The 130,955-nt window shown below is 44.2% G+C and overlaps 1 protein-coding gene and 1 pseudogene across 5 annotated transcripts; one reads left to right on the forward strand and one right to left on the reverse strand.

Moving 5' to 3' along the window:
- Positions 1 to 24,432: 24,432 nt before the first annotated feature.
- On the reverse strand, positions 24,433 to 24,548 carry LOC136655029 (5S ribosomal RNA; annotated as a pseudogene).
- An 8,195-nt stretch (positions 24,549 to 32,743) lies between these two features.
- JUP (junction plakoglobin) lies at positions 32,744 to 93,702 on the forward strand. Of its 5 annotated transcripts, none has more exons than XM_066627597.1 (15): positions 32,744 to 32,852; positions 78,224 to 78,450; positions 80,523 to 80,776; positions 81,460 to 81,698; positions 83,457 to 83,658; positions 84,046 to 84,190; positions 85,242 to 85,345; positions 85,816 to 86,154; positions 86,687 to 86,842; positions 87,164 to 87,283; positions 87,847 to 87,997; positions 89,096 to 89,217; positions 90,594 to 90,633; positions 91,667 to 91,838; positions 92,715 to 93,702. In XM_066627597.1, exons 2-14 carry the CDS (start codon positions 78,231 to 78,233, stop codon positions 91,813 to 91,815), a joined length of 2,241 nt encoding a protein of 746 aa, XP_066483694.1. In that variant the 5' UTR covers positions 32,744 to 32,852; positions 78,224 to 78,230; the 3' UTR covers positions 91,816 to 91,838; positions 92,715 to 93,702. The 5 variants fall into 5 exon arrangements, with proteins under 5 accessions (XP_066483694.1, XP_066483695.1, XP_066483696.1 ...); XM_066627598.1 differs by having other exon boundaries at positions 91,670 to 91,838; XM_066627599.1 differs by having other exon boundaries at positions 32,776 to 32,852; positions 78,229 to 78,450.
- Positions 93,703 to 130,955: the final 37,253 nt, after the last annotated feature.

Raw genomic sequence — 130,955 nt, forward strand, 5'->3', positions numbered from 1 at the left:
CCAGTTGTTTTTTTAAACCCATCTAAGCTAGTGCCCATAACCCTATCTTGCGGCAGCTAATATTACCAGTTCTTAAGGTACTGTTAAGGGTGCGTAACAGTGGGGGAGGATTCTTGAGAAAGCCTTTGAAGGTTCCATTTCTTTGGGGGAAAGAGTGAGAAAACACTAAAGGCTTCTGGTGTTCTTATCAGAACTAATTAAATACTAATTTGCAAATGGAGAAGGAATTGTTGAAAGTTGCTATTTTTTTATTTTATTTTATTTTATTTTGCCCTCTGGAGGGCTTAGAACAGCCATTTTCAACCACTGTGCCGTGTCACACTGGTATGCTGTGAATGCTCTGCAGGTGTGCCATGGGAGTTTGGGGGAGGGTCTTTTATTAGTAGGGCTATTGGGGAATGTAAGCTCCCCTCCAACAGCATAGTGCGTCCTCTCAATTGTCAAAAACTGATGGTGTGCCTTGACAATTTTAGTATTTTGACGGTGTGCTGTGAGATGAAAAAGGTTGAAAATCACTGCCTTAGAAGGCCTTCTGAGGCTCGGGGAGGCAACAGGAACACAGCTCTGAATCCACAGGTTTAGAACCCACGATTAGATAAAAGCATGGGTCTTGAGGCCAAGGATAATCAGCCTGGACCTATATTGGCAAAAATGGAGAAGCCCTGTTCTTTCTGGTCATCTGAATCAGGAAGGGCCATCAGTGCTTCATCTGATTGACAGAATTGCTGTAGGGCCCAGAGCCAAACAAAAATGATGGTCTTCTGACGATGGTCTTCCGACTTCCAAAGAGGAGACTTCCCTCAAATGAGGAGGCTGGTTAGAAGGAGGTTGAAAGGGAAGGTAAAAAGAGTCCAGTCTCTACAGAGTGCATGGAGGCTGCTTAAAACAACAGTAACAGAGGCCCATCAGAAGTGTATACTGCAAAGAAAGAAGGACTCCACTAAGTCCAGGAGGGTGCCTGCATGGCTAACGAGCCAAGTTAGAGAGGCCGTAAAGGGCAAGGAAGCTTTCTTCCGTAAATGGAAGTCTTGCCCTAATGAGGAGAATGAAAAGGAACATAAACTGGCAAAAGAAATGTAAGAAGGTGATACGGAAGGACAAGAGATACTATGAGGAACACAGGGCCAGCAACATTAAGGGGAATAATAAAAGCTTCTTCAAATATGTTAGAAGCAGGAAACCTGCCAGAGAAGCGGTTGGCCCTCTGGATGGTGAGGGAGGGAAAGGGGAGATAAAAGGAGACTTAGAGATGGCAGGGAAATTAAATGAGTTCTTTGCATCTGTCTTCACCTTGGGCAGATACCTTGGGCAGATACCATTACCCAAACCTTGGGCAGATACCCAAGACCTTGGGCAGATACCCAAGACCTTGGGCAAGACCTTGGGCAGATACCGCTACCCAAACTGCCCCTCCTGACCAAGGAATTAAGTCAGACAGAGGTTAAATAGAAGATGTTTCAGACCTAATTGATAAGTTAAAGATCAATAAGTCACCAGGCCCTGATGGCATCCACCCTAGATTTATTAAGGAATTGAAGAATGAAGTTGCTGATCTCTTGGCTAAAATATGCAACTTGTCCCTCAAAACAGCCACGGTGCTAGAGGATTGGAGGATAGCAAATTACACTGATTTTTAAAAAGGGAAGGAGGGGGGACCTGGGAAACTAGGTCAGCCTAACATCTATACCGAGTAAGATGGTGGAATGCCTCATCAAAGAATCTCAAAACACATAGACGAACAGGCCTTGCTGAGGGAGAATCAGCATGGCTTCTGTAAGGGCAAGTCTTGCCTCACAAACCTTTTAGAATTCTTTGAAAAGGTCAACAGGCATGTGGATGCAGGAGAACCTGTGGACATTATATATCTGGACTTTCAGAAGGCGTTCGACATGGTCCCTCACCAAAGTCAGGGAATTAGAGGACAGGTCCTCTCATGGATTGAGAACTGGTTGAAGACCAGGAGACAGAGTGTGTGTGTCAATGGGTAATTTTCACAATGGAGAGAGGTGAAAAGTGGTGTGCCCCAAGGATCTGTCCTGGGACCGGTGCTTTTCAACCTCTTCATAAATGACCTGGAGACAGGGGTGAGCAGTGAGGTAGCTAAGTTTGCAGACAACACCAAACTTTTCAGAGTGGTAAAGACCAGAAGTGATTGTGAGGAGTTCCAGAAGTGATTGTAAGGAGCTCTCCAAACTGGCAGAATGGGCAGCAAAATGGCAGATGTGTTTCAATGTAAGTAAGTGTAAAGTCATACATATTGGGGCAAAAAATCAAAACTTCACATATAGGCTAATGGGTTCTGAGCTGTCTGTGACAGATCAGGAGAGAGATCGTGGGGTGGTGGTGGACAGCTTGATGAAAGTGTTGACCCAATGTGCGGCAGTGGTGAGGAAGGCTAATTCTATGCTTGGGATCATTTGAAAAGGTATTTAGAATTAAACAGCCAATATTATTATGCCATTGTACAAATCGAAAGTATTGCGTCCAGTTCTGGTCACCACATCTCAAAAAAGACATAGTGGAAATGGAAAAGGTGCAAAAGAGAGTGACTAAGATGATTGCTGGGCTGGGGCACCTTCCTTATGAGGAAAGGCTACGGTGTTTGGGCCTCTTCAGCCTAGAAAAGAGACGCTTAAGGGGGGACATGATTGAGACATACAAAATTATGCAGGGGATGGACAGAGTGGATAGGGAGATGTTCTTTACACTCTCACATAATACCAGAACCAGGGGACATCCACTAAAATTGAGTGTTGGGAGAGTTAGGACAGACAAAAGAAAATATTTCTTTACTCAGCATGTGGTTGGTCTGTGGAACTCCTTGCCACAGGATGTGGTGATGGCATCTGGCCTGGACGCCTTTAAAAGGGGATTGGACAAGTTTCTGGAGGAAAAATCCATTACAGGTTATAAGCCATGATGCATATGTGCAACCTCCTGATTTTAGAAATGGGCTGTCAGATGAGCCCACCTGTGTGCTTCTGGCAAGCTTCTCTTGCAAACTAGGCCATTGATTTTGCTCTTGTCAAAAACCCTGCAATGCTATATCTGGCTTCTAGGCAAAAGTCTTACTGCATGTTCCATCTGGCTGGGCATGCAAAACAAGGCTCCTCCATGAATGTCCCATTGAATTATGTTAACCAGTGAACCCCGTTTTGTTTTGCTTTGAAGGGAAGAGCTCTCTCTGCATTCCTCAATCAATACTCTAATGGCCAGGCTACATCCAGAGAGAAAGTTGTAGGGTCTCAGGACACTCTAGGTTAATCAACGAGCACATTCATTTTAGTGCCCAGCAGACTACAGGCAGTCAGTTCAGGCCTCCAAGGAGAGTTTAGGTTCAGCTAGACACTGTCTGGGAACCATTTTTCAATAATAGGACTGTAATCCCTGTGCACATCTCCTTAGGAGCAAGAACCTCTGCATTCATTTGACTTGTTTCCAAGTAAAATGAACATAGATTTGGGCTGTGCATTATTTGTTAGTCATTACATGTTTAAGATTTTAGTGCCCCTGAGCATGCGTAGATTGCTTTTCTCTCATTACCATGTAATTATTATTTGTTATCCATCTCCTCCTGCCAAATCACCAAGGATAGGAAGGGTAAGGGATTCCAGCTTGATACATGCAACTGCCAGGCAGGATTATTTTGTGTGAGCGGTCCACCCCCAGTGTCTGTTCTCAGAGCCTGGGCCAGTGCTCTCATTAGGCCGACTAGGCAGCTGCTAAGGGTGCAGACCCCAGAGGTGCACAGTTTTATACAGATTAGTTTGATTAAGCCACATAAAAATGCACATGACAATTTATATTTTTGATTTTAAGACAAATACACCAATGAGATGGAATATAAGGCGCAATCCGAACCAACTTTCCAGCACTGGCCTAGTTGCAATGCAAAGTAAGATAACAAACATGCCCTTACCTTGAGGAGGTCTACTTGACTACCTCCCCACTGCAGAATGCAGTGCACGCCCCACTGGCACAGTGATGTCAGTGCTGGAAAGTTGGTTAGGACTGCGCCCATAGTTAAATATAAAGTATTGTGAAATATTTGGGGGGGAGGGGGGTACAAGGGTGCAAAACATGCCTAGGGTGCAAAATAACCTGGCACGGGCCCTGTTCAGAACTAGCGCACATTCTGAAATGTATTCTGAGGGCAGTACCTCTGAGCATATTCAATTCCTCTCACTACTGAATCACCACAGCCCAGCTTCATTCTATGGGACTACAGGGAAAGTTTCTAAGATAAGAGAAGTGGCTTTAAGGCAGATGTGAGCCTCTCAGTCTAGAAATTCAGATATGATCAGGGCAACTTGTCATCCAGATGTAGACTGCCACGTTTTGCACCATCCATAGCCCCCAACAATCTTCAAGGGCAGCCTTGTAGAGTGTGTACAACAGTAGTTCTTCCTTGATAGTTCTGAAGGTATGATGCCTGTTAATTCTGAATTCAACAGAAAAGGATGTCGTCACTTTGCCAGAAGGCATTGATGAAAAGCAATCCAAGCAACTGCCTCACTCTGGTCATCATATAAAGCTTCCATGAAATCATTTCTTCAGATAATTGTCCAGTGAGAGTCCTCCAATCCCATTTGCATTCCCAAATAATCTTGCTGCCACAATGCGCCACAGCCAGCTGGAGACTGGAACATCCGCCCAAAAGAGGGGGGGAGTAAGCATCTTGCTCAGGGCAAGGCTGACATATTTCTCCCTGGGCTGCTCCTTCTCCTGGTGCAGGCAAGATAGTGAACGCTGAGGCACTTGCTTTCAGGATACAGGTGGATCTGAGCATGGCCAGATTTCAGAAGAAATCTGCTGCTGTTTGGTTATTTTGTATAAATTACATGAGCAGGGGGGAGATCACTGGAAGTACGTGAGTCATGGAAAGGCTGTGATGCACCTGCTAATTCCTGCGGGTTGTGAAGCTGTTAAATGCTTAGCAGTTCTGCCTAATAAAGATTGGTGGCAACCCTAGCCTGGAAAAGTCTGCTAGGGAGACTGCCTTTTTCTCCTCTAGGCTCCACAGGAAGGGCAAACAAGGTGCCGCTGGAGGAGTTTAATAGGCAGCTTTCTTGTGTAGGAGCCAGCTGATCGGCAGAGGCAGGACATCAGCGAGAAGTAGGTGGGGATCTCCTGGTGGTTTCTTGTTTGCCCAATGCCAGCAGCTGCTCCAGGCCAAGGCGGTGCCAGGCTTGTTTCTGCTCTGGATGAGCTGGTGTGTATGCAGGAGGAGACAAGGCCTTTCCCAAGCTTACCTGCGCCAACACCCTTCCCCATCCTCACCGCAGCCTCGCTTGGTCTTTGCTGAACATGGCATTTTTGAATGCTGGCTCCAAGCATTGAAACCAGAAGGCTGACTCACTGCGTCTCTCCTCTAGGACAGGGAGGGGCAGGGGCTTGTGTTGGAGCTGAGGAGGGATGGGTTGTGTTCAGGCTCTATATCCTGTGTCACCAGTCTGTTGATTTTCGGTAGACACAAAGGAACCCAGAGGTATTGCTCATGCTTGTAATGTAAATTTTTTCCAGTGCCAAACTTTGGAACACGTGAACTAATAATGCATAAGGTAATGCCTTTGACTTGAGCATGTGCAGAGAACATGCAATCTTCTTTGGGTTATTCTTGTTAAAGAGGTGCAAACTCATTCACAGTTCGTACTGTGGCTGGATGTTTCACAGTTCCCTCTTTCCCAGACATTGTCCTGAACGTTTGATACCAGGGCCTGGTTTTTACACATGTGGTATGTGTGTGTGTGTCTAAATTTACACTTCAAAGTAATTTGCATTACTGCATTCATTCATTCATTCATTCATCCAGGGTTCCATTCACATGTTACATGGTTTTCATTCTATGACTCACATATGAAAGATCACAGTATAGCTAGAGGTTTCATATTGTCTTGAACACAGTACTTGTGAGCAATGGCAATTCACACATTCAGCTGTGAGCAATCCAGTAATCAGAGATCAAGTGATACACATGACTATGTGAATCGGCCCATATCGATTTTGCAAAATGCGACCACTGCTTTTAACCCACCCGCACCCAGTTCTTCACTGGCTCAGGCATTTTGCAGTCCCAGAGGTACATTACTTCAGGCATTCTGCTTCTAATGTATGCAGGTTGCATGGGTGTGCGTATTCAGTTGTACAAATCCAGTGTTGCGATAGGGAAAATATATATAAACACCAGTCTGCAGTTCTGGGTGGAGAAAGAATGTATGATCAGGGAAATGTGCGAAGATTAAGAATTAGAACAGCAAGGAAGAGAACAGAACTGAAAGTTGCAATCCAAAGAGTAACTACTTGGAAAGGCACATCAGCAAAATCAGGAGGATTGACTTTTAAATAAACATGGGTAGGGTCCATCTGGAGATGTGAAAGAGTATCAAGCTGGACACACAACCTCTCTCGTTCAGGGTAGAAACAGATAAAAGTTTAAAATAGTTGATGACAGTATGACAGAGGCCCTGTTCATCATGTACATTGTTCCCCCCAATGCCTTTTCTGACTGAACAGTGTGTTGAGGTGTTAAAAAAAAAACACGCCCCCTCAAAAATCTGTGATCAGAGATGATGGCACACTGAGTGAACACACCAAAAGCAGCGATGCCTCCATCCCCTCCCAGAATTTCACAAATGGAAATGAGGACATGCTTGTACCACACGCTCTTCTCATACCTAGGAGTGCTGCCAGGGCCTCACCCTTCCATTACACATTGCTGGGAGCCCTACCTTCAGCTACTATCTGTTGTATTCATTTACTCTGCAGGAGTCTGTCTTGCAGAGTTCTAAAAACACCAAGAAGGTGTTTCACAGTGCAGAGTGAGAGCTTTGTTAGGACCAACCAAAAGGGAGCCAAGTATAAAACAGCAACTTTTTGAATCCCATTGAATTCTTCATTAGGGTAGATCAGAGGTCTCCACATTATAGTGTCTGGGCCACATGTGGCCTGCTAACACAGCCTGTGTAGCCTGATGAGCCCAGTGGCATTATAATTAAGTACCCCAACTCTTCTCCCCCCCCACCCTTGCCCACCACCACACACTTTCTTCTTCCTATTGGATGATGACTGCTGTGCAGGGTCACTGTCACAGAGAGCCCAGCTGAGAGAGAGAGAGACAGGCAGCAGCCCTGGTGATGCAGCGATGTGGCCCCGACAGCTGAAAATCTGGGGATTTCAGACCGTAAGCAAAACATGAGTGAGGGGGATGGAAAGTGGGAACATGTTGCACATTTCTGAACCTTCTGCAGTTTGCAAAAGGTGGATTTTCATTGCAGATGTGAGTCAGACTTTGCAGGGCGTGAGACAGTTTCAAAACACACGTACGCACACAGAGTTTTGCCCCACCATTGAACAGGTTTTGTGGGTTCCTGAAAAAAAACCATCAAAACACCAGTACAACCTGTTTCTCCAAAAACTGGAACGAGCATCCCGTGAGCCATGATCCCCTTTCAAACCACTGTCAATGCTCTTGAAAACAACTCTTTCTTTAGAAAAATGGGAGTGAGCTACAGCAGGCAACTTTCCCAGCTCCACCCAGTGAGCCAATCTGAATGGGAACATGGGGCCAAGCTGTCCCAGCCACTGGTCCACAGTCTGGATCCCTGGTTTTTACATCCACATCTTTCTGACAGCAGACCAGTCGAAAGCACCAATGCAGACAGAACCTGTGTGGGGCAATAGTCAGAATGCTGGAAAAGGTCTGGGGAACCTGGGTTCAGATCCCTGCTCAGCTATGACTTGGGTGACTGGTTGCTCTCTCTAACTACCTCATAGGGTTGTTGTGAGAGTAAAAATGGGAGGAGGGAAAAATTGCCACATGAATTCATCAGAGGGAGGGTGGGATGAAAATGTAATGAATAAGAGCAACATCCATCCTATCCTAGACAATGCCTGTCCTGATTTTGACAATATTTATTTCAGCAGCTGCCCCCCTTTCATCTCCCTTCCTCACAGCCTTGTTTTGTTTTGCAGGCATTCTATGTCTGACCCATTTGAAAGCTTTCCCCATCCTGAGAATGCCCTGTATTTAGCCACATTGATGATGTGACTCACCCCCCACATGAGCCTGAACTTCCCTGGCCCTGATGTCCCAACTACGGCAGAGGGACATGGAATAAATAAATGGATAATGGAAGCACACAGCTCATTATGGCACAAGGCAGGAGCTGCGATGCGACAGCTGGAGCATATGTCTAGAAGATGAAAGCAGACTGGCGCGGGATCTTCTGATGGCTGCTTCCTTTCTTCCGGGGAGCATGCTGGGCTTTGCGCAGCTACAAAGCGCTTTGAAGCTTCAAGGCGCTTGCTTCTAGCCACAAAATGCATTCTGATAATTGGGTCAGGCGATTCTGCTGCAGCAGCCCCCAAATCTGATCAAGAGAATTCAGACGCTGAGAGTTTCCTTTGGTTGTTCTCGGAGCTGAGATGACAAGGCAGACACTCTGCCATGCCATCCCAACATTGCTTGCCACATCTAGCTTCTCCCCCCACCTCCTGCTGTCTGTCTCTTTCTCCCCACCCCCAGACTCCTCTCCTGCATCCTGCCCCAGTTTATACTGCTACAGAACCAGGAAGTCCTAACTTCAAAGTTTACTTCACAGTCCATACCTCCACCCATTCTGAGACTTGCAGACCATACTCTCTCTCTCTCTCTCTCTGGGCACAATCCTAACTACGGGTTTGAAGGAGGCCAAAGGTTCTGGGTGCATCTAAAGAACTGTGTTCAGGGGAACTCTTAGGCAGTGGCATACTGAGGGGTGTTCGCAGGTGCAAGTGCTTCTGGGCAACATGGCTGGAAAGGTGTGCTGTCCCCTAGCTGTGCCAACCAGTTCCACACACACCCCCTCCAACCAGTCACATCCAGAGGTCTTCTGAGTGCCGGAAAAGTCCCTCAGAAGGCCTTTTAAGGCCTCTGGAGGGCCTTAGGGCACAATCCTAACTGCACCTTATGCCGGCCCAAGTCCCTTGGGCTGCCATAGGAGGGTCGCAAACATGCTGTAAAGCATGTTTGCGCCTCCATGGAAGGAAGCCACATCAGCGCCAGCAGAAGCCTCCACAGCGGCTTCCTCACCACTGTTTGTGTCAGCGCACTTGCGCCAAGTAGCAAAGGTAGGCGTAGGGGGGGCGGGGAGGAGGCGGGAGGGGGGCGTTTCTGGATAGGAGGAGGGCGGGCGATGGGCGGCCCCGGGGGCGGGCAGGTGGGGCTGGGACCCGGCGGGACTTCAAGCCACTCCGCTCTCCTTGGACTTGCGCTACCTCCAGAGGTGGCGCAGGTTCAATGAGACCCATTGGGGCCAGCAGCCCTTACCTCTGGCTTACCTCTGGAAGAGTTTCCTCTTGCCTCTGGCTGAGCCACTGCTGGCCAGAAAACCTGCGTTGGATGCAGCGCAAGCCTCCTGGCTTGCTGCCCCAGTGCTGATTTGGATTGTGCCCTTAGAAAGGTATTTCCAGTTTTTCAGGAAAAACTGGAAGTACCTTTCTAAGGCCTTCCAGAGGTATTCTGAGTGCTGGAGTGGTGGTGTGTGGCCTTTCCAGTCCTCAAAAGACCTCCGGACATGACCGTGTGTGTGTGTGGGGGGGGGTGACACTTCCAGGCTCTCCCTAGGGCAGCACAGGGGCTAGGACTGCCACTGCCCTGAGATTCCTTCCTGGGAAGTTTATGTAATCATGTAATCGTATGTCATCATGACAGCTGTATGTCACCTCTAGGTTCGCCTCTGAATACTAGCTGTAGGGAACCAGCAGTGGGACAGGGCCAATGTCTTCACCTTATGCTTGTGAGCTTCCCAGAGGCATGTGGTTGACCAGTGGGCAGCATGATGCTAGTCTAGAAAGACTTGTGGTTCAATCCATCATAGCTCTCCTTAGATTCTCATTGTTACTGGCACAGCCCAGGAGATGTTCCTTAATGTGGGATTTATGGTTGAGAGTACACACACTTCTCCAAATGGAATATGTTGTTGACGATTGGAAGAGATGCACTTCAAAGTAAAAGGAGGGGTTGGAGTAAGTAAAATGAACTGCAAGCTGGCAGTTTCTGGCTGGAGACATACTAGATATGAGGCTGAACGGAGACGTTGAGAGAAAGCGCAGAAAGCTAGATGTTCCTAATGTTCCTAAAGCCAAACCATGGAGGAGTACAATCCCTGGAACTTTTCACCACTCAGGGAAATGGGAAGCACAAAACATGGTGTTCATGTATTAAAAGAGGATGAGTCCCAACAGCATCATGAGAGCAGAGTGTACTCCCTAGAACACTTCCCTATCCCAAGAGTGCCAGAATCCTCTGCAGCTCTGCACCTCTGCCAGAATCCTCTGCAGAATCCTCTGCAGCCAGAATCCTCTGCAGAATCCTCTGGCAGGCACTGTGTGTGGCAGATGAATATTGCGTGTGGCAGATGATGGCTCGGCAGACAATATAATATCAAGAAGGTTCCCTGGAGGAAGAAAGTTTGAAAACAACTGATCTGGTCATCAGGACCAGTTCTCATATTACAGATGATGGTGTTAATTCTGTGCATTACAGCAAGCCCCCCAAAAAGAGTGGGCAGAGATCAAGCGGATCAAGCTGTACAGGGGGTTTCACTAAGCATCTGCATAGGTCATGCCCAGGATGAACACACACATTGCTTGACTTGCCATTTCAACTTGCCTGATTGGCGCAGTTAGCACACAGACAGAGCTCTTGAGAATCTCTCACTTCTGGATTTATGACAAGGGCTGTGGGAACTCATGTACAGAAAATTATCGCATGAGGGTCTCAGTTTATCATTTTTTAAAAAGCAATTTTCTACCCTGGCTGCCAATACCTATTTGAAAGCATGTGGGAAAGGTCAATGAAATCTGAGAAGCCAGCTCAATGAGTTACATGTCTAAAATGGAAGCATGAACTGTATTTTAGGGCTCAGAGCAAAAGGTTTCAATGCCCTGCATCATTTTTATAACTAGCCAGAGCGGAATAGATGCAGTCTGAAATAAGCAAAATGTATGCAAATACACACCGTTGCATAATGTATAGGGGTCAGATTTTCTTCATGCAGAACACTGCTATTTACTTAAAATATTTATATCCTGATTTTCTGCCTGATATCAGATTTCAAATTTAAATGGATTTAGCCCAAGATTTTGTGGCACTGGAGGCAGCATGCCAGATGTTGCCCCCTCACTTTTACCTGCTGGACTGGACTGGGAAAGGAAGAGGGTGACAGAGCAGCAGAGGAAGTGTGGAGGTGAGCAAAGTAGTGGGTTACAGCAACACACTGTAGCCCTTCACTCGCCCTCAGTTCTTCTCTGTCTCCCTGTCACCTGGACCCAGCCCAGGTGGCCAGGAGTTTCCTGGGCACAGGGGTCTCCTCGGGAGTCAAGGCCTACTCGGGAGTAAGCCCCGAGTGTCAGCAGGACTGGGGGCCGTGCAGAACACCTACACGGGAGAACAGCTGGGAGCAGGAAGACACGTGGGCCGGAAGGGTGGTGTTAGGCAGACCTGAGGTAAGCCTCATAAGGGAGCTGGAAGGGGAAGAGAAAGGTCACTCCTCTCCGGAGGGGTGGAAGGCTAGAGGGAAGCCAGTGGGAGAAGGTGACCCAGGCCAAAGGGAAAGACCTCCATAGGAAGGGGGCTGTGGGCAATTCTGGAGAGAGGAGGCCTGGGCAGAAACCTCCTGGACCCCAGGCCTGCCCAGACCCAGAGAGCATACCATGGAGAGAGGTGGTTGTCAAGAGGGACGCTCGATGCCAACTACAACCCAGGGGGACTGAGAAGGGAGCAAACAGCAAGGTACCATGGGTCCTCCCAAGGCCAGCCAGCCTGACCGTGGACTGCCGGGGCAGTGCCCTCCAGAGCTCGGGCGCAGGGCCAAGGGACTCGGGCCGGGAGGCCAGGACTTCAAGCTCCAAAGAACCGGAAGGACCAGGGCTGGAGCTGTTCCGATGACGACGATACCAGTCAGTCTAGACTGAAGGTGGCTGGGAAGTAACGAACCCCCATGAATGTAAAGAGGTTGACTCAATTAAACAGCTTGTGTAAAGCTGCCACACCTGCTTCCCGTTCATTAATTCACCGCCGACCACCGCGCCTCGACTGGGTAAGCCCCTCGCGCTTGGTACAGACCCCAGGGCAGGGGCCTCCTCCCGCCATGGACGTTACACACCCTCTTTCTTTTTCAATCCAGAGGATGGGGAGAGGGGGAGCAGTGGATGAGGGCAGGTGGTGGAGGTGGGGGTCTCTCCAATCTTCTGCCTGAGGCATCTGCCTCAGTAAGCAGCATAGATGGGCTGGCCCTGAATGAGGCTGACAATAAGAAAAAATGGATATACAACCAACATACTATGTAGTTTTTTGTGTTTTTTCCATGCAGAGTATACAGCAGTGTTTATCACAGGCTTGCAGACCACAAGGTTCATAAAGGTTTTCATGGGACATTTGGCCTTGGAAACAGGATTATGAATCAGAATCTCAGCTGAGTGTAACCCAGCAAATGGCCTACTGCAGCCCATTGGGACTACGGTATGTCCAGATCCAGTCCACGACTACCAAGGATCAGGGTGTATTCAAAATCACCCTTCCTCTTAGCTACTTTTTGCCCACAGGGGAAAAGTTAAAGGTACTCATATCTTTTCCTCCACATGAGGTACAACGAAGGAAGTGGATTTGAATGGAAAAATAAATAACCCACTCTACCCTGCCATTCTTCTACTGAAACTCAAGATCTTTGGAGGCTGCGTTCAGATACAAAATGAAAACAGTGGGAACAAGATCAAGGTGTCTGCATGAAACTTACCTTTCACTCTTAATTACTCGTAAAATGATTTTGTGAGGATAGGATCATTGTACTTGCACATGGGCCTATTCACAAATTAAAAAACAAAAGCTACCATGAACAGTCAGAAAGAAAAGTCAATTTGGGGACCTTTATTTCATCCAGCTTGGATAAACACTAATGATTTCAAGCATCTTTTAAACAAGATTTAAATTGGATTAGAAAATTGGAAACTACATTTAAGTCAATGATTGCAATCGGGGAGGTAGATGAGGCACAGTTTCCCTACCTTAGTCTTTCGAAAAACATCTCACACACCGGGGGTGCTACTTTTCAAAGGAATAGGGAGGGAGACACTGCCTCCCCACCCACTGCATGTCCCTGGCTTATAGTAGATTTGAACTGGGAATTTTCTGATTTGAAACACAGTTCTCTTACAGCACAATCCTACACATGCCCACTCAGAAATAAGGCCAACTGAGTTCAGTGAAACTTACTCCAAAGTACATGTGCCTAGGATTTTAGCCCTGGCCACTATGTTGCATCCTCTCTCTTAAAATTCAATTTCCTAATACGACAACACTGGATCCAAAATAGCTTCAAAAAGTGAGCATCGGCATTGCATAAGATCCAGGTTTAGGAGACATGTTAACATTGATTTCAACTGACCTCTGTCACATTCAGTTGCCTGTGGTTCTTCTTGGTCAAAGGACATCCATAGTAGTTCTACCATGAAAAATAACCACTTCTGCTAGCCTGGAATAAAAACTGAAAAGAAAAGTCATATTTTGAGTTTCCCACGCAGAAGGAACTAGAGTATGTGCAATGGTAGCCACTTCATAGAAAGGGGCTGTACCTTAGTAACACAGCAAATGCTTTACATCAGTGGTTCTTACACATTTAGCACCAGGACTCACTTTTTAGAATAAGAATCTGTCAGGACCCACCGGAGGTGATGTTATGAGGGCAGGAGTTCTGGTCTAGAGGGTAGAGCCTCCGTTAGCCCGAAGACAACATCAGAAGGTCACCAGTTCGAGGACACCGGCAGCTCCCTGAACGGCTGAAAATGGCAAGACCTTGAAGCAGCTGACAAGCCCAGCTGAGTGATTCCACCTGCTCTTGGTGTGAGCAAGAAGCATCTTGGCTGCCCTCCGTGTGAGAGATGGAGCTGCTTACCAGCCTGCGTGGGAGAACTGGAGGCCAGAAGTGAGACCAAACCAGGAAGAGCCATCTGAAATGTTGTTGGTTCTTGAAAGAGAGAACCTTTATGATTGTAAAAATCCTCTTGAGGGATTTAGAAACGCCTGCCTATGTAAACCGCCTTGAATAAAGTCAGAGGAGCAATCTGATAACCAGAAAGGTGGTATATAAATACCTTGTTGTTGTTGTTGTTGTTGTTGTTGTTGTTGTTGTTGTTGTTGTTGTTGTTGTTGTTGTTGTTGTTGTTGTTGTTGTTGTTGTTGTTGTTGTTGTTGTTGTTATGATGATGATGATGATGTTATGACTGGAAGTGACATCATCAAGCAGGAAAACTTTTAACAATCCTAGGCTGCAATCCTACCCAAGAGTAAGTCTCATTTACTTATTATTGTTAAAAGAATATACATAGCAGCTTCTTAAAAGTACAGGTCTGTAACATTTCCCCCAATGCAATCACATACCATGGTATCAATATCAAGTCTAATATTTTAAAAAGAAAATGTTGAAATGAATGGGGACCCACCTAGTGGGTCCCTAGTGGGTTTGAGAAACACTACTTTACATATAAAGGATTCCAGGTTAGGTCATTACTGCTTAGCATCTCCTATGGAGCTGAGAAAACAAGGCCCTGTCTGAAACCCCGGCAAGCCACCACCAACAGCCAGACCCAATATAGGGCAGTTTCTTATGTTATTTCAAGAATTCAAGAGTCTTTCATATTTGCCAGCCCCACCAATTAACCAATTTCCCGGGGACAAATTTGCAACTGTGAATAAAGCGTCAGGGCCCAATCCTATCCAACTTTCCTGCGCCGATGCAGCTGCAATGCAGCCCCAAGGTAAGAGAACAAATGTTCCCTTACCTTGAGGAAGCCTTCATGACTGTCCACCTGCTGCAGGATGCAGCACACGCCCCATTGGCACAGCCAACTGGAAAGTTGGATGGGATTGGGCCCTCAGTTGATTACTACCACGCCAGAAAATCAATTAATGCCAGCTACTCTTTCAAAGCATCCAGACTTCATGCCTTCCTTGCATCCATATACATTAGGCTTCAATCTCCTCCAATCACACCAGAGTCCTGCCTGACCTTCAGCACTTCCTTTTCTAGCACTGTGTCTCACCCCCCATATATTTATCTACCTTTTTTTCCTCTATTAGGGCTAAACCACACATCTTCCTTGCATTTTCTCATAAGTTGCACCCTTGCTCATGAAATCAAATCTCAGAAAAGCAGCAACAATTTCTGTCTGCTGGAGGAATGCTGCAATTTCCTTTGCAAAAGAGCCAACCTTCAAAGCAGTGTTTTTATCAGAGGTTGGCATGCTTTCACTCATTTTATCGGCCTTTTTGGTGAGCCAAAAGGGGACATGTAATCTCTCTAACACAATGCGGTGGGGGGAGAAATTGGCACCCAAGGGGTACTTGGCTATATGCAATGCTTAGGCTTAATATAGCCTCGCCATCCCCCTCCATGAAGCGCTTCTATTAATAAACAATAAGGTTACAGAGAACCAAACCCCCTTGGCTGTGACTGCTGGGCTGTGTTCCTGAATTATACATAAGCTAGGAGCAGCCTTAACCAAAATTGACTGCACCTAATGCACTGTTTGAAATATTGACGCAGATCATCCGCTCTGGATTAACAACTTTGCCTGCTCGCAGTGAGATCAGCATTGTTGCCCGTGGCTCTGGATCCACAAATGCGGCATGCTCACCCTCTGCTTTTAACCTTTACCCGAGCTCCATTACTCTTGGGGATTGGCTGCTGGGGCACTTGAGGTTTTATTAAGGCTTTTCTGTGCTGTCTGTGACTTCCTACAAGATTGCTGCAATTGGGGAAGGGGGTGTATTATTCCACTATTTCATGCTCAGTACCCCTGGTGATGCACATGGTTCCCCTGTGCTGCACAGATGGTGATGCACATGGTTCCCCTTTGCTGCACAGATGTAGCCGGCTCAAGTCCCAATCCTATCCAACTTTCTAGCATAGATGAAGTCGCAATGCAGCCCTGAAGTAAGGGAACAAATATTCCCTTATCTTGAGGAGGACTCTGTGACTGCCCCCCCCCCATCACAGGATACAGTGCATGCCATGTTGGTACAGCTGTATCAGCATTGGAAAGTTGGGTAGGATTGGTCCCTCAATCAGCACATTTCTACCAAATTTGATCTGTGAAGGACATATCTCCACCACAGACCTAAACTAATTCCTTCTCCCAAGGGAACTCAGAAAGAGCATCCTGTGAGGGAGCAGGCTGGGGATCTCAGGGCCGAATCTTATCCAACTTTCCAGCACCGGTGCAGCCACAATGCAGCCCCCAAGTAAGGGAACAAATGTCCCCATACCTTGAGGAGCCCTCTGTGACTGCCCCTCTCCCCAACTGCAAGATGCAGCACATGCCCCATTGGCATGGCTGTACAGGCCCTGGAAAATTGGATAGGATTGGGCCCTCAAGCACAGAAGTTTCAATTCTCTCACCTTACTCCAATTCTTATAATTCTTTGGAGCACGGGCTTGAAACCTACAGATCCAGCCTACCATCCAGTGGCGTCACTAGGGCTTGTGTCACCCGGCGCAGGAGGCCAGTATGTCACCCCCCATGATGGACCTCCTCCTATGCAGTGAGTGGGGCAACACCCCAGACTATGGGCGTGGTGATACTCCACACCTGCTGGTTTTTTGGCTATAACATTTGATAGAATCAAGATATTTCAATATGGTTTGTTTCATTGCAGTCTGCATGAAATTACACATCGAATGATATATAGCATGATGGTATTATTCAAAAATACCAGGATTTAAACAATTTTGGCCAGTAGTAGTATCACCCCGCTGTGTGTGTCACCCAGTGTGACCTGCACCCCCTGCACCCCCCTAGCAATGCCACTGCCGCCACCCAAGGTCATCCATCCAACACAGAACTCAACACAGGAGGCAAAGCATCTTGCCCAATTTGCTACATGCTAGAGAGGGCAAGGCAGAACAAACTGACCAGGCTTTGGCAGGTGGCTCTGCTATTCCCTGTCCAGCACTCGGCAAATTGGCAGGAGGCTACCTCCCAAGCCAAATGTCTGGCCCCATTGCTAGAAAGGTTGCCAACCCCTGCTTTGGAGAAAGTGTGTCAAATGACATGTACTTGAGCAATGCTTATGAGGAAGCGCTGTTAGAAAGGGAACGGACTGGCAGCCAGTTCACCTAACCAGATATTTAAACCAGATACTGGTGCTGAAGAAGCTGCAAAATAGCAACCTCTGATCTATAGACGACATGTGCACACATGCGCTCAACCTGAGCATTTTCATACATCAGGCGTAAATCACAACAAGCTTCTCTTGCACTATTCATGTGAATATTTGATCCCTGTTAATGCAGACAAGAAAACTGAAGGGCAACATTCAACATTCAAGGGCAGCAGTGTGAATGAGCATGCTCTCCATGTGGCTTTTCGTTCCCACTGCAAAACTGGTTCTAAGCAACAGTTGCTGCTCCCCTTGCCACTTGCTCCTGGTGCGCTTGAGTCAGCAATCATCAGTATTGCAGACATCAAAGTCGCAGCTTTCAATCAGCATACTGATCCCTGAGGATGTCTGGAAACACTGCGAGCAGTGTGCAGAAGGGAATATTCCCCAGATGTGGCTTCTTCTGTCACTGTAACACTATGATGGGAAAAGGTTATGTGGCAACATTTTCCAAGCAGATACTTAAAGGTACAGGAGATCCCCTTAGGGCTGGCAACCCTCCTCAAGCTTCATTCCCCCCCCCCTTATTTAAAAGACAATTAAACTGCAATCACAAGACAAGATAAAATGTTTAGGGCTCTGGCTTTGGTGTGCTGGTGCATCTCCATGGAAAACAGAAGCTAGTGGCTTTGTGGCTACCACTGGGAGTTGACATCTCAGGCCACTCTGTGCCATTAATGATTTAGCAGGATTTTTTCTCATGAAGCTAATGGGCTTTGTGCTTTCCCATCTTCCTGTTAACGCAGCCAAACAATCGAAGCTTTTAGCGTACAGCAGAGGGGCCGATGCCTGATGCATCTCCCTCCTTCCTGCAGGCGGTTGCTGTACTGGCTGTCTCATGATCAAGCTGCCTGGTATTGTCCATTGTGTTATGTCACAGAAAAGCAAAGACAGTGCTGGGCATGGAGTAGTGCAGCCTCTTCCCAAGGCACAAAAGCAGCACACTGGAAAACTTACCTTTCCACACAACAGGGAAACTGAGGCACAGCAGGGGAAGAGTGTTCTTTACTTTGCCTGTAATGGTTATCCTTGCTGGTTATAAGCATGGTTGCACCCATGGCATACTTTGAAGAGACACAGATCTTGCTGTGATATGAGTCCCAGCAAGAGTGCTAAGAAAAGGCTGTGAGATTGACTTTGAGCAGGTAGCAGTGGCATCATTAGGGTTTTCATCACACGGTCTAGGAGGCCAAAACGTCACTCCCATGACAGTTCTCCTCCCATGCGGTGGGTGGAGCAACACCCAGGGCAGTGGGCATGGTGAAGCACTATTGCCCCACTCCCGCTGGGTTATAACTTTTGATAGAATAGAGATACTTCAGTGTGGTTTGTTTCATTGCATTCTGAATGAAATTACACATCGAATGACGTATAACAGGATGGTATTATTCAAAAATACCAAGATTTTAAAAAATTTGACCAGTAGTGGTGTCACCCCCCTCTGCACATCACCCGGTGCAGCCCACACACACCCCCACAACTCCCTAGTGACACCACTGGCAGGCAGGGGTTCAAAGCTGGATCTGATGGAAAACCAGTTTGTCTCCTGTTCTTGACCAGTTGGGTATAGCTTGGGCTCAGCCTGGTAATAGGTCCCAAACCAAAGGTTGCAGAAGTTCTTTCACATACAGAGAAGTCACGGGATAAACTGCTGGAAGGAGGCTCAACAGTAAACTAATAGCACAAGCCAATACAAGTTTTCTCAGACGTCTCATTTCAGTCAATGGCGCTTGCTCCCAGGCAGATGTGTTGAGGATTGCAGCCTAAGGACCAAACCCTAACAGGCCACTGCACTCTCAGAACCCATGTTCTGGTAGCGCAGCAGCCTTCCCAGTGCAAAATGTGATGCACTATTGCACACAACTGGGCTGCCACTAGAAGTGGCAAGCAGTAGTGGCCGTGCAACAGTAGCCTTTGACGATGTCCCGGCAAGTTGGCATGGGAGGTGAGTGGGGTGTGGGCGGAATGCGGTGGGGACAAAGAGGGGATGAGTTGAGAGCAAAAACGGGGTGGCTATGGGCAGCAGCAGCTTCAGCAACATCCTATCTTAATCCACCTCTCTGGCTCCACTTGGAGTTGCACCAACCAAAGAGCTGGAGCAGATCCAAGACTCCAAGTACACTTACTGGAGAAGCAGAGGCTTACCCTGAGGCACCCAAACAACTGTTCCCTTGCCTTGAGGAGGCCTCCAGGACTGCCCCTGCATAGTGCATTCCCTGTTGGCCCAGCTGCATTGGTGGTGGTGGTGGGGGGGGGTTAGTTAGCATTGGGCTGCAACAGGACCTAGCACATGTTACATACATACAACAAAGTCACAATCCAACATAAGATCAAATAAACCTGTTGAAGGACCTAGCTTTAGCATAGTGAACACTCTGGAACAATCTCTCTAGGGGTCACAGGGCTGTCTTTCTGCAGCAATGAGCAAAAGTTTCTATTCTTCAGGAACATGTCTGTATCCTTTCTGGAAAGTGCAGGATTCTTTGGAACTATCATTTATTTGAGGACATTCTTGTGCTATAAAGTAACACCTCTAATTCCATAAGGAAGGCTAATAAATTAATCACTAGTTCAGCGGTTCTCAAACATTTAGCACCGGGACCCACTTATTAGAACGATTAGATCTGTTGGGATCCGCTGGAAATGATGTCATGGCCAGAAGTGACATCAGCAATTTAGGCTAAGCCATGAACCACCAAAAATCTCATTACACAGCATGCTTATGCTGTTATTTGCATAGCTTGGAATTCAAACATTCCAGCTCAGAAGTCAAAGGAGAAGGAGACTTGGATCCTTCTCCAACCACACAGTTCCCCCCTCCCTTTCCAGTGTCCCACCTTCCCACCTAGTCAGGGCACCATGCATCATGCCTCTCTCCCACCAGAAGCCCACCCTGCCCAACAGCTTTGTACCCTGTATTTTCAGCTCAGTTTTTCAATGGCAGCTGGGCTAGGTGGTACATGACCCACCTGAAATGGGCTCGCGACTCATTTAGTGGATCCCGACCCACAGTTTGAGAAATGCTGCACGAGCTTAAATGGCCACAGGTCACTGCAAATCATTAAGCATGCCAGGAAAAATATTAATAACTCCAAACGGCAAAATCATATTTGGCAAAATATAAAGGCAGGACGTAAAACGACAACAGTCGTTTAGGAAAACCATCTAAAAATTTTAACATTCTCTGTAAACAACTTTAAAAAGGTTCAAGATCTATTAAGCATCTCTATTTGCTTCGCAGAACACAGAGGAACAGACAATATCTCTGCAAAGCTGCCCATTCTCTCAAAGATGACCTCCATCTCAGACAGATCTATGGCTTTACATAAAGTATTGGTTCATGTCCTAGTTTACAGGAAGTTTGATGTTCCTCATTATGCTCCAGATTTCAAGGTGTTTTGTCCTCAGGTGACCTTTGTTCAAAGGAGCTGTGACCCTCACTTTAAATTACAAGCAGCTACAACAAGGCAGTACTTCAAATACTTTCAGCAGGTATTTAAAATGAGACGTATTCAAAGTCTCTAGAATGAGAAACACTACCCATTTTGACATGTGGATATAGTGAAGAAGAACACCATGGGAACACGCGCTGAAACAAATCCACACCATTCAAATGAGAGGAAAGAATGCACAATAAGGCCAAAGCCAAATCAGGATCACTATCTAACGACACTGGGAGAAATTCCTTCTTGACCTCAAATCTGGCAACCATTTAGACCCTGAGCACAAAAGCAAAATGCGCCTGTTCAGCCTCACCAAGAGAGCACTTTCATAGCCTTTGAGCTCATAAGGAATTCTGCAGGGATGAGCTGACCCCATCCGAGCCTGATGCTTCTTTGAATTCAGGATGCTTGAAGCTTTATCTTCAAAAGCCTCAGATGCAGACCCGCTCCAGCCTATTCCCTACTGTGGATTAGCTGCTTCCATTGAACTCCGTAGAGGGAAGGGCAGGCAGGCCTTGTGTCGTGCAAATGCTGCTGTGCATTGATATTTTTTAATGGGGATATGAACTGAAGCCTGTTAGGAAATGCAGTCATAATTAGGCGTCCAGCTCCCAGAGGCTGTCTAAGCACTAGCGATTAAGTGCACTAGCAGATAATGTCATTATTTGGCTGATGCCTAACATCAGTTGGGGGTATGGAGAAGACATTTTTTCTCTTCTCTGTCATCCCTGGACAGAGGATTGTTCATTGGGAGCCAGACAAAGAGAAGTGCAAGCCTCCTGTTATTGGTTGCCATTCAGCTGATGAATCAGTTAGGAGAAGCGGATATTAGGGGAAAAAAATTATTGTGAAAACCATGACCTTGTGAACCACTCAGTCCACATTTTGGCAAAATACTTGGGTTGAAAATAACATGATCCAGTTTAACTCAATGTAAGCATGGTTTGCATGTGTTATAGAACAGTTCAGGCTTCCACAGGACACATCTTGTTCAAGAGGTGGCAAGCAATTTCTAAATGAGGAATTCTGGGATTCTACACTATAGCCCAATTCCAACGGCGGCGGCGGCAGGGCCAAAATGGCAACCACTGTATCAAGTGCTCCTCGAGGGGAGGGGACTTTTTGTCCCCTTCCCCTGAGTAAGGGCACAGAGGCTACAATGGATCTCCTCTAGTCTGCATTGGCTATTTTGCCACAGTGTGGAGGAGCTCCATGTCAGGCTTTTCAGGATAGGATCTAGCAGAGCAGGGCTCCGCCAGTCCCACCCCCTCCCGCCCCAGTTCCTCCCCCACCCCACCTTCCCCCCACCCTGGAAGGCGCTTGAAGGTTCAGAGGTGCTTGTCTTTGCTATGCTCTGAACCAATATGCTTGTGAGCTATGTTTATCCAAAGAGAATGAGATTTGGATGATATTTTTGATTTTATCATCTTTCTTTAGTTGGAGATATAGAAGCTTTTGAATGAGACCCAATACCCTGCTAGATGCAGAGTTCTGTTTAATTCAGAAACCTGCGTACACTGACAGGGATATTGCTTCTAGAACATGTTCTAAAACAGGAGGTGAGCATTTATGACTTTACTGTCAAAATGCTACATCTTACTGCTGACTAGTACAACACTCACATGCATTGAATTGTGCAATTAGCTCAATCATACCTGCTTAATTTGTCTTGAGAGCCAATGAGCCTAAAACCTATGAGCAAGGTCCATTTAAAACAAAAAAATAAGTTTCTTTTTGTCAGTGTGCCGATAATTAGCTATACAATGCAGAAGATACTTTCCAATAAAAAGCAAGCGTATCCAAATCATATCTAACAATTGTGTAATATGAGAGATTTTGTATACATTACAATTAGGAATTAATATGAATCAGAGGAATTGCTTAAACATAGCTTAGCATAGCTTCCCTAACACACTGAAGGGAAAACATTCTCAACCAAATTCTTTTTGTTTGAATTTGCTTCTTAGTGCACACATACATTATGTCCATGTTTGTTACTATCAGAGGGTCCACCCAGATGCACTGACCCCAGACCCTCAGTACCTGTGGCAGTAGTAGCACCTAATCAGAGGTCTACCAAGGAGGGCTCAGTGCAGATCTTTGTCTCAGGGCTCCCAGCAACCTGGCACCAGTACTGATTTCACATATCCATTATCTTTTATCAATCTTGTTATCTTCGGTTCTAAGTCAGCTCACTCATAAAGAATTATGATCTTAGGAGACTTAGGGCGCAATCCTAACTGCTTATGTCAGTGCTTTCCAGCATTGGCATAGCGGTGCCAATGGGACATGTGCTGTATCCTGCAGTTGGGTGTCACTCATGGAGGCCTCCTCAAAGGAAGGGAATGTTTGTTCCCTTACCTCAGAGCTGCATTGCCATTGGAAAGCACTGACATAAGGGGTTAGGATTGCGCCCTTAGGGCACAATCCTAACCAGGTCTACCAGAAGTAAGTCCTAGGTCGTTCAATGGGGCTTACTCCCAGGAAAGTGTGGTTAGGATTGCAGCCTTAAGCCCTGGGTGCATTAAAGATGGGAATGTGCAATGTACAAACTGACCATGGTCAGGTGTATGGAATGCAGAAAATCTAGCTAGAGTGTCTATAAAGGCATGATGGAATCACTTAATTATACACAATACATGTACATTTAGTTCCCTTATTGTCAAGTTGTAATAAAATTTCACCCTTGTCCTAGCATTTACAAAGCCTTTTTAGATAAACATTCATGGATGGGCACAAAGGCCTGAAGGGTGCCCATCTAAGCGAAATGTTAATAACCATGTCGCTACAAGAAAAAAATTCTTTGTGCTTCTAATAGCATATTCTGCCTGAAATGAATACCCACAGTAATGAGCTAATATTTCTGTTGTGTATGAAAACATTATCAGATTTGCCTTGTTTACAGCAGGCAGAGGTGGGAAGTAACATGGCACACCAGGAGAATGAAAAAAAAAAACCTAGTTTTCAAAAGCAGTCTCTGTTTCAGAGCACACCAACCTTATCTTTTGTAGAAGTCTGGAATCCCTTGATGTGCATTGCCCTGGGGGGGGGGGCTAAACAATGGTCCTCTGCAGAGTTTCCCTGCAGCCCCCAGGAGAGGATCAGTAAGGTTTCCAAGTCACCATTTTCTCACCACCAACAGGGCACCACTGTGCATACTCTGGTGGCAACACTCCAAGAATGCACCTCGGTTCAAACAACAGATGTGATCGATGCTGCTGTCAACTCCGTGTTACTCTGTGTTTACCCTTGCTCTCTATAGGTAGCTGTTCTACAGGTGAAGATATTGTGCAGAACCCAAAGGCACTCACTGTGCAGAACCCAAAGGAAGCCTGCCTGCCTGCCTGCAATGCCCGGTGTGAGCTTAGGTGTTGTCCAGCAAAGGGAGCAATTCTAACCAAACTTCTAACCCTGACATAGCTGTGCCAATGTGGCATGCACTGTATCCTGTAGTGGGGAGACAGTCAAGGGGGCCTCCTCAAGGTAAGGGCATGTTTGTTACCTTACCTTGAGGCTGCGATGTGGGTAAGTCAGTGCTCAGAGGTTGGTTAGGACTGCGCCCAAAGTTGCTGACCTACCTGTTCCAGAGGCCCCTGTGGCTTTGCAAACTCTGTGAGCCAACTGGTGCAGCCAGACCTCACTGGCACGTGTGATTCGGTTGTCTGTAGCATAACTTGCAATGCTGTAATAACACTGGTGGGAAGAGAGAATGGGTAAACTGAGTGTTTCTCTTTCAGTTCCTGCTCTATCACTGATGGTTGGCAACCTTCAGTCTCGAAAGATTATGGTATAAGCCTACAGCACCCGGTATTCCCAGGTGGTCTCCCATCCAAGTACTAACCAGGCCTGACCCTGCTTAGCTTCCAAGATCAGACAAGATTGGGCATGTGCAGGGTATCACTGATACCCTTAAATAAAAACTTTGATTAGCACTATTGTTATCTTTCTTGGCAGGAATGAATTGCTTCTTCGCACCTTGGTTTTTTTCTTACCTTAGTTGGCCACTCTGGTGGGGAGGAGCCTCTCTGCTCTTACAGTGTGCAGCATCCTCACTCCATGGCTCCTTGGGCCCCTCAGTGATTATGAGCCCCCTGTGCTGTGATGGTGTATGGCAGGCAGTTGCAGGGGGACAAGGGGGTGGCAGAATGACAGCTATGCCAATAGGTGCTAGTTCCTAAGGGCACAGTGTGTGTATTAGTGAGGCTAGATGGGTAGGCCACAGAGGGACATGTTCTGTGTCACATGCCAACCCAATGGTGGGCCCATGCAGCATGCCCTACCTTCTCAGCCATGTGTGCCTGTGGCTGGATGGTTGGTGAGCAGCTTTGTGGAGCAGCTGGCATGGGTTCTAGACCTGCTTCCCCCTCTTTTTTTGTCTCTCTCCTAGGTACTTCTGGCCAGTCATGCAAAAAGTGCTTTTCTGATTAGGGCAAGTCTTGTGGCTGGGCTTGAGCCTTTGTTGCCTGACTCCCAGCCTACATCATTGTGCAGTGAACTACCAGCATCCTGCACAGCCTGAGTCCGGTTGAAATTCCCCTTGCAACTCCTCCCAATCTCTCCCCTCGAAAAAGTGTTCCTTCCAGCTGGTGAGTGCTTGAACTCTTGGCATGGAAAGAATTGCGTGTTCACTTCACATGGCTGCCTTCTTCTGAGGGGGGCTATCTTCCCATCCTTGCTCTATGGCAGGGGTGCTCACACTTTTTTGGCTCGAGAGCTACTTTGAAACCCAGCAAGGCCCGGAGATCTACCAGAGTTTTTTTTACAATGTTCACGCCATCATAACATATAACATTTATGTGTACAATGTATGTTGGTGTACCTTGAGCCCCACTGAGTATAACAGGACTTACTCCTGAATAGACATGCCTAGGATTAGGCTGTGAGGCTGCAATCCTAGCCACACTTACCTGGGAGTAAGGCCCATTGAGTACAATGGGCCTTACTCCCAGCGTTTCCTCCCAGAGGCACCTGAAGGGGGGGTTGGCACTCCGCGATCTACTCATTTTGCCTCGCGATCTACCGGTAGATCGCGATCCACCTATTGAGCACCCCTGCTCTATGGTATTCAAAGAGTGTTCCTTGAGTGCATGCATTTGTGCAAGTGGGCTAAGGGGACTTAAACCCTGCATGCAGAGATTCCTGGCAGCTCCTTACTTTGGTCCCTTTGCTACTGATGCCACAGTAGCTCCTGTAGGGGGCGGAGTGCTGTGTCATCCTTATGTCACGTATATTAATGTCCTTGGGGCATCACCACATGGTTTGGAGGGGTGACTGTTGCTGTGTTGTTCACTCCTAGTGACTAGCAGAGGAGCATCCCCCAGCAATGGCTACTAATTGGCCCTGTGCCTGCCTTGTCCCCTGCTCAGTTCACCCTAGTGGCACTTATCTAGCTATCAGTGTTGGGGTTGGGTATATATGGTGGTTGGCTCCTTAGACATTGCATCAATGATGCACTGATGACAGGGTGATGCTCCATAGATAATGGGCTGTGTCAGGGTTTCCATGGACACTGGGTGTATAATGGGGAATGGTTTCATGACCATTAGTTGTTGCCTAAGGAGGGCTATGCTGGCATGGTGTTGCCTTGGGTGGGCTTAGGATATGGTGGTTATAGTGCCAGCGGTGGTATGCTCTCTGAATAGGACTGTGGCCTTAGGCCCAAATCCTAACCAACTTTCTAGCACTGGCATAGCAATGCCAATGGAATGTATACTGCATCCTGCAGTTGGGTGGCACTCACAGAGGCCTGCTCAAAATAAGGGAATGTTTGTTCTCTTACCTTGGAGCTGCATTGTCCTTATGTCAGTGCTGTAAAGTGGGTTAGGATTGCGCCCTTAGTTATTCAAACTTAATGTGTGGGTAGTATATTTACACATGCTCCCCAAGCTACGTGTATCTGACTTACCAAAATCCAAGTTAGATCTTTTGCATAAGCATAGAACATCCTTTGCTGGTGTGTCCACACAGGTTTGATTGTGCTGGGCTGGGAAAACCCAGTTGTTCTTACCTACATCGGTTTCAAGTTACATATAGACCTCTGAACCTTTCCATAAGTAGGGGACTCGTTGTAATTAGTCTTCTTAATTCCTTTCTCTCCAAGTAGGACACAAACTTTGCAAAAGTTGCAAAATGCTGTTTAAAGAAAAAGTGATATGAAACTTCTTTAGCTGTAAGTGAAGTCAAAGCATAAACTGGATTTAATACACATCATGGAGAAGTGTGAGCATTGTCATGATGATACTCAACAGTGAACATTTCAGTAACCCAGCAGAAAAAAATCTAGCTCCTATGAATGTTAGTCTTTCCCATTTCTTTTTGTTCTCTCCAGTGTTTTTCAACAAAACTTTATAACTTCTTTTTACGTACAAGAAAACATTGTCCTGTTTTCAATTCACCTTTCTAAACATTTCAAAGAACTAAATAGCCACTATTGCACAGACATTTGAAATTCACTATATTATATGGGCACCAGGAGCCAGACAAAATTGTGACCAAGGAAGAAATTTCAGATGGAGAGAGGCAATATTTGTCCACAATAAAGACTCCACAGTAGCGGCTGGGGATTCATTAATCACTTTCCTCGATGAGATGGCAGCAAGTTGTTGCACTTCAAGATGCTATTTGAACCAGCTTGTACTCCCTTCCTCCCCCGGGTCAGGCGCCATTTTTCCTCATTGCTTTCTAATGGGAAGTCTTTTATCATCCTCCATAGTTGGGGAAAATGTCTCTCTCAATTTCTCCCCGCAGCTTTGGAATCTAACGTAAAAAAGCCAATCTTGTTTTCAATTTTGTCTTTGTCACTGTCTGTTGCACAATTCTCTCCCTTGGTTGATATTCTGAGGTAGCAGAAGAAAGCAAAGAAAATCTTTGGAGATGTTATGCTAGTGGCATTGGTAGTTCTTCTCAGGAGTGTATATATGACCAAGCACACACTAGTTATTACCAGTAGTTGTAATTGTAGTGGAAGTGCATGGGAGAATATTATCCTATGTGGCAAGCAATAGGTGCTCTACTACCTCAAGCATTAAAGGCACAATCCTAAGCACCCTTTTGGCCGATGCAAGTCCCTTGCACTGGCCAACAAGTGTTGTGAAAGTATTGTAAAGTACTCTTGTGCCACTCTTTGGGGAGATAGGCTGGCGCATGAATGTGCGCTGGCCTCCTCACGCTGACGTGGGCCCCAGGGATGGGTGAGTTTGCATTGGCCGACCTCAGCCAGTGCAGGGGTCTGGGGGGTGTGGGGAGGGCAGGGGGGAGGCGGGAGGGAGGCATTTTGGGGCGGGGGAAGGACAGATGGCAGGTGTTCCCGGGGTGGACAGGGAGCAAGAGGTGGTGCAGGTTCTGGGACTTATGCCGAATCCTAACCCCATTACCGGGTGGCCCAGGGCAGTCCCAAGCTGTGTGGCTATGCGCCACCAATTTCGGTGGTGCAGAGGGCCAATTGGGGCTGCTGCAGCTCTCCCTGGGGTAGGGGGAAATAAGACAGACTGAAACTTGGGTTGGGTATAGCACAGGCCCACCGGCCTGCCTGTTCCAGCATAAGTTAGGATTGCCCTGTAAATCTTATAAGGTCAAATGTACACAACATGTGTCTGATTCTCATTTGTGTATATCCACCCTGTGAACTGGAATTACAGTATAACGCTCCAGATTTACCTTTCCAAAAGTAATATATATTCCAATGAACATCAGTATCAAACTGAAGCTTGCTGATTCTCTAGCACCATTGGTGATATTCAGTCTTGTGTATAAGGATTTGTGAAATGAAATTAAGCAAGAAAAAGGCTGGACATTAGAAACTGAGCCAGTGATGAAGATGATAAAAAACTCTGCCTTTTTAATGTATTTTATTTGATAACACAGGTGGGTTCCTGTGCCTGCTGATTCAGGTCCCGATCCTATTGGGCTCCTGCCGGCTCAGCTCCAGCATTCAGTGTCACAAACAGATCATAAGGCACGCCTGCAACACTTACCACTGGCCGGTGCCAGTCTAACACAAGCCTATGGTGAACCAGTGCTGGGTAGAGGCCAATCAAATGCCGTTGTAGCTCTGGGTGAGCACTGGGTGGTGGAATGATGACTCGGGGAAAGGGGAGGCATTCTGGGGTGGGGGAGGGCAGAGGGAGGACAGGAGAAGGCAGGGCAGGGGTGGGAGTAGGGTAGGATGGGTGGAGATGGCGGCAGGCTCTGCTGCCATATCCTGACCACCCCTCCTGACCCAGGAGACCCAACATGGGTCTCTGATTCTGTGCCCACTCAATAGCGGGCACAGATCCAAGGGAACCCATTGGGGCCGTGGGTCTTACATGGGGGGTAAGGGAACATAGGCACCTTTACCCCAAGGAGACCTGGCGTTGCTTCCCAGCCCCACTGGATATAGTGGTCACTATTTCGTTACCACCGCAGCCCTGGGTGCTGAGAAGCATTGAATTAGGCTGCCCATTATCCGCGGATCCAGGGGCTGCACCCATTAGTATTCCTTGAAAGCTTACCAGCGAAGTGTTTTTTGCTTTAATGGGTCGCTATAAGCATGCAAGTTTATAGCACAGTGTGGGCAGGCTGCTGGCAGCCTAAATGCTTGAAGAGTAGATCAAAGATTAACAGGAAACAGTTACCTTTTGCTTCCTTTTAACCTTTGATCTAGTTTTGTTAAGCATTCAGGCTGCCAGCAGCCTGCATGCTATAAGCTTGAATACTTAGAGCGACCCGTTAAAGCAAGAAACACTTCGCCAATAAGCTTTTAAACATGCTAATGGGTGCACAGGCGGGGACATGTGGGAGGTGCTATTAATATAAGCATCCCCGTATCCGCGGGGAGGTCCCTGAAACAGATCCCCCGCAGATACAGGAGCATGCCTGTACACCAAAACTGAATTTGCACTTGGAGAGCCTATTAAAATCTGATTAACAGATTGATTTACAGCACAACCCATAATCCAGCTAAACCGAAGCATTTGGAATGTAAAACACAGTAATCCCACAGATTTCAACAGGATTAAAATATCCAAGTTTAAAAGGCCTGCAATGGCATGGCTGTTAATTTGTAATTTAAGGAATGGAGCAGCTCACATTGCTGAAAAGCAACAAGAGGATTGAAGAACCCTCTCATCACATCACTATTTCCCCAGTACCTTGAACAGCTTCCGCTACACAAAATTCAGAAAGCTAGGAGTTATGGATACTATCAACCTAGTGCCTAATTCGTGACTCATAGAAAAATGAAGATGAAATTCTATAGGATACTTAACAATGTTGAGCAGCTGTCCACATTTAGAATGAAAATCACATTGTAAATTTATTGTTGAGAAGTAGTATAGAAATATTCTAAATAAATTTAAAAAGTGAAGTGGTAAAATGATAAAATCCCCACTGTCCCTTCCACCAACAAAACTGTCTTCTGTCCAAGTTCCCTATTCCGTTCCACAAAAGCTAAAAACATTTTTTTCCTTCTTAGTTATCTTGATTTGGGGATTTTTTTTCAGCGGTTGCAGTTTTTTTTTTTTTTGCAGGGTTTTAAAAATGCTTTTATTGCCATTGCTGCCATTTTGTTTTATTGTGTTGTATTTTTTGATTATTGAGTGTAGCACTTTATTGTTTTAATGTTTGTGTGGGCATGAATAATCTGTATACTATCTTTGGAAGTCACCTTGAGTGCCCTAAATAATTCAGAGAGGGAAAGGTAGCATATACATATTTTAAATAAATATTGTCACACCTTCATGACTTCTCCCACTAATATCCCTCCAAAATTCCTCCCACAAATTTTCTTTTCACCCACACAGATTTCCTGTCCCAAATAGCCTTACAGTAATTTCCTTCCACTTCCTCTTCTGTCTAGCACACTACACTTTTCTATTTTACTCTTCATGGAAGCCTCATGTAATCTGTAAACCAGCTTTTCTCAACACTCCCCCCCCAGTATCACCTTGTGTGGTCCACCTATTGGCAGTGCTACTGGAAGTAACTGGTGATGAGGTTGTTGCCAGTTACTTCCAAATTGGGAGGCGAGACGCCATGCGACAAACTCTGGTAAGAAGCTCAGGGCAGATAGGAAGGTTTTTTTGAGCATGCAAAAAGCACATGCTGGAACTCTGCCAACCAAGGCTACAATCCTATCTACACTTTTCTGGGAGTAAACTCCATTGACTATGGAGTCTGAGTAGACATGCATAGGACTGGGCTCCAAGTCTACTACCGCTGCCTGTCATGTTACATTGCTGGGCATGCTGCTAGGTTGTGGGGGTGGAGCCTGTGGGTCTCATGAGTACTACTGGATACCACCTCAAGTACCACCAGTAGCACTAGTAGTACCAGTACCAGTGGTACTTGTACCAGTGGTACAAGGTTGAGAAACCCTGCTGTAAACTGAAACAGAGCTGTAAACCAGTGTTTCCCAAGATTTGTTCCCCCACTGTACCACTTCACATGGTGCACCTGTTCAAAGTACCACCAGAAGTAACTGGTGATGATTTTCTGGGTTGGGAGGCCAGATGTGACATGCCAAACACCTGTAAGAGGCTCAGAGTGGACAAAAGGGCTTTTTCAAGCATAGAAAAGCATGCTTTAGCGCTCTTGTCAGCTGAGCCGAGCCTGCTACCTGTTTGTTGCATTGCCATCACTGGTCTTACAGCTGCTGGGCAGCAGGGGTTCAGGGGTCTTGCAAGTACCACCAGACACCACCTCAAGTACACAGGTGGTACCCCTACCAGTAGTTGAGAAACACTGCTGGAAACTGTTCTCCAAATCTTTCCCATCTCAGTTTCATCATGGCACTCTTTTCATCAAACTCTCTCCCTATAACCTAACATTCACCCCAGATTTAGCCCCCCATCCCCCCATTATATTCCTCTTTCATACTGAAATATTCCAATTTCCATTTACTCTTTATTGTCACAGTAACAATAATACTATTTATTGCATCCCTCCATTGCTCCCAACAGCTTTAGGGTGCTACTTCTTCTCTCCCTATCCCATTCTAGAAGAAAACTCCTATCCGATTTAAGACATTTGTGCCCAATGTTGCATCTATGCAACAGGGGTAAAATGTGTATGCCTGTGGGCTGGGCAGATATGGGTTAAATTTAGCTCTCTATTAGGGCACAATCCTAGGCATGTCTACTCAGAAGTAAGTCCCATTGTGTTCAATAGGTCTTACTTCCCAGGACAGTGTGGGAAGTTCCACTGTAGTTAGTGAGGCTTACTCCCAGATAAGTGTACCCAGGACTGCAGCCTTACAGCCCAACCTTCTACATGTTTCCTCAGAAGTGTTGGCATCCTTCAGTCTCAGAAGACTATGGTGTCACGCTCTGAATGGTGGTTCTGGAACAGAGTGTCCTCTCCAGTGCACGAAGCCTGGGTAAAGTAGGTATGGAGGATAGGCTGTTACCCATGCAGCAAATCCCCCCTCTCCACGTCCATGAGTCCCATCTACGACAAGTACAGCCAAACTGAGGGCCTATTCTTATCCCCAGCCCCCAGGGGATAGGTTCCATTATAGTCAATGAGGCTTACTCCCAGGTAAGTGTGCCTAGGATTGCAGCCTTACAGCCAAACCCTCTACATGTTTCCTCAGAAGTAAGTCCCATTATAGTCAATGAAGCTTACTCCCAGGTAAGTGTGCCCAGGACTGCAGCCTTACAGCCCAACCCTGTACATGTTTCCTCAGAAGTAAGTCCCATTATAGTCAGTGAGTCTTACTCCCAGGTAAGTGTGCCCAGGACTGCAGCCTTAACCTCCCTACTTTCCCCCAACTTTCTTCTCAGAGGTGTCTCTCAGAACCCCCCCAATCAAATAACGAATTCTCTGCCTTCTCTGCCACCCCTCCCTATGCCCCGCCCCTTTAACGTTCCTTAACCGCCATCTCAGGCGCATAGCCCCGCCTATACCTGCCCGACACCACCATCCCCACCGAGCCTCAGACGGACTCGCCCTTCCCCTTCCACCTGCCCTCGCCTCCAATCAGCAGACCTGGGCAGTCAAAGCTCCAGAGCAGGGCAGGGCAAAGCTGGGCGTGGCCGCGAAATCCGCGGCCCCGCCCTCTCACGAGCGGCGCGGCCAATGGGAGCCCGAAGAGGCGGGGCTTGTGTCCATGGGGACCAGGGCCGGGCGCAGGCAAGGGCTCTGTTCAACCCCATTGTTCGTTTCGGCGAGTCACTTGGAGCGGGGCGGAGTGGAGTGAGAGGCAAGCAGGGCGGTGGCGACGGGGCCGGCAGGTGGGTTCTGGAGGGGGGAGAGGGAGAGCCGTGGGGTGTGAGTGTCTGTGGTGGTGTTTGGCAGCCCCAGGGTGGGGGGTAGTTGGGAGAGCAGTGGGGGAGGAGGAGGCTCTTGGTAGGGCTGGGTCTCCCCTGTGGTTGGGCAGCCCCACAGAGTGCTGTAGGGTTAGGGGTGGGGTGGCCAGGGAGAATTCGCATTGGGGGGGCTGCCCCATAACAATGAAGTTATCTGTGGAAGAAAAGGGGGAAACTGTGTTGCCTCCTTGTAGGACGAGGGTGTGGGGGGCGAGCAGAGCCCTTCTGCTCTAAGTTTGCCCTGGGGAGGGGTCATTCCTGGGGTGCTTATAGGCTTGGGGACCTGCTGAAGGAGAAGCGGGGGGAGGGGGCTAGGAGTGTCCTTGGGGCTGGGGTAGAAGAACTAAGATGTAGGCAAAGGGATTTGGGGGAGAGTCATGGGGACAGGTAGAGCTGCATCCCTCTCAGGTGGAGGGGTGCCCTCTGGGGGTCTGCAGAGGGTTAGGGGAGCTGGTGCAGGAGACCTACTGAGTTGAAGTGGGGAGGGGCTGCTTAGGTCATCCTTACATAGGGTTTGAGTTCATCAGGCTGATTCAGCTTCACTCTTTGCAGCCAGGGTGGGGCTGAAGGGGGGGATGTAGGGTGGAGTGGTAAGTTCTCGCAAACTGGGGTGGTAAGAGGTGAGCTGTGAGGAACCAGGTAGCAGAGACAGCAGAGGTGAGAAGAGGACAGTGGGATGGTGGGGGAGAGGCTGAAAATGAATTGTAGCAGAAATGCAAGAAGTCTGTTGTGGGGAGTGAGAAGCATGGATCAAGTGACTTGGGGTTATGTGTCTGTGGGAGTGGAATTCTGTGTCTGAAGATAAAAAAAAAGTTTTATGTTGTGTATGGGATTTCTTTGATATGGTCAAAAGCACATAGTGACAGGAACTTGTAGTGGGGAGCCCACTGCAGAAACTGTGGGACATGATTGAGAATGAGCAGACTGTCATAGACAGTGGTGTAAGGATTTTCTGTCTGGGGGAAGGAGAAGGTAAGAGTGTAAGCATTCCTCTCCTATTTGGGGGGTGGGGAGGAGAGAGAGAAAAAGAGACATAGACAAGACAGACACAGGCAGAAGACAAATAGCATCTAGAGTCCCAAGGAGATTCCTTGTTGGGATCTGTTTTTAGTACCAGTTGGGAGTTGGTGTCCTTGAAGGTGTCACATGTTTTTGGCCACAGAACTTTGTGGCACATTGATAGTAAGAGTGAGGTTCAATGGTGGGCTCAAACCCTGTAAACACAGATTGTGGTTTACTGAAGCAAGGCGGTAACTGTGAATGAACTCTGAGGGAAGGGTTGGGTGTGTTTAGTTTTATTTACTTTGGAATTTGCAAGAATCTGTTTTCATTAAATTGTGAGTTTCCACATCTTATATTTGTATTGGCATTCAGGGCTGAAGTAGTTCATGTCCCTATCTATGGCACTTGAATCCCTTCCTCCGCCAGTGGGGGAGGGAATATGTTTTTGCTCGCTGCCTTCTGAGTCCAAAAGCAACATGCATGTTGTCTAAAAGTTTCTTGTGTGGCTTGTAATGTTCCTTTGTGGGTAAGAAGCATCAAGCTCCTTGACTCACAACGTATTTTAAAAACTTGTTTGTGTGGTCTCTGCATTGACCTATTGTGTGTTGCAGTTTCATAATCCAACTTATCTGTCCTAGACACACCCTTTGGTCTGTGTTGTCCCAGAAGCAAATTGCTCATCATTCTTCAGCCATTTTAAAGAGTCTTCTGTTAAAGCAGAGAGCAACTTTGTATGCAAGTTGGAAATGGGAGAAAATGTTGTCCTTCTCTGACCATCACCTCCTTCAAAAATGCAGATACTTGATGTGCTTTGGGATGCATGTTTTGGAGAAAGCAGAATTCCTGTTTCTCTAACATCAGAACATACTTGCAAAAATGTCCGTTTTTGTTGTTGTATTCAGTTTTGTTTTGGCACAAACTATGCAATAAGGGAATAAACTGCACTTTCTGTTAATGTTGCATGTACAGCCCAAAGAGAACCCCTTATCCTTTAAATATATTCAAAGGCTTTCCTCTCTTTACATCCCCCAAATTTTCAGATTGTGTTGTAAAAATCTTTGCCAGTCTCTCTGCAGTAAGCTTGTTACTTGGCTTACTCTGTTAATTGGCTTGTGATGACTTCTAGGAAGTTATTTTGTTGCCAAAAATACATGTTCTTCAAAGGGCCTCTTAAAATCTGTATAAATGTGCACCAATCAAAGTAGTTAATTGCAGAGTAGCAAATGTTTCTGAATTAATATGAATATGAGTAGCATCTTGGGTTCTGGAATGACAACCTCTCTTTACAAATTACTTGGATTCTTCTGATTTGGAAGAAAACTAAGGATGCTACAGATGAGCAACCTACTGGTGAAGGTGAAACTGAATTTGATGGGAACTTGGGAACCTAAAGAATTATCTCGGGCATTATCAAAATCTGTTAGAACTAAAAGGCAAGCAAAGTTGGGCAGTGATGTTCAAGTTTAATTAGTCATTGCTGATTGATTTTTAGTCTGTCACCAAATTATGTGAGATGCTCAGCTCACATCTATATTAACTGGTTCTCAGTGTTCACTTTTACTAGTATTGTCTTGCCCTTTTTTTTCTTCAAGCAGCCTTGCAAAAAGGGAACTGGATTTCTCTGTTGCTGCAGAATTGCTGCTGGTTACCTGAGGGGCTGTAGTCTTCTACGAACTTGTCTCTTGCAATGCTAATACAGTCTTGGGCGTTCTGATTTTTAAAAATAGTTTTTCTATGGCTTATGGCATGGTGTGCCGCTGTACAACCACTGTTCTCAGTGAAACTGTTGCTTAGAGCATAAACGTCTTGACATGTTCACTTTCTGATGCAGCTGTATTATTACTCTTTAAAAGATCCAAAATGCCATGCATTCTGCTGCTTTGCCTGTGTGCTGGGTGAGTCATATGGGAATCTTGCTGTGTTTTGCAAGACGCAGGTAGTGTTTTGGAGAATGGAAATGGGAAGCCCATGTATGTGTTTGGTCCTGTCTTTTCCATTTTTCCCCGCCCCACACATTCAACCTAGCAATTTTTGACTGAGTTATATAAAGGACAGTGCTGTGTCTGTTTATGGGCTAGCAGGAAATGCACTGTTGTGATTAGAGAAAAGGAAGTGGGTGTTTGGAGCTCAGATTCCCTCCTGATGGTTCTGGTGTGGTGCTTCTATGACCTTGGAATAAGCGGTTCTACTGTGAAATATATGGTAGGAAGGTTACATAGTGCTTATATTGGAGCTTAACAAGTTCACTTTGGATCCTGAAGCCAGAAAAAATTTTCTATTTTCAGGGTTTAACATGTTAACAGTTAAAAATATTCTCACATCCCACCAGTGAATGGTATAAATGGGATTTTATTAGGATCAAAGAAAAATATCTGGATCCTGCTTTCCACTTGACACTCCACCTTCTCACCCAGACACACCTTAATTTCCTCTCATTTTATTTGAAAAACAACCAGTGTTGCTTTCTGTCTTCCCACCTAATTGCATCTTTTTTCTTTTTTTATTTTGTCAGGGTTGGGGGGGAACCCCCTGCTCTGCTACTTAACTTTCAGAGCTGCTGAAACCCAGCCATTTGTTACATGCCAGGATGCAATCTTTAGTCACCATGGTGACCTGGCACCCTGATTTGTTGTGCCCTGACTTTTAGATGTACAGGGATTAGGAACTGTACACTAAAATAAAACATGTTCTGTGTCTGGAAACATGAATTGTTTGTGAAAAATGTTGTCAGACTAACAAATTTGTGTATAAGATTTATTTTGCTTTTGCAAACATTGGTTGTATGGGTCATATTGGAATCCTTTATTCCTTCTTGAATTCAGCTTAGGTATTTGGGGCAGAAGGAGATGGATTGGGATTCTGAAGGTGATGTGATCCTGTAAATAGGATGCTTTGGCTGGGATTTGGTAGTGAAAGGTTTATATATCTCCTTTGTTACAAAATAGTTGTTTGGTAGTTGTGGTCAAATTGCATGTTGTCTCAGTACTCCAAACTCTGCAAACAGAATTAGGACAAATAGAAACACTGGTAATTCACTTAATGTGTTAAGTGATTTATAAACAATTAGTAGAAGTGATGGCTAAAAAGTATGTAGAATATGTAGTGCACCCTCTTTCAAGTTTCTAGTATCTTGAATTTACTTACATACAGAAAGAGAATGAGCTCTTGCTTATGTGTAACTGAATTCTTCCATGAAAGTGTGCTTGTAGCATGTTTTCTTTATTTTCATGAAACCTGTAGGTTTGCTCCTTGTTTTAGGAGCATCCTGATGTGCTCCTCTGTGGAAGTTGTCTTTGGCCTCAGGTTTGCTGCTAGTTTTCAGTTGGGGACTTCTTTTTGTACTGCTGTCTCTAGGTCCTGGCAGAGGGTGAGGCGAAGGGTGTTCTAATTGCATTAGCCAAATGATTCGCTTAATTAATCAGGCTTCTAGCATAGATGAAAAGGATAAGGCTGGGGAGTTGCCTGGGAAAGAAGAAGCTGCTTATAATAAGGAGCCTGAAAAGAGAAATCACTGTAATAAAAGGCATGCAGGCATGTATGTGCAAGCACCACTGTGTGCCTTCCTCAAAGAGCCAAGCAGATCTTACATTTAAGCCCAGGCTTGGGCCCAACCAATATAAGAGAGAACACTGTGAGCATTGAAATTCTGTATAGAATACTGTAATGAATTTTACAGACATGACTTTAAACAACCTTGAGCAAGCATATTGGAAGCTGGTCAGTTTTTTCCCTTCCCACGCACCCCCTCTAATGTTTCATGGTGTCTTAGGACTACATTGTTTGAATATCCCCATTTCCTGTTAGGGCAATACAGTACTATGATTTTGTTTTCCTTCCTCTCGTGTTTTTTATGTCTGTTCCTAGTGATATAACTATCTTCATCATTATTTTCAGCCACAGTCTTAAATTTGCTGAAACTTAAGGATGGTGGTGAAAATTTGAATTATCTGGGCTGAATGTGATTCATTTTACTGCAAACACAATTAACCTCATTTTTAAAAGGGGTGCAGTGGGCCAACTTCCTGTCAGAATTTAGGTTGGAACTGTATCTTAATGTAGTTTTGGTCCTGGAGGGTGTTTGCATCTCTTAGATTATTGAACTACCATACTTGTGATCCTGGAGACGTTGTAACTTTAAGTCAGTTTATCTCATCTTGGCTATTATTGCAAAATTTGCATAGAAAGACTGCATTCAGAGATTATATCCACTGTTTGAATAAAAACATCCCAGTTCTTAGAATTTACTTGTTTCGGTATTCTGATTGTGGTATCAGCTGCCAGAAGTGGATAGAAACCATGTTAAGTATGGGCTGAGTTGCACCTTGTTTGCCTGTGGTAAAGCATGACTTTACCATAAGCATGGTAAATCGCATGACTTCATTCCTAAGAGCTAGTCAGACCAGAAACGCTCAGTCCATTTCCACATGTCCAGATTGGTTATTCCTTTACTTTTTCAAAAGGAAAATCAAACACATGGAGTTGACAATTTGAGGTTTCCTGGGAAGGTTTTTCAGAGGGCAGCTGGGTTAGTACTTAAAACAGGCAGGATTGACCTCATTCCCCTGAATGGAGTGGGGAAGGTAAAGCTTCTATAATTGTGATTGTAAGGGCTTTGTTTCACAAGGTGTGGCCTGCTGCAGCAAGTCATACCTTCTTTCTGCCCAGGGGAGAGAAGAGAAGCTCCTTTGTAGCTCATGCTTTTGTTTCCTTTCTTTTTTTAATTTATCTGTGTAGATTGCATCAAACAGTTGGAAGATGCTAGAAATCTGCACTCATTGTTTCAGCTCCCAGGTTCTTGGTTCATAATTGAGTCAACCATAATTTGTAGAGAGAATATGAACTATGTACCCGATGTGTTCTTACTGAGAGTTGGATTGCTGTATGGTGCAATTTGGTAATCTGTAATAAGCAAAACTTCCCATTTTGCTTATTTGCCTGTTGTGTGTCAAATGTTCTTCAGAATAGGATTTTCCAAAGTGATCAGGCGAGGGGAGGGCTTGTGTCAGGTATACTTGTGTTGAGGGACAAATCTGGCTAAAATTGTGTGAATGGAACTGTTGGTAACGACATAGTGGTTTGGCAGCAAGAATGGTTTAGTAAAAGTCTCAATGACCTGGAATTGGGGGGGGGGGAGCATTTTGCTGCAGTTCTCCATGCAGAGGCTGGGTGGCTATCCGTTGGAATGTTCTCAATCTGAATTTCTTGCATCAAGCGGGAAGATGGGCTACATCAGAGACCAAGGGCTCCATGAGCACGCCATAAAATGGCTGCCATCTGCTTAGCATTGTACCACTCCATGCATGCGTCGCTACACTGGGGCTCCCCAAGACTCCACACATTTGATGGTGGGGCTCCCCGAGTCTTGGTTTAGGAGTGTAAATGTGTATAAAGACCAAAAAGATTGGGAAGTGCTGTGGCGGATGACTTACAGGACCCCCTTCAAACACTGGAGGAGTGGTGTAGTTGAGGGGTGGTAGGGAGGATGTGTTGCAGCAGAAGAGGAGCAAGCAGCCATGCAAGCCCCACTGTTTTCTGAGAAAGTGTCTGTCTTCGGGCCATAACCTCTCGGAATGGGAGGAGCTACGCCTCTTTAGGTGGCACAGATCCAAGTAGCCTCATTGGGGCTGTTGCAGTGTTACCCAGAGTAAGGGGAAATGAATTTCCCTTGCCCTGGGCTGAGCTATAGACAGCCCCAATCCTACTCTGGGTACAGGGCAGTTCAGCTGGCCTACCCGTTCCAGCTCGGGTTAGAATTGGGCTGTGAGTTGGATTGGGATTGGGTGCATTAACAACAAACCTTGAAGCATATACAAGAAGACTGTAGGATTGGTTTATCCTTGTTATAAACAAAATGACCAATTAATGTGGTGGGGTTAGCATTTCAAGGTGTTTTTTGCCTTACTTTCTCTTGGAGGCCTTTGCTCTGGCTTCTCTTTGAAATTGATGTGTTGAGTCTCATTGATAAAACTACGGCATACAAATTTACCATATTGTTAGCTGGTTGGAATAGTAAGATATAAGTACTTAAGACAACTGAATTAAAGGCTCAGCTGATCTAACACAGCAGGTTAGTTTTACTGCTTGTCTGCCATTTGTTTTCCAGTGAACATAGTAATATTGTAAGGGGAGACGTGTTTCTAAACATGGATTAGGCATGGGCTGAGAAACTGTAGCCAGTTGTGGCTTTCAACTTGTGTGCATTTACCAAAAATGAGTAAGCCTTGGTACATAAAGATTCCCCAAATGTATTTCCTATGATAACTTCTGTAGAGCTGTTCACTAAACATTTTGTTTCATGTACTTAATTTTCATTAACTGCTACAGGTGTTCACTCAATACTCTCTCAAAGGAGAGAAGTTAAGCCTTTTCACAAACTGGTGCACAAATAACTTTGTTTGCAAACCTTAATGCATTCTTTGAATTGAGAGATGTAGAGCCATGGCATTAATGATAAACATTCCTTTCGGGGAGGGGAGGGGAGCATCTTGCTCCTTTTAAAACATATATATTAAAACCTGTGGTTCATAAATGAATAGATGGATCTAACAATGGATGCAGTGAAAGCTTTCAGCCTGTCTAGTTCTTTGCTGATGTTTATCAAAGTAGGCCGTAAAAAACACGGAAGACTCAATTAAGCTGTCTTTGGAAATGTGGACCCTGTAATTCCTCAGCTTGGAAGGCTTCCAGACAGTGTCGTGAAAAATCCATTTCCCTGCAAATTTGGCTTAAATTAACTTGGCTGCTTTTCGTTTTCTAGGGAACAGAATACCCTTCACTTTTGGTGATAGTTTCGGCAGGTTTAATAGGTGACTGGTTTCCTAGCAGACAAAGGGTCTGAATGGGGTGGCTTTTTATTGGGGGGGGGAACTGTTGTGATAACTACAAGCTTTGTCTTTAGCTCCCCTTCCAGGAAAGATGTTTTGAAGCTTGGCAAACATCTGGGCATTGTGGAAATGCTACTGAGCAGCCATTTCTGAACAATAGGTTTTTTTAATGGTCTGTTGTCTGAGCCTCTGTATGATGGGTGTGTTATTGCAGACTATTGTTGAAAAGGGTATATGCATGCATTTAATAGGTGCTAGCCAACTTGGTGTTCATCACTAAATGTAGGTGAACGTACTTGGGTTTACAGCCCTTTCTGTACATAGGGCTTGGCGGGGGTAAGTAGAGAGCTTTCTGCTCTTACGGTTTGTCATCTTCAAATGTCCAATTCTATTTTCCTTCGAAGTGTCCTTTGACCCCTTTGGAATTTGCTGGTCTGATCTGAAGTATTGAGAGTGTTTTAAAGCTGTTGGGTTGGGATTCTAAGCATTATGAGGCTCATGTCTTGAAGATCATAAAATGTTGCTTGGGTTTTTAAATGTTGTGGTCAGCTGCTGATTTGACAGAACTCCCACTACCTTCCCCATTAAGAATTTAGCAGAAAAACTGTTTAATGTATGTTGCTATAATAATGACTTAACCTTTAGATCAGTGGTTCTAAAACCTTTAGCACCAGGACCCACTTTTTAGAAGGAGAATCGGTCAGCACCCACTGGAAGTGTTGTCATGATTGGAAGTGACATCATCAAGCAGGAAAATTTTTAAGAATCCTAGGCTGCATTCCTACCCACATTTACCCAGGAGTAAGTCCCTTTTATCATCATTGTTAAAAGCATATGCATAATGTAGCCTGTTCAAAATACAGGTCTGTAACATTTCCCCAAATGCAGTCACATACCATGGTAGCATCAAGTCTAATGTATTAAAAATAAAATATTGAAATGAATGGGGACAACAAAAAGCAAGCATGTACAGCATAGTACTCAGAACTGGCCCTTGATAAACTCTGATAAACTGCCGTAATTGTCCTTCATGAGTGCATTATTTCTTCTCATTCCCAGTTCAGGGGTGAAGAAGCTTTTCAGCAATAGCTGGTGGCATTATGTAGCTCTTGGGTTAACTCTGCCTGTACCTGTAGGGCTATGTGATGATGCATTATGGGTGGGGGCTTTGGAAAAAGCAGACGGGGTTTCCATGTAATAGCATTTGTTTCCAGCAGCTGATCTATCTTATACAATAGCTTTTGGCAGAAACCCTGCCCACGCTGCAATTCAACTATATTACAGAGGCAGTGACCTTATCTATAACTTTGGACTAATTTTTCAAGTTGTGTAATGTCGTTTCTTTATAAACAGTGCAGTGGGTGAACTATATTCAGCCCCTTTCTTTGCGACCTGCTTAGTGTATAGGTTCAGTGGCTTAGTTCCAGATAAGTTCCTTTTCTGTCTCTCCCCCCTTCCCCATGTGGAGGCTTTTTCTTCTTTTTGGGGGGAGCTCATTATGTAAGTCATTCAATGACTGCAAAACCTCATGTCATTGGCAAGTTTGTTTGGATCAAGCAAGTTGATCCATTGGCAAGTTAATGTCATTGGCAAGTTTGCTTGGTGGTGTTTTGCTGTTTGTGTCTTGCTCCAGCTGTGAATCAACCCAAAGAAACAACTGGTGGCATTTCTACTTTTGCAGTAGTTTCCGGTTGCAGTTGGAGCATTTGAGAAAACTGCTTTCCCAGTCCCAGAACAACAGTGGTCATTAAGGATGTTCACTGTAATCTTCTCCATTACTAGCAGCTGAGTTTGGAAAGTCAAATAAGCAACCTTCCAGAAACCTCAAGGCTCTCTGTCTCCAAGTGGCTGTGAATCTTAATTTCAAGTCGGTGTTTCTTGTGTATAATGTTCAGTTCTTATTATAGTATGACATAGGTATCTGTGGATTTCAAAAATTCCTAACTATGCACTTGATCAAGCCAGTGGTTCCACCTAGCTCTGTATTCTGTGTTGATCACAGCTCTGTTCTCCTATATGAGGGCCAACCCACTCCCTATTTTCCTTTCACTATCTCCTGCCAATCAGCATTGGCATGCTTGTGTGGGGGGGTCTATTGTGTTAATTAGTTTGGTTAGCAGTCCTGTCTTCCCTGAGCCTTGTGTACTTTTTTCCCTGTGGTTTGTGGCTTTGCTAGTTTAATTCGTGGACTTATTTACTTTGCAGGTGTTCTGGTGTACACTTGTTCTTCGCTTGTGATACCTTGAGGCCTGTATGGCAGGAGTTGACTGTGTATGTGTACAAGCTTGTGCTTGGGTGTTCTTGCATGTGGCTGATCCTTTGTGATTTTTGACTTGTGCCTAATTTGAGGATTTCACACTGTTTCTTGCATATTAGGCATTTCTATGCAGGATAATGTTTAAAGCATTTAAATTAAGCATTTAAGCATTTAAATTAATGCTTAATTCAAATAAGCATTAATAGTATTGACTCTGAGCACAATTACCTGGTTTCTTTAGCCTTTTTGGATTGGAAGTTGTGTCTTGTTGCAGAGGACTAGTGTCCTCATCATGGCATGGAGGTTGCGTGACTTGTTTCAAAGTCATTCATTGTTGGGATGCCTGAACTACTTCTAGCATGGCTTGCACTTGAGATCCACAGGACCTTGTTTACGTCTTAGAACGTCATTCCCTGCTGCAAGTTTTCCTAGCCCTTCAGCTCACATTCATGCTTGAGATGATGTGCAACAGTCCTAGAAACCTTGATGCTGCTTCATTGGTCTCACTCAGTGAGCAGCGCTCTCTGAACTGTCATGCTGTCTCTGTGTTGAGACACACGTAGGGCACGAAGACTGTTAGAGTGATCGGAGTTTGTCAGCCGTGTTTATTTTGATGGCCCAAAATTCACTCGCTCCTCTCCTTTGCCAGTGATGTAACAAAAGTCATTTGCAGATGGCCCGGCTGGCAAAAGGCTTCCAGCTGGGTCTATGTTTATGTGAATAGTTGCTTCAGTTGATATTGCACTTTTAACTTCTCCCTCACTTGGAAAGGAATTTGAGGAGGAAACAGGCATACAAATTCTTCTTAAAAACTGGTGACTATGCTCATTTCTAAACTGTTTGTTCATGTGAACATTGCCTCCATAGGGCCTGTTGGTGCTGGAGGGAACAGGACCCAGAAACAGTCCTCTAAAATGCAGATCAGGAAAAAACTCTGTTGCCAGAGGCTTCCGTGAACATGATCTTTCCTGTAGGAGGAACACTGTGGGAAGGGAATCCTGCCTAAGGAGTCTATGTCCTTCAAGAATATTTAATGCTACTTGCTGAAGTTCACATGAATGCAGTCGCTAATCCTTGGATATTTGGGCATGTACCCAGGAGTACTAGTTCATGTAAACGCATGAGGTGGTGTCTCTGGTTTGCAAGCCAAGTAGTAAAACATTTTTTGGCTTGGATTTTTCTTATTCCAGAAATGGTTATATGAGCAATTTAATGTGGCTAACAGCGCAGTCTTTTGCATGTCTACTCATATCTAAGTCCCATTATGTTCAGTGGAGTTTACTCCCAGAAAAGGGTGTGTAAGATTGCAGCCTAAATTATGGATATGAGCTGGACCATGTTGCAGTTGACTTTAGGACTCTACCCTCTCCTATATAGGCTGCTGGATTGTGCAAAAAGTCGAGCTCTACTTAATACCATATGCATGGCTTTGCTTCTCGTCATCAGAGCATCATGCATGTAGCTGCAAGCTCCAGCTTGGCTCTTTACTTACCCGATTAATTTTTTTTCCATAGACACCAACATTCTTGGGCATGTTCCTGCTTGTTTTTAATAAACCTTTTGTTAACATTTGCCTGTGTTGTCATAATTTTTGAAGGAGGAGGAGTTGGGAGAGAAATGGCTGCAGCATTGAAGCAAACTCAGTAGGTTGAATTACCTAGGGAGTCCCTTTCGCTTTGCAGATTCTCTGAATAAACTTGATAAAATTATAGCTGCAATTCTGTGTGTACGCTTTAGGAGTTATAATCCTATTGCGTCCAGTGGGATTTACTCACAAGTAAACAGGCATAGGATCAGAACTTTTTTTATGTAATGGTTCTCCACATGAGATTTGCAACTCCAGTGTTGTAGCCAGATTCTGCAGATCCTGGAATCTGCATGTCCACCATTATGAGTGTGGAATATAATCTTTAAACAATGTATAAACTTTTTGGCTACTTAACAGTTGTACTAAGCTCTAGCCCACTAAGGCTGCAAGCCTCAATCTAATTAGCAGATTTAGTTTTAGTTGATTAGGTGGTTAATTTTAATTGATGGCTCTGAAAGTTAAGAGCCTATTTGTTTTAATGCATTGAGGCTATTTTGGTACTGGGATGTCCCAGTAAAAGGGAATGAAAAAGAGGTTATTAAAGATGACCTTTTTCTTTCTTACAATGAACAGTAGCTTTTGTTAGGAAACTGTTCGTTCATGTGTATTTATAGTTCATCCCACCCTGGAAGCTCAGGATAAGTAGCAACAAAAATTAGGAAGAGAGAAATTGAGCAAAAATTACCTTTTCATCTTTTCAATCTAATCCTATCCTTGGGTAACATGGTGTCTGGTCTCCTGACAGAGGTATATCGACCAGAAGTATGCTTTGTCACGAAACTCAGTGTCCCCTTCAGGTGATCTAGCATCCCCTTTTGGTAAAGGTTTCATAACTAATGAGCCTCTGTATTTGGGGCATGGCTGAAGTGTTGCATGCAAACCCATACGAAAATGTAGCATTAAATTCGGAAAGTTGAAAGCAGTTTACTTTGAGTAAAGTTATCCAAAATATTTGATATGGCTACCATGGAACAGAGAAAATTGAGTTGTGGACCAGATTCATCCTGTGGGCTGGCAGTCAACAATTTCCAAACTACAGCAACCCTCATCCTAATTACTTTGTCCAGTGGTTTCCCAAACTTGTTCTACTGGTGGCTCCCTTGTCCTATTGGGCCATTGGCCATGGCTCCCCATTTCAGGCTACAATCTTATACATTGTATAGCAGGGGTGTCCAAAGTTTTTGGCAGGAGGGCCACATCTCTCTGACACTGTGTCGGGGGCCGGGGGGAAAAATAAATAATTTACATTTAAAATTTGAAGAAATTTACATACATTTACATAAATGACTATATTAAAGATGAACTTATATGAATGAAGTTCTTGAAATAGCTCAAGGCCTGTAAAAGGCCTTGCACAAAGCAAGACTGGCCTTTCCTTTGCTACCGCTACTGCATCACAGCAAGCAGTGGAAGAAGCCCTCATCCTACAGCTCATGTGAGAGGTCAGACAGTCGCCTTCATGCTGAGAGCAGATGCATTGGACCAATGCAGGCTCCAGCAGATCTCCAGAGGCTCATTGGAGACTGGGGGCTCCCTGAGGGCCGCATTGAGAGGCCTTGAGGGCTGCAAGTGGCCCCAGGGCTGGGATTTGGGCACCCCTGTTGTATAGGGTGGCAGGTTTTTCACAAGGATTCCGCAGCTCCCCAGCTGGTTTCCACAGCTTCCTGTGTAGCCACAGCTCACAATTTCAGAATTACTGGCTTTATCTTTTTTTTCACATGGACCTCACGCCAAAGCTATACATAATTTTCATACTATGTAGAGAATTATAAATCGAGTGCAGGACCCCAACTCTTGAGTACCTACCCAGCCCTGTTTGTACCTTATTGGTTTTCTAAGGGAGTTTTAGATGAGTCGGTTATTTACCTTTGAAGTTTATTACTACCCTTGGCATAACACCCTGCTTTTTTCTCAGATACATCTGATAAACAGGAGCCACCTCCCCCTGTCTCTTGGAATAATGTATATTTCATAAAATGGCTCTGCTGGGGGAGAAAGCACATTGGGAGATGCCAAGATGTTTCTAATTAGATAAAGGTTTGAAAGATCAGTTTTAAATCTGCCATCTTTGATTGGTTCCCCCCTCCAAATATCTTGACAGGCCTGTAGGCATTTCATAATGCTTCAGTCATTTTGTTCTCAAATGGTTTTCAACAAAAAGGGCAGGAGGAGATATTTTAATAGCTGAAAATCCTTCATACAGATGTGATTGTATGCAGACGTGTCTGCATCATTTAATTAGTGTGGTGGATTCGTGCTTCCTAACTGACACACAATATACTTTTTAAAGCTTGATTGCTAAATATCAAAGGAGACCTTTGGATTCTGCCATGCATACAACTTGACATAAAACTGACACTTTTAACATGCTTCACGTTTGAATGACCAAGAGCCAGCTACCCATGAAGACCTGTAAAAATTAATCTCTGTGCACCCTTCTGTGGTGAGTTTAGGAAGCCATGTGGTTTAATGTGTTGAATATCAGTTATCAGTTCATGACCCGATGGACCTTAACTAAGATAAATCACCTCAGTGGTTCCATGGTACTCTTTAGGAAAAAGGGAGGAGATGATTATACTAAAGGTAAGAATAATCTACAAAATGGGTGTCATGTTGCAATATGATAATAGTAGATCTTTAATCTGGAAAGGTTGAAGGTAACTTGCCTGGTGGAGAGAGAACCATTGGAAACAGCAGATGTGGCCAGCACTATGACACTAGAAGTGTCAAAGTGATCATTATATCTATTTGTAAAGCAGCATGTTTGTTCTTTCCATAGGACTCCCTCCTCCCCCCCTAAAAAAACTGCTTCCACATCTTGATTTCAAATATGGGAAAGAAAGAAAATGAGATGGACAAGAAAAGAAATGGACAAATGTAGTTGGGCTTTATTGTAGTTAGGCTTAAGTTTTGAGCAGGGCTGGAAGGGCATGCACAACAATTCACAGAATGGTACATTTGACAGAGGAGAGGTGACATCACATAGTCATCATGGGAACCTGTTCCATGCGGAACTTAATTTGTTTTTAGAAGGCAAGGAACTGTTGGGTCACTGAAGAATTGAAGGAGTAGAAGCCACAGGCATGGATATATTGGGAAATATGCTGGGAAAAGAGAGAGTTTGAATCTTGCTTCTACTTACTTTTAAAACTAGAGGCTAAAATACTGTGTAGGAATCTGAGCAAAGGAAAACTGAAACAGGTTTTTTTTAGTGCTCAAGCAGTTGAGAACTTGGAATTTTTTCAGGCCTTGTTGGAGAAATGGCATCCCTTACCTGATTTTCTTATGTGTTCGTAAGCAGCTTTGGTCATAATTATGGCAAGGTGGCAAATAACTGATCACACTTCGCAGTGCGGGTGTGGAGTGTGCATGTGCTTTCTCTCACTTCCCTTGCCTCCCAAAGCTCTAAATGACTGGGGCCTGCAAGCACCCTCTTGAAAGAACTGTCCTTAATCAAGTTAAATCAGGCTTGAGCTTTGGCATCTATATGCCCCAAGGCCTTCAAGCTGTCAGTTAACTTAACAAGATGGACGGCTGCAAGCCATTCATTCTATTCTTTTCCCCCCACATTGGTGATGCGTGTGTGTTTACAGGCTTAACAAAATGCAGTAGCTACTCCTGGTATTAGTGCAAAATAAGATTAGCTGCTCTTTGGCTGAGTCTGATACATTAGACAAGAGCATTTTGAGTTCAGTGAGTAATCAGACTTGCATCAGCCAGCATTCATTTCTGGCTAAGCTTTGATTTGCCAGCTTGTGACTTTCAAGAGGCTGTTTTCTACTTGGATCCTGATTTGACTGAGGAAATCCAGAGCCCAGTCATTCTATGGCATATCTTGAACTATTCAACATTCTAGACCCTGCAGCTACTGCTTTCTTTAACCATGATGCTTTTATTGTTGGATTCTGCCTACCCAGAATCATAAACCTGGTTTCTGTCCTATCGTCTGTCACTGAAAGTAACCTTGGTTCATCAAAACAGAACAATAGACTGAAAACCAATGCTTGGTTCAAATTCTGGTTCATCTGCAAACCTTGGGTGGCACTGGTCAAGCTATCTCTAGGCCTCTTTTTGTGTTGGATTGGATAAAACTGCCTACTTCCGAGACTTTTTTGTTGTCTGAATTAGGTACAGGCCACAGTGTTTCAAAATGCTACCGGGATAACTATCTGGTTCATAAGAGTTTCTCTTCTCTCTGAATACTTCTTATGCTCCAGCTTTAATTGTCCCATGATATGTCTCATTACTTCCAAGAGTTGGGGGATGACTCTGATGGGTTAGGGATGGATTATTGTTGTAGTTCAGGTAGCTAAATTGTACAAATATCCATATAGTGTTTTCGCTTCATATAACTGGCTTTCAGTTTTTTCTTTACTTGTGTGAGCTGGGGAAGAGTAGGCAGGGAATGAAGAGATCACTAAGATATTAATGATGAAAGCTAGAGACTAAGAGCTGTAATCCTCTGCAAGCTAAATCATGTGTGCACACGTGCCTGTAGATTCAGCATTTGTATAGCATCTTGCAAATGCATAGAACGGGTGCAGCTAAGGTCTTAAATCCTTTTCTCTTTGGCTGCAAAATGCAGGTGTCCCCCAGCCCCCCATACCTGCAGATCCTGTATCCTCAGATTCACTTGTCTGTAATTCTCTGTAAACCTCCCTGTACTCAATACCTTTGTTTTTATTTATTAGCAGTGAAAGCACAGGGTTTTTTCTTAACAAAGGAACCATTTCTTGCTTAACTGAGGAACATGACATGCAGGCAGCCTAGACACTAGAGCAGTGTTTCTTAACGTTTGTCTGCTGTATTCACTTCACATGGTCCACCTATTCAAAGTACCTGGTAATGGCATAATCATCAGTTACTTCTAGGTTGGGAAACCAGATGCAATGCAACAGACATCAGTAAGAGGCTCAGGGTAGATGGGAAGGCTTTTTTGAGCATGGAAAGGCATGCTTTGGAGCTCTGCCTGCCAAGCCTCCTACCACTGTTTGTGCCGTGTTCCTGATCTTGCTGCTGGGCCACAGGGATCCTGAGAGTACCACCTGAAGTACCACAAGTGGTACCTGTATCACTTGTTGAGAAACACTACACTAGAGGGACACAGCTAGAACATTAACAGGAAGCAGAGGCTGTCCTGCTTCCTGTTAAAGTTCTGTTAGCCTGGTGTCCAGGCTACTTGCCTGTGCGTCGTGTTCCTCAGTTAAGCAAGAAACGGATCCTTTGTTAAGCAGGAAACTGCATACTTTCACTGCTGGTAAAGAAAAACAAAGGTAATGGGTGTAGAACATTGTTGTTCAAACTGTGTGGTGTGGCTCTTTAGGGAGGCGCCAGGAACTGAAAGGGGAGGCGTGGGATGTCCTCCCAGAATATGAGTCTTCTGCAGGAGTTGCTCAGGTTCCAGAGTGGCTGCTGCTGCCCTGCTCTCTTCTCCCTCCACTCAAGGAGGGAGGGAGTGCTGCAGCCCTCTGTGTTCCCTGCATGTTGTTTCCAAAGCTCTTTCCAAAGACTCCAACCCCCATCTGTTAAGCACCCAGCATGCTCAGCTTGCAGTCCTTAACCCTTGCTGATCCTTGTCTGCTTAGTTCCCAGCTGGGATCGGGATCGCTTCTCATCAAAGTGAAATCTCTTTTCAGCCCCCTCCCTCTTCCACTCCCCCTTTTGGATCTCCAAACCTTCCTGCTTTCCTCCCCCTCCCCAAATAAAACGCTTCCTATTTTACCAATCACCAGGGGTCTTAAAGTTGTTTCCATGCAGTTGGCAAAAGGGGGGGGGGAGAAAGAGAAGCAGGCACTTTCCTTGGCCAGGAGCAGAAAAAGGGTACTGTTTTTAAAGTGATTTATTAATCTTGTTGTTTATTAATCTTGTTGTTTGACTGAAGAGGAAAGGCTGTATTTTTAAAGTGATGAATCTTGCTATTTGAAGGGAATACTTATCAGCCATTGATGAAGCGATTGCCAGCCCAGTCCTATCCACACTTTCCTGGGAGTAGGCCCCATTGACTCTAATGGGACTTGCTTCTGAGTATGAATGAATGAATGAATAAACCTTTATTCGGCATAGATAAAGAAATCATAAAAGCAAACATTATTACTCAGAAATACGAGATTAGGACTCATTATATCTCGTATTTCTGAGTAGACGTGCATAGGCTTGAGCTGTGCATCTCCTAGTATAGGAGACAAATCAGCTTTCATTTATATTTTCATGGTCTATTTTTGTTTTCCCCACCAGCTGCTGGAAAAATTTAATTTCATTAAGTTAATAAAGGGTTCAATCCTATCCAAGGAGAATGGGAGAAATGACTAGTTGGATTGGGGTCCGCAGGGGTGTGTGTGTAATGTTGGTTAGACTGGTTGTTCATAAAGTTCATTTGATAAAATAATTCTATTGGTATACTTACAAAGTTTTAAAAAATGAGTTGTCCTGGACGAGACAAAATCTACCTACTCCAGCATCCTGTCTCCAACAGTGATCAGCAACTGATCATTTATAAAGCATGTATATTGCTGTGTATTAATATATTTTTAAGATTTAATTAATATGATTAATATGATATTAATATAGTTAATATGTTTCATATTTAATATAACGAATATAATATTATATTCAATATAGTTAATATTTCTGGCCACTTCCTGTTTAATGATGTCACTTCCAGCCCTCAGGAACATGATGGGGAGTGATGGCCAACAGCCACGGGGGTCAAGGGAGCCACTGGCCAGAAAAGTTTGAGTACCACTGGTATAGAGTATTGTACTTCATATAGGGCTCCTGTGTGAACAAATTACATATCTATGGGGGGAGGGGTTTGGAACAGAACCCCTATGGATAAGGGGGGAGATATCTGTACTTGCAAGTAGTGGGGGGCTGCAAAGAGATGACCAATTCTGAAATGTTGATAGGTTGAGCTAGTGGTGTTCTGTTGTCAAAGTAGTCAAGATGCCTTAATGAAGAAGCATCATTTCAAGTGACATTAATGACTTCATTTTTCCACAGTAACAGATATGATATATAGCACAGGTGCAGGAGTACATGCTTGTGCCTCCTTCATATTCCCAGATGAGATTCTCTCATGTAATGCAAGTTGGATGATGGTGTTACACAAATGAGAGAATTCTCTCTCTCCATAAATAGAGAAATCTGGTAGACCTTTATGTTTCTGGCAGTCCAAAATGTTGCCGTTAATCATAATAACTCCATCTGGATTAAAACAGAGTGCTATTAAATATAAAGCAGTGACTTAAGAACACAGTAATTACGGGCTTATACACTTATAGACTGAGGTATCATTTGTACTATTTCTGGCCTGCAAAAGTGGGGAGGGGGAGATGTTCTTCCAACTCTTCATGTAAAGGTTTTGGCAGTCTTCTCTCTTCTTCTACCCTTCCCCTCCCTCCCCTCAGAATTTTGTGGTGAAGGAGGGGAAAGATATTCAGAGCACAGCTGTGTGTATTCAATACATTGTAGGTTTACTCTGGTGCCAAATCTACCTTGAGTACAATAATGCTTCCTACAACACTTACAACAGTGGAGGCTAAGCTATGAACTAGGAAGCCCCCAAGTACAAATCTCATCTCTGTTGTGAAATCATTGTGCCCTTAAGTAATCCATGATCTTTCTGCCTCACCCCAGTCCACAATATGGTGATAATACTGATGTAACTGAAAAAGGCACATGAAATGCTTTTTGAGTACTTTTTAAAAGTGGTATAGAAATACAAGATTTGACTATCTGATGTCCTGGACTTTATTTGTCATTTTGCACACAGTGTATGGGAAAAGAAGCTGATTCACATGACTGTTGTGTCTTAACTTAATTTCCACTTCCAGCCAGATTACATCTGGAAAGTTCAAGCGTTTCACAAGGAATTAGAAGCAACACCCGTCAGTGCCTGGCCTGTCACTGTGAGTTAATAATTTGTCACTAGGGCCTTGCCCGTGTGTCTTGCTGATTACTGTGAGGTTGTGTAAAATGGCCAAAGGTTCTTTTTCTTCCACTAGCTTGGGGGGAAGAAAGAATCCTTTGTCACCGCTGCAGCATCCAAATGCAGAGTTCAGTGTTCGTTCCTGAAATAGCAATCGCTTGGACAGATGTTATGCCGTTCTCAAGCAGTGAAGCTCAGAAGGAGCATTGGGAGTGGGTTGCTTGCCCCTCATGGTGATGTAACCAGCATGTTTCTATTTATATCACCCCAGCCCCTCCCTAATCAGCAACAGCATGCAAAGAATCCCAAACAGCCCTGCTCAGTCTGTCAGTAGGATTTGCCAGCCCTTCCAAGGGGCTGAGAGCAACTTTTGGCGCAAGTTCCATGCACGACCATTGAATTGGGATGGTGCAGCAACAGTCATATGTAACACTTTTTTGCTAGGCCACAGATGTCACCTAGTGGGTCCATGCCGCCTTGTCACATTCTGTCTTACTAAACTGACCTGGGCATCCTTTGACCCTGAAGTTGTATTCTTCGTGTTTCCAAACTAAACACCATGGACAAGTGCATGAAACAAGTCTGATGGTTTGTTTTTCTCCAGAAAACACACCCCTTTGTTTTTCCACTGCAACCACAGTTCTCGGCTCCCATTCATGCCGTTCCAAATGTGCATTTAGAGAAGGGGGAGGGGAGAAATTGCAGTAGTAAAGTAGTAAGTAGGGAAAAGTTAAGCATCCCATCCCTTTTGTATGTCTGCTGAAAAATTGCCCCTTCACCAGCATCTTTTTTGTAACAAAAGTGACCTTTAGACATGTGTAACAAGCTATATGTGATGCATAGAACAAACTCCCAGCAGAAATCTACAATCCTATAATCTAATAGTGATTGGCAGGGCATGCCAACCAATGTGGAATCCATTAATTTTGTACAGTGGAAGGAAACCCTTTGAGTTATTATTCCACAAAGTGCTCTCAGTTCCTATGTTGGCTAATAGAGTGGGGTGGATAGTTCACCCCCAGGCTCGGATGAGCCCAGCTATCTCCACTTCTGCTTGGAACATGGTGTGAGGTTGTTTGGAGGTAGGAGCCAGAGCTGGGGCTAAAATGGTGCAACCTTTGCTTTTATTTCCTGCAAATATATGCCATGTGATTAGCTTAGACTGTGTACTTGATATGGGAAGCGTCTTCTGAGTTATGAGTGCTTAAGTTTCTGGCCCTCATTGATAGGCAGGGGAAGTCTGCAGGTTCCAGTACTTGAGTTAGACTTGTGATTTTCAATCCTCTTCAATCCCCACTCCATCTTTTCTTCCTGCATTCCATCTTTCCAATATTTCCTTCACTTAGTATAGAGTGCCTACAATATATTTTAATTGTAGGGTGGTAGCAATCAGGGGTGGTAGCATTTGGGAACCTTCCAATAGGACCTGTGTAACTAAGGATGCAATCCTAACCCCTTATGTCAGTGCTTTCCAGCACTGACATAAGGGCAAGGCAGCTCTGAGGTAAGGGAACAAACATTCCCTTACTTTGAGGAGGCCTCCATGGGTGACACCCAGCTGCAAGATGCAGCGCATGTCCCATTGGCACTGCTATGCCAGTGCTGGAAAGCACTGACATAAGGGGTTAGGATTGCGCCCTAAGTCTATGTAGATGTTTCATTTTGTGTAACACATACCAATTGGTTTAGCGTATCTTCTCTTTGCAGAATTCTAATTTCTGTACCAGTCTCTTCATTCCTTTTTTCCTTCCTGGCATGTATCTTATTGCCCTCATCTGCTTTCTGTGTACCATCTCTAGGTCATTTGTCAGGGGACCATTCTTCTGTCTTCTCTCTCTCTCTCTCCCTCCCACTTCCTGAACATTTTTGAACCTTCCACCCACAAGGAGCAGTTTGGGTTTTTGGCGCAAACTATGCTGGCTCCTAGCCAGGTCTCTGCTACTCTGTGGCCTTACTAGAGGACTGTGATGAGGAGTACACTGAAGATCGACCGCAACCGATGCATTTAAACAAGAATAAGAAGCCCTCAACAAAGGCCATAACACTTTGAAATAAGGAACTTGATGCTTGTTCTCTTCATTTGCATTTTATGGAGAGCTGTTGGATTTTAAAAGATAAGAGTGGATTTTTGAATGAGTTTGCAAAGGGTCTTAGAGGTTGAGATTTCTGTTGTATAATTAGGTGGAAATATTCTGAAATGACATGGTAGTTGAGAAGCAAGCTGTCCTCAAAGCTAGAGGAGATGCTGAGGTGTCTGAAAGAACTTTGATGCTACGGTAGTCTGTAGCAACCTTAGATACAGACCCAGCTGCGCCTAAACAGCAAAAAGACATTGTGAAATATAGTACAGTTTTTATATTTGTATATACCTACATAGAAGATTCAGGTTGAGCGTAAGATACGATTGCTTATACCAGCACACTGCGTGAACCCTACTGGGGTCATATTTTTCTCATTTCTGACCCAAGAGGCATGCTTGCCAATATTTTCTTGGCTTTCTCTCTCATATCTGTCTCTTGGCCTGAAATCTCAATGCTGAGCCAAATGCTACAGCTTGTTTCCTTCAGATAAAAATGAGCATGCAACAGCTGAGAGCAGCTACTGCTAATTTCCCCAGGAAGTGCAAAATGGTGCAGTGGAAACTGTCGGCCTGCCATTGCTGTGAGAGTGGTGGTGTCCTGTGCCAAGAAAGGTTTGTTTCCCTGGGGAACACCTGGTGTTCCATGCCAAAAGAAGGCCTTCATCTTGCTTTGAGAGGCATGCCATTAATTTTTTATTTTGAAATTGCCCCTCCTATCTCTGCATGCAGATGGTGGCTGCTTCCTACCATGAGAGCAGTATTGTAGGGCTCTTGTGTGCAGTTTTGGCTCTTTCTGCAAGCTTATGCCTCAAGGTCCAGAGATCAAAGCTGCCTTGATCTGCAAAATTGGTCCATCAAAAGACACGGCTTGCTGTTCCTGGAGTGTTTGTAGGTCATAAAGTTTGTAGGTCATAAAGCTGGCAAAGTACCTTTAATACAAGACTGTTGATATTTTGCATGGGAACCAACCCTAGTTTTGTGTTGGCATCTTGAATTGTGAATTGGAAACATGGGAATTGTGTGCTTGCCTGCTTGTGTTGCATACTTTATTCTGCTTCAGAATTTGGTCCTGTTTGGTTCTGGTAGGGCAGAGAGCAGAGATGGGCACCATGAGACCAGTTTGAGGATTGTAGAATAAGATTCTATGAGAACAAGAAACAACTGTTCACACTGGAATTGGAGATCTGTTCTTCTAAATCAAAGAAGCTTTGGTAGATTGTGTAGGAGCTCTTAGGTATGAGCTGAGGACTGCAACAACAGTCTTGCATTTTTTTATTTGCAGATGTATACGCCACCTTTTTCTAGGTAACAAAACCTGGTGGCCTAAGGCAGTTTACAACATAATACACCTTAACAGTACTTATCTATGCTTCCTCATCAGAAAGAGAGAGGAAAACCCACCTTGTCTCAGTGCAAGCTACTATGCTATAAAGCAGCTTCTTTTATAGAATTAGCCTGGACTCTTACCCACATAGAGAAACTGTAATTGTATGAATAGCAAACAAAATGTAACTAGTACATTATTGCAATCCCCATAATTTTTTTAAACAGGATTGCAATTAATTTTCCCCCTAGTGGCACTGCAAAAGAACCTCTCTCCCCCCCCATCTAAGCCTTAGTACATATCTCCCTTTCTTCCCTTGAGCCACAGGTGCATAATCTGGATATATACCTTAACTGAGCATAGTGACCTTCATGGATCATTGCAGTCATAATCTATATTGACTCATCAGAGGAGGTGATGGTAGAGGAACGTACCTCCACAATCATGAGAACTAGAATCATGATTTCCTTTGTCTGTTGAAGTTTATAACAATTTACAAACCTTAGTCTTGAATTAGTGAACAATAGAAATAATGCAGTATTATCCGCTGTGGCAGTGTTTTTCAACCAGTGGTACAAGTTTCACTGGTGGTACTAGAGGTGTTGTCTAGTGGTACTTGCGGAACCCCAAGATACCTGCTTCCCAGCAGCGAGCAGCAACATGATGCAACCAACAGTGGTAGAAGGCTTGGCTCTATGGGCAGACCTCGAAAGCATGCTTTTCACAGTCATCCTGTCCACTCTGAGCCTCTTAATGGTGTTTGACGCATCACATCTGTGAGACCACTTCATGTTAAACCAAATAATGTTTTCCTCATAAGTGACTCTGCCTAGTAGAGGAAATTAGATCAAAAGGCATGGCAAAGGCTTAGTACAGGTGTATTGTTCTAATACTGTTGTTCATTGAGTTTAGTTACATGTAGTAATTACCCGATTCTGAGATTGAGTTCTTAATCAGTGTTTGCAAAGATTTAATGGGCGATCTTCTCTAGGTTGAATGTTGGAAGTTCTTTATCCACACCCGTACTTTGCCATTTTGCTTTTTAATAGGTTTCATCCATGCAGTCAGCAGAATCAAGTGGTAAAGCTTTTCCTTGATTTTACCACTTCAGGCTGCAGGTGTGTTGGTATGTATACATATTGCACGTTTGAATGTTCTTCCAGGGCAAATATGTCCTTGTATAGAAAAAGCAGCAAAGCAGGAAGGCAGAAGAGGTACAGCAAAGCATTCCTTTTGACAACACGTATTTTCATGTGCTTGGAATTCTTTCCAATAAGGGAGGATTCAAGATCTTGAATCACTTTGTTCAAGCAGAGTATGTATTATAAATAAAATGATTTAAAATATGCGACCCCTCTCCCCTGCAGTCTTAAGTGGTACAGCCCTATTTGTTTCTGCTGACTCGTATAATCTGGACCTTCAGTTTTTCTCTGCAAGGGGCTCTGGATGTTGCAGACTACAGAGGAAACAGGAAGTGGGAGCGACTTGCCCTTCCTTTTCGTTGCACCTCTTATAATGCCTGATGCAAACTCCTGCATTTCTTTTTTTATATGGAGAGGCATGTACTCTCTGGAAGTACGGGGGAGGGGAGTATTCCTTGGTTATTGCAAAGAATTGCAGAGGACAAGAAGTTCAAGTTAGTTACGCTCCTTGTTCCCTCCACATCCAAAACCACTTGTATTACGGTGAGTAAATTTTACTCGTGTATGCTAGTTCAGGAAAAGCTTGGAAGCTTAAGGTTTTATGTGTGAAGTAAAATGAGCAGAGTTGGTAATAATAATGGTAGGGGCAGGGGAGAGAGAGAGTTAAATGCTCAGAGCTTTTCATTACTTTTTTCCCCAGTCATTGCATTAGTGATTAACAGCCTTGAGAATTTCCTAGGCTAAAGCTGACCCCCAGAAGTGTGTCAGACCAAAAGTGTAATAGGAACAAAGGAAGTAGCATCTGTGGGGGAAAAAGAGTAGCCACCTCTTCTTCCCAAGTTGTCCCTCTCATAAAACTTGCTGCTGTCCAAGGCTTTTCAATAACCAGCCAGTAGAGCTATTTTTTCTCAAGACCACAGTAAATTCATTGTTGTTGCCTTATAACTTCTAAATAGGTTTTCCTTTTCCATATTCAATTCTGAATAATGCTAAGGAGTAGTTTTCTTGTAGTTTGTGTGAAATCTGCTGTTCCTGGCTGCCTGTTGAAGATAATACCTATGATCCAGTGCTAAAACTTCTCCAAAGGGCACTATGGGATAGTGGGAGCTTGATGCTAGAATCTCCCAGAGAATAGTGTGCTGATGCTTTTTTGTGTCAGCTGTCATCCAGATAATATGTCAAATTAAGCACACAATAACTTTTACGCTTTCCTACTAAGAGAATTGTCCCTTCCACTCGTATACATGTCTAATAATGATACTGGCTTGACCGAATTCATTGGTTCCTGGTGGAGGCCCTGATACTTCATAAAGACCACCCTGATTCAGTATTGATTTGACTTGACTCTATTCAGCCAGATACAGGCAGTATCTGTGCTTTGGTTAAAATTGTGTTTTTCTTGTTGCCTGTAAACTGTATCAAGAGAAGGTGTCTTCCTTTCGCTGCCATTTTCATCACTCTGAGCTTCTTTGAGTCTTTATCAAATCTGCATTCTAAGAAGGGGACAAAACCAAGCTGTTCTGTAAACACCTCAGAATAGTTCTGCCCAAAATAATACAAACGAAATAATGGGGAGTGTGTGATTTCACTGATGTGAACAAAGACAATTTAAAGATTTTTAGGTATGGCTTCTTTTGTTGGGTGCACTGCTCCATTTGCAGTTCTCCTCAAAAGCAGGCAGGTGCTGAGAAGTGACAGGATGTTTTCCAGGAGGCCTGGGAACAGAGCTTTTAATAGCTTATTGGGGAGCAGCCTGCCTTTGGTGATAATGTGAAGAGGCTGATCTGTGCTGGGTAGCTGTCTGTGCTGTGCAGGCAGAAGCAAGTGTTACAGCTCTTTCTGCAGGTGTTTTAGTACTGTGTAGAGTTCTTTGCCTGCCTCTACTGTGTAGAGTTCATATCCTATGAGCAGGATACATTAGAGAACAGATTTCCCCAGTTTTCTTTAAAGGACTTTCCATTACTGTACTTAACTTGTTCTCGGGAAGGTGTTCTTTCTGAGTGGATGCCACTTTATAACACAGAACGAGACTGAGGTGTCAAACAAATGTACCATGCACAAACTTGTTAGAAAATAATGTCTGTGAACTGTTTTAGCTTGTGAGCTACTTTATGTTGAAAAATAGTATATAAACAGCAACTTGTGAAAAACAGTACTGGGTCTGTTGTGTGTGGCCTTGTTGGAGAAGCTTGCACATGAACGTTGTCTACCTTGGAGCCTCAAAAAAACAGAAGCATTTTTTGGCGTGTGGTTCCTTTTGTTTTTGTACTTGGATAGACATATGGCTATTCCATGTTCAGTGTCCCACACTCAATCCTTCTGGGTGTGTTTTATAGAGATTTAAATCCTGCATGCTATCTTCGTACAGTATATTGTACACTTTCATTCATATTGTAGATGGCTTTTTCTTTTGAGTTTCTGTTGGGTTGCTTAATTTCTGAGCTGCATTTTAGACTTAGAGTATGTTTTCCTTTTTTCTTGAAAATTTCAATAACAGTTTTTTTGGAAAAGTGCCCCACCAACTCTATGGAGAGAACTCGGAATAAGTACAAGATGACTGGGCCATCCAAAGGTATTGGATGAGTTGCTTTTGGGGTTGGGAGTGAGAATAGTGGTGAGGAATTGGGAGCCAATTATTTGTTGAATGTAATGGATGCAAGACTGCAAGGGGACCTGACAGCAATGTTCCTTTAACATTTTTCCAGGGTGTGAGTAGAGGTTTATGTTTCTGTAGTTCCAAACATTGGCAGAAGTTCACCACATGTACAACTGCAGCTGCTATAATCAAATACATTTTTGCAAGTAGGAAAGGATTTCAGGGAGAGTTGCTGCTATTATGATGAATCTAGAAAATTAGTCCTGATTAAAGGTTGAAAGAAATGGGATTTCTAGTCTAGGAAAAAGTGTATTGAGGTGGTGGAAGGTGAAAAAGTATATTGGAAGGATGTTGGAAAAGAGGGATGGTGGTGATACAGCTTTCCCACCCTATCCACAGAGGATAGGTCAAGATGTAATGAGTTTAAACCACACAGGAAAATGAATGTTATCTAAACAGTAGGAAGAATTTCCTGACTGTAACAGTAGTTCAACAATGGAATAAGCTGCTGAGGGAAGTTGTGGAACCTCCTTCCGGTCAGGATGTTTTTAGTTGTAGGATATCCTGTGCTTAGAGTTGGAGGGTTGGACTAAGTGGTCTGTTAGGTAGTTTTTAGGGCTATATAGTGAGCATGCCTTGACCTCACCCATCCGTTTCTTGTGTCGCTGTTTTTTGATCTGATCACCCACTCCATCCCTAAAACCCAAGAGTTCTGTTAAGTACACTTCTCGCGAATTCTATCTTCTCTTGAAATAAGCTACCCTTACCCCAAAGTGACAGAGTGAGAGCTTGGAGTCAGGATGCCAGCAGTGCAAGTACCACCTCTTCCACAAATTCATTATGAGATCTTGGGCAAACTACTATTTGCTTAGTCTTAGTCCCTCCTCTGCAGTATGGAAATAATATTGGCCTACCTATTTAGACATAGTTGGAAGCTTTAATAAGAGTGTACACAAATCTTTGAAAACCTTTGAATACATGGTGGCTTTTATGATTGCTTGCTACTCCACACTGACTCCCTCGCTAAAGGAAAATCTGATTCCTTTGGGGGACATTTTGCATGGTCCCTCTATCCCATAGTGTCATGATTTTTGACTTAATTTGAACCATTCTTCAACCCTGGAATGTTTGGAACAGAGTAGGAGTGGCACTTGTGGGGTGCAGATTTTTTTCATGTGTGGTGGAGTAACCACAAGCATGTGGGCTTAGGCCAGAACTTCCAAGGCTTTGAGGTGCAGCTTTCAAGACTATTTGATCCCTGACACTTAAGAAATTTTTAAACTTTTATTGGTTTTACTTGCATGAATAAGTGAAAAATTTGTTTGATTTTAAACTCTCACTTTTAGTACCATTCTTGTCCATTCCATGCTCACACCTCATCTTTTTGTTTCAGCCTTCCCTAGATACCACTCTGTTTTAGTCTCTTCTGTGTTTCTGAAGCTTCAGGCTCCTTCTCAGCTTCATCAAAGAGCTTGTTGTGAAACTGCCAGGAAGATCTGGGGACCATTTCAGTAACACACAAGCACTCCAAGCCATCAAAGAAATTCATCTTGCTTTTAGTTTTGATGGATTTTGAGAGCAGAGCAGGGTGGGAATAAAAACTTCATTGTGCTATTATTTTTGTTTTAACTTTTTAAAAAGCCAGTAAAAACAATAAACTTCAAACATATACCTTTAAATTCATGGACTTGTTTTCCTTCTAATGGCCTATGGTTTATTAATGTGATGTATGGGGGCTGGCTGTGCATCATAATTGACAATTTGGCACTTTGAAAAGCAGGTTAAGGTTCCCCTGTTTCTGGTCTGAGCTATGTAAATGTTCCCTTCTGACCTGTAAGATTCCATAGGATCTTTTCTGTTGGTGGCTACCTCATGTTCTGTTAAGCTGCAAATTTGCTATGCTACTTAAATGAGGAAAACTTCATTTTTAACCTACTTCTGCTGATCCTGATGCCACCAGAATGGTCCCAATCCAATGAACTCAGGACCCAACAAACTGTCAAGAAGGAACTGGCCCCAAGGAAAATGTATTGAGCCCTATAGAGAGTGAAGCTGAGCCACATGTGTATTTACATGTGAGTAGGCAACCCTGTCTCTGCTCTTATCAAAGGCCAGGCAAAGGGGAATGCTAGGCCACAAGAATGGTCCTGATCTGATGAACATGGAGCTCAACAAATGCTCCAGAAGGCAGTTAAAGTTAACTATGCTCCACCATAGTTAAAAGGGTTAAAATTCAGAATCTTGAACAGCTGGTAAAGGCAAACTTAAGTCTTGTGGAAACTTGAGACTTTTTAAAGTCTCCGACCCACTAGGTGGGCCCCAGTAGAGTGGGTCCCCAGTACTAAAAAATTTGTGAACTGCTGTTTTAGTGTATATTTGTATGAGTCAATGCAATAAAGCTGCCTTGGGCAGGGGGGCTGCACTATCAACCCACAGCTGTTCTCACTTGCCATAGATGAAGGGGCAAAATCACTTTTTGCAAGCACTAGGGTTAGTAATTTAATTACTCTTGTTTGGAAAGTAAGATTTCAGAAATTGTACTTCATTCCATGTTAGTCCAGATTTTGTGGTATAGTTGTGGACACAAACTTCTAGAGCCTCTCACTTATGCTCTGCTCAGCTTGCTGATGGAAGTGCTGACACTCCTTGCATGGAACTGCTGCCTCATACACTGCTTTTGTTCGCCAGTTTGAAATGGCTACCCTGTTCTAGAGAGAGAACAATAGATTGATCATTCAGTCTACAGTCATGTGTCACTTTGCCTGGCCCAGTGGGGTGCCTGTATGGGGATAATGGCAGCCTGGGGGCCTTTGGTTCTCTCCAGCAATTGGAATGGATGATTTGTTTATGCACAGCAATGGCAGGTAACTTTTCCTTTCTAGTCTCTTTCTTTGTCTGCTGTTCTGAGCTTGCATGGGAAGAGCAGTTCTTGTACCTGTAGGATTTCTCCCATTCAGTCCAGGGATACAGAGGAGGCTGGTTACTCATTTGAATGAATAACTTCTTTTGGGGTTTGTGTGCATTTTAATTTGCATTTTTTTTATTTGGAATGTCTTAAGGGCTTCAGGACATTTGCTAGATGCATGTTAATTGTACAGTGTTTTTAAAAAATGAAATATATATATATCACAGTTCATGTGGAAGGCTTGCATTCTGTTCCATTTAATTCCTTTTCAACCCAAGAAAACTCCCTCCTTTTAAGAAATTGAACTTCTTGGCTTGTATCCATCTTCCCCATGCGTGGCTAAAACAGTGTGGTGCCTGTAAGCTACTTCCTCCTCCATCTGTTGCTTTCTTTGCATAAGGCTTTTTTAATGCTAGAAAACTTGTGTGTGTGTGTGTGTGTGTGTGTGTGTGTGTGTGTGTGTGTGTGTGTGTGTAAGTTAAAAAAACAGGTCCCACACACACACACACACACTTGATTTATTAAAAATAGGTAAATCAAGAATATTGTGTTCAAAACAGGTGTTTATATAATTGTTTAGAGCAGGGGTGTCAAACATAAGGCCCGTGGGCCAGATACGTCCCCTAGAAACTCTTTATCTAGCCTGTGTGATAATTCGGCTCTCCCTATGCTGCCCTTTCAACTGCACTGCTACTACTGAGACGTCACTTAGCAGAGAACCTCTCGGCCGCCGAGCTGCGAAGTGACACCTCTGCAGAAGCAGCCCTGCTGAAAGAGCGACCTATGTGATAATTGGGCTCTCCCATAGTTTTAAAATATGAACAAAATTTGCATATTTTTTCCTTATTTCTGGCCATCAGCAGGCATCATGAATGCTGTTTGACCCACTGTATGAAAGGAGTTTGACGCCCCTCCTTTGTCTCGCACACATGTGAGAGACAAAAGCTATGACATCTCAGTAATCTAAACAGCATTCACTCTTAAATGGTCTAACTTCAGTTGTACTGCATCTGACATTTTATAGAGTGGCTTTTAAACAGCGTATTCTGAGCTCAGGACACGGGATAAGGTGGGACAGAAAATGAGATGCAGGTGGATAGTTAGTGCCTTTCCCCTTCGATGTGGGTATTTTAATTATGGCTTTGTGTCAGGGGTGTTGCTATGCAGATGTTCCCAACAAGGTGCTTTTTGCTTTCACTAAACTGCTAGTTCTTACCCAGTGGGAGCAGCATGTGCTGCTTTTCCATCCAGGTGGTGATCCTTAGGGGCTTTGCTCTGAACTAGGATAACCCCTCAGTTCTGCTTGATGGTGGCTGCTGTTAACTGTCTAAAATGCAGCGTGCTTGACTAGCCTGAATTGTGCATGTGTATGCAGGCATCAGATCTCAGAAAACCAGCACATTTTTGTTTCTCTTCAAATGTTGGCATATGTAGCTGCTGTGGGTTCTGCTTTAGTATCGGCTCAGCTGAGGTACTTACCATCTTGAGAGGGAAGGCTGGGAACATTTTTAAGCATTCTAGTTTGCAGTGGAAATTCTGAGTTGAAGATGCTCATTTTGAGTGCAAGCATTACTGCATTGTGGCTGAAACTGGTCTTAAAGCAATTTGGGACCCTTGGCCCAGAAACTTTGGTTTACCTAGCCTAAACTCAGACTCAAATGTTTAGAATGCCTAAAAAAAATTGAAGTGATATTAGTGAACTTTACCTGCAAACTCTGTATTCCTGAAATTCTGCACTAGTGTAATCTCAGTTGAACACCCCTCTTCAATTCTGAAAGCAACATAAATTTATTCTAATGAGCATATTTTTATCTGGAATAATTCTACTTTGCTATTCACAGGGAGGGGCAAGGGGCTTTGTAGATCACTTACAGCCAGATTGTAGTCATATAGTTTTGAGTACAGTGGAATTTATTCCCAAGGAAGTGCGCATAGCACTGTAGCCTTAATCTCTTTCCCCAATCACCAAAATCTTATTCGGCCATCCTTCTGGCTTATGAAATATCTGCGGCACTGGTTCCCAAACTGTGGGTCAGGACCTACCAGTGGGTCCCGGTGGCAACCCAATTTTTGGTGGGTTTCGAAGCTGATAGCTGACAATGAAAATATATTGAGTTGTATGGGGAGTGAAACTGAGCCTCATGCATGTTTACTTGTTAGTAGATGAACTTGCCTTGGCTGTTATCTAAGGTTAGGCAAAGGGGAACACAAGGTCACTAGAATGATGGTCCCAATCCAGTGAATGTGAAGCTCAACAAACACTCCAGAAGGTGGTGGTGGTCTCTTCCCCTCCCCCCATAGTAAAAAGGATAAGAACAAAGGCTTGAGCAGCTGGTAAAGTGAAACTTTAAAAAAAGTTTCCTCAAGCTAGATGGATCCTGATAAAGTGTTTTCATAAGTGGGTCCCGGTGCTAAAAAGTTTGGGAACCACTTGTGTATAGGGTTTGGCCACACAATTTTCAAGCATATCTTTAAAGTAACATGTAACATGTAAAGGGCTAGTAATATATTTTTTAAATTTTATTTTAATGAAAGCTAAAATTACCAAGAAGTTGAATTCTGCACCCAGTGCCACATCTTGTGGATTTTTCTCACACCTGCAGATTTGTAGCGCATGTGCAGTCCTGCTTGTATAGAACAGAAGGGGATAAAAGAAGAGGAGGGAGATGTACCTGTGGTGTAAGAAATAAGAGTTCTGATGCAAAAACTATGTGAGAAAATGGAGACGATGACTGTAGTAGGAAGAGGGAATGATGTGTTGATTCTGAGTTGTCAAGAGGAAAAGGGAGAACAGGCAGGTCAGTGAAGAGGCGGTTGCAATGAACTCTAAAGTGTCTGGTTGACTTTGTAACTCTCCCATAGGAATGGAATAAGTGTATAGAAACTCTATGGCTCTTTAAAACCAAGCCATGTCATTGTTAAGGTTGGGCCTGATCCCTGGGTGGAGTTTGATTGGTATAGGGATTCAGCTAGTGACATGACAGTCTGTGTGAGTTCATCCTGGAGATGCTTGTATATGTCAGGAATGAAACATTGTAATCTCTGTCTGCCCTGTCTCATAGAGCTGTATCTCTGATTCAGCTGCCCTTGCTGGAGTTGCGAGGAGGAGGAAGGAAGCTGGAATGTGTTTCAACAGCGTCTAGCAAATTCTGCATTCAGCTGTCTCGGCATGTCCATAAAAGGAAACTCCCTGGCTTAGTCAGCCGTGGGAGTAGTTTTGCTTCCCCCCCTCCTTGCTAATTCCAATCACTGACCTGGCTAATCTGGGCTCTGTTGGACTTATACAGAGCCCTATAATTCCTGAGCATTCCTAAAACTAACTTCCCAAATAAAGGAGTGTGACCATACCTTGCTGCTTGGCATGGTTGCCTCCATTTCTTCCCTCTCTGGTACAGTCTAACTGCTAGATATTTGTATTCCTGGGCCTTTTGGAGAAAAATAAACCCAGTAGCACAAGTACCAGAAGGAATTTGGAGGTGTGCTGAGGTATGCCCCCTCAGGCTGCTTTTTCCTCTGCCTCTGAAATTGCTGGCAGGGTGTGCTTAGCTGCACTATAAAAGCAAAACTGGTCAGTTGTGGAGTGAGCTTTCATGGGCCAGTACTTGCGTTATCTACTTCAAATGCATGGTAGACTGACAAAGTTGCATGCTGTGTGTATATATGAGCTGCAGTATAGTGAAAAAAACCCAAGCTTATTGCTTTGTAAGAACTAAAAATAAGGGGAATACAAAGCACATGCCTGGTCCAGTCTCCTTGATCGAGTTGTATTTTAGCAAGCCTACTATATATACGAATTGTTTTGCTGCCATCCGGGGTCCATCCAACCCAATGTTCCATCCTGGTGGTTTCTGGAACAGAGGTGTGTTTAAAGCCATTTTGATTCTTCCATGTTACTGTAGTTGAGCATGTTCAATATTTCCAAATGTATTGAAGGAAATAGGAACGTTTGTCACTCCTTCTCCCAGTGAGTAACACCTCTTGTTAAACTGTAAGCCATTTCACACTCAAATGTGTTTAAAAAAACTACTAGTACTCAGTGACCTGTAGCAAGTACAGACGGCCTCCAGCATACCAGACAATGAACTTTTTGGTAAACTGGAAAGTTTTTCCTTTTTGGTTTGACCACGTACCGACACTGGTCTCTGTAGACACTCAGGCCAGTAGAACATTTTGTGTAATCTTTACTTTTGTATTTGTGGACTTACTACAAGGCTACTCATGTTTGTCCCTTTCAGATAAAGCACAAAGGTGCCTTCTTAAAATATCTGCCTGTAACCAACTTAAAGATGCTTACTGGAGATTTTGTAAAAAGTTTCCTGTAGAGAGTTATACTTCAAAAACCTTAGGCACTTGATTAATATTGTTGATGTTGAGTCAAAATGGGGGCAGCTCTTTGGGCTGTCAGTTGCTATTCTCTTCCTCCAAATACTTTACAGCATTACTTGTCTTGTGTTGTGTTTTTGTGTGTGTGCCAGGCAAAAATAGAATTTAAAAATAGCTGTACTTAAAGCCCTTCTGAAGGGGCAGAAACATCAGAAAGAATTGACTAGCTTTTTATTTACCTTTTTTTTTTTTACAATGTTTTTCTTTACAATGTAAAGCATTGTATTTTTCCTGGTGGGAACTGGAAAATTAAATGTATTTTAACCATGAAATATCAAAAATTATTTGAAGAGTCTTGATGTTGGATGGCATCAGTGTACAATACATTTACAGTTCACACAGACTGGATTCTTAGCTAGATTCTTTACCTCCTTTCAGTTCTGTAGATTGTGCAAGGTTTCAGAAACTACAAGTTCAAAGCATTGCCCTACAACTGTAGTCAGTGTGCAGCTTTAAGGTAGCTTTGCCAGGGGCTCATTATTACACAGCAGACTCAGTTGGCTTAACTCGGTGATTCTCAAACTTTGAGGGGGCTTTACTCCTTAGTCTTTGCAGGGAAGTGATTCTAGGGTCATGTCCCTAAGAGGGGGCAAAGGGGGGTACTTTCACTTACATGGACTCAGTAAAGACTGCTGGAGGCTGCAGGAGGTGTGGGGAGCCCAGCGCAGCCCACCGCAGGGCTCCCTAAGGCTTGGAATCTTGAAATGGAGCTATTGCAAAGCACTTTCTGCAAACAGGTTGTGCATTGTGATTACTCCTTTCAGTATTCCAAGCCTCAGGGAACCCTGTGGAGGGTTGCTCTAGGCTCCCTGCACCTCCAGCAGCCTCCAGCAACCCTCACTGAGTTCTAGTAAGTGAAAGCACTCCCCCTTCTCCCCCCCTTAGGGACATGATCCTGGGGATCACTTCCCTGCCTTTCCTCTTCCCCCACACCGAAAAGGGACAGGGGAAGCATTGCATCAACTGGTGGGTCATGTCCTGCCAGTTTGAGAACAGCTAGCTTAACTAGTTGCCATATGGGCCTAGGTATGGAGGGGGTTTAGAGATATCTGCAGTAAGAACACTATGGAATAACAAATTGTAGTAGAGAGTCAACCTGAGCCTTTAGACCAGTGATTTTCAACCTTTTTCATCTCATGGCACACTAATGTTGGCAACCTTCAGTCTCGAAAGACTCTGGTATCGCGCTCTGAAAGGTGGTTCTGGAACAGCGTCTAGTGTGGCTGAAAAGGCCAATTCGGGAGTGACAGTCCCTTCCACACCACCACTGCCAAGACAGTAAAATGGTCAGGGCACACCACCAGGTTTTTAACGATTGACAAGGCACACCATGCTGCCAATGGGGGCTCACATTTCCCATTGGCTGTCTTAATAAATTACCTTCTCCCAAATTCCTGTGGCACACCTGTGGACCACTGGAGGCACACCAGTGTGCCACGGCACAGTGGTTGAAAATGGCTGCTTTAGACAGTGTGTCAGGCTCGGTTCTCATGCTGCCTTTGTGGTGTGGTTGCCATTAGAGTACTAAGCTGTGTGGGAAGCAGCTTCTATATGGGGTGTGGTGGTGGTTTTTAACCATGTCAGGTGTGTTAACCATGTCAGCGTAATTGCCTAAAAATGAGCTGCTTTGCTGACATGGCTAAAATTGCCCTGCCCCACATCAGAGCTACTTAATACTTATTCATGTACACAGGGCCCCATCTGATTTAGCATGGTGGGAGCAACTATACCACAAAGGGAACTTATAGCTTAGGACTTGGAGTATGCCTGGGAGACCAGAGCTTATGTTCAAGGTGGCCAATTTTTATGTCATATTTGTATCCTGTCTTCTCCTTTTGCCTGAGGGTGGCTTATAGCCAGGAATGTGTGTGAGGGTCTAAGCTTTGGATCTTTAGATCTGTCTCCTTGTTGCTATGGAGAGGGATGATGCTGTAATGTTAAATGAGTTTAGATAGGTTGTTAATGCGATACAACTTGAAAGGTGGTATTTAACATGGATATTGTCCTGAGCCTAACAATGGAAGGGAGGTTTAGAAAATTAGTATATTTGGTGTAGATTTTTAAAATGAATTCTTGATTTTCATTTCTTTTAGGAAATGAGGCAAAGGTACACTCTTGTTGTTTTTTCCTTAGAAAGTGCTGTTTGACTCAAATATTTCCATGTTCCAATTCAGGTACACTAGTACTTGGCTGTTGCAGACCTCTTGCATATCGCCTGTTTTAAACACCAGTGGTTGTTTGCATTGCCGATCATTCTACTGCACATACTTGCACACCAAGTGCTTTACTTTCAAGGCTGACTGAAGACATTTTCGTGCCTGAGGTGCAACACCAAAATAGCATCTCTTCTCATTTCTCTAGCCAGATACATACAATCTACTGGTAAGATCTCCTGCACAAGCACTCATTGAAATAATGTAAACAGGCTAGTTCTGGCAGTCTCTCTGCCTTAATAGCACTCCAAATTCCACCTCACTGTGTTTTGTGGCAAGGGCAACTTTGTCTGCATTTATTGTTACACCAGTGGTTCTCAAACTTCTAGCACTGGGACCCACTTTTTAGAATGAAAATCTGTCAGGACCCACCAGAAGTTATGTCACGACCAGAAGTGGCATCATCAAGCAGGAACATGTTTAATAATCCTAATCCTAATAATAATAATAATAAACTTTATTTCTATCCCACCCTTCTCCCTAAAGGGACCCAGGGCGGCTTACAACATATTAACAGATTAAAACATAATTTAACAGATAAAAACATATTAAAAACACATTAACAAACCATAAAAACAGTAGTCAGATAAAAGTCAGAATAAAAAGAGCATAAAACAGCAGTTCACAGAGGAATCAGGCCTGCAAAAAACAACTAAAAGATGTTTAAAAGATGTTAAAAAGGCCATGAAGTCAGAAGGCTCCTTTAAACAGCAGGGTCTTCAGGCCGTGCCAAAAAGTCTCAAGAGAGGGAGCCATTCTCAAGTCAAGGGGAAGGGAGTTCCATAATGTAACTAATAATCCTAGGCTGCAATCCTACCCACACTTACCCAGGAATAAGTCCCATTTACTATATTTTTAAAAGAATATTCATAGTAGCTTGTTAAAAGTATAGGTGCGTAACACTTCCCCAAATGCAGTCACATATCATGGTAGCATCAAGTCTAATATATTTTGAAAAATATTGAAATGAACGGGGACCCACCTGAAATTGGCTTGCGACCCAACTAGTGGGTCCTGACCCACAGTTTGAGGAACACACAATTTGCCGCCACATAAAGTACTCCTGCCCAGGGTTACTCAACTACAACTGCACATGAGCTCAACTACAACTGCACATGAGTCTGTTTCCTCCATTTACAAAGCGTCTCAAGAAAATGTATTCAGAGTTTATAGTGACAAATTTATCCTGCTTATAATTAGAGGTGTGATTTTTTGGGGATAACAAAATAAAAACACACAGTTCTGCTTTCTGTACTTCTCATTCTTGTAAAAAACAAAAAAAATCCTCGGGGGGGGAAAAAATTCTAACACCTCTACATAATGGTCACTGTAGGTTGGTTGGGCTGGAGAGTTGGTTGGATAATGACTGTGGCTGCATCAGCTGCTTTAGTGACAGCAATATCACATACCTAGTACACTTTTAAAGTAATTTTAATTTATAATTATAAAATGTGCCGTTGAAATGAAAACACATCACGGTGCTTTCTGCATTTCTCATTTTTGTCAAAAAACAAAATCTCCAAAAAAACACATCTCTAGCTATAATTCAGACTATACAGCATATGGTGTACACAGAAGCAGTTGCTTGAGCCAACTAACTAATGGATTGGACCAAGTGTTTGAAATGTTCCCCACTGATGTTTATACACTACTGACATTGTTGACTAACAGCCCAATCCTGAGCTGCCCAGAATGTGGGGCTGCTGTGGCACCAGAATGGTGGCCATGGCAGCTCTTGGGGAGAAGGGAACTTTTTTCTCCTTCCCCTGGGTAAGGAAATTTGCCCCACAATGGGGATTCTACGGCAGCTTTGGAGCTACCGCAGAATCAGAGTCCCATGTCAGACTGCACAGTCCCACATGGGTCTCGGGATCTGGTAGAGCAGAACTCCACTGGTCCCTCCCCATCCTACCTCCTCCCCATCCTCTGCCTGCTTCATCATTCCAGAATGCCCCCTCTCCCCATTCACCTTTCCCCCACCAGGTGGCGAGATGTAGGCCCAGTGCTGGGCTCACACTGGACTAGCTCCAGCTCCGGGCCTGCAGTAAGGGTTTGCAAATGTGCCTTATGGCACGTTTGTGACAATGCGTGCCGGTGGTGAGCCGGCGTACACTGTTCAGGATGGGGCCCTTAGGCTGTAGACATCCACCAAGGTGTGTGCTGGGATGGTTCCACATGTCTCTAACTGGTTCTCTTAGATTTTTTTTGTGTGTTGCAGGCTTTCTGCAATGAAGTATTTTTTAGATGCCATGTAGACTGTATGTAAGCCCTTGTAGCTATCAAATGTGACAACCTGCCTTTTCTTGGTCAGAAGTCTTATTGTAGAAATTTTAGAGTTTCTGAAGTGGCCCAGAAATAAGGAAGCAGTTCAAGACTAGCTAACGAACTTGGAGACCAGCACACAATTAACAACGCTGCATTGGTTGACTTCACTGCTGGTGAAGGGAGTGTCATTCTCACTGGGGAGTCATTTTCCTCAGGAATACATCTTCTTTCTCCTTTTTAATCTACCTGCTTCTGAAGGAAGGAACTTGTCTGACTGGCTTTCCTGGAGAAGGAAAAGGAGGTGGCAATTCACTGCCATTCCTAGCTCGGGTGTGTCAGCTGCTCTCATTCCCTTTCTGTTTGAAGGGAGGCTCCTTCTCAACCACAGGCTCTTGGCACAGTTGCCCTGACACTAACAAGAGCATCTTTTTGGCTTGGGCAACACAGTTATGATTTACCAGTGTATTTAGTAGCTGACCAGGTTTGATTCCTAGCCAGAACTCTCTGGAACAGTGTTTCTCCAACTCTGGGTCAGGACCCACTAAACCAATGTCAGGTGGGTCCCCATTCATTTCAATATTTTATTTTTAATATGTTAGACTTAATGCTACCAACATATGTATGCATTTGGAGAAATGTCACAGGCTTTTAACGGGCTACTATGAAGATGTTTTTAACAATAATAGTCAATGGGTCTTACTCCTGGGTAAGTGTGGTAGGATTGCAGCCTAGGTTTGCAAAAAAGTTTCCTGCTTGATGACATCACTTCAGTGGGCCCTGACAGATTCTCATTCTGAAATGTGGGTCCCGGTGCTAAAGGAGTGAGAACCACTGTTGTGGAAGTATCAAAGCTACAACTGTTGATTGGTTTCACTGCAAAGTTCCCCCCCCCCGAACAATCCTTGGAGTTGTCTTGTGATGATCCTCCATCCCCATGAGAATCCTCAGCACCGCAGCAAAACAATTCCTAGTTTCCTTTGGGAGGAGCTGTGACTGTTGGGGCCAGTTCAGATTTATTTTTTATTTGAAAGGTTTTTAACACGCCTTTTCCCTGCGGGAGCAACCCCAAGCCTGAGCAAGTATATTTATGATATACAGGCTCTTGCTGCGGATGCCAAACTGCCCCCTTTGATAGTCCCACTGAAGACCACCCAGATGCAAGTGGAACCTTGTTCCGGTCATGCCTTGGGAGGCTTTCTGAGCCTCAGAAAGGTCACGTGCCACCTCTCAGAATGGCTCTGTACATGACCGGAGCAGGGCTCTGGTCACTTTCAGAACTCAGATGGGCTCCAGAAACTGCAGATTTCATTATCGACAGTTTTCTGTATCTGCAGGGGGTCCATGAACCCCCACAGATAAACAGGCTCCACCTGTACTTATACCACCAGTCAGAAGGCAGGTCTATATAGTCAGCTTTTCCTGACCTACACTGTTTCAAGAGGTGGATGGGGTTGTAGTTTTAAATGTTTGTTCATTAGTAACTTGGTCTATAAAATATATGGAAGAACATGTTGGAAGAAGGCATGCTAGTTTTCAATGTGCAGGGTATTTAGCTTTTTTGTTGGGGAGCATTAAAACTTGTAACCCCTCTCGATAGCAGTTTAGTCTAGGAAAAAATTTACCGCATGATTCTGCTGATTGTAAAAATGGACAAACTTGCATCCAGATCTTCTCTTGGATCCAAATCAGTCTCTTGGGCAAGTCTCTTAGTCTTGAACTACATCAAAAATGACGCTTATTCGGTGGTTTCAGGCTATCCACAGTCTGTATCACAGGGTGGCTGTAAGATTTAGCCCAATTTATCCCATGTGCACCTCTTATGGGGGAGGCTGGCATACAGATGTGGTGATGGTATTGGAACCAAGGCTGCATCAAGTAGTAGCTCTAGATAGGCAACTATAGAAACTGAGGTAGGCAATACATGGCATATTTCACCCTATGAGCAACAATGTGAATTAAAAGTCTGTAAGGACCTGCTGTAGTATTTCAAAATAATAAAAAGTGAGTTTAACTTATAACTAAAAACTTCCTGTGATCTCCTCTGAAACATTTAAAAATTGGAATAGCTATGGGCAGGCTTTTGTTCATAAAGTTTCTGAAATATTTCTCAACCATTCACCTATATAGAAAGCTACTCTGTGGTCTTCTAGTGTATAGCATTGATTAACGTAGCAGCTGCTGCTATTTTAAATCTCAAGGTTTCCAGCAGTCCTTTCCATGAGCAACAAAGGTTGTGAGCAGGGTGTGTGTGTGTGCTGTCCATAAATTACAGAAAGCAGGCAAGCACAAATTGCTGTTGGCCTAATTTGGGTTTTGTATAAATTTTTACTTCTAAGAGCCAGGTTTCAAAAACTATGCAGTGCAGTGGGGGAGTTACTAAAAAGAGTTGTATACAGATATTGGTGTTACCTGGGCAATAAGGTAGGGACAAGGAGCTGTGCAGAACACTGTAATTCTCCCTGCCCCCCCTTGACTTCTGCTAAAATATTTGCCACCCAACTGCTCACACACATTGGGCTTTTGAAAATCAAGAGATCTAGAAAACCACTTTCTCACCAAGCTGTAGGCTTTTCTAGGCAGCTAGCCTAAAGCAAAGTAAATGCACTGTATGATGTGACTTGGAACTTGTTACCCTTTGACCAGCAAGGTGTGAAAGTTGTGCTTTGCTTTATTGCCCTGGCCATCTCTTGGATAGCCACCTGCAAAGGCTTGTTCCGTAGGGACAGCTCTGAACTGATTGTCTGGAAACTTCCTGAGAACCTTTTGGGATGCTGAGACTCAGGCCTGTCCAGCAGACCTGTGCTTGCCAACAGGACCTGTGTATGTTCCTCTCCTTTTTGAAAGGTACTTGATTTGATTTTTTTGTATGCCATTGCTTCTCCTTTCCCTCAGCACACAATTTGACCTGGTAATCATCCTTGACTGTCACCCTGGCGTCACTGCTCCACTCCCAGGTGGTTGCTCTGTAGAATTAGTGTGGGGCGGTGGCTCTTCTCAGAGGGTGAGGCTGGTATCTTCTTCCCTGGAGGGGGACTTGATGGGTGTACTCCACAGTCGTTCCCTGCCATAGGAAACTAGACTGGCAACCGAACTGGGTCCAGAGCAGGCTTCCATTTGGCTTCCTTGTCAGATTTCCACCCCCAGGGTGGTCTTACCAGGAGAGGCTGATAGCTTCTTGGTAGGTGGTGGTCTGTTTTTGTTCCCCCTCTTTCCCATTTCTGCAAGTGGTGGCAATGGTGATTGTTTAGCTTTTCTATTGAAAGCAGTAGGGAGAGGCGCATTCCAAGGTGTGCCTGCTGCAAATAGTGTGTGTGGGTGGTGTTTTTTTTCCTTGAGGATGGCCTAGAAATGAGTTTCTCAAAAGCTCTTTTCTTGTATTGGCCTTTCATAGCGATGCCTGACATCATACGGCTTTAATAAGAAACTGTTCTTAAAGTTCCAACTCCCAGGCACGGCTTCCTCTTCTGTCCTTCAAGGGGTTACATTGTGGATTGTCTTAAATTTCTGACCTTTCAGATACTTTGTTGCCTTTATCTCTCACTCCTCCTTGGGATCTCTGTACTTGAGAGATAGTTAAGCTGTCCTCCTCAGGCCCCAAAGAACATTCCAGGTCATTGGGATAGGACAACCCCCTACAACATGGGTAAGATTCAGTCAGTAGTTGTTTTTCCAAGAGGAGGCTCTGCTCTCCCAGACTGGTCCTGCCTAGGAAGTGGAGCAGCAGCTCCTGCAGCTCAGTTTTTTTGCTGTTTTATTTTTCTTCCAACAGCCCTTTTTTCTTAGGGTTTTTACTCCTCTTCTCTCCCATCACCCCCACCAGAGTGGAGTGGGCCTCCTTGGTTCAGGATTGGCTCTTCTAACCAGATTCGTACTCCTTGCCAAAGGATGTCATATCTTACTGGCTGAGGTGACCAGCAAGCCAGAGAAATTAGCAACTCCACTTCTTTAAGAGGCCATAATTTTTCCTGTGAGGAACCACCAGACTGCTCACAGTCCCCTTTTAGAATCCTTGGACAAAGCATAGGAGGTGCAATGGGCAAACCTAGCCAAGGTTTGCACTCCCCACTAGCATTGTGGACCTTCTTGAGGTCCCTGTCAGTTCTGATCTGCTCAACTGTGATTCCACACAGGTGGAGGAGGCCCTAAGGACTGCAAAGACAAGTGGGTTGCAACAGTGCTTTTGTAGAGTTCTCGAAACATCAGCTGGGGTGTTTAGATTATCATGTACCTATTCAGTTCTCCACAGTGGTTTACCTCTGGTCCAAGGAACTTGCTCCATATTCTATATCCAAGGTGGGACTTTGCTCTTTTGGCAGTCCCGTTAGCTGACTCATGTGGGTGCTATGTAATTTGAATCCAAATGTTGGCAGGGGATGTGATGGCAAAGAGGAAACAATTGGCTACAAAATGGGCATGTATTATTATTAAAAGTATTTATACTGCTTTTCAATGAAAAGTTAACAAAGCGGTTTACAGAAAAAATCAAATAACTAATGGCTCCCTGTCCCAAAAGGGCTCACAATCTAAAAAGATGCAACACCAGCAGATGGCCACTAGAAAAGACACTGCTGGGGTAAGGTGGGCCAGTTATTCTCCCCCTGCTAAATAAAAGAGGAGCACCCACTTGAAGAAGTGCCTCTTAACCAGTTAACAGGGCAGAGAAAGTCACTGGTGTACTGGGGGGGGGTTAAGGGGAGAAAATGCCCTTGGTGACCATGCCTACAGGGGTGGTGGTGCCTTCTTCGCCTCTCCCCCACCTTCCTTCCCCTGCCTCCTTTGGAGGCCTCCGGAGGGCCTTTAAAGCGTATTTCCAGTTTTGGGGTAAAAACTGGAAGTGATGTTTAAGGCCTTCCTGAGGCCTCAGAAGACCTTTGGAGGGCCAGAGGAGGCCACACATTGCCTCCTTCAGCCTTCAAAAAGCCCCCATTGGGGGTGGAATTCTGCAGTCCTGATCCTGGGTGGCACAGGGGCCAAAATCACTAGTGCAGAAAGTGCCTTTGTTTCTCTTGCAGCCACCACTAGTTCCTGCACCGAGCCCTTCTGTTCAGTCTCGCATTCACCATGAGAGCATTTACCAAGCTCCTTGTGATCCTCATGGTGCATCTGAGAATATACATTAACCTGTATCTGCACAACATCCTGTTCAGGTTCCTGGCCAGGAAACAGGGCATGAGAAATGTGTCTGCCATTTTCTGCAGGCTATGGGTTTATTGTGAATTGGACAAAGGGCTCTTTTTCTCAGTTCAGAGCCTGGCATATAGGATATTGTTCACAATATATTGTTCACAATATAGCGTAAGATACTTACCTTGGAAGAAAGGCAGCATGAATTCCTATGGATGATTCGAGGCATGAGAAGTCAATCCAAGGAGGACCTCACTGAGTTGATGCAACTTCTTGGAATGATGGTCTCCTGGGCACATTTTCATGCTTACCCATGGCAAAAACTTTTGCTATGCTTCCGAGATCAGATTCTTACAAACATGCATCTCCAGGGGCTGTGGAACAGGGGCTCTTATTTGTGTCCCTTGATTGGTGGTTGTCCCTGCTTCCACTATCTAGGGAATTTACCTGGTCCAGCTGGTCCTAAATGCCAGGCTCTGAACTGAGGAAAAGAGAGCCCTTTGTCCAGTTCACAATAAACCCATTACCTGGTCTAGCCCTTCAGAGTAATCATTATAGATGCCAGCCTATTCAACTGGAGGGCACACCTGGAGGGTCAGGTAGCCCAAGGGACATGTCCACTAAAGAAGAGACAAATGAGCATAAGTTGGTTAGAGCCACAAAGCTAGCCCTGCAAGCTTTCCAGGAAACAGAGAGGCATGTCCTAATCAAGACTGCCAGTCTGTCATTGGAGAGGAACCCCTAAGAAATGGGTTTGACATCCCTGGTTTAAAATACTAAAATCACAAAAGCAAAAAGCCGAACTGAGGTGAAAAAAGAGGTCCGAAATGGCAGTACAATAAAGCAGTTTTTGTATAGTTGATATTTATGCGTCACTTGGCATAAACACAACAAGGGCCAAGTTGTTGAACATGCTGTGTTGGTAAGGCAAAGCTGGTATGGTTACCCACAGCTGTGCCGAAGCTGTGAACAGTTCATGCTATACATGTGTGGCTTTTATGTCAGTATCCCTAACCTTTCTTGCAGTAGGCAAAATGTTCTACAGTTCTTATCCACTCTAACCTTAAGCTGGGAGAGGTGGTATACTCAATTAGTATACAGGTTGAGACTAATTATTTGAATGGGTTCCAAGCACTCACATGGCAAAAAACACACTATAAAAACACACAATTTAAAAAACAAAGTTTCTTTGCTCTGGTGATTTAAAAACAGCCTTTCTGACCTTTTGACTCTAAGATAAGAGTCATTAAGAAGACAATGTTGTCCAAGAGCTTAGAAAGAAAGGCACTTCACTCAGCCCCTGCCTTCACCAATGCAAAGGATCAGGTCAGGATTGATGAATTGTCAGCCAGCTGCCCTCTTCCCCCCCCCCCCTCTCATATATTAAAGAGGATATTAAAGGACTGTTCAGTTTTTTAAACTGATTTTAAAGGGATGCATTTTTCTCCTTCTCAAGGGATCAGCATATTCCTTCTCATTTGCAGGGGCCATCCATGTATAAAATATCCATGTATAAATAGGCTGGACCTGTAGTTCAATTATCTAAATCTAGTTACTTCAGAAAGACGTGACACTGTCTCAAACTGGATATTGAGTTACCAATCAGAGGTGTGGCTCATTATAGCTGTACTCTGACCATATTGATGGTTCTTTTCTGTTCTTCTAGAGCAGCCATGGAGGTGGTGAACATGTTGGAACAACCCATCAAGGTGACAGAATGGCAGCAGACTTACACTTATGACTCGGGCATCCACTCTGGAGTGAACACTCAAGTGCCATCAGTTAGCAGCAAGTACTTGGTGGATGATGATGACATCCATGGTGGCAAGCAGTACACAATTAAGAAGACTACAACCTACAGCCAGGCTGGAGCAGGGCAAGCCCAGGCTCAAGGTAAACAATTTTCTAGAATGTGCCTCTGCACTATTTGGAGTTTCCATGGTGGTTCACAGTACATTTTTTTGTATTGTGCAATATTTTGTGTTGTAAAATGCATACTATATTAAAACTAGTTCCTCAGTAAAAGAGGGAAACAAAAAAATTAAAACCATTCTGGACTATAGCAGGTCCTCCATGTCTGCAGCAGATTGGTTCTTGGTACCCGTGTGGATACCAAAAGCAGCAGATGTTCAAATCCAAGTTCTTTCTGTGTAAAACAACCCCCCCCCCCCATTCTGCTTTCTCCAAGATAAGTCCCTTTTCTTCCTCTCCTTTAACCCATGCAACATCTTTCCTGGCTGGGCAACTAGCCAAGTAGGGCAAGGGGAGGAATGGAGGAGGTCAGGAGCTGGTGAACATGCAGCCATCTCTTCAGGCAGTCTCTCTTTCAGCTATGGAGAGGTCACTTTTGCCAACTTCTTTTAGGGTCCTGCTGAGACTGACAGCCGTTTGGGTGTGTGTGCCAGCCAGCTGCCCACTTTTAAGAGAATGGGCAGTTGCAGAGAGCAGCAAGAAAGGGAGAACGAGAGGGAGCTAGAAAGTCTCTTTCAGCCCCTGCCCCAAAGAAATAGAGGCTGCAAGGTAGCTCACATTGCAGAGATCAAGTACCTGCCCACCTCCAGCTGCTTGATGAGGGCTGACATATCCCTTTGCACACCCATGCATCCATGGATTTAAAGGGCCCCCTGTATAAGCTCCTCGAGTTTGGGAACTTTTGCTTATATTTGCTGCTAGTTGCATAAGATCCCATCGACATCCTTTTCAAATATCCTGCAAAATTTCCTGTCTTCTCAAGCTAAAGGAAGCCGACCTGGCAAGTTGCCATAGGCAAGAAGTTCCCTAAGATGTTGTAACAACAGCAAAAGAACCCTACTCTTCCATGTTGCACAAGTAGCATGGGTGCTGCTTTCATATGATAGCTCCCTATGACCTTCCTAGAATCTATGAGGTCACAGGGGAGAGGCCTCTGATGTGGCTACTTATCACATGGTTGGCATTGGCATGGGCACCTCCTCCCAGTTGATCCTGTGGGCGGGATCAACCTCATCTTGGGGTGGGGTGAATTAATGACACAGAAGCAGTAACTGTGCCTCTCCTATAGCTTAAGAACTGGCCCACAATCTTATGAAATCTAGGATCAAATCCAAGCTCAACCATACACTTGGGGGGAGGTTGGGGGCAAATCATTCCCTTGGCTTTGCTTACTTTCCATTTCACAGATGGAAAAATATCTCCAAAGAGGATGCTGTGAATTCATTGTGCACAGATTGAAATGGATATTTCTACAACTGACCAGGAGACTCTAATTTTATTATTGTGTTTTCTCTGGGAATTAGCAACTTGAAAGATGAACACTCACCTTTTGGCTTTCCTGGTGGATGCTGATTTATGTGGCTGTGTGAATGGACAGGTTCTTGCAGTGGGCTGGCTTCTCTTTGGCAGCAAGATGGATGGCAGAGTTAGGAGCATGAAAATATTCCTTTCATGAGGAGTTCTATTGTAGGTGATTATAACATCACTACAGAGATGTGCACATTTTGCAAAGCAATTTCAGCATCCCTTATAAAAAGAATAGTGGGGAATGAGAATAGCCAGCTTTTGTCCTTTTCTCATTTATTGAGATAAATACAGAAAAGATTTCTAGATTCTGGGATGCTACAAAGGCACAGTAAAATGGCAGGTAGAGGCAGTAAAGTCTTCCATTGTGACTCAGAGCACAGCCCACTAGTCCAGGTTTCTGCAATAATGTAGCCACCCCCAAACATTATACCCTTTTCCCCTTTTCCAGGCCCTTGTTTGATCCAGTTCCCTCTCCCTGTCTTTCATGTTTTTAATTAAGCAGCTTTCTGTTACAACTGCCTAATCATTTTGACTAATTAACACTTGCCTTATCTCTTTGTTCACATGCTGAGTCTCCTGCACATTGTACAACTGTAGCAATTCTATGCATCTCCCAATGTGACTGATGGAAATTCAGACTGGGATTTCCTCCATGTTAATCGCATCCTATCCACCTTCTTTTGCAGCGGAATTGGAGTCCCAGCTCGCCATGACTCGTGCTCAGCGCATCCGGGCTGCAATGTACCCGGAGACTGTAGAGGATAGTTCCCTTCTCATAACCACCCAGGTTGAAGGGCAGCAGACAAATGTGCAGCGGCTGGCTGAGCCCTCACAGATGCTTAAGTCAGCCATTGTGCACCTTATCAATTACCAGGATGATGCCGAACTGGCCACCCGTGCCATTCCTGAACTTACCAAGCTTCTGAATGATGAGGATCCGGTAAGGCCATACATGTCAGGCTCTGACATCATGCAGGAAATTTGTGTGGTGTGTTAGAGCTGGTTTACTAAGCACAATGTGCCCTGGAGTGTAGAAGGTGCTTCAGTAACCCTATATGTAAACATTTATGGCAAACTGTATAGAAATGCCAGAAATGATGTAAGAAGTAAGGCTGTGTGTGTGCTGTGAATCTGTGGAAATGTATATATGCTGCAGAATATGGTATTAGCCACAGAGAATTTCAGCGTTTGTTTGAGGGGGAGGACAACTTCAGAAATTCTCAGCTCTTTGTACAAATAAAGGTACACTCTGAAGTGTGTGGGCAGCATCTGGTGAAATCTTTAAGTTGGAAAAGTCAATGAATTAGATTTTCAGTAATCAGTGGGGGGAGTGGTGGAGAGTTCAGCTTCCTGCATAGGCCCTTTATCTTCTCTATGAGTTACAGAAGCAAATTAAATCATGCAAAATGGGTGAAACTGTGCTAGTTTTGTATGATTATTGCAGGGCACAGAATATGGTTGCTCAGTGCAGAATCTGAGAACAGAAGGTCTTGTGGGGGTAAGATTCAACTCATGCCACAAGTAGCTAATCAGATTTGCAGAGTGGAATGTGATAGGGCTAGATGTGTTGTGGAAGATTGCTTTGTATCCTGACTACTTGCTACTGACCTGTCTGTCTTCCAGGTGGTGGTCAGCAAAGCAGCCATGATCGTGAACCAGTTGTCCAAGAAGGAGGCATCACGCCGTGCCCTCATGCAGTCTCCTCAGATTGTTGCTGCTGTGGTTCGTACCATGCAAAACACTAGTGACCTAGACACGGCCCGCTGCACCACCAGCATCCTCCACAACCTGTCCCACCACCGTGAGGGACTCCTGTCTATCTTCAAGTCTGGGGGTATCCCGGCTCTTGTGCGCATGCTCAGGTAATGTTCAGTGCGCCCTTTGGAATTGGGTTTGTTGGCTGTGATTGCAAGTTTTAATTTTCGCTTGTGCCCATTCTTGAAACCTGTAGCGTTGTGTTTGTACGTGCACAGAGTGCTGTCTTCTTGCTTAATGCATCTGGGACTGTGGAAAAGGGTTCTAGGGCAGGGGGTGTAATTGCCAAGTTGACTAGATCCTCCATGTGTCTCAGCTTAGAATTAAGCATCGGCCTTATTCCAGTGGCTGGGGGTGGATCAGTTGTGGTTCTTGAGTAGTGTAAAGATGTGTACATGCAATCTTTAGGTTTACTAACTTCATTCCAGATTTTTCAAGCACGTTAATGTGTGGCATTTATCCAACTGCTTCCTCGTTTCTCATGGGAGCTTCTACTACTACTGTCATGCAGAACTTGCTTGGCACCTAGAGCTGCAATGGCGACTTGCCAGCTGACAGGCCGCACCCACCTGGTACAGAAAGGAGCTGTTGAACAGCTGCCTGACTGTGGAAGTGCTGGCTTGTGTTTTGGGAACACAAGTCTTGACATGCCACGGCCAGTTTCTACTTCTACTTTGCAGTTGGAAAGTCCCCTAAATTTTAAGTACAAGCTGTGGCCTTCTCCTATGTATCTTATCATGTCCTTTAACAGTTCCATATTTGTGCCAGATCAGGACTGTTTTTTTGTGGCTGCCCTGTAAGTGAGTTTGTTTTGTGGTAAACTGCCAGCTACCACCTCTTCAGCCCTTACCTTTTGGTGATTCTTAATGCTCTTGATTGAATCTGAAGTCTAGGATAAATTATGTAGCAGGCTGATAGCCTTTGTCCTGCATCTGAACCAAGTGGGTAGAAAGTCCAGACTTGGTCATTGTTATGTGTCTGGTTAAGGAATCTCAGATTAGAGTTACTGGGAAAGATTGCTGCCTTTGGAGAGCTGCTGTCAGCTTTATCAGAGATGGTAATAAATGAGAAACGGGTAGTCTCACTCTGTATAAGAGAGCTCCACTTAGTAGTAAAGCATAGTTTTCCATATGCAAATTTGCCAGGCTTTTTTTTTCTGGCTAGGTAAAAGTATCTCTGGTATGCTGGCTGAGAGACTTCTCTGGCTAGCTGGCAGCAGATTGCAGGCAATTGCAGCCAGTTTCCTTAATCTAACTCTATATAGAGACAATTCTCTATATTCTAGCTCAGGGTTCTTCAGACTCTAGCCCGTGGGCTAGATCCGGTGCCCTGCATTTTCCCTCCCCCATATGAAAGGCACTTACTATTCAGCAGGGGAGCCTTCCTTTCCTGCCACTGATCTCCCTAGAACTGCGCTCTGGTCCACTGCTTCTGGGTTCTGTCACCCCAGCAGCCACTGCGCCCAGATCTCTGAGCAGATGCAACTGGCCGGGGCTCGGTTTACGGAGGACTAATGGCAGGGAAGGGCAGCTCCCCGTTGAATGCTAAGTGGCAGTTGCGCCGGGGACACCTTTCCCAGAGCGCAGTGATCTCCACTTTGGAGACCACTAACCTAGCTTAGTAAAATTGCCTTCTGTTAGGATAGCTCTAATATGCAGTCAGCATTTACCATTTGGTTGGCTTAGGGTTGGAATGGGTTATAGTTAAGCCACGATGTGACTTTATTCTAAAAGTTAATTGTGTTCAGTTGTAGTCAATTTTGCTGTTTTATGTGTCTTGCTATCAATCCTGAGCTTTTGGGAATGAGCTGAAAATCTAAGTGATTTCTCTTCCCTATTTCCCCCTCCCCCTTTCTTGGCATGTAGCTCTCCTGTGGAGTCTGTTTTGTTCTATGCCATCACCACCCTTCACAACTTGCTGCTGTACCAGGAAGGTGCCAAAATGGCTGTGCGCCTGGCTGATGGGCTCCAGAAGATGGTCCCGCTGCTGACTAAGAACAATCCCAAGTTCCTTGCCATCACCACCGACTGCCTGCAGCTTCTTGCCTATGGGAACCAGGAAAGCAAGGTTAGGCAGGGGAAAGGGGGCTATGTCACTAAGTAAGCATAGTTCTCGTGTGTGTGTGTGTGTGTGTGTGTGAGAGAGAGAGAGAGAGAGAGAGAGAGTTTTCTTTTGTCCAGGAACCTGGAACATTCAATCCCAAAATTTAAATGAACTCAGAGGTGTGGACAGTTGCTGTGTGTTAACTGCACACCTTGCTCAATCCGAATTCCCTTGCTGACATAGGTGGGAGAGTTGCCTGTTTGGGGGGAAGGGGCAGACGCAGCATGCATATGCTTTTTGCCATGCCTGCCAAGAAGAGGCCATAGTAATTGTTTTGAACTCTGGATCAGCTGCAGTTCTTTGTGCATCCAGAGAAGTGAGAGATCTGTGCTTTGGTTTTTGCTTTTGCAGCTCATCATTTTGGCCAATGGGGGCCCCCAGGCCCTTGTTCAGATTATGCGCAGTTACACATACGAGAAACTGCTCTGGACTACCAGCCGTGTCCTCAAGGTCCTGTCTGTCTGTCCTAGCAACAAGCCAGCCATCGTGGAAGCTGGTGAGTGACCTTTAATGTAGGAGACTTCTTGGGTGGGCAATTGACAGGGAAACCCTTCTTAACTCCCAAATTTGTTATCCGTGGCAATCAGGTGCATCTTTACTGTCTCTTTTTAAAAGTTTCTGTTCACAATAGCTGTGCTATGATGATGAACCCTCTTCGCTATCTGTGCAAAGAAAAATGCAAGAATTTGCACTTGAGTATGCAACAATATATCGGTCACAATGTTTTATTTATTGAAACTTAATGTACAACTGAAGGCATTATGTTCTCTGCTTTTCCTTAAAGAGCAAAGAGCATCGTTATCTGAAGTTCCTGGTGTTCTATTACCTAATCAGGTTCATGCTTCTTTAACAACTTTAATTCTCATGACTTTAGGACTTGTCCACTATTATGCTGGTAGCTGTTGGCCTTTTTTTGTCTTTTGCAAGAAACTTTTGTGTTTCTTTTGTGTTGTGATCCAGTATGAACAGAGCATTGGACTTTGATTTAATGTAATAGTTCTGATTTTAGATTCATGGATGAGTCGTAGGTACTCCTCAGTTGTAAACCTCTGGGCAAGGCTGATTTTCTGTTATGTACAGTGCCTAGATGCTTTAGTGTTTGGCAAGACATTCTTTACTTCACTTTGATTCCCTCTTCTGAGTGATAGAAAAAATTAGTGACTAACTTTGCAAGGAGGTAGTTAAGAAAATTTACAAGATATAAGAGTAGAAATGAATGTGCTGGTGGGAAAAACTACAAAACAAGAATGGGAATGACTCATATAAAACTAAATTGGAGCTGCTGGAATACAAACCATAGCATATGTAGTAGCTTGTTCTGTAGACTTGTAGAGCATATTTCAGCATTGTGTTAAGCAAATACAGTTAGATGCCTTTCTCCTTTCAAACTTTTCTCCCAATGAAAAGGCAGGATGTAAGTTCTAGAAACAAATACAAATTATGTAGTTGAGGTTTAGCTCTGTCAAAAGATGTACTTGGACCACTTGCATACCATCTTTTCTGACATCTGTATGGGTAAAACAACTGTGTTTTATTTTTTCACCCAGGTGGCATGCAAGCCTTGGGGAAGCACCTGACCAGCTCCAGCCCAAGGCTTGTACAGAACTGTTTATGGACTCTGAGGAACCTCTCAGATGTGGCAACCAAGCAGGTGAGCAAGAATGGGCAGGGCCTCTTGCATTCTTCAACAATATCTGTTCCAAAAAACTCCTTTGATCAAACCATAAGTACCACCTGGTATTCTGCTATAGACCATCTGATTAATAACTTATTTTATTGAATCACTTTTCAAAACGGATTGCGGGATAGTAGGGCAAAGTCCTATTGCCCAAAGTAGACTGCTAACTTCTAATGTCACTCCACTTCCTCCATCTTTTTTGTTTTGGATAAGAAACTGGAAGTCATATTTGACTCAGGGATTCCAGCTGGTAGCTCCAAATCAGAAGCTGAGACTACATTTGGAGACATTGTAAACAGTCTCATTGTGCATGTTTTCAGCGAGAAAGAGGCCTGGAAGCAAAACAAATTTTTATTGGGATGCTTGGTTTTTTCCTCTACACAGCTGGCTTGGCTCATGCTGGCTTGTGATCTTTCTAATCCCTCCATTGTTTTCTTCTCCAGGAGGGCCTTGATGGTGTCCTGAAGATCCTAGTTAACCAGCTGAGCTCAGATGACATCAATGTGCTGACCTGTGCCACAGGCACCCTCTCCAACCTGACCTGTAACAATAGCAAGAACAAGACCCTGGTGACACAATCAAATGGGGTAGAGGCCCTGATACACACTATCCTCCGGGCAGGAGACAAAGAAGATATCACTGAGCCAGCAGTCTGTGCCCTAAGGCACCTCACAAGCCGGCATCCAGAAGCTGAGATGGCCCAAAATTCTGTGCGACTTAATTATGGCATCCCTGCCATTGTTAAACTGCTCAACCAGCCCAACCAATGGCCATTGATCAAGGTACGAGTGTACAGAGACAATGGCTGAGCACATGCATACATGCATTTCTACTTTTTGTTTATCAGTGACAACTGAAACCTTTTCCCAAGCAGTGGCCGAATGTAATTTTGGAGCTAGTCAGAAAGGTTCAGGAAAATGTGGGACAGCATTCAATGTCTGTGCCATCTCGAATGCGGTTGCGGAGACATGGTTGAATTCTTCCCATGTTTAAAAACTCTGTAGTGCAGTGGTTGCCAAACTCTCTGGGGGAGAGATGCGATCGCTGGATCACACCACTGCCAGGGACACTTTTTTCGACTTACCATTAGCCACTTCTGGGTTTGCTGCCTTCATTCCTCCCCACCCTTTAAGGGGGCAGAGACAGGGCTTCCCTGGCTGGCTGGCTGCGACCTACCAGTTTGGGAACCACTGCTATAGAGTTCTAGCCTAACCTTCTCCTTTAAATTTCTCTGTGTGATGGGAGCGTTCTTACTTGATGGCTGCTATGTCAGGAAGATGAGTGTGTCTGAAGATGGGTTTTTTCCACTCCTAGGCTACCATCGGCCTCATTCGTAACCTGGCTTTGTGCCCAGCCAATCACGCCCCCTTACAGGAAGCTGCTGTCATACCACGTCTGGTCCAACTTCTTGTGAAGGCTCACCAAGATGCCCAGCGCCACGCAGCAGCCGGCACACAGCAGCCATATACGGTGAGAGGGCATGAAAGTCGCTAGTTTTGATGGAATCTTGGCCATATGAAAGTATCCTCATTTATTATTCCTGTTTTTGAAAGTCTTGTTTGGGGGATCTGGGAGGTTACATCATGTATGTAACTTTGATTGAAGTGCCTCAAGGTGCTGATCTGGGCTGCCTGGTCATTTCTGAACACTTGGCAATGACGTCCAGTTCCATTGCCAACTCCTGGGTTGCTGAGCTGCACAGAACTTGACTTCAAGCTGTGCAGCTTAGTGGGAACAGTGCTTGGGGCCGGACTACTCTTGTACCAGCTAACGTTTCTCTTACTTATTCAGGATGGTGTAAAGATGGAAGAGATTGTGGAAGGCTGCACGGGTGCACTGCACATTTTGGCACGTGATCCCATGAACCGAATGGAAATCTTCCGTCTGAACACCATTCCGCTCTTTGTGCAGGTAGGATGCCTCTAGAAGGAGGGGGAGTGAGTAGAACAAATGTTCTAAAATGTCTTAATAGGAATTGCTGCTTTTGATTCTGGTCAAGCTAATGTGGTATAGTTATTCAATGAACTTCTGAATAAGGCTTGGAACAGGTAGCACCTTTATCGCATCTTAAGCATGAAGCTCACTTGGTGATCCTGAGCAAATCTTTTATTCAGCTTCGGCTGACCCGCTTTTACAGGGTCCTGGTGAGGATAAAATGGCGTTGCTCTCTGTAAAATCATCCCATGCTCTTTAGAATGAGAGGAGCATACAAATGTAATGGATGATAATCTTTCGATGGCTTTGCTAATATCCTTAAGGTGTTGCCTCTCCTCCCACATCTCTTTTCATTTGGTTGGTCAATTCTTGGTGACCCTGCCCAGCCAGAATTTAATATTTATCAAGCACCTGGAGCCACTAAGCACAGGCCATCAGATAAGAATCTGGATCCCTGCTAGCAGGTTTACCACAGAGAGAACGCCTGAGAAGAGAAAAAGAAGGAAGTCAAAACATTCCCTTCCTTTCCCAAACTGCAGCTCCTGTATTCCCCAGTGGAAAACATCCAGCGTGTAGCAGCTGGTGTGCTTTGTGAGCTGGCGCAGGACAAAGAGGCAGCAGATGCTATTGATGCAGAGGGCGCCTCGGCTCCGCTAATGGAACTTTTGCATTCCCGGAATGAAGGCACAGGTGAGTGTTGAGGGGTGCATGTACTTGCCCCTTTCCAATGCAGGTCATGTGTGGTTGCTGGAGTATTGCATTTTTAGGCAGTGCTTTGTCACATTTCTTAGTTCCTCTGATCCACTGACCAGTGAGATTCGCTATCTAGTAATGAAGATTCCTTTCTTTGTAAACATTCAGATTCAGGGGATGTTGCTAGCAGAATTTTCTTGGGATGGATCCTATTTTAGACCCTTTTTGTTGGGGGTCAGAGGTTGGATGAGACAAAGTTAGTCACATTTAATGCAGCAAAAAATCCAGAAGTTACACAAGAACGATTTGAATGACTTCATCAGACGGTGTAGTTAAAATTTATAGCAGTGCATAGTATTTGGTACAAGGCTGTGCATTTGAAGATTAGCAGCTGGAGGTTGATTACCAAAAAGGTAGATGGAGGAAAAGATCTCAGGATATTGGCTGCCAGGTGATGGTAAGATGCTAATGTGTCACAGCTGCAAAGAGGATGAATGCAATTTGCGGATACACTGGTCTTTTCCGGTGAGGGTAGATAGAGGGAAGTGTGATATCCTTGTACAGTGTACTGGTGGGGCCCCTTTGGTTGGAGCAGGTTCAAAGAAGAGCTAGCAAGGATTCACTCATGCATTCTGCAGAATCAAGTGGTAAAGCTTTTGCTGCACTGTTTCAGAGGGCAATACTGTATGGGGGAGTAGAGTTACATAGTATATTGAAATGCCCTCCACTGTGGGGAAGCTCACACTGGGAAAAATAACCCATTGGGAGAAGGTTAAGATCAACCCTTCTTTCGAAACATCATGCAGACCTTCTGTGTGCTAGTGTTGGGGGGCTCTTTTTTCCATGCAAAGCATTAAAACATGTAATCTGCCTCCCCTTACAAGCTGAAGTGACACAGTTAAAATTTTGCAACATGGTTTCTGTAGATTATATAAACTTGTACCTAAAATGGTTGTAGGAATTGAGATTGGTGAATTCTGGCCTGTTAAAAGATTTCAGGAAAAGAGTCCAATGAGATTTGGACACAGAGTAGCAAACATCTCGTGAGAGTTTCTCAGTGCAGATTGCTTAAAGGGCTTCTCAATCTTTCTCCAGCAACGTATGCAGCAGCTGTTCTCTTCCGCATCTCTGAAGACAAGAACCCTGACTACCGGAAGCGTGTCTCTGTGGAACTTACCAATTCACTCTTCAAACATGACCCTGCTGCTTGGGAAGCTGTGAGTGCGTGGTGTTTTTGCAGGGAGGAGTTAACGAGAGAGGCTGAAGCCAAAAGTGGACGCCTGGGAAATGGGATGGGACGATGAGTCGAAAAGATGGTTTACCAAACTTTGTGTCCTTTAAATTCAGTTTTCCAGTTTTCTGTAAATAGTAATTGCAAGATGTATGAAATACTGAGTTTTGTTGACCCTAGCCCCAGAAAATTCAGCAAACTGACTTGGATTTTTAAGAACTCCATTTGTCAGTGTTCAATTTCAAAAGCAAAGCGTGACACATTTTGGAATTCAAACACGGGAATGTGGATTCTGAAATGTAGCCAGTCTTCAAACGTGTCGAATTTGTTTTGGTTTTGCCAGTTCCATGAGAGATGTTTTCCAGGTTTGTTTTCATCTGAACCTGTTCAGTAATCAAAAAAGGGAGAGAGTGGTTCCTGGGTGATGAAGTCAAACTCCCAAACTGGGAATTGAGGTGCTTCAGAGCCACTGCCTTAGGTTGATCTTGCAGAGGTGGAAAGCAACTCGCTTCTTCATAGGAGAGAGAGAGAGAGAGTGTGTGGGAGATCTATCATTTCTTTTTAATGAAAGGCAGCAGTGGTGCTGGAGGTGTTTGATCCACCCCAGCTGCAGGCAAACAGCTGGAAGTAACAGTTGCAGTTGGGGAAAGGCACATTCCTTGTGCACATTGCCCTGGTCAAACTGACAGCTTCCTCAGTTGTATTTCATTAAGAGAGAGGAAGAGGAACGAACACTGGTGTTTCCCAGTGCAGGTCTCTTGTATAACATCTACGATATCCAAACGTGCTTTTGGTATCCAAACGTGATCTTTGCAGCTTAGATGACCCTTGCAAGTCTGGAGGGCCAGATATCAAAATGTCAGTTTGGGGGCATGTCATTGTCTGTAAGGAATTTTTAAAAGGTAGAAATAGCCAGTGGAGAGCCGATGGTGAGAGATCGGTCAGAGTATGAAAGCACAGTCCTTGTCTCTGAAGTGAGTGATCATTCCTGATAACAGAGCTGATCGGGCAAGCAAGTAATTCACAGAGTGATACTCCAATACTACCAGGAGTTCAGCAGGATGATTTCCTTCTGTCAGGTATTTGGGCTTGTTTTGCATCACCTTAGACCATGGAAATCTTACTTTCTGAACACTGGCAGTCTTGGAAGCTCATAGTTCTCTCAGCAGTACCAAGTTCCCTAAAGAAAATGTTAATTCACAAAATGGTAGCCCTGAGCTTGCCATGGGAAACCTAAAGTATTAATGCCTAAATAGTATCTTTCAGTAGTGACCCCTTGTGGCACGTTTGAGTTAACCTCATGGCCTGTGCAAAGCTTCTGTACCTACGTTTTGAACAAACATGTCCTGTTCTGTTCTGCAGGCCCAGAGTATGATACCCATTCACGAGCCATATACAGATGGTATGTATGAGTTGCTAGCACCTTTTTTTTCCTCACATGCAACTGAGATGAGTGACAACCATGAACAACTGAGATGAGTGACAACCGTGAACAACAAGTTCAAACCATGCCTTTTTTCTTTTCCTCAGATCGGAGGATGTTGGCAGGTTTCATGCAAAGGCCAGCTTTGCTGGAAACTGAAAGTAGTGAAAGTTGGTTGGAATTGGAAGTAGGCACTAGCCTATTAAGAGCTTTTTAGGGGGGGACTTTAAATTTAGAAATACCAAGTTTTAGTTTACAAGTACTTTAAATGAGTTCACTTGTTGCAACATCTTCCCACTCCAGAATCCCAGAAATTAAGATGCTCCTAGCTTTCATATATTTTTATTGAACCGTGCTTGACAAGGCTCCCAGGGAAGGCTTGGGATAGTACTATTATGGTGAAACAGATGTGTAACATGACTCTTAACCCATTTTTGCCTGGCCAACAGGTATACACATTTGGTCCCTGTTGTGTATAAGCAACGTTGGACAGAAATGGCTTAAGGAAATAGATTAAGGTTCCAGTCCTATCCAACTTTCCAGGGCCCTGCTCCATTACCTTGGGGAGGCCTCCATGGTTGCCCCCAGCACAGGATGCAACACATACTCTTTTGGCATGGCTGCCTCAGCGCTGGAAAGTTGGATAGGATTGGGCCCTAAACCCTCATTTCCTATTTTTGGTCTCACAGTCCCCATTTCTTAGGAGCAACTTCTGCTAGAAAATTTTCAGAATCTCAGACTTGCACTTCACAAGAGCCATGGTAGTTTAACTAGTTAAGGGAGTACTGCAGATGTTTTACTTATTAAGGGATTTGTGCTGGCACCACTTTATGTTATGCAATACAAAGTGCTTGATGTATCATTTGTGGAAAGAACAGCAGTAGCAGGATCTGTAGCCATGGGGGCAGTGCTCTGGGTCTGCCGTGTGTGTAATGTTCCCTTCAGGAATCCATGTGGACCAGCAATTATTTCCCTCATTAGCTATGTTTGACGTTCTTCCTTTTTGTTGCAGCAGAACTAGATGGAGGTTATCGTGCCATGTATGTTGGTGACATGCCCATGGACCCCATAGATATGCATATGGAAATGGATGGAGAATATCCCATGGATACTTACAGCGATGGTGTGCGGGCACCCTTCACAGACCATATGCTTGCCTAAGCTCACCTTGGGCAGGGCTCAAGGTAAGGACATATTTAAGCATACTTTGAAAATCACCTATCAAGAGACCGAAAATCCCAATGGGGCATATTTGCCCCTGAATATACCTTGCCTTTTCATTCACCAGCAGAATGTACCACTGAGTGTTGTGTACCCCAGGCTCTTAAGACATGGAAATCATATCTGCAACCATAACTACTCTGGAGAATGGTTTAAACCAGAGGTGCCCAAACCCCGGCCCAGGGGCCACTTGTGGCTCTCGGGGGGGGGGGGTCTCAGCCTGGCCCTTGGGGAGCCCCCAGTCTCCAATGAGCCTCAGGCCCCCCAGAGACTTGCTGGAGCCCACGCTGGCCAATAATCTCCAGTTGGATGCCCCAGGGAAGCTGACATGGCAGGCATGTGAGAGGCATCTCCTGTCAATCCTTAGCTAAAACGTGCATCTTTATGTTCGATGGCAGGTTGTGCCTCATTACCAGATGCTGTAGTGGCTAATACCCATTGATAAATTCTTAATGAATTTGTCCCCAAACCTTTCATCCTTGTGAAATCTGACAGCCATGAGAGTCTAAGAAGCAGTTTTAGGCACTTTTTCTTGTAAAACTGTTTTAAGAGGCAAAAGAGGGTCTGTGTGTGTGATCCCTAGAAATTTGCTAGTGTCTGAAAGAAGGATTCTTCAAGCCTGGTGAATACAATGTCTAGCTGCACAATTGCACCCTTGGCTAAAATAAACATGTATGTTGCATTCATAGAAGGAAATGATTTCCTGCATGGGTCTAGCCCTTCCTTGACAACAGGAAGAGGCACTAAGAGGAGAGAATATTTTTTTCTTTACCACTTGTATGTATCCTGTAATTGACACAAATGCCTTCCCCCCCCTTTTCTTTTCCTTTACTGTACAGATGATTTTTTTCAAAACAGAAGAGGGCAGCTCCAGCGCTCAAATCCGGGGCACTCGGGAAACAGAAGTGCCTGAGAAAGATGACAACAAACTCTTCTTTCCCTACAAAGAGGTTTTATTTTCTAAAACAAAACAATTTTTCCCTCCTGTGGGCCTACAGGAAAGACCCCACCCTCATTTAAAAGACTGCTTCTAACAATCTTGTAATAACTTTCTTCCCATGGTCAACTCCCCTACTCTCACTGTTCCCAACTTTTAAATCAACCTGTCCTCTTCCCCCTTTGCTCAACTTTCCCTGCTCCCATATGTCTGAAAATCTGGGCAACATTCTCAAACTGCCACTGGATCCTCAGAAAAGTATTTTTCAAAAAAACATATTTTTTCCCCTCTGTGTGTTTCTCGCAGAACAAGCTTTTTGCCATTTGATATTTATCGTTTTTCTTCCCCGTTTGTATTTCTAATGCTTGTCAATTAAGAAGTGAAAATGGAAACATTGCTAATTTTTTTCTTTTGCCTTTGGCAGTTTGGATTTTTAAAAATAACAACCACCAAGGGTTGTGAGAAGACTGCTAAGAAATTGACAGCTTCATGTTTCTTGACTTTTTCTGTTTTTTTTTAAACCCACAACAGATGTGTGGGCTTTGGCTCTCTTATCAAACAATCTCTTAGGCCCCTGACAAAGAGAAATAACTAACCATTTTAACAGGACTGTCCTTCTACTGACCATCCCCTGCACATTTGTAAACCAGGTCCTTCTCTCCCCACAACTTTCCTGGTGATTGGTGTGTTCATTTCTTCCCTAGCCTCCCTACTCTATTGCTCTTCTAATGCATTTTTAAAAGCGGCTCTCTCAATGTGATGGCTTGAGGCTTCCACTGGATAAGGGATCGATGTAGCTGCAAATGTACTTCAGAAGATTTTATTATTATTTCTCTATGGGATTTTTTGTAAAGACCAAAGCTAAAAAACAAATAAAAACTTAAACCCTACCCTGCACTGCAAATGAATTTGGATTTTTTTTTTCCCCAGTTTTACGGGCTGCTGGGGTGACTTGAGAACAGGCTGTTCTAGAATCTAGTGTAGTAGTAGTAGTATTGTGGTGTGTACATGGCACTTTATAAATCACTGTAAAAGCAGGTCCTTGCCCAAGGAGCTTGCAGTCTGAAATTCTCCAGAGGAGCAGATAAAACTGAAGGAAGGGTAAGATGACAAAAGCAAGGGGTAGCAGAAAGAACATACAGTAAGCACAAATCCAACTACATGCACTTGGGTCTCGTTTCAGTCAGTGGCATACCTGGGGGAACAAGGGGTGCAGATGCACTGGGTGCCAGGCAGTTGGGTGCTTGGGTGGGTGGCATTGTGACCTGCTTCCCCGCCACTAGTTTATTGAGCAATCAGGAACCGCACAGACAGTGGCTGCAGGAGCGCAGCCACTGTCAGTGTGGTTCTGCACTGATCTCAGGGCCACCTTTCTCCCCTCTCATTTAAAAAAAGGGAGGGAGAGGAGGGTGGCCCTCGGAATGGTCAGGAGATGGCCCGGCCAGAAGCAGCACTCTGATTTTGGAGGAGGCGCATACCACTTCGAGTTCCAATGGAGCCTTTTGCACTGTTCCTAAGCAGTGCAAAAGGCTCCATCAGAGCTTTTGTGCTGCTGGAAGTGACACCCAGGAGGCAAGTGCTGCTTCCAGGAGACGGGCAGAACTTGCCTCCTAGGCGCTGCTTCCAGTGGTACAAAACAGCTCTGATGGAGCCTTTTGCATTGCTTAGGAGCAGTGCTAAGGCTCCATTGGAGCCTGGCTTGCCTCCCGTCCCCCTCCTTGTGGCACAGAAGCAATTGCAGTGATGACATCACTGCAGTTACTTCTGGGTCAGGGGACAGCAAGCAAGGAGGTGACCCCTGGTGGAAAAACCTTTAGGACCACCACTGGCTTCAGTGAGGAAATATAAGGGAGTGTCCCAATTTTGATGAAAGAGGTGGGTTTTGAGGAGGTACAAGTTTAAATGCATTGGGGGTACAAGTTTGTGTTTATAAATTTGGTGGGGGACTGCAGGTTGAGAGCACATGTAATTGATTGAGGTTGTTTCTAGATATGAGTGGTGGACTTGTGTGTCAAACGGAAAGCTAGTTCACACTTCAGTCTTTCAGAAGAATTCATATTGAGGTTTGGAAACCATGCAGATGTATTTAATTAAAATTTCTTTAATCATTAGCCTTTAATCCGAACCATTACATTTAATCACTTGGTGAGTCAGTGTGGGCATGAGGGGGGGGGAAAAACGCTTTCATGTAGCTACATTCAGCAGCAAATGTTGTTCACCTAAAGAGGAAGGGCTGTATAACCCAAAAAACATTGAAGCCTTTGATTTTCTGTGTTCAACAAACTGTTTCCACACTTATAGTAACCCACCTGCTCAAGAAAAGTGGGGAAGGACTGTTTGGAATGCCAAACTTGTGGGTACCTCTCCAATAGTGCCAGGGATTGCTCTTTAAATAGCATAGTTCCTTAGGCAAGGGTGGTTACTGCAGCAATTAGGGAAACGCATACTGCAGTGTCCTCCAAGCCTCTTTCCACACAGGACAGAGCTCCAATCCTTAGCACTAAGGAAGGGGTGTAGGAACTTGGCTTACAAAAGTCCTAGGAGAAACTGAAGAAGCTGAGCATGTTTAGGCAATTTCTTCCCAAGCTTGTATGTCTTCGTAATAATATAATGGTCATACCTGTCAGTTGATCTCAGCCATGCAGAAGTCTGGTTCAACTTTAATGGGTATGTTGATGTACTGCCAGCCCATCCAGTCAAGTCAGATTGCTCCTGAAGCTACGTGGAGGCCAGAACTCCACAGTGTTGGACTGAGGTCACCCCACTCCCTCTACTGTCCCTGGTTTTACAAGCATTATTATATACCACATCAACAAAAAGATGAATTCTGCAACCTTGCATAAGCTGTCAAATTGAATGCACAGGCACATATCCTTTCTAACTTACACTTCTAGCTGTTGGAAAGAAGCTCTGCAAGACAACCAAGTTCTACTTCCTCATTGCTGAAATTCAGGCCTGAACCTGTATTTTGAGATCTGAACATCACCAGGTGTTGTCTGGTGCCTCAAAACTGGTGTCCCAAAGAGGTAGTCATGAGACTCGCCCAATGCTTTAAGCGACAGTCATGTTTCCACTGCTCACTGATGTTTCCCACAGTGCACACTGTAAAGCACAAGGGGCAGATGTTCATCCTTAAATACCCAGCCATGTGCATTGGGAGCCAGTCATACGCAGGTAACTTAAGGGCATGCATCTATTGCTCATATTTTTATGATGCTTCTTGCAGCAAACACCTTTATAACCACTCGCCCATGGCAACTATGATTGTGTCTGAAGGATAGAACCACTGTGGTCTAAAAAGAGGCGTTGGATTTAAGAAGTGATTATAACACAAGGTCAAATGGTAGTTTCCTAGAGACTTGATTTTTGTTTCCCCTAGCCTCTGACTGTTGCAAATGTATTAACAAGAAACTCTGTGGAAGACTAAGCAAGGGTCTAACACTGTCTCCTGGGAAACTCACAAGCAGAGCAAGATGAATGAATACCACAAAAGATGGCTGTTTAGTGAATGGGCTCCACCTGCATTCAGTGCTAAGCTGATGACCTGATTCTTGGGCTTAAGCATGAGGTGGGGGGGTCCTTTTTGCCTCAGGCACCTCTTACTCCCCTCCCCCCCATGTGTCTTATTCCCCAGGCCTGCAAGAGCAAATCTCTTTTCATGTTCTCCTGCAAGCTGCTAATCTCAGTAGCATGGCGAAAGGATAGAGTCAAGATCAAAGGGAGTTGGAGAGCTTGGCTGCCTCCATCTGTGCCTTGCCTTTCAGCATCAAGCCCCTTCCTCCATCCTGCTGGCCTTCTGATGTGAAGTGAATTTGATTTGTGAGTGATTAGAGATCATGTAGCTAAATGGGGGGAGGAGAGACTGGGAAGATGGGTAACATAAGGAAACATAGGCTGGACCAATTTGGTTTCCTCTAGCAAAGGAGAAAGGTGTACTGTTGGAGGTGCTCATGATGCTAAATTCCAGAACTATTTGTAAAAAGTTTGTATCCCTTAAACTTAAGCTAACCATCATTTAAAAATATATAATCAATAGTCCTACACACTTCAATTAAGGTAGCAGTGTATGCCACAATTCTGTTTGAACACAGAAAATTGCAGAATGTCATACTGACATTCTGACTATCCTGACAGAATCCTGTCAGCCTTGGCTTCTGTTTACTGTAAAAGCAAGTTGCTACTGCTTTATAATTCCAAAGAGATGTGAGAAATGAAATTGCAGGAGCCAGACAGGTGGCTCAGTGTTGATAAAGTTAAAAGGGTCTCAGTCCTTGAAGAATAGTGGGGCAGAGTCATTTATCTTTCCAATACTTCACTATGAGTCTTGGCTACACTACAGTAAAGGCACAGAGTCCATTTTCAGAGAAGGGGGTTCAATAAATCAGTGGGTAGAGGTGGGACTAGGTTACTCTGTACAATTTTGTACTGAAAATTGCAGAATAAACTGAACAAAACAATTTAAAAAATGGTGATGGCCTTTGGTGTCTCCCACTTGAGCTCAGCAGACCACCCCATGAGCCTCAGGTTACCAGCTGAAGAGCCATTATTTTTCACATTTTTATACCGCCCTTCCTCCAAAGAGCTCAGGGCAGTGTACGCAGCTGCTCCCCTTCTGTTGTCCTCACAACAACCCTGTGAGGTAGGTGAGGCTGAGAGAAAGTGACTGGCCCATGGTCACCCAGGAAGCTTCGTGGCTGAGGGGGATTCAAACCTGGATCTTCCAGGTCTAAGTCCACCTCCCAAACCACTACACCATCCTGGTTCTCTACACCAGTGGTTCTCACACATTTAGCACTGGAACCCGCTTTTGAGGATGAGAATCTTTTGGGACCCACCAGAAGTGATGTCATGACCAGAAATGACATCATCAAGCAGGAACATTTTTAATTATCCTAGGCGGCAATCCTACCCATACTTACCCAGGAGTAAGTCCCATTAACTATCACTGTTAAAAGAATATACATAGTAGCTTGTTAAAATACAGGTCTGGAACATTTTCCCAAATGCAGTCACATACCATGGTAGCATCAAGTCTTAATATATTAAAAATAAAATATGGAAATGAATGGGTACCCACCTGAAATTGGCTTGCAACCCACCTAGTGGCTCCCGACCCACAGTTTGAGAAACACTGCTCTACACCATCTAGGAAACATATGATCCACTGCATTAACATCCATTTGACTCAGTTAATTGGTGGGGTTACTACTCAACACACACAATGGTTATGGGACCATGCCAGAATATAAGCTCCCACCTCCTTCTGTCATGTTTTATTTTTCTCTTTAAAAAAATAATCCTATAAGATTAAGTGGCTTCTCTTTCCAAATAGCAAGTAATATTTTCACCTTGAATAACAAACCTGTCCTCCTTCAATGGTAAACTCCAGATACTATTGAAAGTGACTATGCTCAGTTGAAATTACTATAAGTATAGCTTTAAACCTGTAATTTCATTTTAGAAGGTTGTCTTGGCTCTGGTTCATTACTCTTGGAGTTGAATATTCTGTGTTTTCACATTGCACTGGGAAAGCCTAAATTTAAGTCCCCGCTTATTGGTAAAACTCACTAGGTGACCGGGCTACTCATCGCCACCTTCCAAAGTTGCTGAGGATAAAATGAGGCAGGAGAGTAGGAAAAGGAGCCACGTGTGTTCACTGTTGGGCATCTAGGAGACAGGGCAGAACACAAGCAAAATAATATTCCTTTTCAAAACCTAAGCTATTAATTGAGGGAAGAGAGCTGATGGAAGAAAGTGTGTATTAATCTAGTTATGGCTAAAACTGCCAACAAATTAGGACAAGGAGCTAGAAAAGACCAATGTTTTTATTTACATATATACTTAAGGAAAAGTGACTGAATGAAGACTTTTGCAATGGAAATATTCAAAATACTTTGAGTAAAAATACATTGATCACAGTGAAACTTTGTTTGAGGAAGGCTGTGCTTTAATAGTGTGTTTGTATAATAAGTTTGGAAAGTGGCCTCAGCATTCTAATCCTCTTGAATTGAATCATTAAGTTACTTCGCACTCCTGAAAAGTGTGTCCCTTCTCGCCTATACATGTCAACACCTGCACAGTTAGGGGTGACTCACTCATGCATTATTGCGCATGACCTGAAACTGAATTATGAGCCCACTCTATTGAAAGACACTGTGTCTAGAAGTAGAAAGGTTTCATTTATGGGGTAAATCTGTGGTGTGTACACACACGCTTCTCGATATTGTGAAGAGCATGCATCTGTGAGAGCTGATAAAACATACTGCAGTGTCTGATGGACTGACCTGAAATCAGGATGTCGCCTGATTTGCACCTCTGCCATGGACTTGCTCTGGCTTTCGGCAAGTCACTTTCTCTTTACCTGTATTCCCCAGATGCAGTGTGGAGATATTAATAATCACAAGGCTGTTCAAAAGATGGTATCAGGATAACGCATGCGAAGCACTGCGTGCTCAAAGTGCTGTTTAAATGCTTATTATCATTGTCGTCATGTGAAGGACATGCATGTGCGAACAGCAAAATGAAGAATATATGGGAAGGGCTAGGACTGTTGTCCAAAGGCACATGAAGCAGCACCCTAAGCAGGTTGGAGTCTGCTAAGGGCTTGCCAAAAGACAGCCTAGTAGCATCTGAATTCTGCCTTGAGAACCATGCAAGAACAGAAGGATAGAAAATTGCATAGTGTATTCTGGTCTCAGAATTTGCAATAGTGCTGCTGCACCCCCACTTCAAAAAAACTTCCTCCTGTCCTCTGGCTCTGGCAGCAGCAACTCATAGCTGTGCATGGGATGGCTCAGCACACCTACCCAGAAGTCCCTCTGCCTCTTCTGGTCTGCATTGACCTGCCAGTCAGTACATTCTTATCCCCATGTGGGTGAGAGGCCTTGTCAGTTTCTGTTAATCAGGCTGTAGCAAAGTGAACAACAAAGAGCCATTGTTGGCAGAAGGAACAATATGTCTTGTTAAGGTGTTGGTGTCCCTAAAGCTTAAAATGTTTAAATTGTTATAATTGTTTAAAAATGTTCCCATGCTGCTTTGCAACAAAAGTTTGCAACGTGGTTATCATAGCAAGATAAACGAAAAGAGAGTTTCCTGTCTCCAAAGAGCTCAAAACTTTTTTGGATCCCTCAGCCCCCACCATGCGCAGACTACAAATGAAGGTACTGAGACATCTGCTATGGACTGTATCAATATCATCATCTCTCCCCCTTTCCTCTGCATCTCTCTGGCTTCAGGCACAACCCACCTGAAGCTAGCCTGGATATTTACATTGCTCCCACTGTGTGTTCAGTCTCTCCAGGTGCGAGTGAACTACATTGAACTTCAGCCTTTCAAACAGTTCTTGCTACAACAGTTATCTACAGCCAGTCCTCACGTAAAGTTGTTGATGGGTTCTTGGTGATGGCAACTTTAAGCAAAAGAACTTCTAACGGAACCAATTCTACCGTAGTTAATTGCTTTATGTAAATAAGAGTTGTGTTCCTACAGCATATATCTGGTCACAAAAAAAGACCCAAAGCACTTCTCATATCAAACGTTGAAATTAAAGTGAGCTTCCTAGGCTGGAACAAACCCATGGGGAGGACATGTAAACTCCACACAGACAGTGGCCCCAATGAGGAATTGGTTTCTTTCTCATCTACTTTATAATGAAACAACTTTTAATGAAAATGAGAACTTGCTGAAGTTTGTATTGGTGTTTGTCAACGGTGACAGGGCTGGTAAAAACATTTCTAAAACATTTTTATTTCTAAAAGCATTTTTCTAGCCTTGAATGCAAGTGAAGATAACCTTGACAGTGCTGCTGAAAATCTCAGAAGCTTGGGGAGCTGAGTTGGATTTGCACTCCTCAGGAGTGCTGGATCTCTACTCCCTGCATCATTCCAGAACATGAGGAATAAATTGTGCAAGTTGAAAAACACTGGCATAAGAAAAATACTGCCCTGCCTCACTGATGCAGATAGATGATGGACGGGGAGCATGGGGTTCTGATGGATAGAAGGAGAGGGGAAGATAAGACTGGATCATACCCCTATTAAGGGGGGAGAGAGCTTGTTTACATGTCATTGAATGCGATTGCACTGTAAGATATGTTATATTATTTTTAATATCTTGATCCCACTTTTCAATTCTTACAAATTTGTTTTAGCTCTTGCCTAACCACCCCAAAAGTTTGGAATAAAAGAGCTACATGTTTAAGTGAATACAATATTTGAATAATAATTTGAAATTGAAGTAATTTGAATAATTTGAATTTGAAATAATTTGAAGTGAATAATTATTTGAAAACTTTTAATTATTGTTTTTAATTGTCAATTTTGTATTTTTCAATTGTTGTAGGCCGCCTTGTGTGCCCATGGGGCAAAAAGGCGGGATATAAATCAATAAATAATAATAATAATAATAATAATAATAATAATAATAATACAATAACTTTCCATGGAGTAGGTGGGAGGAGAGAAATGTGAAGTTGATTTTCTGTTGTATCGTTTTACAGCCCAGTCCTATACATGTCAACGCAGAAGTAAGCACTACTGAGTTAAATGGGACTTCCTCCTCAGTAAGTGTGCATAGGATTGCAGCCTTAGAGCTCAATGCTATCGAACTTTCCAGTGCTGATGCAGCTGTGCCAACGGGGCATGCACTGTGACCTGCTCTGGCAGGGCAGTCATGGAGGCCTCCTCAACTGTAAGGGAACATTTGTTCTTTTATCTCAGGGCTGCATTACAGCTGCACAGGGAAGTTGGTTAGAAAGCTGGGCACTCAAGTGGAGCAGGACTATGGGGTGGTAGTGGTGGCAGTAAGCAGTGTCATTAAGAGCTCCTACAGTTCAAAATTTACCACTACATCACTGGTTATTTTTGGCATAGAACTTTAGACCAGTGGTTCTCAAACTTTTTAGCACCAGGACCCACTTTTTAGAAAGGGCAATCCATTGGGACCCACCGGAAGTGATGTCATGGCTGGAAGTGATCATCATCAAGCATAAAAATTTTAATATCCGCCATATGGCAATATCAAATTCCTTAAACATCCCAAAGGCTGCAATCCTATCCACACTAACCAGGGAATAAGCCCCATTGACTATCATTGTTAAAAGCATATACAGTCCACAGTAGCCTGTTAGAATTACAGATCTGTAACATTTCCCCAAATGTAGTTGCATACTATCAAATCTATTAAAAATAAAATACAGATTGAAATGAATGGGGACCCACCTGAAATGGGTTCTGATTCACAGTTTGAAAACACTGATCTAGATCATTGTTTCTCAAACTGTGGGTCATGAGCCAATTTCAGGTGGGACCCCATTTATTTCAGTATTTTACTTTTAGTATATTAGACTTGATGCCAACATGGTATGTGACTACATTTGGGGAGATCTATACTTTTAACAGGTTACAATGTACAGGTCCAGCCTTGTTATACGCAGATTTTTTATACACTGATTTGACTTAGCACGAATGAACCCTGCAAATGAGACGGAATGTGCTGATCCCTGGAGAAGGGGAAAAAATGCACCCCTTTAACATCAGTTTAAAAAACTGCTTTTTACTGTTGCGGAGTGACAGTCATACAAGTTATTACAGGTATAAGTATTCACAGATTTTTTTATCTCAAAGCTGATGAGAAAGGCCCTTTAAATTAAAGGAAAACAGTTGTTTAGTAATGCCAAAGAGGGCAGCCAGCTGACAATCCATCAATCATTCTCACTGCAGACTTCACTCCTCCCTCTCCCCTGAGCACGTGAAAGAAGGCTAAATAATAATAACAGCAACAACTCAGTATTTATATACTGCCTTTCTGGTCATTGGATTACTCCTCTGACTTTATTCAAGGCAGTTTACATAGGCAGGCGTTTCTAAATCCCTCAAGGGGATTTTTACAATCATAAAGGTTCTCTCTTTCAAGAACCAACAACATTTCAGAATGGATCTTCCTGGTTTGGTCTCACTTCTGGCCTCCAGTTCTCCTACGCAGGCTGGCAAGCAGCTCCATCTCTCACATGGAGGGCAGCCAAGACGCTTCTTGTTCACACCAAGAGCAGGTGGAATCACTCAGCTGGGCTTGTCAGCTGCTTCAAGGTCTCGCCATTCAGGGAGCTGCTGGTGCCCTCGAACTGGTGACCTTCTGATGTTATCTTCGGGCTAAGGAAAGCTCTACCCTCTAGACCAGACCTCCTGCCCTAAATGGCAGCGATTATCACCTTAGCGCCTGGAGAGTGACTGATTGCCTCTGTGTGCATTTCAAAAGGTCAGCAAGGCTGTTTTAAATCACCAGAGCAAAGAGACTTTGTTTTTTTAAATTGATTTGCTATAGTGCATTTTTTGTCATCCCTTGAGTTCTTGGAACACTCCCGGAATAATAAGTCTCAACCATATATGCTTTTAACAATGACAGTCTCTATGCCTAATAAAGGTTTATTCATTCATTCATTCATTCAATGACAGTCAATGGGGTTTATTCCTGGGTAAATGTGGATAGGATTGCAGTCTAGGATTGTCAAAAAATTTTCCTGTTTGATGTCACTTCCAGTCATAACTTCACTTCCATGTAAATGAAATCACTTCTGGTGGGTCCTGACAGATTGTCGTTCTGAAAAGTGGGTCCTGGGCTAAAATGTTTGAGAACCAAACTGCTCTAGACTGAAGAAAATACTAAGTTTTACTTGCTCTCTCTGCAGCTGAATGTTTTACTGCTTTTTCTTACCAAATAAACTAGTTTTACCAGTGGAATCATTTATTACAGAACTTATCAAACTTATCACATTTGTAATGTGACCCTCCCAAAAAAATATACTGTAAAAACTTACAGAACCCTTCTCTCATATTACAGCTAGTCATGACCTACACATTAAGAAACCTTGACTTGGGCTGCAATCCTAACCACACTTTCCTGAGAGTAAGCACCATTGAACAAAATAGGCCTTACTTCTGAGTAGACCTAGTTAAGATTGTGCCCTTAGTGATAAAAAGCTGACTGGAGGTGGGAGATGCAACTTGGGCTGGTTAGGGGATAGATTCTTGGTCTGTCCCAACAGGGCTCTTCTTACAGTAAGGATTGTTTAAAATACAGTATCTGAAGCACTTTAAATCCCTGTCTGATGATAGTGTTGTCACTTCAGGCAGCAAGTGTTGCCATTTTGTGCTTCAATTTTGGTGTGTGTTAGTTCAGGCAAACAAACAAAAGCAGAGGAGGGGGGACAATTGTAACATTTTATTTCAGGCAAGAAAATGTCTAAGGCCATAGTGGCACAAGAAAAATACTGGCATAAGTAGGAAATATATGACAGCAGATTTATACTTACCCTGGGGTTTCATTGTGGCTGCACTGGTGCAGCTGGAAAATTGGATAGGATTGGGCTCTAAATCTCCTTATTTGGTGAGTTTTTTTTTCAATCAAAAGTTAAGTAGGTACCTAACAGAAATGCCTCAGGTATGGGACATCCAGTTTGGGAAAGGGTAACCAAGATATTAGTTTGGGTCCCACCTTCTGAGTATATTCACATGGCAAGATTGTCAAAGTTTCCCTTGCAAGTATTCTAGGATTTGTAGCGCTGGGACTCTGGCGAAAATTATTTTTTACACATTCCAAATCCTATCTTGAAACTATAGGTTACTGTGTTTCTTGCTTTAGAGGCATGAGAATTAAATGGATTTGCCAGTGACTTCAATTTACAACACATATTGGCATGCTCAATGAGAACCTGTGAAGTGAATCAGCTCCTGCTCTCAGAGTGTGATTCTATAATGGCCACTCATAGTAAGACTGTAAAACAGGGAGCCCATTTCCTTCTGAGTACAAGACTGTATTCTGAATTCCTAGCCTGACATTGCCACCCAGTGGGACTTTTGGAATACTGCAGTTTAAAAAATGGCTGAAGCTACCAGTTTGCTGTGTGAGAATTTATTAGATGAAACATGCAATAGCAGTGGGGATTGACTGAGACCCTCTTCCCACCCACCTTGCAAAAGGGGTGAGGGGAATAGAAGATATTTATTTCATAACTTAGGCAGTGCCTGCCTCTGTAATGAGTCCTCCAATCCACTAAAGTTCTCGAGGATTCATTTCTGGTTCAGATCCGTTTTTAGTTTTTAATTCTCTGGTTTGATTTCAATCTGAAATGAAGTTTGGCAGCTAGGTCAGCAATGTTCAATGCGTTCAGTCCAATACTCTTGATGCAGAATTACTATTCTAAAACTTCTTAAACAGCAGTTATTCTAATATAATAAATGAATAATACATGTTTACTATGGAGAACTCGTGCAAGGAAAGCGCCCTACAGGTAGACCACAGCTGCGATACAAGGACATCTGCAAGAGGGATCTGAAGGCCTTAGGAGTGGACCTCAACAAGTGGGAAACCCTGGCCTCTGAGCGGCCCGCATGGAGGCAGGCTGTGCAGCATGGCCTTTCCCAGTTTGAAGAGACACTTGGCCAACAGACTGAGGCAAAGAGGCAAAGAAGGAAGGCCCATAGCCAGGGAGACAGACCAGGGACAGACTGCTCTTGCTCCCAGTGTGGAAGGGATTGTCACTCCCGGATTGGCCTTTTCAGCCACACTAGATGCTGTTCCAGAACCACCATTCAGAGTGTGATACCATAGTCTTTTGAGACTGAAGGTTGCCAACAACAACATGTTTACCATGGGGAAAATACATTTTAAACACTCAGCTTCCATGCATTAATGCGAGCACTCACAATTTAAGCAAATATCAGGCATGTTTATTTTTCTCTCTCCAAGCTGTAGGGTACAGCAAGTTCAAAGAGGTCATATGAAGCTGTAGTACAGCCACCTTGAGGCTGCAAGCACACTTAGTAGGGAGTAAGTGAACTCAGTGAATCTTCCTTCTAACCGACATGTTTATGATTGTCTTATTTCTTACAATTCTGGCTACTCTGTCTCAGAAATGGTATCGTAGAGCTCAAAAAGGTATAGAAAGACAACTTCTTTTTTACTTAGAAACAAGCCCCGTTTTGCTCAGAGACTGACTTCAAAGGGATTGTCACAACATGTCACAAGCTTGGTGACCCTTTATCATTGGAAACACCCTTTCTGTTTCAGAGAAAATACTACTGGTGTCAGGGCCTACGAGAGCAGGGTAACGGGGGGTAATTTGTACCCTAGCCCAGGGTCAAAAGGGGGGCCCTGGACCCAAGGGAGGGGGTAAGAAATTTCCTGGGATCTTATGTTTTCCTATCTACTCAGACTGGGCACACTACCATGACTGGGGATGCTGGGGACACTAGTGATGCCACATGGGTTGGTAGACCTGGGCGTCAAAGACTTTTCCAGCTGTCTCTACCCTCCCCCTACCCTGTTTCACCCCTCCCTGCCCCTATTCTGCTTGCCCATCACCACTCTCCACTGCTCTGTTTCACCCCTCCCTTTTTGCAAAGGGGCCCAAAAGAAACTTTGTACCCCCTGATAAAATTCCTCTCAGAGGCCCTGACTGGTGTGCATGGGGTGGAGGAAAGTGGTTTATAAATATTTGTAAGCTTATGAATGGCTACACAGCACCAATTCAAATATGTTTGTTTCCCCTCTCTCACAAACTCGGGACAACCGTTGAAGCTGTCTGGTAATAAGTTCACAACTGATATAAGAATTTTAGCACACAATGCATAATTATGGAACCCCAAAAATGTGGTGTTTTCTTTTAAAGGGCTTTTATGAAGAATTGCCAATGATTTTCAGTCTTTTTCAACTCAAGGCACACTGACAAGACATTAAAATCTTCAGGGCGCACCATCAGTTTTTCAACAATTGACAAAGCACACACAGCACTGCCAGCAGGGAGCTCACATTCCCCAGTGACCCTACTGATAAATGACCCCCCCTGCTCCCTGACAATGGTTGAAAATAGCTTTGTTAGACAAATACATGGAGTCTATCAAAGTCTACTAGCTAAGGCAGATAAATGGGAACATCCAATTTCAGAGGCAGCATACCTTTGAACATCAACATGGGTACAAAACAAGGAATGGATAGCATATTGCTGTGTCCGGCTTGGTGAACTTCCAGACAAATTTGACTCAGAGTTGATGGAAACGGGAAGAGGAACTTGACAACCCCATATAAAAGTAATTCTTATTTTCACTTTTGCTAAGATGAGGTAATTGACCATAAAATCCAGGTGGCGACCAGTATCTTTATGGGCCTCTGTTTCAATAATTGTCTCTTGCTTCCTGTAATCCTGAGCACTCCAGAATGGTTCAAGGTCATGATCAGCTTAAGTCAGACACTTCTGAATGACATTTGGTCATACTCCTTTCATCATTTGAAATATAAGTGCACAGGCAGCAGAACCAGATGGTAGAATATTAAAGAATGGAAGTGGACTGTTCCACTTCAGACTGCAGGGGTGTGTGTCACATTTTCAATAGCACCCTTCCTCATTAAAAAAACAAAAACAAACACCTCTCTGCAAGTAAGCAAACAATTACCTCAGGGAAAGAAACTTCTAACCCAGTTCAGTCCCTGATGTACCAGTTTCTCCTTGCAGGGAGGTGTGCTTTTTTTTTTTTTTTTTTTTTTTTGCATTGGGGAGCATGCAAAAATGTGATCTGCCTGCAATGTGACGTGGCACAATCTCTTCTATTAGTTCAGCACTTTTCTCCTCCTGTACATTGGTCAGATTTTTTGTGTCTTACAATGCAGTCTTATGCATGTTTATTCCGGAATAAGCCCCTCTGTATCCAGTGAGCCTTATTTCCATGTAAATGTGTATCGGATTGCAGCTTTAGAATTTTTGACTAGCTTACAGTTTAATTAGATTAGCTCTTTCTTTGCCTTTATCTGAGAAAAGCAGTTTGTACTTTGGGTCAAAGTACTGTAAATGCATGCGACAAGAGAACTTCCAGTCCCAGGACTCTCTTGTGTTCCTGCAAGCTCCTCTTCTGCAACAGTTTTCAGGGAAATGTGGTCTCTCTGGTCAGTCTCTCTAAGGCAGGGTGTCAAACTTGTTTCATACAGAGGGCCAAAGTTAGCATTCTTGGTACTAGCTGGGAGCCAGAAATGACATCATTAAGCAGAAAGTGACATTAAGCTAATGATGTCCAGGAATAAGCACTTTGTTCTCACATAGTAATTCTGCAAATGACAGAAGAGAAGATACCCAAATCTTATCCATATTTTCAAGATATGAGAGAGCCCAATTATCACACTGGGGGCCCCCAATTATAATGAGGGTCAGATAAATTGCTTCCGGGGGCCGCATTCGGTCCATGGGCCTTACGTTTGATACCCCTACTCTGAGGGTTGGAGGATAGAGAGGGAGAGGCCCTTGTTTCTCACAGTGGCTCCAGATCTGTGGAACTCACTTCCTATGAAAGCCCACCTTTCAGAGAAAGCACAAACATTTTTTTATTGTGGGCCAGCCCTGTATCCAGCAAATACTTTTTATTCTGACAAAAGCTCTCCTAACCCTTATTCAAGACATGTGATATAGGGTTGACAATTCTGGCTGAAGCTGTTCCTGAAGATTTTTTTTTTCTTTGAACAAAATGGAAATTCCTGGAGCCCTTTACAAATTTTTAGCATTGCTTGTGATAGTCATGAGAAGATTGATGCTGTTTTGCAGAGACTTCAGGCCAGTTCTGGAAGGTTGGCAACCCTAATGGGATAAAGTCTGCAATCCTATACATGCTTTCCTGGGAGTAAGCCCCACTGAAGACAGTGTAGGATTTACTTCTGAGTAGAGATGCATAGGATTGCACTCATAGTCTCAGATTTGTGAACAAATTCCAAGTTCTGCAGTATCCCAATTACAATTGTACAAGCCTTTGTACAAAATCCAGGACAGGTGGACTCAGGGATGTCATTTTGGGAGAGCAGATGAAGCCTTCCTTGCACCCCCCCCCCATTTCAAAATATACAAAGAATATGGAATTAGCCCTCAACAGCACATCTATCTCAGGCTGTCTCACTAGTTCTAAGCAGTTATTGTTGTTATAAAATAATAAATTAAATGGACATTTGTGCTAGATATGCAAACCAAGGGCACGAATCCCTTTGTATCCTTTTTTAAGAGAGTGTCTATGTGAAAAGGAAGTTGAAAGTCAGAGTCACATCTCTCCAGCATTCATGAGGGTTTTTAAAACCACAATAACAGAAACTTAACTTGAATATACACCATTAAGTTGGAGGTATACCACCAGGTCCAAAAAGAAGCCAGTATGGTTCGCAAGAGGCATCAAGGAAGCTAAAAAAGGCAAGATGGTTTCTTTGAGAAAGTGGAAGTCTTGCCGAAATGGAACAAAAAGGGAACACAGACTTTGGCAAATAAATGCTGTCATTAAGGGATTTTTTTTTTTTTAAAGAGCATGAACAGCACATTTCTCAGAGCAACAAAAATGTATTTAAATGCATCAAAAGCAGGAAACCTGCCAGGGAGGCAGTTGGACCATTAGGTAACAAGAGAATAAAACAGAATCATAAAAGAGGATGTGAAGATTGCTGAGAAGCTGAATTAATTCTTTACATTTGTCTTTGCTACAGAAGACGTAGAGCAGACGACCAGGCTTGAACGAACCTTCACAGGGAGGACGGGCTTAAGAACGAAATGAAACAAGTGACAAGGGATGAGGTTCTAGAGTATATTAACAAATTAAAGATTAACAAATTACTGAGTCCAGATGGCATCTGTCTAAGAAACTCAAATGTGAAATCGCTGGCTCAACAAAAATATGTAACTTTACATCTGCCTCTGTGCCAAAGGACGGCCACGGTACCAGAAGATTGGAGGATAGCAAATGTCACGCCTATTTTTAAAAAGGGAAAGAGGGGGGACCCGGGAAACTATAGGCCGGTCAGCCTAACATCTATACCGGGTAAGATGGTGGAATGCCTCATCAAAGATAGGATCTCAAAACACATAGACGAACAGGCCTTGCTGAGGGAGAGTCAGCATGGCTTCTGTAAGGGTAAGTCTTGCCTCACAAACCTTATAGAATTCTTTGAAAAGGTCAACAGGCATGTGGATGCGGGAGAACCCGTGGACATTATATATCTGGACTTTCAGAAGGCGTTTGACACGGTCCCTCACCAAAGGCTACTGAAAAAACTCCACAGTCAGGGAATTAGAGGACAGGTCCTCTCGTGGATTGAGAACTGGTTGGAGGCCAGGAAGCAGAGAGTGGGTGTCAATGGGCAATTTTCACAATGGAGAGAGGTGAAAAGCGGTGTGCCCCAAGGATCTGTCCTGGGACCGGTGCTTTTCAACCTCTTCATAAATGACCTGGAGACAGGGTTGAGCAGTGAAGTGGCTAAGTTTGCAGATGACACCAAACTTTTCCGAGTGGTAAAGACCAGAAGTGATTGTGAGGAGCTCCAGAAGGATCTCTCCAGACTGGCAGAATGGGCAGCAAAATGGCAGATGCGCTTCAATGTCAGTAAGTGTAAAGTCATGCACATTGGGGCAAAAAATCAAAACTTTAGATATAGGCTGATGGGTTCTGAGCTGTCTGTGACAGATCAGGAGAGAGATCTTGGGGTGGTGGTGGACAGGTCGATGAAAGTGTCGACCCAATGTGCGGTGGCAGTGAAGAAGGCCAATTCTATGCTTGGGATCATTAGGAAGGGTATTGAGAACAAAACGGTTAGTATTATAATGCCATTGTACAAATCTATGGTAAGGCCACACCTGGAGTATTGTGTCCAGTTCTGGTCGCCGCATCTCAAAAAAGACATAGTGGAAATGGAAAAGGTGCAAAAGAGAGCGACTAAGATGATTACGGGGCTGGGGCACCTTCCTTATGAGGAAAGGCTACGGCGTTTGGGCCTCTTCAGCCTAGAAAAGCGACGCTTGAGGGGGGACATGATTGAGACATACAAAATTATGCAGGGGATGGACAGAGTGGATAGGGAGATGCTCTTTACACTCTCACATAATACCAGAACCAGGGGACATCCACTAAAATTGAGTGTTGGGCGGGTTAGGACAGACAAAAGAAAATATTTCTTTACTCAGCGCGTGGTCGGTCTGTGGAACTCCTTGCCACAGGATGTAGTGCTGGCATCTAGCCTAGACGCCTTTAAAAGGGGATTGGACGAGTTTCTGGAGGAAAAATCCATTATGGGGTACAAGCGATGATGTGTATGCGCAACCTCCTGATTTTAGGAATGGGTTAAGTCAGAATGCCAGATGTAGGGGAGAGCACCAGGATGAGGTCTCTTGTTACCTGGTGTGCTCCCTGGGGCATTTGGTGGGCCGCTGTGAGATACAGGAAGCTGGACTAGATGGGCCTATGGCCTGATCCAGTGGGGCTGTTCTTATGTTCTTATGTTCTTATGTTCTTATGTTCTTATGACTGGAAGGTAGCCAATGCAGCACCGATTTTTAAAAAGGAATCGGGGGGGGGGATCCAGGAAATTACAGGTTGATCTGCTTAATGTCTGTTTCAGGTAGACAGGGAAAACATGCTTAAAGACCAGGAAAGAGATCTTGGGATTGTGATGAAAAACCCAATGAAAATGCAGAACCAAATGTGCAGCAGCAGAGAAGATGCAAATTCCATGCTAGGGATCATTAGAAAAGGGGCTGAGAGTGTTTGGTTGGCTTTAAAAGCGAATTGGACAAAGTCACAGAGGACAATGGCTGTATCAAAGGCTACTAGTCATAATGTCTGTGCACTACCTCCAGGGTCATCCAGTATTATTATTATCTACTACTTATCGTTGAGAATATTTAAGAAAATATTATATAACGCTTTTCAGCAAAAGTTTATGAAGTGGCCACATTAGAAGGTGCCTCTTTGCCCAGTTAGCAGGGCAGTATACTTCTGAATACCTGTCACAGGGGAGCAATAGTGAAAAAGTTATATGCTCTTCTCCCCTGTTTGTAGGGTTCCTGGAGGGAGCTGGTGAGTCATTGTGGAAAATAGGTGCTGGACTAAAATGGACCTTTCACCATGTTACCAAAAAAGCAGGACTTTTTTTTTTTTATATTTTTCTAAGGGCGCAATCCTAACCCCTTATGTCAGTGCTTTCCAGCACTGGCATAGCGGTGCCAATGGGACATGTGCTGCATCCTGCAGTTGGGTGTCACTCATGGAGGCCTCCTCAAAGTAAGGGAATGTTTGCTCCCTTACCTCAGAGCTGCATTATGTCAGTGCTGGAAAGCACTGACTAAAGGGGTTAGGATTGCACCCTAAGTGTTTGAACTCTGTTAATAACTTTGCTACAGTGTAGTTCCTGTGTGAGTTGTAACAACTTAGCAATTACAAATCTTGTTTTTGCAGTTTTGAAGTCTTTGCAGTGAAGATACCCAAGAGTGAACCATTGAACCTGACCAAGAATCTAGAGCTACCACTCTTTCCACACATTCTGAAACAGTGCCTCTGGACAAAGAGCTAAACCATGATGTATCATAGAATATGCTGTGTATAACTTGCCAAGATTTAAAAACACAACAAGCAGTAGATTATTGAAACAACCACAATTCTTAAAGATATGCACTTTTACCTAGGTGTACTCCTGAAAGTAATGGAATTTACTGTGAGTCGACAAGCATAGAATTGTGCTATGCGGTTGAAATCTGAATTGTTTTAGAGCAGTGATGGTGAATCTATGACATACGTGTCAAAGGTTGACACACCATGTCGTTTTAGGTGACATGCTAGTGTTTATCAATACCTGACAACAACTGGGTTTATTTTTCACATATTTCATTTTTGTAATTATTTGATGTTTCCTTAACATAGCACCATACCTGATTGGAATGAATTTTGAATGAATATTCAATATTAATGAATATTCATAAAATTAATGAATATGTAAAGAATTGTTTCTCTTTTGTTGGGGGGGTTAAGGATGACATGCCAGCAGAATCAGGTATTTTCTAAATTTTTGATATATCAAGCCCACAAGGTTTGCCATCACTGTTTTAGGGAGTAACTCCTATGAAACTTAGTTGAATTTAATTCTGAATTATCATGTTACTATGTTGGATGGACTCACAGATAAAAATCTTTAGAGTAAAATGATTTTTTTTAAGTGGACCAACTACTATTCAGTACATTGAGAACAAGCTTTTAAGTTTGACAGAACTCTTCTTCAGGTGTAGGTGCCAACAAAAAGAAAAAGTCATACATATACATGCACACACTAAAAATTGTCACATGCCTACATTGGTCTGATCCCAGTAATATTTAAAATAAAGAAGTAGAAAAAGTTGTCCATAATTTAAATTAAAAACACAAAATAAACAGTGGAAAGACTTGTATGAGAATGTTTTTAGTTGGATTACACACTAAGCAACCTTGTTGGAGGGATCAGGATGGTCACAGACACACGCATAAGCAAATCACAGAACCCATCAAAGATATTTAAGGAAGACACTACAGTAAGAAAATATAAAGAGCCAAGATAGCTTCAAACTGGACTACAACTCCCAGCAGCCAGTGTGGTCAGCCCTCTGTGTCTTAGCACCTGCTGGAGGAGGCTTTGTTCACCAGTGCGGGGAAACAGAAAGAAGAGAGGAAAGTTTTTAGTTCATTCTATGCTACAGCGGCTGATTGAAGGGATAGTCCAGTGGAAACAAGCAAAAAGTAAGTTAGTTTTGTATGTCAGATTTCCTTGCAGCTTAGTATGTGGTAAATTAAGTAAGTTGGTTATCTTGCTCCAGAACAGAAGAAGAAAAGAGACTTTTTGTAACAGTGAAAGAGACATGCCTGCTTGCCCTAATCTGACATGCAAACACCCTCTGGAGTATGCCCAAGATTTAGAATGGAAGCGTGTGCATGTGTATTTTATTCCTGAAGTTTTCATTTTTTTAAAAGCAATTTATCTTGTAGACATAATCAGAACTGGCAAAGCTGTTTTCTGTGGTTGCCACCATTTTTCCTCTGACAGGAGTACTCTACCTCAAGCAGCTGTATGAGAATCAAAAATTCCACAGGTAAGGCTTTCCATCACTGCATTTCCATGTACCTGCTGAATTTCTTCCTCTCATGTTGCTGTTAAGCGCACAGGAGACGAACCTGAAGACGGCAAACTTATTATCACTCTCAAAGTATTGCAAAGTGACCCTAGGATCTCAGCTTGGCCAAAAGTTGTTAGCTTTGTTAACTTTTCCCTGCATGGGATGTGTGTGATGGAAAAATAGGGGAAACAAAATATATGTGCCTGAAGGGATGTTTTAACCATAAAAGTCCTGTGCTAAAATCCTACGGCTTGCTTACTGCTTTCATTTTATCCAAAGGTGCAACAGAAGAGAAGACAGCAGGGGGTATTTTTTCTATATCTTTCTCCTGTGAACTATTTCCTCATTGTCATTCATCTAACTTTTGAAAGAAAGAGAGAGTGAGAGAGAAAGAAGGAGAGAGAACAAGAGCAATCAAGGTTGCTTCCATTCCCTCTTGGCTAAAAGTTTGATTTGCCAGGATGTAGTTAATAGCTTTTCATGGTTCATTAGTAGCATTCATAATATGGCCCCTGGTGAAATGCGAACAGGCTTGCGTGCCAGAGGGTGTTTCTCCAATGGCGGGGAGGGGAGGGGGAGATTTCACACTCGATGACTTTGGTGGGTGCTCAGTCTTGTCCAGGAAAGCTGCCACAGTGACCCAGGCAGTGTAGAATTCCCTGCTTATAGGTCCCTAAAAATCTGTGGCTACATCTTATGGATGATAGAGATTGTAGTGGTACAGATGGACAACACATAGGTCTCAAGCTGTTGGTAGTAGTTTAAATCTTCATTCTGCAATTCTGTCGCCGCAATGTGCAAAATGAAATCTCGCACTAATTGCATCACTTGGCACACTGAAAAAAGTTTACTTTGATTTTAAAAATATATAGATCAAGTTTCTAGCCCTTAAGGCTGTGAGATTCAGTTTAGAAACCGTATAGACGATGTTTGATGAGAATGGGACTAAGCAGAATGTCCAGTGATCAGTGGCGGGATTTCATTGCACTGAATGTTCATTATCCCCGCTTCCCATCTTTTGGAGGGTGGACCAAACTACTCCCAACTACTGGACCAAACTGTTTTTTCTAAAAGCGTTTTCTTTTCACCGTTTGCACACCCTCTTTCTCTTCCCCCTTGACTTCTTGTCTGAACAGAAGCTGTTGACTGAACAACAGCCAGACATTTTGTTCTGGGTGTGGTTAGCTTGGAGCCAGTAAGTAGTTAATTCAGGTTGGCAGAGAGAGGCTGCTTTTTGGGAATGTTGAGCTGCCTCAGGGGCAAAAAAATCTGGCCTTGTTGACAAAAGTTAACGTTGTTGCCATGTTGACCCCAGAAAATTGGAGATAGAAATAAGTAAGGGGGCACCTTTTTTGTGCCAGAGTTTGCTAATCAAGAAATACTATATGTGAGCCTCAAGGGTTGCACATAAATAGACAGAATAAACATGTGGCTATTTCTTGGCTCTAAAGATAACAGAATTGGATGGCTCAGATATTTCAATGGCCTCAGATGGGTAGTGGCCTGAAAACAAATATCAGCATCTGAAACAAAGAAATGCTAGGGCTTTTCGGTGCATGCGATTAGATTAAGACACCGCAGCATTGTCCCTTTGCTCCTCAGACCAGTGAGCAAGCCTGATTTGGAAGCTGTTATATGTTAAGATCAGGTCTCCCTACACGAGCCCCTCTGGCCTATTGTTGTCGAGATGCTTCTTTCCAAGTCTTGACAGTCTGTACGTTGATCAAAGCTGTGGTTTCGCATGAGCTGAATGCCCTCCTTGCTTCTACGGATATCCCTCCAATATGAGGTTTGGGATACTCATTGAGGTCCAGGGCTCACAAATGTATTTTGCTAAAAAAAAATAATTGTTTTATTTTCTGTGTATCTTAGCATCCCAGCTCTCGACCTCCTTTGCTTCTTCCCACCTGACTGTTTCTTCAGAATAGGCTGTTCAAAGAGGTGGTTGGCAACCTTCAGTCTGGAAAGACTATGGTATAAGCCTACAGCACCTGGTATTCCCAGACGGTCTCCCATCCAAGTACTAACCAGGCCTGACCCTGCTTAGCTTCCAAGATCAGACGAGAGCAGGCATGTGCAGGGTAACTGAGCAGGCAAAGAGGTAACAGCACAGAGGCAAGCCTAGAGCATCCAACTCCCCTGTCTTTGGTTGCTTCCTTATTCCTGTCTGACTGATTTTAAACCAACAGGCCAGGCAGAGCATGCTGGCAACAGAGTGGCCAGGTGGAAGCAAGGAGGTAGCAGAGGGGTGAGAAGAGGGGTACTTTTCCTCTACCACGTCCTTCTAGTTCACATTTTCAGGTTAACAGGCTGGCTCCCCAACCTGTTTGTTTGCGGAGGCAGAGATTGCTCTCTTGGAAGGGGACGACAATGACGACTGGAACAGGATTATTGTGGCTCTCTACTGCTTCTTTGTCAGCACTGCCGCTGTGGTTGCCGGCATCAGTAGTGGTGGAGGAATAAATGGGTTGCCACTGTCCTGATCCTCCTCTGGCTTGTTCTGAGTAAGCAAAAGGATCCGAGCTCAGGGTGAAGCGGCAGGGTGGGAAGCAGGCTGGGAAAGGCAGTGGGCAGGTATAGGGTACTCCTTGTCACTTTGCCAACTCCTCCAGCCTGCTGCTTGAAGCAGTTGCTTCACCTCACCTCAGGGGTGGTCTAGCTCTGACCTTCTCATAGTAAGGCCGGCTCTGTTCCCAGGCAGAGTTAATATGCCAACAGGAGTCAGGCCAAACAAAGCTGCAAAGCTACGTGAACACCAGCAGCCAAAGCTGACTCATGAAGGCACAATCTCATTCCCTGGAGAGAAAGACACAGGACCCTGAGGATGCATCGAGAGAAACACGGTCTGTGTCCTTCTTTCTCCTTTGGTTGAGATGGGGAAAGGGGGAGATGGGAATGGATAATGAATAGGCAACTAGATGGATGTACAGAAATGAGAGAGAGAGAGAGAGAGAGAGAGAGAGAGAGAGAGAGACTCTCTCCTCCAACAGCTGCGCCTGACAACAAAGCTGACTTTACAAGGTGACAGGGACAACTGTGGCTCAGATGGGATTGTGTAGCTTGGATTGTCATGGGCTGCCTTGAATTTGCAATATCCAATATGAATTTCTGGCTTATACTGTTTTCAGGCACAATAGCAAATGTCCTGCGTCAAGACGAAGGCTGACTGCCAAGTTTTCTAAGTTGAGGTCGATCATTTTACCTCAGTTTCAAAATGGCAGCCCTAGTGCACCTCTTTGTGGGTGTTCCTGAGTTGAAGACAAGGCATGCAAGGAGTCTCTCCATAGTTCGTTGGGAAGTTTTGCTGTGATAGGTGTGGATCCCATTGCAGCTTTCCGATCTGATGTGCCTAATGCTCGAAGGCCCTTTGAAGGAATGCTAGTCTTGTTGTCTTGTGTTCTCTCTGTGGCATTTGGTGGGCCACTATGAGATACAGGAAGCTGGACTAGATGGCCCTTTGGCCTGATCCAGTGAGACTGCTTGTTTGTATGTTCTTAGTGGGTATAATATGTGGGCTGCCATGTGGACTGATGTGGGCGGGAGATGAGACTTCAGAGGTTTAGTACCTCTGCATTTTCTATAACATGCAATATTCAATGCCGAACCCAGTCTAGGACAGAGTTTGTGTTTTTGATAGTCTTGAAGTTTACTTTTTTTAAAGGCTTGTTTTGAGCACTTGTGGTGGTAGGCAGATGCTTGAAAGTGTGCAGGCAATGTCTGCAAAAGCCTTGTGTGCTAAGGGACTAGAGTTTCTATGCTTTGCACGGCTCCTAGCCTCTCCTTCACAGCCTCCAGTCATGTTTCTTGCTCCATGCCCCCATTGCCTCTCACTTATTCCTGTCAATCTCAATTCCTGTCAACCTGCCGCCATAATGATCTTTGCAAAAGGTTCAGGTGTTTGAGTGAACCATGCAAACTGCGCATGTGTTGGACATGAGAATGAAACATAAGCATCAAATCTACTGTTTTGCAAGATGTGTTTGGAGTGTGATATTTAAGTTTTCTCTTGTGCAGTGCCAGGTTTGTTTGTTTTCAGTAAATCTTACACTGGAAAATGTCCCTGTGGATTGTGCCCAGGATTCACAGTCCAATCTTAACTGGCCCAACGCTGGCAGAATGAACACTTGCGCTCTTGTTTATGTGCCATAAGGCACATTGTGGCAGTATAGAGGCTTGTGGTGCTGGCAGAAAGGCCTGCCCTGGCCTTCCTGCGCAGGTCAAAAGCCTGCACCCACCAGAGTAGGCAGGCTGTGGGCCAACCAAGGGGTGGGGAAGGATGGAACAGAGGTGGGGATGGGGTGTAATGGGGTGGAGGGAGGGGGTAGGGCAGGGGTGTCAGACTCGTTTCATACAGAGGGCCGAAGTTAGCATTCAGGGCGCCTGCTGAGGGTCGGAAGTGACGTCATTAACCAGAAAGTGACATCATTAAGCAGCTGATGGCCAGAAATCAGCACTTTGTTCCCATTAACTGCAGTAACTGCAAATGATAGAAGAGAAAAAACCCAAATCTTGATCATATTTCAAGATATGGGACAGCCCAATTTTCACGTGGGCTGCTGTTTCAGCAGTAACACCTCAGCGCTGCTCAGCAGCAGAGAGCCTGAGGGCCGAATAAAAAGCTTCCAGGGGCTGTATCCGGCCCCCGGGCCTTATGTTTGACACCCCTGGGGTAGGGAATCAGGCCCAGGAGAGGGCGGGAACAGCAGCATTTTCCTATCCCCATTCCCGTGCCTTATATCCCAACAAGGGGCTGAGAGAACTTGCTCCAGTAATTTTGCTGGTGCAAGTCCCAGTAGCCCCATAGTGGCTACTGGGGCTTATCCTGCAAGAAGGGGACAAATAGAGGCTGCTGGAGATCTTCCTGGAAGAAGGGGACATTTGTCCCCTCCAGCAGCCCTCCACTTGTCCCTCCAGCAGCCTCTATTCCTGTGCTAGATACCGCGGCATCATTTTGGCAGTGCTGCATCGCAGCACAGGAATCTTGATAAGATTGTGCCATCATCAGACTCATATTCAAACTACATATGACAGCAGCAGACCCATAGGTTTAAAACCGAGCCTGACCCAATCCCTGTTAATTGGGCTGGGTAGTTTATATGGCAAAGGAAAACCGTAGGTGGGGCTGCTATACCCTCCCCTACATTCTCCCTTTTAAGTTACTTTTCTCTGAGGTCTAATGCTGGAAATGAGCCCCCCTGGGAGAAAAGCACTGGGGCACAAGGCTCCAGAGAAATAAATGGCTGGTGTGAGGAGAATTCAGCTCCTCTCACTTGTGTGCTCTTTTTGTTCTAAAAATGGAACCCTCCGCCCCCTGCTTTGAATGAGGTTGGTGAACACCTGGGTTTAAACAAACTAAGCCACCAAGAAAGTTTATACAGGCACTACATAGTATAAAATCATGCATGGATAAAGTCCACAAAAGCTTATGTTGACATAAATTGTTTCATCTTCAAGGCACTACAAGACTCTGGGCGCAATCCTAACCAACTTTCCAGCAATGAGGTAAAGGCAATGCAATTCCGAGTTAAGGGAACAAACATTGCTTTACCTTGAGGAGGCCTCCATGACTGCCCCCCCCAACTGCAGGATGCAGCACATGCCCCACTGGCACAGCTGTGTCAGTGCTGGAAAGTTGGTAGGATTGTGCCCTCTGTTGTTTTTCCCGTAACAGACTTGCATGGTTGCCCCTTGGAAAGCTGGGTCTACCACATATGGGGTTTGAGCCACAAGTCCATCTGTCTTCTGCCCTTTGTGCAGCCTGACTCTAAGCATGTCTCCTCAGAAGTAAGCTCTGTTGAGTTCAATAGAATTTATTCCCAACTACAAGTGCATAGGATTGAAATCTTGATGGTGCTCGAGACCATCAGTCTCTTCATATGCCTCAGGCAGAGCCACCACTGCACTAGTGGGTAATAGAAATAAAATGAATTCAAATTCTGCAGGATTTCTAGATGCAGTAGTCTCAATTATTGGATAATAATCCATCCTGCTTATGACCCTTAGGCAGTCACAAGACAGAGGGGGAAGCAGAATGGGATTAGGCCACAAACAAACATGACGTTAGTGGTTCTGTTAAGCACACACCTCCATCCTAGCATACAGTACGTGCCAAAGGAGAGAGCACCTGTGTTGTAAATGTCTCTTTTATTATACTTTATGTAATATGAACACGTCACATGAGGGCAAATGTGTTCATGTGAGTTCCGAGATGAAATGCTTCTGACCCTTTGTCCTTTTGGCTGGGCAAAATGACAAAGTGGACTTCTGAATTAGGGCAGTGGACTTCTGAATTAGGGGGGGTTCAGCCTTTGGAAGTGATATTCCCTTCTCCTGGAAATCAAAAAGGAGATCTCAGATCATCAGTGGTGACTCAATATCCAGCTAGTCTACTGAAATGGGAATCTATATGCATTGGCCTTACATTATCAGGCCCTCCTGCTCCCCACCCAGGTGTGCCACAAATGCTTATACTGCAGGTTGGCCACCCGTGCTTTAAACCAGGGGTGTCAGACATAAGGCCTGTAAGTTCGATATGGCCTGTGGAGGGTCTTTATCACCCCCTCCCATAATTGGGCTCTCCCAGCACCACCATCGCCTGCTCTCAACTGCTGAGCTTAAAAATGATTCATTGGCAGAAATGGCACTGCTGAAAGGGCAGTAGTGGGAGAGCCCAATTACACAGGCCTACAAAACTGAGAGTCAGAAAAGTTTTTTCCCTAAGTTTATGGTGGTTTGATATTATTATTATTAACAGTATTTATATACCGCTTTTCAACTAAAAGTTCACAAAGCGGTTTACAGAGAAAAATCAAATAACTAAATGGCTCCCTGTCCCAAAAGGGCTCACAATCTAAAAAGATGCAAAAGACTACCATTTGGGGTGCTGATTCCAAAAATAGCATCTGTTTTGCCCTATCATGTCTAGTTTTGGAGATACGGCATAGTTTCATTAGTGAATGGTTCAAGCAGCTTCCTCATGAGGAAGCCATGGTGTAGGCTTCCTCATGAGGAAGCTGCTGGAACCATTCACTAAAGAGGCTATGCCGTATCTCCAAAACTAGACGTGATAGGGCAAAACGGATGCCATTTTTGGAATCGGCACCCCAAATATACCCAGGAATTGGTGTAACGTTTAAGGAAGCAAAATGTGTGTTGGCCTGTGTTATTATGAAGTCCACCCTTTCAGCAGCACTGCTTCTGCCAAGTCACTGGAAAGGGCAAGCTTATTATATGCTATTTGAAGCAACACTTTCTTTTACCTAATCTACATCATCCACTCATCAGTTTCATTGGATGACTCCTGGTTCTAGTGCTGTGAGAGAAAAAATTTCTTTCTCCACTCTCTCCAGACTGCTTTATTTTCTGTCTCAATCATGCCCTCCCATTCACTGTCCTTGCCAAGCGAAGAATCCCCAAACGCTCTAGGTTTACCTTGTAAAGAAAGTGCTCCAGTCATCTGATAACTTTGGTTGCTCTCTTTTGCACCTTTGCCAGCTCTGTAATAGCCTTCTTGATTTGCAGTGACCAGAACTATATACAGCAATGTTCTTCAACCTTGGGGTTGGGACCCCATGGGATTGCGAAGCTTCAGTTGTGCGGTTGCGTTAACTTATGGGAATGAAAAAGGTTGAGGACCACTTGACTGGAGCCCCACCAGGTAAAGAGAGAGGCCTCTGGTGTACCCCTTCAGGTACCAGGAGATTGTGTCCTAGACCTGCTCAGGTTCTTAGTGCTTGTGCTAAAATAGCTTTCACTGGTGGTAACTTTTTCTGCTCTCTCTCATAAGAATATTTGGTTACAGTGAACAGTACTGGGAGAGCATTATGGGGCAGGGAGTGGGTGGTGATAGGGGCAGGAGGATAGGGTCCCAGGAGAGGGGCAGATTGACAGTGGATCCCCAGTCTCATACTGTATTATAAACTGGGGTTGTGGTACGAGAAAGGTTGAAGACCACTGTTATACAGTATTCCAAACGTAGTTGCATCATAGACTTGTATGGGTGCTTTATAATATTAGCAGTCTTATTCTCAAACTCTTTCCAAATGACGCCAGCATAGAATTTGTCTTCTTCCATACTACTGCACATTAGGTCAATGTTTTTATTGGGCTGTTCACCAGGATCCCAAGATTTCTTTTCTGGTTCATCACTGACAGCTCAGAGCTCATCAGTGTATATGTGAAGGTGGGATTTTTTGCCTCGATAAGCATCATGTATTGCTATTTGCTATTTGGCTGCTCATTCGCCCAGTTTAGAGAGGTCTTGTGGAGCACTTCACAAACTTTTTTTTTTGTTTTTACTGCCCTGAATAGTTTGGTGTCATCAGCAAACTTGACCGTCTTGCTGTGTTTATCCTTGATTGTTTATGAACAAATTAAAAAAAACAACAACACTGGTCCCAATACAGGTCTTTAGCAGACCCCACTTCTTACTTCCTCCACTGTGAGCTTTGCTCATTTATTCCTTCTCTCTCCTTCCTGTTCTTTCACAGTAACCAATCCATAAAAAAGATCTGTCCTTGTATTCCAGGGGTGGCCAATCCGTGGCATGTGCGCCACTGGTGGCACACAGACACTTTCACAATGGCATGTGCAGCAGAGTCGATCACCCCATCAGTGTCCTGTGCAAAGCCTCTGCGTCCAACCACGCAGACCGACTTGGTGTAAAGGCTGCCGCTGAGCCAGGACAAGCACAGGCTGGTCAGCATGCTGGCGTGCTGGGACACTTATCTCCCCAGCCAAGTGTATGATGCAGTAGGCAGGATGAGGCAGGTTGGGCTAGTCACCGCTGGAGGCAAGAGGTGCTGGGCCCCACCCCTTCTCAATAGCATGGGGCATCCCAGCAGAGCCACACCCAGCAGGGACACTGCCAGAGGCAGGTAGAGCTGCACATTCAAGATTCTGTATATAAAAAGTGGCACGTGTGTGCTGCGGGTTGGCCACCCTGGTCTTATTCCATGCCTGATAAGTTTACTGAGGAGGGACTTTGTCAAAGGTCTTTGAAAGTCCAAGTGCACCATGTCAGCTGGATTGCCTCTATCCCCATGCCTGTAGACACTCTCCATGAACTCTAGAAGATTAGGGAGGCAGATCACATTCCCTCAGGCTCACCTGCCTTCGTGAGCACAAAATGAAGAAAGAGCTACCATGTACGAAGCTCTGAACTCCTCAGAGCAAATACTGGGGAAAGAAATACAATAGAGAAATCTTTCAGAGGGCTTTGGGAATTCACAGGTTGATTTTCAGTAGCAGTGCCTCACTTGAGGAATGCTCTCCTTTGTGAAATCTGCAGGTCTAGATTGCTGCTAGTGTTCTGAAGGTATTCTGTTTCAGTGAGGGAACTTGGGGAGATAACGCTCTTAGGTTCAATTTTTCCTGAATGTGTTTTTATATTTTGTAGGTGGTGCTGACCTGATTTTTTTGTTTGCTTGTTTGCTTTAATAAATATCGGTTTTGACTCTTGAGATTGCGATTTCATTCTTGCTTTTATGAGCCACTTTAAGAGCCCCTTGTGGGCCGAATGATGGGTTAGAAACGATTAAAAACACAATAATAGCATATTTGCTGGACTGCAATAATAAACTGTAATAAAAATACATTTCCATCAATAACGAATACACACGCATTCCATTTCTGTTCCTTGTGGATATCTGGTTGCTGTTTTGTTATTTAACGCATATGTGCTTTTGTTGTTGTATGAATTTTGTTATTGGCAACCTTGAGGATTCTATCTGGACAGCAAGGAAGGGTAAAATCTTTTGAAAGAATAAAAATTATATATATTTTTAAAAGAATCGCCCCTGGCGTTCTGGTGTTCCCAGCCCAGCTACCCTTTCCATATTTTGATTCAGATGCTGTGATGCTGAGAGTGCAGGAACGTCCTAAGAAGCAAAGTCCATCTCCCTCCGTCCTGATCATCTGGCACAAACCAGCTGGCACCTAACTTTTTACACGTCTTCGTCAACCCTCACCCCCCAGGTGACTCTGCGACTGTTGATTTTTAAACCCAGTGCAAGACAGTAATAAACTACCCAGTGTTGTGCCAGCGTCCGTTCCTGTGGGCACTCCTAGCCTCGTGAAAATCAGAACAAAGAAGTCATTCAGTTTTCATCCAACGTGTCAGGAGCTTCCATGAGCACCTGCAAAGGAGCACGTTAGAATTCCCTACCTTTGTACTGTTAGCAGATTGGCTGGCTTTCCATTCTTTCTCTCTCTGGGGCAACTTCAAGCATTAGGTCTTTAATCTGGGAAGCTTCTCTACCCTGAGTGCGTTACGATGCTAAGCTCTGGCAGGGACCCCTAAGTTTAGTTCCCAGGTCATGTTCTGGAGGAATAAAAAGAGTTTCTCTCTGCACGCGCTAAGTGCATTTATGCCACTGTTGAATCGCCACACACATCTGAGTGACTGCGCGCTTGGGCTTATGGGGTCATGCTTCAAGGTCAAAGGGTATGAGCTCCAAGCAATGAGAGAAGCCAGGCTGCTACTGAGGACACCTAAGTCCTACATCAAACCACCAAACTGAAGAAAAAGAGGACATTGTACGCTAAATCACAGGGGTGGATCCAGTGATTGTGTTTGGGAGGGGGCATGAGCACTACCTTAACTCCAGAGCCCAGGTCAACCAGATGGGTAGACTTGGGCTCCTCAACTTTGACCTCCATGGCCAAGGTTTGTTGGGTGGGTAGACCTGGGCTCCTGCCGGGACTTGGAGCCCAGATCTACCTGCTGGGTAGACCTGGTCTCCCATTCCAACTACTCTCTGGAGCAGCCTCTTCCAGGCGGGTAGACTTGGACTCCTGGCCGTGCGTGGGCTGTTCCCCATCCCAGTGGATGCCTTTCCCTGCTGGCCCAAAATTAAAGACCTGATGCTTGAAGTTGCCCCAGAGAGAGAAAGAATGGAAAGCCAGCCAATCTGCTAACAGTTGAGCCCCCCTCCCCCGGATCTGCCCCTGCTAGAGCTAGAGGGCAGAGGCAACTGTAAACAATGATTTTTAGTTTATTCCATTTGGGGCAAGATTTGGAGCTCTGTGGTTTAAAATGCAGCTCCTAAGTTATTATGGTACTTGGCTCTCCATGCTGATGCTGTCCATGCTGTCTTCCTTTTTTTCCTCCCCCAGGTGCACAGTGTATCTAGGATCCTGTATCATCCTTCCCTTCCAAGACCCAGTGCTGTGCTCCTTGAGTGATAGCCACATCCTCCCCTGTGACACCAGCCAAACTGGACACATCAGCATTGGAGAAGACACATCCGGGCCAGAGCCTTTCCAATAACCACCCCCTTTTCCATCTAAGTGAAGAGTTGACAGCTTCCACCTCTAACTCTGATGGGCTGCAAAAACGGCATGATGCAACCACCCTCACTGGTGGGTACAGTCAGGACATCAGGTTCAAGTGTATCTCTTAGTAACGGATTAAAGCCCTGATTGGGTTTATCTGCACTGTTGGCTTAAATTGGTTCAATTGTCAGTCCGTCTATCCAGAGAATCTTGAGAATTCTGGGATCCCCTACAGAGAAGTCTCAGTACCTCCTATCAGACTACAATCCCCAGAATTCTTTGAAAGAAGCCATGGTTGTTGAACTGGGTATACATCTGACATAGGTGAAATTGTGAATATGAATTCCTATTTAATTGTTTAATGACTCTGAGATAATAAATTGCATCACAGTGTTTCATACACTGTATTATCAGCCCAGATTAGAGTTCCACAGATAAGTATGTACTGATTTAAAAATCCACCTGGTTACCTCTCTTTAACCGTCCTGGCTGGTGCTGGGAAAGGATAGTGAAAGTATGTTAAAGAGTAAATGACCTATTTTAAGTTAGTATGAACTGAAAAAAAGAACAGAGCAGTTAGGGACAAAGAAACAAATGGATATGTTCAACAAACATGTTATAACATTCATTCATTCATTCACTCACATGTTTATACCACCCTTCCTCCAAGGAACTCAGGGTGCTGTACAAAGTTTCTCCCTTCCTTTTGTCCTCACAACAACCCTTTGAGGTAGGTGAGGCTAAGACTGGCCCAAAGTCACCCAGAAAGCTTCATGGCTGAGTGAGGATTTGAACCTGGATCTTCCAAGCCTAAATTCCAAACCACTATACCATCCTTGTTTATGTGGCATGCTACAATCATTTAACATACACTACCTCAATCACCTTTACAGCAGCCCAATAAGGAAGGCCAGTACTATTGTCTCTGTTTTGCAAATTAGGGGCTAGGGCTAGTGTGTGGCTGAGGTGACAGTGGATGCAGTGACTTCCTGGTTCACGGTTCACACTCTTAACCTCTATGCTATATCAACCTTCTGAGGAAATCAGATTTTCAGGAATCACATTTTCTACAAAGAAGGAAATGAAACAATATTTTTTTAAAGCTATAACCTTTCTGGCAGGAGCTGTCCCAAGTCTGAGCTCCTGTCATAATTGGCCTGCAGTGTACACCATCCTGAAAATGGTGGACTGTGAAATCTTGTTCCCATTCACAATTAGTGTAGCCATATGAACAGGAAAAGCAACTTGATCTGTGGAATTCTGCAGCTGAAGCATGCCAGTCAAGCAAAGTTTCTAATCCTTGTGGTAGCAGAACAAACATTAAACATATTTGGGCACTGCCTGCTAAGATCTTCAAGAACTGGAAGGGGCTGAGCAAGACCCATTCCTTGGGTTGCCAACTGACCAAGAAAAAAAAAGAAAGACTGTGCTCATATGCGGCTGGAACTGTAGAAACAAACAGATGAAGCTTTTCATGGCATAGGAATAATGAGCATTATGAACAGTTACTAATAGGGTTTCTTTTAACAACTGACTGACAGGCAGACATTTGACAGGTGTGACTTTTCCCAGCAGAGAAATGAAATGATGGGAAGAGGCTCTATCTGTTTAATTTCTGCTTGTCATGTGACTGTAAAGAGCTGTGAAAGCCTTGCTGGAGAAACATAAGTGTTTACATGGAATCTACTAGAAAGCTTTCTCTTCCCTGGTTCTAGCAATTATAACAGTGCTAAGCCTTTATTGCTCAACTGCTCTGGAAGGGGTTTCTTTAGTGAATGGGTTAGGGAGATTACCCCAGATGAACAGTCTTTGCAAGTACATACAGGAACCTCTCTCATTGTCTGCAGAGGGCCACTCCCAACGCACACAGGCAGTTGGGTTCCAGCTGTATGTAAGATTGCTAACTTCTTGATTTCAACCATTTTTGGACCGAGGTGGGGCCCATAGCAAGAGCCTTATGCTCTTTGAGGCTAGTACTGTCAGGCACAGCAGGCCAAGTTCTCTTTGTATCTGAGTTCTAGTGTGGTGAGAAGAAGCTGCAAGGGAACTGAGTGTAAGAGCAATCCTCTCCTCCAGCCCCTGATGAGGTGCTGCTACCACTTTCTCCTTTGTCTTCTGCTACTCTGTCTCCTTTGGGTGAGTAGAGCCCATGGAACATAGCTACAGAAGAACCACAGGTGTGCACATTGCAGCAGAGTATGAAATGGCCCACTGGAGATAAACTTGTCAATCAGATACTTTAATGTGAGTGCATGGGCTACCCACTGCAGACGCTTGCACTGGAAAAATGCACACAACATTCAATATCATTTTTTTTTTTAAATCTGATAACTGGCTCAAACTTCTGGCAAACTGGCCCAGATATTTTTTTAAGGGGCCAGGTGCTTTTTTGGGTCAGTTGGCAATCCTGCTTCTTTGGAGTTGCTCATTAGCGTTGCCGGGGTGGTGGTAAGTACTGCAGGTTCTGCAATGCGCTGTGTAATCAACCCCTCTTTTTCGCCATCGAAGCCATTCCAGGCAGCGACAGCAATGCGCAGGTGCTCACTGAACCAAACAGTGTCTGCTGCACATGGCCTTCATTGTCCAGAGTGGCTCCAATGGCAAGTGGGAGGGTGTGCTTACCCAGCACATTGCAGCACCTGTTTCTCCCCCCTCTAGCTATGCTACTAGAGTTGCTTAAATCTATATTTAGACATCAGTGACTGTCCATACTCTTCTCTCCAGTCTTCAGGATACAGCTCTGCTTTTTCCCCAAAGTGACGCAAGCAATTTATGTCTTTATCTTGTATGCCAAACTTGTTTGCAAAAACCTAGCTCCGTCTATCAATATGTCACAGAAACGTTATGTTGCAAGCTAATCATCCAACTAGGTATACACAATTAAACACACAGTTGACTGACTCCTGAACTTCTAAAAACATAGGTCATCAAAGATGCAAGGCCATAAAGATACTGCAGGATTCTGTCTCCTACATTGGGGCTGAAGACAAATATTTGCTTTTAACAGAGTTACAAGTGGTTTGCAAGAGTTTTCAAATGGTGTACACATTTCTTTGATTCTGCTGTCACCTTTCACAGACGCAAAGTGCATGCAAAAGCAGCAATCCCTCATTCTTCAGCGCTGAAAAAGTGATTGCTTGTCTCCAGCCTCAATCTCTGATCTCCCCCCGCCTCTTTAAAGAAAACCTTTTTCATTGTTTTTCAGCATAACCTACTTCTGCCCACAAGGTGGCGGCAGAGTTCTTTCACTTGGAGAATGAAATGGCAAGATTGCTGGGTGGGGGCAAGCAAAGAAACAATGGCTCTTTTGGCAACTTTATTATTTAAAAGATTTCTATACTACTCTTCCTACGCTCAAACTTACAAACAAAAACAATACAGTACAATAGATAAAACATGTTACCTGGCGATAAAAATGTATATGTGTTGCCTTTTTGCTCCAAACCTTCACCCACCTCAGTTTTAGTGTTTACAAAGAGTGGCCAGGGGTGTTATCAACAGTGATAAGTGTTGATAACAAACACTTATCGTTTGTGATTTGAGTGATGTGCACAACATGCACCTCTCAACTCCTGCCCTCCAACTGAGCACCGTAGTGTCAGCACCCTCCTCCACAGCACACCCACCACAGACCCACGCGTGCAGTCTTGCCTACACACTGAAAGCAGGTCTACCATGCAGATCATTCCAGACGACTCAAGCAAGTGAGCCAGTTCACATGCTACCAGAGTCAAATTCTTACCTCCAGTAGAAAAAAGGTTTTAAAGAGGGCCTTCAAACCATATTCTTTTTATGGACTATAGATTGTATTTTAATATATTCTTATGTTTAATTTTATATGCCAGCTTGACCTTGTCTTCCAAGAGAGATTTTACTTACTTGTGCCCTGCTTTTCTCCCTGAAAAGGTACCCAAAGTGGCTTACAGTGATAGGTTACAAATAACTCAAATAAATAGCTAAGAGTCCAATCCTGAGCTCTGTGTGCTAGTTTACCGCCAGCACACACTGTCGCAAATGTGCCATAAGGCATGTTTGTGGGGCTTAGATCTGGCCCAGTACCAGAGCTAGCCCAGTGCAAGCTCACGCTGGGCTAGTGCTGGTGGAAAGCCAGTGGAAAGTCACCCGAACCACAGGGCAGTGGAGCAGTAGGTGGGAGTGCGGGGAGGAGGCATTATGGGGAGGTGGGGGGCAGGGCAGGGAGGAGGTGTGCCCGAGGAGCTGCCGCCGGCTGCCCAGTTGTGGTCAGGTTGTCACCGCAGCCATTTCTGGCAACACAGCAGCCCCACACTCCAGGCAGCTCAGGATTGGGTTGCCAAGTACTAAATCTTAAGCATTGAAGCACATTTTTAAAAATCTCATTCCAGTGAAATTCTTTACTCATTTTACTTCTTTCCTTCCACCCCTTTAAAAAATGGGTTTGAGGTCTGAGCTGGTATTTGAATTCCCCACAAAGATCCAAGTTTTCCAAAGATCCAAGTGCATCCAAGTTTTATTCGAATTCTGCAATAAAATGTGCGGTTTATTTTCCTGGCCCCTTTGAAAACGTGTGCACAGGGTTTGCTTTGTTTAGTACCCTGAAATGTAGCATGGGGTTCTCCTGCAAATGTCCTGGGGAGACTGTACTGGAATCTGAATCTGTGCACTGTGTACGCATGCCAGAATGACAAGAACCCCTCTTGCATTCATATCACATTTTAGGCTTATAGTGTCATTTTGTTGTGAGCAACTAGCACCCCGAGATCTCTTTTCTATCATTTTCAGCTGAGGAAAGTGCCCCCACTTCCACCTAGTAGGATTGTCAGCTTTGATAGCAGACATTTTGCTGGCACGGAGATGAGTTTTGGGGAAAAGCTTCATTTCCTTAATTTGTGTGATTGCTTCCACACCAGCCTTTTCTCTGGAATTGTCATTGTTTGTTCACATATTTTTTTACAGAGAACTCATAAAAATAAGTCGGCATTGCAGTATTGTGTTTTTCTGTGTTGTCCTCCTGTGTTTGTTCAGACCTAATTTTCGGCTGCTACTATTATGATTTTGCAACAAAATGCACTTGCAGCACACGTGTGCTGGTTGTTGACAGGCAAAGTGCTATTGATGATTTTCAGGGATCCCTTAATTGTCCCAGTTTCAGTTTCTGTTCCCATTGGTGTGGGGTGGGGGATGGGAAGAAGAGGATTTCTTTTTATTGCTTAAAGTTTTTATTGCTTTTTATTGCTTTCTTTGCATTAGTTTTGTTGTTCATTTTTTAACCATGAAATAGCACTGTTTTGCTGTAAATAATGAAAAGAAATATGAGACAAAATAAGCAGTGAGAGCCTCCCCACTATGTGAGAACACAAACTGACATTGAGATAATTAAGGGCCCAATCCTATCCAACTTTCCAGAGCCAAAGCAGCCACAATATACTACTGAGGAAAGGGAACAAATGTTCCCTTACCTTGAGAAGGCCTCCCCCCACTGCAGGATATAGGGCACAATCTGTTGGCACAGAAGCATCAGTTGGATAGGATAAGGCCTTTAGAGAGACTGTTCAAGGGCCATGCAGAATGTGGAATTAGGTGCAAGACTTCAGCATTCTGATTCTGAAAATCCCAACTTTCAGTTTAAAGATCTAAGTTTCTAGTCCATAAGACTGAAAACACGAAGATAATATCTGACAAGATCTCAGAAATCACAAAGGGGAGTTAGGAAGCGGATCAGGACTTTTAGTGGTCAGTAGATGGGATTTAGTGCCTTGCACATTTTTTTTTGTTCTTTGCCATGTAGAAGCAGAATAAATTATAGGGAATAAGTAAAATAACTGTGTAGACAAACATACACACAAAATAAGGAAACAGATATCCAAAATACCTTTGGGAAGTCAGAACTATAAGTTTTTTGTTGCTTAATGAAAGCTGAGATTCTCAGGATAACAGAATTCCACAGTCAGCACATAATTCCGCAAT

Source organism: Tiliqua scincoides, chromosome 5 (assembly GCF_035046505.1).
Source record: "Tiliqua scincoides isolate rTilSci1 chromosome 5, rTilSci1.hap2, whole genome shotgun sequence".
In the NCBI taxonomy this organism is placed as follows: Eukaryota; Metazoa; Chordata; class Lepidosauria; order Squamata; family Scincidae; genus Tiliqua; species Tiliqua scincoides.

Bases quoted from the DNA above. Each gene is read 5' to 3' on its own strand.
- JUP (XM_066627597.1), top strand. From the start codon at position 78,231: ATGGAGGTGGTGAACATGTTGGAACAACCCATCAAGGTGACAGAATGG. The intron at 85,346-85,815 runs GTGAGCAAGAAT...TTTCTTCTCCAG, and splicing joins CAGATGTGGCAACCAAGCAG to GAGGGCCTTGATGGTGTCCT. The intron at 90,634-91,666 runs GTATGTATGAGT...TTTTTGTTGCAG, and splicing joins TCACGAGCCATATACAGATG to CAGAACTAGATGGAGGTTAT.